Genomic DNA, 144179 nt, shown 5'->3' on the forward strand with positions numbered 1-144179 from the left:
CTTATGGAGAAGAATAGCCTGCACTCCACGATGTTATTCAAAGTCTTCGATGAGGAATGCCACCGCCTGGACTGCTGTCCTGAAGGGGATCGCCAGGACAGCGCAAGGGCAGGCACCGGGCCCACCCATGGTCCTGCCGACTCCTCCAGCAGCAGTGATGGTGCCTGGGAGTCCAGCGACTCTCCCGAGCCTGACGAGACTCCGAAGATGAGCGACGACATCTACGTGCTCCCGAGCTCATGCCATGCCCGGAGCGCAGCAGTGGCGTCCGCTCATGGCCCATTGTTGATAACGGCGCAGAAGGTGATACTTGTAGATAGGACTCCTAGAAACTTCCTTCTTCTGTTCCCTGCGAGGAATCGAGATGAACCCCATGGGGGTGTGTAAGGATTCTATAACGCTTTCGCATCAATATCATTTTCATTGCGGAGTTCGTGACTGCACATCTTGCTCTGACATTGTCCCATTTTCGTCCTCGCGGTAGCTTAGTGCGCTATGCCGATGGGTCCAAGTCCCCAGTCAGGCTTCAGCCGTCGCTGGTATGCCTGGTCGCGATGCCGTGGTCAAGGCCAGTAGGTGAGCGGCCCGAGGTCCGGTAAGAGCTCCTGAGGCGCGATGCTCAAGAGGTCCCCCTTAGCGTGCAAGCAGCTCCCTATAGGTAGAAAAGGAAGGCGACATTGCCGGAGCAAGGCTACTAGAGCCGAAAATCCTAAGTCGCGAGCTGGGCTGCCTTGGGTACGTGACTTATCTTAGCGATCATGGATCGTTTCCTTGCGTGGCGCCCGGTTCAAGGGCCGCTGATGGCAATGCTTCCAGGATGTGTCCATGCTAGCTCCCACCCTTCATACTCCCTTGAGTGCTCTGTGTCCTTGGGTCCCTGCCCTCGAGCGAGCTCAGCCACCGCTGGTATGCCAGGTCGCGATGCTGTGGTCAAGGCCAGGGGGTGAGGGCTGGAGAGCCAACAAGAGCTCAGGAGGCGCGATGCTCAAGAGCCCTCCCTTTAAAGCCCAAGCGAAAAGCATGAAAGGGAGCAGCTGGTGGGACCTCCTATAGCTAGGCTCCAAAGGTTCCTGCGGGTTAGTGTGAGAGAGAGTAGACCATCGCTGCGCTTGCTAGCCTGCCATTGCTCTTTCCGCGAGAAGATGAAGGCACTGAGAATCTGTTGAGGTGGCATACACAGAGCAGGCCGCGAGCCAGAGCTCGATCACACAGGTTTATCAGTGTTGCAGGGACGGACCCGAGCACAAGCACCATGCCAACATGTGAGTCTCCCATTGCGGGATAAGCAAGTGACCGATTAGCAGCGCGGGAGGCCGTGATGAGCAAAGCACCGGGTGAGTAGTGATTATAGAGAAATTCATGCGAGGAGGAAAATTAGTTCAGATAGATGCTAGAATGATACATGCCACTGGGATGGACCCGAGCGGCCTGGGGATGATGCAGCCCGTGAGGCGCTCCCAACAGAGTAAGCTAAAGATGCAAAAGGACACATGCTGCAGGGACAGGCCCATGCGACTTGGGGATAATGCTGCCCGAAGGGCGCCCCTAGCTGAATAAACTGGAAAGAGTCACCTGATACCGTAGCTGGAGTGGTGTCGGGGTAGCTGAAGATGCGCGCCGGAGAAGTTGCTCCCCATGAGCCGCCAGGATCCTGAGCCTCAAGAGGCTCCGCATGCCCAGGTGGCTCTTGAGGAACTATCGTGATCTCCGCCGGAACAACATGATGCCTGGCCTGATGAGCCGCCAGGATGCTCCGCAGGAGGCCCTGGAAGGCGACAGCCGCGTTCGCCAGGTCGAGAGGCATGCGAATGTAGCTGTGAGGATGACCCTAGCACCGCCCAACGCGTGAAGGCCAGAAACATCCTTGAGATACGGCCCTGTTGAGCCCTGGAATGTCGACATAGACGCGCAGCCCGCTGCCCTCGCCAGGGTGCGGAGCTGCGCTGGGTGGTGAGCGACGGTCGCCGCGTATGGTCCTCGCCTCTTGAAACTCCTAGATCGCCTTGGTGATGAACTCCTGAGCACAAGGTGTTCCATGCCTTGTGCCCTCTTGAGGGAAACGTGCGGTGAAGCATGCCTCCACATGGTGTCCGGGCGCCTCCCTCGTGACGATGGCTAGGTCTGAGGCCCTCCAGAAGAGAGCCCCTGAGCCCAGCCCGAGGAGGGCGCCGAGCGCGCCTTCCTATGTGAGGGAAGGAGGCGCCCCATCAGCGGGCGCAGGTCCTGAGGTGGTGCCGCTAGAGACGCCGCCCTCCTGAGGCCCTTGACGGAGGAGCTGCTTCTTATTCTTGGGGTTGGCCTCAGGAGGGTTCAGGATGCCTTCGTTGTCGGGGTCTTTGGCCGCTGCAGCTTGGTAAGCACGCTCGAGGGAGCACACCGCATCTCTTTCCTCGCAGGCGGCCGAGATGACGCCGCCACTCCCTACCATCTTGAGGACGTTGTAGCCATGGTGAGTGACTGCCATAAACTTGGCCAAGGCTGGTACCCAAGGATGGCATTGTACGGCAGGCGGATGTGGGCGACGTCAAAGTCGATGAGCTCGGTGCGGTAGTTGTCACGCTGGAAGAAGGTGACAGGGAGGCGGACCTTCCCTATCGGGGTGGTGGAGCCGTCGGTCACTCCTGAGAATGGCTTGGTAGGCTGTAGCTGATCGTATGGCACCTGAAGGCTGTCGAATGTCTCGACGCACAGGACATTGAGCCCTGTGCCGCCATTGATGAGGATCTTGGTGACTTGAACGTTGCTGATGACAGGTGAGCAAAGCATCAAGAGGGCGCCGACAGTCGCCGCGCACTTGAGCTGGTCCGTCTGTTGGGGATCGTCATAGAAATTAAAAAATTTCTACGCATCACCAAGATCAATCTATGGAGCTTACTAGCAATGAGAGGGGAGTGCATCTTCATACGTTTGAAGATCGCGATGCGGAAGTGTTGCAAGAACGCGGTCGGTGGAGTCGTACATGAAGCGATTCAAATCGCGGCCGAATCCGATCTAAGCACCGAACAACGGTGCCTCCGCGTTCAACACACGTGCATACCGGTGACGTCTCCCGCACCTTGATCCAGCAAGGAGAGAGGGAGAGGTTGGGGAAGACTCCGTCCAGCAGCATGGTGGTGGAGGAGCGTGGCACTCCAGCAGGGCTTCGCCAAGCACTGCGAGAGACGAGGAGGGAGAGGGGTAGGGCTGCGCCAAGAGAGAGGAAGACTCGTGTCTCCGGTAGCCACAAAACCCCCATTATATATAGGGGAAGGGGACGGGGCGTCGGCCCCCTAGATCCATCTAGAGGGGGGGGCGGCGGCCCCTCGGGGGGCAGCGACCCTCTTAGGGTTTCCAACTAGGGGTCGCCCCCCGCCCCCCTAGGGTTTCCAACCCTAGGTGAATTGGGCCCTTGGGGGCGCACCAGCCCACTAAGGGGCTGGTTCCCACCCAACTACAGCCCATTAGGTCCTTCGGGGCAGGTGGACCCTCCCGGTGGACCCCCGGAACCCCTTCGGTGGTTCCGGTACAATACCGATAAACCCCGAAACCTTTCCGGTGACTGAAACTGGACTTCCCATATAAAAATCCCTACCTCCGGACCATTCCGGAACTCCTCGTGACATCCAGGATCTCATCCAGGACTCCGAACAACATTCGATTACCACATACATCTATTCCCTATAACCCTTGCATCATCGAACCTTAAGTGTGTAGACCCCTACGGGTTCGGGAACTATGCAGACATGACCGAGACATCTCTCCGGCCAATAACCAACAGCGGGATCTGGATACCCATGTTGGCTCCCACATGTTCCATGATGATCTCATCGGATGAACCATGATGTCAAGGATTCAATCAATCCCGTATACGATTCCCTTTGTCTACTGATAGCACTTGCGCCCGAGATTCGATCATCGGTATACCGATACCTTGTTCAATCTCGTTACGACAAGTCTCTTTCCTCGTTCCGTAACACATCATCCCGTGACCAACCCCTTAGTCAAATTGAGCTCATTACTGATGATGTCTTACTGAGTGGGCCCAGCAGATACCTCTCTGTCATATCAGAGTGACAAATCCGAGTCTCGATTCGTGCCAACCCAAAAAATACTTTCGGAGATACCCGTAGTGCACCTTTATAGCCACCCAGTTACGTTGTGACGTTTTGCACACCCAAAGCATTCCTACGGTATCCGGGAGTTGCACAATCTCATGGTCTAAGGAAAAGATACTTGACATTAGAAAAGCTCTGGCATACGAACTACACGATCTTGTGCTAGGCTTAGGATTGGGTCTTTCCATCACATCATTCTCCTAATGATGTGATCCCGTTATCAACGACATCCAATGTCCATGGTCCAGAAACTGTAACCATCTATTGATCAACGAGATAGTCAACTAGAGGCTCACTAGGGACATGTTGTGGTCTATGTATTCACACATGTATCATGATTTCCGGATAACACAGTTATAGCATGAACAATAGATAATTATCATGAACAAGGAAATATAATAATAACCATTTTATTATTGCCTCTAGGGCATATTTCCAACATCCCACTTGCACTAGAGTCAATATTCTAGTTACATTGTGATGAATCGAACACCCATAGAGTTCTGGTGTTGATCATGTTTTGCTCGTGGAAGTGGTTTAGTCAACGGATCTGCGACATTCAGGTCCATATGCACTTTACAAATTTCTATGTCTCCATCTTGAACATTTTCACGAATGGAGTTGAAGCGACGCTTGATATGCCTGGTCTTCTTGTGAAACCTGGGCTCCTTGGCAAGGGCAATATCTCCAGTGTTGTCACAGAAGAGAGTCATCGGGCCTGACGCATCAGGAATAACTCCTAGGTCGGTAATGAACTCCTTCATCCAGATTGCTTCATGTGCTGCCTCCGAGGCTACGATGTACCCCGGCTCACATGTAGATCCCACAACGATGCTTTGTTTGCAACTGCACCAGCTGACTGCCCCAACATTCAAAAATATACACGTATCCGGTTTGTGACTTGGAGTCATCCAGATCTGTGTCGAAACTAGCATCGACGTAACCCTTTACGAAGAGCTCTTCATCACCTCCATAAACGAGAAACATATCCTTAGTCCTTTTCAGGTACTTCAGGATATTATTGACCGCTGTCCAGTGTTCCATGCCGGGATTACTTTGATACCTTCCTACCAAACTTACGGCAAGGTTTACATCAGGTCTGGTACACAACATGGCATACATAATAGACCCTATGGCCGAGGCATAGGGGATGACACTCATCTTTTCTCTATCTTCTGCCGTTGTCGGGCATTGAGCCGTGCTCAATCTCACACCTTGCAATACAGGCAAGAACCCCTTCTTGGACTGATCCATATTGAATTTCTTCAATATCTTGTCAAGGTACGTGCTTTGTGAAAGACCAATGAGGTGTCTTTATCTATCTCTATAGATCTTGATGCCTAATATGTAAGCAGCTTCTCCAAGGTCCTTCATTGAAAAACACTTATTCAAGTAGGCCTTTATGCTTTCCAAGAGTTTTATATCATTTCCCATCAATCGTATGTCATCCACATATAATATGAGAAATGCTACAAAGCTCCCACTCACTTTCTTGTAAACACAGGCTTCTCCATAAATCTGCGTAAACCCAAACGCTTTGATCATCTCATCAAAATGAATGTTCCAACTCCAAGACGCTTGCACCAGCCCATAGATCGAGCATTGGAGCTTGCATACCTTGTCAGCGTTCTTAGGATCGACAAAACCTTCCGGCTGCATCATATACAATTCTTCCTTAAGGAAACCATTAAGGAATGCCGTTTTGATGTCCATTTGCCATATCTCATAGTCATAGAATGCGGCAATTGCTAACATGATTCGGACAGACTTCAACTTCGCTACGGGTGAGAAGGTCTCATCGTAGTCAACCCCTTGAACTTGTCGATAACCCTTAGCGACAAGCCGAGCCTTATAGATGGTTACATTACCATCCGCGTCTGTCTTCTTCTTAATGATCCATTTATTTTCTATGGCTCGCCAATCATCGGGCAAGTCAATCAAAGTCCATACTTCGTTTTCAAAGATGGATCCTATCTCGGATTCGGCTTCAATCCATTTGTCGGAATCCAGGCCCACCATCGCTTCTTCATAGTTCGAAGGTTCACCATTGTCTAATAACATGATTTCCAGGACAAGGTTGCCGTACCACTCTGGTGTGGAACGTGTCCTTGTGGACCTACAAAGTTCAGTAGCAACTTGATCTGAAGTTTCATGATCATCATCATTAACTTCCTCTCTAGTCGGTCCAGGCACCACGGGAACATTTTCTTGAGCTGCGCTACTCTCCAGTTCAAGAGGCAATACTTCATCAAGTTCTACTTTCCTCCCACTTACTTCTTTCGAGAGAAACTATTTCTCTAGAAAGGATCCACTCTTGGCAACAAAGATCTTGCCTTCGGATCTGAGGTAGAAGGTATGCCCAATAGTTTCCTTAGGGTATCCTATGAAGACGCATTTTTTTATTGGGTTCGAGCTTTTCAGGTTGAAGTTTCTTGACATAAGCATCGCATCCCCAAACTTTCAGAAACGACAGCTTAGGTTTCTTCGCAAACCACAATTCATACGGAGTCGTCTCAACGGATTTTGACGAAGCCCTATTTAAAGTGAATGCGGCAGTCTCTATAGCATAACCCCAAAATGATAGCGGTAGATCCGTAAGAGACATCATAGATTGCACCATATCCAATAGAGTGCGATTACGACGTTCGGACACACCATTACGCTGAGGTGTTCCAGGCGGCGTGAGTTGTGAAACAATTCCACATTTCCTTAATTGCGTGCCAAATTCATGACTCAAATATTCCCCTCCATGATCTGATCGTAAGAACTTTATTTTCCTGTCACGTTGATTCTCAACCTCACTCTGAAATTCCTTGAACTTTTCAAAGGTCTCAAACTTGTGTTTCATCAAGTAGACATACCCATATCTACTTAAGTCATCAGTGAGGGTGAGGACATAACGATAACCACCACGAGCCTCAACACTCATTGGACCACACACATCAGTATGTATAATTTCCAATAAGTTGGTTGCTCGCTCCATTGTTCCAGAGAACGGACTCTTGGTAATTTTGCCCATGAGGCATGGTTCGCATGTGTCAAATGATTCATAATCAAGAGACTCCAAAAGTCCATCTGCATGGAGTTTTTTCATGCGTTTGACACCAATGTGACCAAGCTGGCAGTGCCACAAGTATGTTGGACTATCATTATCAACCTTACATCTTTTGGCATTCACACTCTGAATATGTGTAAAATCACGTTCGAGATTAAATAAGAATAAACCATTGACCAGTGGGGCATGACCATAAAACATGTCTCTCATATAAATAGAACAACCATTATTCTCAGATTTAAATGAATAACCATCTCGCATTAAACGAGATCCGGATACAATGTTCATGCTCAAAGCTGGTACTAAATAACAATTATTGAGGTTTAAAACTAATCCCGTAGGTAAATGTAGAGGTAGCGTGCCGACGGCGATCACATCGACCTTGGAACCATTCCCGATGCGCATCGTCACCTCGTCCTTCGCCAGTCTCAGCTTATTCCGCAGCTCCTGTTTTGATTTATAAATATGAGCAACTGCACCGGTATCAAATACCCAGGAGCTACTACGAGCGTTGGTTAGGTACACATCAATAACATGTATATCACATATACCTTTGGTATTGCCGGCCTTCTTATCCGCTAAGTACTTGGGGGAGTTCCGCTTCCAGTGACCATTTCCCTTGCAATAAAAGCACTCAGTCTCAGGCTTGGGTCCATGCTTTGGCTTCTTCCCGGCAACTGGCTTACCGGGCGCGGCAACTGCCTTGCCGGCCTTCTTGAAGTTCTTCTTACCCTTGCCTTTCTTGAACTTAGTGGTTTTATTCACCATCAACACTTGATGTTCCTTTTTGATCTCCACCTCCGCTGATTTCAGCATTGAATATACCTCAGGAATGGTCTTTTCCATCCCCTTCATATTGAAGTTCATCACAAAGCTCTTGTAGCTAGGTGGGAGCAACTGAAGTATTCTGTCAATGACCGCATCATCCGGGAGATTAACTCCCAGCTAAGATAACCGGTTGTGCAACCTAGACATTTTGACTATGTGCTCGCTGATGGAACTATTCTGCTCCATCTTACAACTGTAGAACTTGTCGGAGACTTCATATCTCTCGACCCGGACATGAGCTTGGAAAACCATTTTCAGCTCTTGGAACATCTCATATCCTCCGTGCTGCTCAAAACGCTTTTGGAGCCCCGGTTCTAAGATGTAAAGCATGCCGCACTGAACCAGGGAGTAATCATCACTACGCGACTACCAGGCGTTCATAACGTCTTGAGTTGCGGGGAAAACAGGTGCATCACCTAGCGGTGCTTCAAGGACATATGCTTTCTTGGCAGCTATGAGGATAATCCTCAGTTTACGGACCCAGTCCGTGTAGTTGCTACCGTTGTCTTTCAGCTTGGTTTTCTCTAGGAACGCGTTGTAGTTGAGGGCAACATTAGCGTGGGCCATTTGATCTACAAGACATATTGCATAGTTTTTAGACTATTTTCATGATAATTAAGTTCATCTAATCAAATTATTTAATGAACTCCCACTCAGATAGACATCCCTCTAGTCATCTAAGTGATACATGATCCGAGTCAACTAGGCCGTGTCCGATCATCACGTGAGATGGACTAGTCATCATCGGTGAACATCTTCAAGTTGATCGTATCTTCTATACGACTCATGTTCGACCTTTCGGTCTTCCGTGTTTCGAGGCCATGTCTGTACATGCTAGGCTCGTCAAGTCAACCTAAGTGTATTGCGTGTGTAAATCTGGCTTACACCCGTTGTATTCGAACGTTAGAATCTATCACGCCCGATCATCACGTGGTGCTTCGAAACAACAAACCTTCGCAATGGTGCACAGTTAGGGGGAACACTTTCTTGAAATTATTGCGAGGGATCATCTTATTTAAGCTACCGTCGTTCTAAGCAAATAAGATGTAAAACATGATAAACATCACATGCAATCAAATAGTGACATGATATGGCCAATGTCATTTTGCTCCTTTTGATCTCCAGCTTCGGGGCGCCATGATCATCATCGTCACCGGCATGACACCATGATCTCCATCATCATGTCTTCATGAAGTTGTCTCGCCAACTATTACTTCTACTACTATGGCTAACGGTTAGCAATAAAGTGAAGTAATTACATGGCGTTTTCATTGACACGCAGGTCATACAATAAATTAAGACAACTCCTATGGCTCCTGCCGGTTATCATGCTCATCGACATGAAAGTCATGATTCCTATTACAAGAACATGATCAATCTCATACATCACATATATCATTCATCACATCCTTTTGGCCATATCAGATCACACAGCATATGCTGCAAGAACAAGTTAGACGTGCTCTAATTGTTGTTGCAAATTTTTATGTGGCTGCTATAGGTTTCTAGCAAGAACGTTTCTTACCTACACCAAAACCACAACGTGATATGCCAATTTCTATTTACCCTTCAAAAGGACCCTTTTCATCGAATCCGATCCGACTAAAGTGGGAGAGACAGAAACCCGCTAGCCACCTTATGCAACTAGTGCATGTCAGTCGGTGGAACCTGTCTCACATAAGCGTACGTGTAAGGTCGGTCCGGGCCGCTTCATCCCACAATGCCGCCAAATCAAGATAAGACTAGTAACAGCAAGTAAATTGGAAAAATCGACGCCCGCAACAATTTGTGTTCTACTCGTGCATAGAAACTACAAATAGACCTAGCTCATGATGCCACTGTTGGGGATCGTTGCAGAAATTAAATTTTTTTCTATGCATCACCAAGATCAATCTATGGAGCTTACTAGCAACGAGAGGGGAGTGCATCTTCATACCTTTGAAGATCGCGTTGCGGAAGCGTTGCAAGAACGCGGTCCGTGGAGTTGTACACGAAGCGATTCAGATCACGGCCGAATCCGATACAAGCACCGAACAACGGTGCCTCCTCGTTCAACACACGTGCAGCCCGGTGACGTCTCCCGCGCCTTGATCCAGCAAGGAGAGAGGGAGAGGTTGGGGAAGACTCCGTCCAGCAGCAGCACGACAGCGTGGAGGTGGTGGAGGAGCGTGGCACTCCAGCAGGGCTTCGCCAAGCACTGCGAGAGACGAGGAGGGAGAGGGGTAGGGCTGCGCCAAGAGAGAGGAAGACTCGTGTCTCTGGCAGCCCCAAAACCCCCACTATATATAGGGGAATGGGAGGGGTTGCCGGCCTCCTAGATCCATCTAGGGGGGGGGCGGGGGGGGGGGGCAGCGCCCCCCTTAGGGTTTCCAACTAGGGGCGCCCGCCCCGGGGAGGGCAGCGGCCACCTAGGGTTTCCAACCCTAGGCGCCTTGGGCCCTTTGGGGGCACACCAGCCCACTATGGGGCTGGTTCCCACCCAACTACAGCCCATTAGGTCCTTCGGGGCAGGTGGACCCTCCAGGTGGACCCCCGGAACCCCTTCGGTGGTTCCGGTACAATACCGATAAACCCCGAAACCTTTCCGGTGACTGAAACTGGACTTCCCATATATAAATCCCTACCTCCGGACCATTCCGGAACTCCTCGTGACATCCAGGATCTCATCCAGGACTCCGAACAACATTCGATTACCACATACATCTATTCCCTATAACCCTTGCATCATCGAACCTTAAGTGTGTAGACCCTACGGGTTCGGGAACTATGCAGACATGACCGAGACATCTCTCCGGCCAATAACCAACAGCGGGATCTGGATACCCATGTTGGCTCCCACATGTTCCATGACGATCTCATCGGATGAACCACGATGTCAAGGATTCAATCAATCCCGTATACAATTCCCTTTGTCTACTGGTATAGCACTTGCGCCCGAGATTCGTTCGTCGGTATACCGATACCTTGTTCAATCTCGTTACGGCAAGTCTCTTTACTCGTTCCGTAACACATCATCCCATGACCAACCCCTCAGTCACATTGAGCTCATTACGATGATGTCTTACCGAGTGGGCCCAAAGATACCTCTCCGTCATACGGAGTGACAAATCCCAGTGTCGATTCGTGCCAACCCAACATATACTTTCGGAGATACCCCTAGTGCACCTTTATAGCCACCCAGTTACGTTGTGATGTTTGGCACACCCAAAGCATTCCTACGGTATCTAGGAGTTGCACAATCTCATGGTCTAAGGAAAAGATACTTGACATTAGAAAAGCTTTAGCATACGAACTACACAATCTTGTGCTAGGCTTAGCATTGGGTGTTGTCCATCACATCACATCATTCTCCTAATGAACGACATCCAATGTCCATGGTCGGGAAACCGTAACCATCTATTGATCAACGAGCTAGTCAACTAGAGGCTCACTAGGGACATGTTGTGGTCTATATATACACATGTATTGCGATTTCCGGAAAACAGAATTATAGCATGAACAATAGACAATTATCATGAACAAGGAAATATAATAATAACCATTTTATTATTGCCTCTAGGGCATATTTCCAACACCGTCGAGCTGAAGGTGAAAGCGCACTCGGACCATCTGAGCGGGCGCGTGGCCTCGAGCCTGGGAAGGGCCATGTTCATCTCGTGAGCAAACTGCTTGAAGACAGGCTGAGAGGTTGGGGCTTGAGCACCACCCAAGATGCAGGCGATGGTGCGTGGCTCCTGGAAGCCCCCTGCCCCCTCGTCCTGATGGTGGTCGTCGTTTCTCCTTGGTGGTGGCGATAGCGGAGGGAGGCCAGCGTTGTCCTGAGGGCAGTCCTCACAAGACTGGTCCCTCTAGGGGCCCTTGTAGGGCTGGTCCTGCTAGTGGTCCTCGCGAGGCTGGTCATGCCACTCTTGGCGGGGGCCGCGGTCGTCCCAGCGTCCTCTGCTTCGTCCTCCTCCTCGATCGTAGCCTCGGTCATTGCGCTCGGGGCGTCGACTGGAGCGCACATCTTGGATGGCCCTGAGCTCCTGGCAGTTGCTGGTGTTGTGGCTGTGAACATTGTGGAAGGCGCAGAACGTGCGATTAGCCCTGGATGATTCGGGGTGGTCGTGACTGCGTTTCATCTCTTGCTTCGCCGTGAGCATGGCATCCCCCTTGCGCTTCACGTCCTTGATCTTTGCCTTCTTGTCCTCGTGGTCAGCAGCTGGGAGCTCGAGGAGGAAAAGGCTCCCTTCCTCAGCCCTTCCGCACTTGGTTACCATGTTGAACTTCTCCAGGGCCGAGCATAGATCCTCGTGGATGGCGAGCTCCTTCTTCATCTTGACATCGCGGACGCCATCGGAGAACGCAGAGATCATGTCCTCGTCTGTCACCTTGGGGATCTTGTGGCGAACGCTGTTGAAGCGCTGGATGTACTTCTGCAGGGTTTCCTCTAGTTGATGCTTGATGCGCTGTAGGTCGCCTGCGGCCGGCGGGTGGTCATGAATGCCTTGGAAGTTGGCGACGAAACGCTCGCGCATCTCGCCCCAGGAGGAGATCGATCCTGCGGGCAAGTTCAGGAGCCACGAGCGCGCGCCATCCTTGAGGGCCATGGGAAACCAGTTCGCCATGACCTTCTTGTCTCCGTTGGCTGCCTCGATGCTCAGCTTGTAGAGCTGCAAGAACTCCATGGGGTCGGGGGTGCCGTCGTAGAACGGAGGCAGGTGATACATCTCCGTCGTATCTACTTTTCCAAACACTTTTGCCCTTGTTTTGGACTCTAACTTGCATGATTTGATTGGAACTAACCCGGACTGACGCTGTTTTCAGCAGAATTACCATGGTGTTATTTATGTGCAGAAACAAATGTTCTCGGAATGACCTGAAACTTCACGGAGCAACTTTTTGGAAAATATAAAAAATACCTGCAAAAGATGAAGGCCAGGGGGCCCACCACCTGTCCACGAGGGAGGGGGTCGCGCCTGCCCCCCTAGGGCGCTCCCCCTACCTCGTGGGCCCCCTGGTGCCTCTCCGACTCCAACTCCAATTCTATATATTGTGTTTCAGGGAGAAAATTCAGAGAGAAGAATTCATCGCGTTTTACGATACGGAGCCACCGCCAAGCCCTAAAACCTCTAGGGAGGGCTGATTTGGAGTCCGTTCGGGGTTCCGGAGAGGGGAATCCGTTGCCATCGTCATCATCAACCATCCTCCATCACCAATTTCATGATGCTCACCGCCGTGCGTGAGTAATTCCATCGAAGGCTTGCTGGACGGTGATGGGTTGGATGGGATCTATCATGTAATCGAGTTAGTTTTGTTAGGGTTTGCTCCCTAGTATCCACTATGTTCTAAGATTGATGTTGCTATGACTTTTCTATGCTTAATGCTTGTCACTAGAGCTCGAGTGCCATGATTTCAGATATGAACCTATTATGTTTTCATCAATATATGAGTGTTCTTGATCCTATCTTGCAAGTCTATAGTCACCTATTATGTGTTATGATCTGTTAACCCCGAAGTGACAATAATCGGGGTACTTACCGGTGATGACCGTAGTTTGAGGAGTTCATGTATTCACTATGTGTTAATGCTTTGTTTCGGTACTCCATTAAAAGGAGGCCTTAATATCCCTTAGTTTCCGTAAGGACCCCGCTGCCACTGGAGGGTAGGACAAAAGATGTCATGCAAGTTCTTTTCCATAAGCACGTATGACTATGTTCGGAATACATGCCTACATTATATCCATGAACTGGAGCAAATTCTGTGTCACCCTAGGTTATGACTGTTACATGATGAACCGCATGCGGCATAATTCGCCATCACTGATCCATTGCCTACGAGCTTTCCATACATTGTTCTTTGCTTATTTACTTTCCCGTTGCTATTGCTATCATCACCACAAAATACCAAAAACATTACTTTTACTATCGTTACCTTTTGCTACCATTACCACTACTATCATATTACTTTGCTACTAAATACTTGGCTGCAGATATTAGGTTTGCAGGTGTGGTTGAATCGACAACTCAGCGTCTAATACTTGAGAGTATTCTTTGGCTCCCCTTGTGTCGAATTAATAAATTTGGGTTGAATACTTTACCCTCGAAAACTATTGCGATCCCCTATACTTGTAGGTTATCAAGACTATTTTCTGGCACAGTTGCCGGGGAGCATAGCTCTATTCTTTGAGCCACTTGGGATTTATATCTACATATCATTATGAAGAACTTGAGAGATCCAAAAACCAAGATTTATCCCTCAACTACGAGGGGAGGTAAGGAACTGTCATCTAGCTCTGCACTTGATTCACCTTCTGTTCTGAGTAAGCTTGCGACACCAAAAACTGCTTCTGCTATTTGTTCTGATATGTTGCATGTTAGTGATGATGCTACTTCTGCTATACATGATACTTATGATGAAACTACTTCTATGCTTGATACTACTGTGCCACTTGGTGAATTCCTTGATGAACAACTTGCTAGGGCTAGAGAGATAGAAAATATTGAATCTGATAATACTGATGAAAGTGATGATGAAGAAGCCTCTTTCACTATTTTAGCTTGCAAAGATAGATACAAACTTAAGAGGTTATTAGCTAAACGGAACAAGCAATATCTAAATGCTAGAATGAAACTTGACCCTGCTTTTGCTACTTCACCTATCTGTGTTACTGATAAGGATTATGAATTCTCCGTTGATCGTGATATAATTACTTTGGTTGAATCTGATCCTTTTCATGGCTATGAATCTGAAACTGTTGTGGCACATCTTACTAAATTAAATGATATAGCCACCTTGTTCACTACTGATGAGAGAACTCGTTACTTTTATATCCTTAAAATATTTCCCTTCTCATTAAAGGGTGATGCTAAGATATGGTTTAATTCTCTTGATCCTGGTTGTGTGCGTAGTCCCCAGGATATGATTTATTATTTCTCTGCTAAATATTTTCTTGCTCATAAGAAACAAGCTACTTTAAGGGATATATATAATTTTGTGCAAATTAAAGAAGAGAGTCTCCCACAAGCTTGGGGGAGGCTTCTCCAATTACTTAATGCTTTGCCTGCTCATCCTCTTAAGAAAAATGAAATACTTGATATCTTTTATAATGTACTAACCGTTGCTTCAAGAGATTACCTGGATAGTTGTGCTAGTTCTATTTTCAGGGATAGAACACCGGATGAAGCTGAAATTCTATTGAATAATATGTTGACGAATGAAAATAATTGGACACCTCCGGAGCCAATTCCTGAGCCTATTCCCAAACAAACTCCGAAGAATAGGGGTATTCTATTTCTCAGTCCTGAACATATGCAAGAGGCAAAGAAATCTATGAAAGAAAAGGTATTAAAGCTGAAGATGTTAAGAATTTACCTCCTATTGAAGAAATACATGGTCTTAATTTACCGCCTGTTGAAGAAACATATGATCTTAATCCTTTACCTATTGAAGAAACTCATGGTCTTGATAACCTGACACAGGTAGTAAAGGTAAATTCTCTCTATAGATATGATAAAGCTGAAATCCCATTTACTAAGTTTGCTAGCCCATGCTTAGATGAGTTTGATAAATTTATGGCTAAGCAAAAGATTTTAATGCTTATTTTGGTAGACAATTGAATGTATGCTTGAACACTTGGGTGATTATACGGCTAATGTCAAAGGTGAACTTAAACTTATTAGTAAACATGCTTCTATGGTTACCCCTCAAGTAGAACAAGTACTCAAAGCTCAAAATGATTTACAGAATGAATTGAATAGTAAGGATAATGATAGTGCTGTTAGAGTTATGACTAGAGATGGTAAAATGACTCAGGAACCTTTGTATCCTGAAGGCCATCCTAAGAGAATTGAGCAAGATTCTCAGAGAAATAATATAGATGCACCTAGTCCTTCTAAAAGGAAGAAAAAGAAAAATGATATGTCTTTGCATGCTTCTAGTGAAACTATTACTAAAACACCTGAGAATCCAAATGATATTTCTATTTCTGATGCTGAAACTCAATCTGGTAATGAACCTGAAACTAGTAATAATGTTAATGATAATGTTCATGATGATGCTGAACCTAGCGATGATAATGATGTAGAAATTGAACCTGCTGTTGATCTTGATAACCCACAATCAAAGAATCAACATTATGATAAGAAAGACTTTGTTGCTAGGAAACATGGTAAAGAAAGAGAACCATGGGTTCAGAAACCCATGCCTTTTCCTCCCAAACCATCCAAGAAAAAGGATGATGAGGATATTGAGCACTTTGCTGAAATGATTAGACCTATCTTTTTGCGTATGCGATTAACTGATATGCTCAAAATGAATCCTTATGCTAAGTATATGAAAGATATTGTTACAAATAAGAGAAAGATACCAGAAGCTGAAATTTCCACCATGCTTGCTAATTATACTTTTAAGGGTGGAATACCAAAGAAACTTGGAGATCCTGGTGTACCCACTATACCATGCTCCATTAAAAGAAACTATGTTAAAACTGCTTTATGTGATCTTGGAGCCAGTGTTAGTGTTATGCCTCTTTCTTTATATTGTAGACTTGATTTGAATAAGTTGACACCTATTGAAATATCTTTGCAAATTGCTGATAAATCAACTGCTATACCTGTCGGTATTTGTGAGGATGTGCCCGTTGTAGTTGCAAATGTTACTATTTTAACGGATTTTTTTATTCTTGATATTCCTGAGGACGATAGTATGTCTATTATTCTTGGAAGACCCTTTTTGAATACTGCATGGGCTGTTATTGATTGCACTAAAGGCAATGTCACTTTTCATGTTAATGATAATGAGCATACTTTACACTTTCCGAGGAAACAACCTCAAGTACACAGTATCAACTCTATTGGAAAAATTCCATCGATTATATTTGGAGGTTTTAAATTTCCTCTTCCTACTGTCAAGAAGAAATATGATATTCTTATTATTGGGGATGTGCATATCCCCGTTGAGGTAACATAGTGTTATTCGAAATTTCTCCGGCTCCATGTTATTCAGAATGAGTTCTTTAACAAGACTTGATCAACCTTGTTAGTGATTTTCTTTTGATAAGCATTAGATGGATGAAACTAGAAAGAACAACCTTCTGTACCCCACTTTTACTTTCTGTTATTTATATTAAATAAAATAAAAATAAATATTTCTCTGTCTGTTCTCTGATTATCCATGCAATATAAAAATACCCCGAAAATAAAAGTTCTCCAAATGCCTTGAAATTTAAATATGATTTTTTCTAGAATATTTGAGAATATTTGGCACTGAGAACAGAGCAGGGGGGTCAACCACCTGCCCACAAGGGTGGAGGGTGCGCCCTACCCCCTAGGCGCGCCCCATCCCTCGTGGGCCCATGGTGGCCCGCCTCCACTTATTCCTGCACCCACACACTTCTTCTTCCTCCCACAAACACGAATATCCAGCTCAATCCCGAGTCCAAGCTCATTTTGCTGCCATTTTCGACCTCCTTGCTCAAAGCAACTCTCACAAAACTGCTTGCGGAGATTGTTCCTTGGTATGTGACTCCTCCATTGGTCCAATTAGTTTTTGTTCTAGTGCTTTATTCATTGCATATTTTTGCTGCTTAGGTGACCCTGTTCTTGAGCTTGCATGTCAAATTTATATGGTCAAAAGTAGTTTTGATGCATGATATAGGCCCTAGGCACTTGTAGGAGTAGTTGCTATCAATATTATTGAGTTTGGTTTACACTTATTTTGAAGTTACTAAAAATTTCAGAATTTTTCAGAGGAAGAAAAATGCTTAGGAAAATGCTCCAAGGTGGTTCCTCAAGGAAGCAGGGACCCAGGCTTGCAATGAGTGACACTGATGAAGAGCCACCAAGAGACGCTCCAGTGCGTCCTTGTGAGTGGCCTTCTGGAAATTTTATGGATCGAGCAGGAATTAAGGAAGAATTCAACACATATTTGCATAACGCCGATCTTGTGAGCTTCGAGGAAGGGAAGTGCAGCCAGTATCACAATCTCACTAGTACCTTTGTGAGGAGGTTTGAATTTTCATCTTTACGTAATTCTCCAACTATCCTGTTTGATCTCTATGAAAATTCTTATACTATGGACTTAGAAGATTTACCACTGCTTGCAAACTTCCACAATGGGGTAGTATAAGGGATCCTCGCAAATCTGAATTTAGAGATTTTCTTGCTAGCATAACTGTGGGAGAATCTAGAGATATAACACAAGCCACCATAGGGAGCATTCACTTTCCTGCTATACATTATTTTGCTCTCTTCATAGGTAGATGCATTAATGGTAAAGATGAGGCATGTCACATGTGTGTCCCTGACCTCAGTATTCTTAGGAGTGCTGTGTTAGGAGATAAATCTTATAATTTGGGAGCCATTGTTGCACGTAGGTTGCATCTTAATAGATTTAATGGAGATTTCTTTGGCAGAATTTATGCAACCCGCATAGCTAATTTTCTTGGTATAGCCATACGCGAAGATGATATTGAATTACCCCTGCTTACCTAGACTTTAATGCTATGGTTAACCACCAGTTTGTCGAGAGGAATGAATCACCTCCCCAGTACCGACTAATCTTTGACAGACGCCGTTCTGTCCATATTACTCTCCCTGCTCCTGCCTTGTTTGATCATCAGGCAAAAGGAAGATATACTATTACCAGAGAGGAGGCAGATGAGTACGAGAGGAGAGCGGAGGCCGCTCGTTGCCACGCTGCAGCTCAGCAAGCGATAGCCGCTGCATCGCAGTATGACCCCAGCTACTATTATGGATATCCTCCAGGCCAGCCATGGCCATAGACCAACTTAGGCCAAAAGCCTAAGCTTGGGGGAGTACGTATTTCCCACCGACATTACATTTATGTTCACACACTCACTGTTAGATGTCGGTGCTCATACTTTTTCATTGTATCATCCATGCTACTTTATTTTCCTTTTTATGCTATCTTCTTGTGTGTTTAATAAACCTTAAGAAAAACCAAAAAAAATTAGTTGTAGCTTTTAGCTAGTTTTAATTTCCATGATTGTAGTAGTAATTAAAAAGAAAAACCAAAAATATTTCATGTTCTTCTTTTTGCTTGTTGGGAGCTTTCCCGTGTAAATAGTTTTATTTCTTTTCTTTGGGGGTCGATAGGAGAAGACCATAATTAAATTGTTGAAGTGGCTCTTATATACATTATTGTTGATCTGACAAAAGAGCCCATATTGCCTTGTCTTCTCCTGTTTATTGAATGTTTGCAGATTCCATCTTAGTCCAATGCACCTGCACTATTATTATTATTCACACTATTCGGTCGTGCAAGTGAAAGGCAATTATGACGATATATGATGGACTGACTAAGATAAAAAAGCTGGTATGAACTCGACCTCTCTTGTTTTTGTAAATATGATTAGTTCATCGTTCCTGATTCAGCCTATTATGAATAAACATGTTTCACTACAAAAAAATACACTTCCGTGATGATACATGTTTGTCACAGTAGGTCACGTTTTTTTATCATGCATGTACATCCATGACAAATTTATGACAGAATCAAGATAGTCATACCTGTGCTGTCGTAGAAGTGTCCATGACATTACCAAAATTATCATCACGGAAGTGTCCACTTCCATGACGATAAATCGCGCATCACAGAAGTGCTTCCGTCAAGGGTGACCGACACGTGGCATCCACTATAACGGAATGCCGTTAAGCTATCAGGTCGGGTTTTGGATCTGATAACCCATTAACAGCCCCGACCAATGGGAAATTTCCACGTGTAAAATTCTTATTGGCCGGACGAAACACATGTCAGCTCGTCAGTGGGTCAGATAGGCACCTATGATACGTCGACACGTGGCACGGCCCAACAGAGGCCCATTCCTATGAAAAGTCCGGCCCGTCTGACTTGGTCAAAAGGTGGCGGGCCGGCCCATGGAAAGCCTGTTAACGGCCTGTTCACATATAGCCCATTTACAGCCCGCTAACCCAAGGCCCGTTATGCCCTATCTGAATTAGGCCCAGTAGCATCATCTTGGCCATCCAATATGTTCCAGCCCGTTTTCACTTCTGGCCCATGTATGGCCCATGACGTCTTTTGGCCCATATGAGGCCCTACGTAACTCTTGGCCTATTAATGGCCCGTGGTGAAACTGGCCCATAATGAACAATGTATCACTTTACACCCATTAACGGCCCTTGGTGAAACTGGCCCGTAATGAACAATGTATCACTTTATACCCATTAACGGCTCGTTATTTCGTTGGGCCGTTTCCAGCCCATGTTATCTTTCGGCCTTCTCAGAGCCCATTTATTCTTGGGCTCATTTCCAGCATTCGTTTACTTATGGCCCGTTACTGTCATTTTCTGCTTGTGGGCCAAATTCAGCCTGTGGTTACAGTCGGCCCGTTTGTGGTCCGTTAATACGTTGGGCCGTTTTTATAGCGTCATCAAATACGACCTATTAACGATGGCCCGTTACGGTCGGCCCATGAACGGATGATTCCAACTCTAGCCCGTTTACGGCCATAATGCGGCCTGTTATTGGCCCATGTTTGGCCAATCGATCATACGGCCCGTATAAGGCCCGTATACGGCCGCGTTTATTTGCACTGGTGGCCAATTTTGACGGCCAGTGTATGTAATATGCTGCTTTGTTCCCTATATTTGCACTGGTGGCGAACTTTGATGCCCAGTGGATGTAATATGTGTAATTGCGGTAATAGTCTAGCGTTAATTGCTTGCTTATTTATTTCCTTGTTGTCTTGTTTAGTTGTTTGCTTGTAGTCACTGCAGTTCTTTTTCTGTGTTTTTCTAGTGGCCCCAATAACCTATTTTTGGAAACTAGGCCAAAATAATCATGGCAACACACAGACTGTTGTAACCATGGGCCTCCTGCAGGCCGTATGATCCATGGGCCTTCTACGGGCCGTAGGATCCATTGGCCTTCTATACGGGTCATAGGATCCGTTGGCCTTCTCACTACAACAGGACCCCTCATATAGCAACGCATTTTTTCGTATCTAAATGTCCATATATGCGTTGCTAGAGTCTTTACCAATGGTTTTGGATGCGTAGCCTTATCCAGTGTTGCTAGCGCATAATGCAACGGTTATACTTCCGTTGGTAAAAGGAACCATTGCAAGAGTACAACACATAAAACTGACTTTTACAACACTCATATACGTTGGTGGTTAATGTCCAGGAATTCAAATCTCATCTACAGGATTTCAAATCCTATTACTTGGCCACAAAGAATTTTCAATGCTGCAGGTGCTTTACATATAAAATGTGAATAATATTTTATATATTGCCGGTAATTAAATTAATGCTCCACATAATGGTGATAAGTATGTATATCAAGTCGGAATAAAAAATATACGCATGACAGGAAGAAATCATATATTGAAAAAAACTGTAGGATTACAATAGTTGATATTACAGGAGGAATAACATCCAGATGTGATGCATAACCTGAATATTCTCTTGGCAGCAAAACTTAAACTAAAATCGTCCATCAACATCCCTACAACTTAAACTAAAACTTAACCGAGGAACATCATCCAACAGGAAAAGCATCCCTACAACTAAACTAAAACTGAGAACATCCATCATCGTCTTCATCGTGAACCAGGAACATCATCATCATCATTGCAGTATAATTGCCACGCACCCATGTAATCATCCGTATATCTTTTGAATCTACAAATAAAATAACAAAATGAACTGTTAATACACAATGCAAATAGGAAACATTACTTCTTACAGTGGGTCATTACTTTCGAAACATTGGTTGCCCGCCTAGATTACAACGATTACAAAGAAAAGTTGCGACCTGAAAGTATTCCCTTACAACTCAATATACTACTTCAGGTCACAAAACAAACATAAACGGACTCGGAGAAAAATAAACAGATTTGGTTGTGGCCAAAAAGCAAGCCACTAATAACATAGTAACTACTTAGTTGACGGATTAAAAGCATAATAGACACTGCTTGTATGGAACAGTGCAAGCGACATAATGGGAAATTCAGCAATTTACAAACCATGACAGTAAGAGTTCATGAGGGTAATTCAGCAATTTATGAATCAAAGTGGTATGAGCTCAGTGGTCACTTTAGCAATGTACAAATCAAAAAGGCAAGAGTATCTAAGAAGAAGATTACTTGCATTTCCGTCTTCGCAAACAGTTATCATCTGGAGATCGCGGACAGTTACCAGAACTATTACTATGGACACTGCTGTATCTTGGACAAATCTACTCGCAGCTCCAGCCGTCCATGATGTCGCCTCCATCTCGGCAGTGCCGGAACGGATGAGTGCGGTGCCTCACATTAAATTACACACAACAATAGGTACACAATTTGCGAGATAGGAGTACATAAATAGTTGAATAAGAGCAGAAAAGAAGGCTGAAAAATGGTTAGAGCTAATCTAAGCAATAAAGGAATAAATAAATAATCACCTCAACGGAAATAGTCTTATTTGAAGGTAAAACTCAATGATGTACTATGAATGTAGAGCCTGGCACATTGAAAACCACCGAATGGCATTGAGTATTTCTTTCTTCGGAAACCTGCGCACAAACAAACAGTGAGCCTCTATTTAACGAATGACTAATATGATGATTAACAGTGAGCTGCTGCCGGTGTATATGTGCGTGTGCTTGTTGCAAGCTTTAGTATATGAATGTTTGCACATGAACATGCATAAAGCTCAGGTGTAGGTTGCATCTAAGTGGGGTATTAGGATTCAGTTTTTTTTGCACTATGATGTACATCGGTAGTAGATAAGTATCTTTTTTAGATTAGTAGATAAGTAGTTGGTATAGATGAATCCTTTGCATTGACTTGAACCAAGTGCATATATAATAACTGCATGCTATGAGAGCAGCGGCGGAGCGTGACCAAAACACAACAGGGGGCCAAATCCATCTAAAACACACAATATGCATGAAAAAGCTACGCATCATAGAACATGTGTAAGCGATAATTTGTAGGGATCCCATAATTATATGACTAAATAATATGTCATTTCCATTGTTGCTATATATCTAAATCAGGAACTTATAATGCATTAAATTTTCCAGCATTTAACCGATGCAGTGGACATCTATATGAATAAATTATCATCACACCTCACTTCTCAGTTACTCTCTCCATTCCAATCAAAAAATAGGACATACACTTTCTGTAGTAAACTAACCAAGCAATTAGCTAGGCAAGCACGAAGCACCAACCAGCAGTGTCCAAGGCGTTTGGTTTCAATCAACAAGGCACCATAACCCAGCAAGAGGATTAAGGTCTAGTGCGCACAAGTGCTGGTGCGTCCATCGTCCAACGTGGTGGCTTGCCGGCGTCAGTGGCATGCAGCTCCAAGCCTCCGACCGATAAGAAGGCGATAGACAAGTTGATAAAGAGGAGGAGCCAAGGAGGTCATCAGACGAACGGACGAGTTCACAATGGTCGGTCGCTCAAATCATGTTAGCGGATGATGGTTCACAATAGCTGTGGCCTGGTAGTGATCTAGCCCTGCAGTAACAGTCTATCGGAGCCATGGAGAATCGGGGATGGACGCTGTTCCTAGACTGCTCCTGGGCATTATCTCCTGGGCTGTGCTAAAGTAGTGAATAAACTTGGTATAAAATTCTTTTTGTAATTTTGGAAGGGGGTCATGGCCCAGTTTTGCCTCCACTACCCTCCTCTAGTGTATGAGAGGACAATCACATAACCAAATGACAAAGAAAATGTGTACTATCTTATTTATCAGTGTTCTGAATCATATCAACAGCATCAAAGCAAAATGACAGAAGAAACAATGTGGATTATTAATTCACCTGCTCACTAAACACAAAGATGTACGTGCTTTCCCCAACAGGTCCACGTCCACTAGTATTTGCGCTGGTCGTGAAAGCCACCATTAGCAAGCTACTACCTCCACCTAAATAACCTGACCATCAGACTGCCAAAAAGTGTGAAATTGCAACAAAAACTTTGATTAGTAACTCATCACAGCTGCAATACAAATATCTATTAAGACTGGATCCCTCCTTAAATATTGTAACTCTTGTAATAGACTATTTAACATGGGGTCCGCACATATGAAGTAGCGCTTCTCTACATATTAAAAATAGAAAGGATTAACGACTCATCTATCAAGGATGGATGAGTTAGCACTTAGCAGCGCATAAGAATTTTTAAAAATTTGATGCTCCATTGATATCTAATAATTTATAATTTAATAGAGTAGCAATCAGTGCATAAATGTAAATCAACAGAGATCAGAAGTCAGTCTACAGGCCAATCAGTGTTCGTCAGTGAATTGCAGAAGGGCCAAACTTTTTTGACAGGGATTAGCAGCAATAGAATCAGGGGTGTATACCTAGAAATCTATAGGAGAAGAGAAGAACAGAGGTTAGAGAAAGGGGAAGAGAGAGAGGCCAAAGCCAGGGGAGGGGATTCACTCACCGGAAGAGAGGACGACATGGCCACCGGCGCCTGAGCCGACGCCCGAAGCCCTAGCCATCGGGGAAAGGTCGCGGGTGGGCATTGGTGGCCGCTACCGCCGGATCTAGCCGCATGGAAGGGTGCCACGGTGTGATTGGACGTCAGGCTATGCTTCGCGATGGCGGGATTCCCCGGCCGGACGTCGCCTGAATCAGCCGCCGCAGGTGGCGCAACGAAGAGTCGCATCAAGAGAGAGAGAGAGAGATGAGATGTGAGAGGGATAAGTGGGTGGGTGGGTGGGTGATGCGGCGGATCCGGTAGCCTCCGGAGCTGCGAGGTGGGAGGAGGGCAGGGGAGGGCCAGCAGCGAGGGGGAGAGGACGTTGATGAGGCGGTTGGTGGCGGCGACTTGGGAGAGAGGAGGGGCATCGGGGGATCTGTTTCTGGCGCATCTCTCTCTCCTTCCCTGTTTTTTGGGTATATGTCCCACGATAGGGTCAAGAGATGTAAATCTGCAACGCATATCTGCAACCTTTAATATGCGTATCTATTATGAATTTTACAACGTATAGCTAAAATGTTGTAGAATGTGCATTGCTTTATAAGGGGTATTCTTGTAGTGTCTATGGGCCGTAGGATCCATGGGCCTTCTACGGGGCGTATCATCATTTCGCCAATCATGGGCCATACTATTCATGGACAATAACGGGCCGTTAATAGACCGTATTTGATAACTCTATGAAAACAGCCCAACGGGGTTTTTTTGACATGAAAACTGCCCAACGTATTAACGGGCCAAAAACAGGCCGACTGTAACCACGGGCTGAATTTGGCCGACAAGAAGAAAATGACAGTAACGGGCCGTAAGTAACCAAATGCTAGAAATGAGCCCAAGAATAAATGGGCCCTAAGAAGGCCGAAAGATAACATGGGCTGGAAACGGCCCAACGGAATAATGGGTTGTTAATGGATATAAAGTGATACACTGTTCATTACAGGCCAGTTTTACCACGGGCCGTTTAGGGGCCAAGGGTTACAAAGGGCCTCATATGGGCCAAAAGGCATCATGGGCCATACATGGGCCGGAAGTTAAAACGGGATGGAATTATATTGGACGGCCCAGATGACGCTACTGGGCCTAATTCGGATAGGCCGTGAACGGGACCTGGGATAGCGAGCTGTAAATGGGCCATAAGTGAATAGGCCGTTAACAGGCTTGTCGTGGGCCGGCCCGCCACCTTTTGACCAAGTCAAAAAGGCCGGCCTTTTCATAGGAATGGGCCTCTGTTGGGCCGTGCCACGTGTTGACGTATCATAGGCGCTTTGGGTCCAATGAGTGGATGATATCTGTCCCAACGGTGAGCCAACACGTGTTTCCTCTAGCCAATGATGATTTTACACATGGAAAAGCCCCATTAGTCGGGGCTGTTAACGGGTTATCTGATCCAAAACTGGACCTGATAGCTTAACGGTGTTCCGTTATGGTGGATGCCATGTGTCGGTCACCCTTGACGAAAGCACTTCTGTGACACGCGATTTATCATCATGGAAGTGGACACTTCCGTGATGATAATTTTGGTAATGTCATGGAACACTTCTACGACAGCACAGGTATGACTATCTTGATTCTGTCATAAATTTGTGATGGATGTACATGCATGACAGAAAACGTGACCTACGGTGACAAACACGTATCATCACGGAAGTGTATTTTTTTGTAGTGTCTTCGCCTGCCAAAGGCTCTGGTGGGGACGCCTCCGTGGGCTCCGCGGTGACCTCCGTCCTGCCGTCCTGCTGGTCTTGGTCTTATTGCATCGATATGGAAACCTTTGCCTGATGCCTCGGGACTCCTCACCCACGCCTGCCTCCTTAGCACCAAATAGGAAACTGGCACTCCTGCGCCTGCTGACGCCCACTTGGCCTTGGTCGTCATGGCTCACGTCACGCGGACCTCGCGAGGTGCCCCTTGCATAGATATCTCTGGTCCTCGGGAGCCCGCCTAGCGAGGCCGCCCTAGAGGAGGTCTTGATGTTGTCCGCCTTGCGAGGAATGGCCCCTCGCGAGGGTCTTGAGTGGTTGCTGATGAAGATGGGCCGTACCAGGACGCTGGTGGAGCGACGCCCTAGGCCGCAGGAAGGTAAGTCTAGGTACCCCCATTCCCAGGACACCGACAGTAGCCCACGCGCCCATGGCGCGCTCGGACATGGCTTCGAGGCGAAGCCAAAGGGCAAGTGCGGAGCACTGCAGTCCCCAACTGTCTGCGGCCTCGATTGGCACATGGCGATAGACAGGTCGTGGGCATGTCCACTTCCCCATGCTGCCTCGGCAACCACCTGACTTGACGAGACCCTGCTGCATGCAGAAGAAAATCATCATTACCTTAGATCATGGAGGCTGGCGGTTGGCCTCCCTCTGGCTATAAATGAGGAGAGGGGCGGGGCCCCCGTTGCTCATCTTGTCCTCTGTCCCACTTGCTTCCTCTTCTTCCTCTTTGCTTTACCGTGGCACCCATGGCGCCGATACGAAGGTTCTCTGCCACTGAGAAAGGGAAAATCCCCCACGAAGAGCTTGGGAAACTCCCCTCGAAGAAGAGGCTGGTCCGCTCCCGCGGCATCGTCGTGAGGCCAGAGGTGACGAGGCCTTGGTACAAGCGGCCTCCCCCGGCTACCCGTTACCCTTGTATGCCCGGGCAGAAGGATCTGGATGAGGAGGCAGCAACGGGCGCCGCCCGCGCCAAGGTCGCGGTAGTAGTGCCATGGTGGCCCGCCCCGCCGCCCCACGAACCCACACCGTGGGCTCCTCGTGTGAACTCGTGGTGTGGGCGGCGATGCCACCGCGCACGTGGATCCGATTCCTGCCATTCTTCGCCGAAGAGATGCCGCCAAGGGGGCCACTCGACCTGTGGCTGCAGCACACTGAGTGTGGCACCCCGGCGACGGGACTAGTGGTTGAGGCCGTCTCCCAGGGCAAGATCTTCATGACTCACAGATGGGGCGAGGTTTCTCGCGTCTGCCGTGCGGAGGGGCCCTGACCATCCATTTTGAGTATGACGTCGCTGTTGGTGTCGAAACCGGCGGATCTCGGGTAGGGGGTCCCGAACCGTGCGTCTGAGGTTGATGGTAACAAGAGACAGGGGACACAATGTTTACCCAGGTTCGGCCCTCTCTATGGAGGTAATACCCTACTTCCTGCTTGATTGATCTTGATGAATATGAGTATTACAAGAGTTGATCTACCTCGAGATCGTAATGGCTAAAACCCTAGAAGTCCAGCCTATATGATTATCATTGTCCCTACGGACTAACCCCTCCGGTTTATATAGAAACCGGAGGTGACTAGGGTTATACAAAGTTGGTTACAGAGAAAGGAATCTTCATATCCAAACGCTAAGCTTGCCATCCACGCCAAGGAGAGCCCCATCCGGACACGGGTGAGAGTCTTCGGTCTTGTTTCTTGATAGCCCATCAGTCCGGCCCATGCCCAATAGGTCGGACGCCCGAGGACCCCTTAGTCCAGGACTCCCTCAGTAGCCGCCGAACCAGGCTTCAATGATGAGGTATCCGATGTATAGACTGTCTTCGGCATTGCAAGGTGGGTTCCCCTTCCGATTACTTTAAAGTCCCTGACTTAAAGAGCAGTATTCGGCTTTCCATTTAATGTTGCACCCATCGGCTTCCACGCCTTCTTGACTTCAGCTTCCATGTGTCGAGCAAATATGAGAGGTCGGGGTATTTTTGCACATATCTCCCCGACCATACAAGAAAGGCACCTATATAAAGAGATTAGATCTCAGATCCATTCCACGCCCTGCGAAAAAATCCTCAGAGCTCGCTAGGAGGAACCACTCTAACATGGCTAGCGCTCCCAGCTCTTCCTCTCGTCCCCACGGCTCTGGAAAGGTGATTGGGAGAGATGTTCTGTATCTCACGGTCAGCTGACGAAGTTGCAAAAATAGGGCTTTCTTCCCCCACGGATCTAGTCCCTGTCCGAGCAGGATTGACGTCCTTCAACGGTGGGGTTCATGCGGAGAATTTTGCCAATCCATCCAGGGGGAACGAGTGTGATTCGTTCCCTACTTACTAAGAGGTGTCTGATTTCCAATCCACCCATTCCTCCGTGGACTTCTGGAGTATTATGGCGTCCAACTGCACAAATTTACTCCTGCCTCCATCCTGCACGTTGTGGGGTTACGTTGCTGTTTGTGAGCTATTCCTGGGCTTTGAGGCCCATTTTGAATTATGGAGGAAACTGTTCGGCCTCGTCCCATGTAACCAAGGGGGATCAATATTCGAAGTGGGAGGAGCCGAGGTATGGCGCATCGCCGGGACCGGATACCTGTCCGGCACGCCGAAGAAGGCATCCGAAGAGTGGCCTTCCGAATGGTTCTATATTGATGAAGTCGCTCTTGCTGACCCAGTCCGAATGGGTCTCCCCAAATTTTCAAGCGCTCTGTTCAATAAACGTCACAGTTGGCGCCCTCGGAGCCTCGAGGAGGAGGATAGCACGGAAGTCAGTCAGTTGATGGGCAAGATTAAGATGCTTGCCCAGTCCGGATTATCAATAATTGAGGTAATGGCGATTTCTATAGTGCGGGGGGTCCAACCACTCCAATACAGAGGGCTTCCCCTGTGGCACTCTAATGGGGAAGATGACGCCTCACGCCGCGATCGGAAGGGTCCGAAAACCCCCGCCGCTTTGGCCAAAATATTGGCCGAACTGTACAAAGGGGAGAAGGAGGAATTCACTCATCTCCAATGTTCAGATGGACTTTCCATGTATAATCCTCCTAGCTGGGTAAGTTCCAATCCCACCATTTTACTCAATCCTCTCCCTGAATAATTTCTAATGGATATTAACCTATCCACTCGCAACAGGAATGGTGGAAGGCTACTGAGGGGATCTATAGCGCTGCCCCCAACTGGAGGGTCACAACCAGGACCTTGACCCCGGATTGGAAGAAGATCCGGACATATTTGTGGAGCTTGATAATGGAGTATTCTACCAGAGGAGCTATGATGGTTCGGTAGTGCCCATGATTGCCGATTATCCCGACCTCCTTCCTGCTTCGCATGTAAGTAATTTTAAGAGACACCTTCTTTGAAAGAGCTTCCTTATTATGCCTCACCCATCGCACTATTTCATGCTCCAAAGGGGAGGCGCTCGACGCTGCAACGCGCACCAGAAGCATCTCCGAGGAGTGCGGTGCCCGCGCCGAGCAGATCTTTGAAGAGAAAGGCAAACGATAATACGGCAGAACCTTCATCAAAGAGGTAAGGCTTTCTTTTAAAAATATGCCTCCTGGTTGCCACATCAAATCGTGATGTCATCCACCGCATTCTATCAAGAAATGTGTCCGCCGGACTATGTCCGGGGATCCTTCCGGTCGTGCCTCCACTAGTCAGGTTCCAGACCCTTCCCTAAGGACGAGGGCTGACACAGGAGTGGCACCGGACTGTCCTTTGGCAGAGGATTCAGACGATATGTCCTTCACGAACTCTGAAGTGGAGAGCGCCATGAATCATCATCGTCGGAGGGCCTCTCTCCGTGACCCCGGCTTTTCAAAGGAGGCATTCGATGCCTTCAGCTCGGCCGATGCGTACATCCGAGCTGCTCAGGATGGACTTGCCAGAGCGACGGACTAGCATCTAAAAGATATGCACGTAAGTGTAGATTTAATAATCATATACCAGTAGCCCCTGAGACTTAAAGCAGTTGATACAACTGATTTAAGGATCATTGTATAATCAGGCACTTATGGAGAAGAATAGCCTGCACTCCATGATGTTATTCAAAGTCTTCGATGAGGAATGCCGTCGCCTGGAGTGCTGTCCTGAAGGGGATCGCCAGGACAGCGCAAGGGCAGGCGCCGGGCCCACCCATGGTCCTGCCGACTCCTCCAGCAGCAGTGATGGTGCCTGGGAGTCCAGCGACTCTCTCGAGCCTGACGAGACTCCGAAGATGAGTGATGACATCTACGTGCTCCCGAGCTCATGCCATGCCCGGAGCGCAGCAGCGGCTTCCGCTCGTCGTCGCCACTGATCTGGATGGGGTTGGCACCGGCCCCTCGTGTCCCATTGTTGATGACGGCGCCGAAGGCGATACTTGTAGATAGGGCTCCTAGAAACTTCCTTCTTCTGTTCCCTGCGAGGAATCGAGATGAACCCCATGGGGGTGTGTAAGGATTCTATAACGCTTTCGCATCGATATCATTTTCATTGCGGAGTTCGTGACTACATGTCTTGCTCTGACATTGTCCCATTTTCGTCCTCGCGGTAGCTTAGTGCACTATGCCAATGGGTCCAAGTCCCTAGTCAGGCTTCAGCCGTCGCTGGTATGCCAGGTCGCGATGCCGTGGTCAAGGCCAATAGGTGAGCGGCCCGAGGTCCGGTAAGAGCTCCTGAGGCGCGATGCTCAAGAGGTCCCCCTTAGCGTGCAAGCAGCTCCCTAAAGGTAGAAAAGGAAGGCGAAATTGCCAGAGCAAGGCTACTGGAGCCGAAAATCCTAAGTCGCGAGCTGGGCTGCCTTGGGTACGTGACTTATCTTAGCGATCATGGATCATTTCCTTGCGTGGCGCCCGGTTCATGGGCCGCTGATGGCAATGCTTCCAGGATGTGTCCATGCTAGCTCCCACCCTTCATACTCCCTTGAGTGCTCTGTGTCCTTGGGTCCCTGCCCTCGAGCGAGCTCAGCCACCGCTGGTATGCCAGGTCGCGATGCTATGGTCAAGGCCAGGGGGTGAGGGCTGGAGAGCCAGCAAGAGCTCAGGAGGTGCGATGCTCAAGAGCCCTCCCTTTAATGCCCAAGCGAAAAGCATGAAAGGGAGCAGCTGGTGGGACCTCCTATAGCTAGGCTCCAAAGGTTCCTGCGGGTTAGTGTGAGAGATAGTAGACCATCGCTGCGCTTGCCAGCCTGCCATTGCTCCTTCCGCGAGAAGATGAAGGCACCGAGGATCTGTTGAGGTGGCGTACACGGAGCAGGCCGCGAGCCAGAGCTCGATCACACAGGTTTATCAGTGTTGTAGGGACGGACCCGAGCACAAGCACCATGCCAACATGTGAGTCTCCCATTGCGGGATAAGCAAGTGACCGATCAGCAGTGCGGGAGGCCATGATGAGCAAAGCACCGGGTGAGTAGTGATTATAGAGAAATTCATGCGAGGAGGAAAATTAGTTCAAATAGATGCTAGAACGATACATGCCACTGGGATGGACCCGAGCGGCCTGGGGATGATGCAGCCCGTGAGGCGCTCCCAACAGAGTAAGCTAAAGATGCAAAAGGATACACGCTGCAGGGACAGGCCCATGCGACTTGGGGATAATGCTGCCCGAAGGGCGCCCCTAGCTGAATAAACTGGAAAGAGTCCCCTGATACCGTAGCTGGAGTGGTGTCGGGGTAGCTTAAGATGCGCGCCAGAGAAGTTGCTCCCCATGAGCCGCCAGGATCCTGAGCCTCAAGAGGCTCCGCATGCCCAGGTGGCTCCGGAGGAACTATCGTGATCTCCGCCAGGACAACGTGATGCCTAGCCTGATGAGCCGCTAGGATGCTCCGCAGGAGGCGCTGGAAGGTGACAGCCGCGTTCGCCAGGTCGAGAGGCATGCGAATGTAGCTGTGAGGATGACCCTAGCACCGCCCAACGTGTGAAGGCCAGAAACATCCTTGAGATGCGGCCCTGTTGAGCCCTGGAATGTAGACGCAGACGCGCAGCCCGCTGCCCTCACCAGGGTGGGGAGCTGCGCTGGGTTGTGAGCGACGGTCGCCGCGTATGGTCCTCACCTCTTGAAACTCCTAGATCGCCTTGGTGATGAACTACTGAGCACAAGGTGTTCCATGCCTTGTGCCCTCTTGAGGGAAACGTGCGGTGAAGCATGCCTCCACATGGTGTCCGAGCGCCTCCCTCGTGACGATGGCTTGGTCTGAGGCCCTCCAGAAGAGAGCCCCCGAGCCCAGCCCGAGGAGGGCGCCGAGCGCGCCTTCCTATGTGAGGGAAGGAGGCGCCCCATCAGCAGGCGCAGGTCCTGAGGTGGTGCCGCTAGAGACGCCGCCCTCCTGAGGCCCTTGACGGAGGAGCTGCTTCTTATTCTTGGGGTTGGCCTTAGGAGGGTTCAGGATGCCTTCGTTGTCGGGGTCGTTGGCCGCTGCAGCTTGGTAAGCGCGCTCGAGGGAGCACACCGCATCTCTTTCCTCGCAGGTAGCCGAGATGACGCCGCCACTCCCTATCATCTTGAGGACGTTGTAGCCATGGTGAGTGACTGCCATAAACTTGGCCAAGGCTGGTAGCCAAGGATGGCATTGTACGGCAGGCGGATGTGGGCGACGTCGAAGTCGATGAGCTCGGTGTGGTAGTTGTGACGCTGGAAGAAGGTGACAGGGAGGCGGACCTTCCCTATCGGGGTGGTGGAGCCGTCGGTCACTCCTGAGAATGGCTTGGTAGGCTGTAGCTGATCGTATGGCACCTGAAGGCTGTCGAATGTCCCGACGGACAGGACATTGAGCCCTGCGCCGCCATCGATGTCACGCTCTCGATGCGGCTATAGCTCCCACGTGTCGAGGCACGACTTAGAGGCATAACCGCATTGAAAGCAATGTCGCAAGTCAGGCAATCATTACAACATCCCATGTAATACATAATAAAAGGGGAAGATAACATAGTTGGCTTACACTCGCCACGTCACATCAGAGTACATAAATAACATTCATCATACAAATCACTCATGGCCCGACTACGGCGCCAAAATAGAAAAGATCCCCAACATGCGACAAGGCCCTGAATCGATAACCCCAACTAGGCACCACTACTGATCGTCGGGAAAGGAAACATAATAACGCTGAGAGTCCTCGTCGAACTCCCACTTGAGCTCGTACTCGTCACCTGGAGCGGAATCACCTGGACCTGCATCTGGAGTTGTAGTATCTGTGAGCCACGGGGACTCAGCAATCTCACACCCACGCGATCAAGACTATTTAAGCTTTAGGAAGGTTAAGGCAAGTGTAGGTGGAGCTGCAGCAAGCGACTAGCATATATGGTGGCTAACTTATACGCAAATGAGGGCGAGAAGAGAAGGCGAAGCACGAGCGAGGAGCTAAAGGAACAACCTGCGCAAGCATTACTCCAACACCGTGTCCACTTCCCGGACTCCGCCGAGAAGAGGCCATCACGGCAACACACTCAGTTGATTCATTTTAATTAATTAAGGTTCAAGTTATCTACAACCGGACATTAACAAATTCCCATCTGCCCATAACCGCGGGCACGACTTTCGAAAGTTCAATCCCTGCAGGGGAGTCCCAACATAGCCCATGACAAGCTCTCACGGTCAACGAAGGAATAGACCTCCACCCGAGACACACCGATCAGACTCGGTAACCCGGTACAACAAGACAATTCGACAGGCTAAAACAAGTCCAGCAACACCGCCCGAATGTGCCGACAAATCCCGATACGAGCTGCACATATCTCTTTCTTAGGGCACACTCAGATAGGTCAAGCTACGAGTAAAACCAACCCTCAAGTTTTCCCGAGGTGGCCCCGCAGGCTGCCCAGTTCGGACCAACACTCAGAGGAGCACTGGCTCGGGGGGGGGGGGTTAAAATAAGATGACCCTTGAGTCTGCAGAACCCAAGGGAAAGAAAAGGCTAGGTGGCAAATGGTAAAACCAAGGTTGGGCATTGCTGGAAAAGCTTTAATCAAGGCGAAATATCAAGGGGTTCCCATTATAACCCAACCGCGTAAGGAACGCAAAATCCGGGAACATAACACCGATATGACGGAAACTAGAGCGGCAAGAGTGGAACAAAACACTAGGCGAGAGGCCGAGCCTTCCACCCTTTACCAAGTATATAGGTGCATTAAGATAAAATAGCAATATAATGATATCCCAACAAGCAAATAAAAGATGTTCCAATAGGAACGGCTCCAATCTTCACCTGCAACCAGCAACACTATAAGAGGGGCTGAGCAAAGCGGTAACATAGCCAATCAACGGTTTGCTAGGACAATGGTAGGTTAGAGGTTCAATTATGCAATTGGGAGGCTGACAAGCAAGTGGTAGGCATCGTAGCAGTGGCAAAGCAAAAGAGCGAGCAAACTAGCATAGCAAAAATAGTAGTGATTTCGAGGGTATGATCATCTTGCCTGCACAGTTGTCAAAGTTGACTGGATCCTCACAAGCAAACTCAACGGGCTCCTCAGTAGCGAACTTGTCTCCCGGCTCTACCCAACAAGACAAACAAGCAACAAGGATACAATCAACCACGTGCAAGACCAAGCAATGAGATGAAATGATGACATGCTATGCGGGATGCGATGCGGGATGCAAAATGCAAGATATGACAGGAAAATGCATGAACCTGGCCTCAACTTGGAATTCCAAGGGTGCCACTGGATGGAGGGGATGAAATCGCTTGAAACCGATATAAAGATCATTGGAATCGGAGTTACGGTTTGGAAATGGCAAGCGTTTTAAAATATGACACCGGTCTGCGATTTACTGCAAGTAGGCATCTAAATGCAACGAAATGAACATGCTACAGCCACCAAACATGAAAACAAAATACATGGCAGTGAAGTACACAAGATGCTTAGCAAAACACTAGCACTGAGCCATAGGCAAATTCATCCACTAAGAGGTTCAAACGAGCATGGAAAAAACGCAAATGCAAAACAGATTCCAGACTTAGTGAAATTAACACTAGCCTGAAATTTCAGATCACGATGCTCTTTTGGAGCAGCAAAACAACATGATAAATGACTTGAACATGACAAGTAAGAATATGGCCTGGAGCTACTCAACAATCTTAACAAAACACCCAAAGTGACCTGGGGCCAAAAGGGTTCACAAAATACTCTACCGAGCTCACGAACATCGCTCGAACACAATCAGTTTTCAGACTTAGTGAAAACTGAGACATGCAGAAATTTAACTCACGAAGGCATGTAAACGAGCTCGATGCACTCACCATGGTGCAAGTCATAGCAAGGCAAGCATATAACCAGAAAGAAGGCACAATATGCTAGCTACACATGGCAAGAACAAAGGCATAGCATGCACGGAACACTAACGGTAGCATCGGCAAAATCGCCAACAAGTTGACGATCTGCCCAGATTAACAACGAAGCAAAAGTAGAGCTCGATTGAGTCAACCTAGAGCACTCCACATACGCAATCAAAGACATGCATGGATAGAGCATAACATAAGTATCAGAACTCCCTTACTGATCATCCTCAAAAGAGGCACGGATCACTAGGAAACAAGCTGGACATATAGCATCATGAACTAAAATATCCCAGACTTAGTGAAAATCACTAAGTCCCTGAAATCAGCAATCTCAGGTACCTCTCTTCGCAAGCTTGCACAAGACAACACACACATCCTAAAAATGCATGGGTGGCACCTCTGGAAAGAAAACAAAATGCTTAACAATTCATCTCAAAGGGGCACAGGCATATCATGCACGGATTAAACATGGCAAAAATGACAAAAGTGCATGATGAACTAACGTATCTGCAATTTAACTCACGAAGCCTCCTTCTAACAGCATTTTGGGCAACAAGATGACCTCAAATCCAAATGATGCAATGGAATGAAATGACGTACATGTCGAGGCGAAGATTTTGATATATCATACGCCCAAAACAGAGCTACGGTTGCGGAGATACGAGCAGTCAAAGTAGGCACAAAAATCAGGGGGGAGAAGGAGAAAGTCAACCGTCAGATCCAGATCCAGATCTAGGGTTTCGGCGGCACGGATCCCGAGGCTCGCTGGAAACATTGTAGCAGCCGGAGTCGGAGCTCGCCGGAGACGCGGCCGCCGGTCGGGGAGGAGGTTGCCGGGGCGGCGCCGGCGTGGAGGCGGGCGGCGCGGCGCTGGTGCTCCCGGGCGGCGAGGGGAGCCGCGGGCGGCGGCGCGGAGGCGGCGGTGGTCCGCCGCGGCGGCGGAGGCGGGGCGCAGCGGCGCCGACGGCCGGCCGCGGGGAAGAGGCGGCGAGGCGACGCGAGGGCGGCGGCGGGGTGACGCGGGCCTCGGGGGCCGGCTGCGGGCCTCCCGGGCCTGGCGGCGGCGAAGTGGGCGCGCGCCCACGTGGCGGCACGGGATTCGCTGCGGCGGCGGGGCGGACAGCGTCCGGCGCGGGCGGACACGTCCGGCCCGGCGCGGGGGAAGATGGATCTCTTTTTCTTTGAGGAGGACGGGGAGGAAGACGAGATCCGAAATGGGGGGTGTTTAAATAGGCATAAGTGGAGCTAGGAGAGTCCAAATGAGGTGCGGTTTTCGCCCACGCGATCGTGATTGAACGATCTAGGACATGGAGCAGAGTTTGGTGGGTTTTGGGCCAAATTTGGGGGGTGTTGGGCTGCAACACACACGAGGCCTTTTCGGTCCCTCGGTTAACCGTTGGAGTTTCAAACGAAGTCCAAATGATACGAAACTTGACAGGCGGTCTACCGGTAGTAAAACAAGGCCGCATGACAAGTCTCGGTCCAGTCCGGAAATGTTTGAACCCCACACACAAAAGAAAGCTAGAAATGGCCACTGGAGGAGAACGAAGTGCCGGAATGCAAAACGGACAATGGGGAAAATGCTCGAATACATGAGAAGAATATGTATGCGAATGCAATGCACGAGATGACATGATAAGAGATGCACGAAAAAGAAAACAACACACGGAGACAAAGACCCGAACCCGAGAAATAAATATAACTTAACACCGGAAACGGCAAGAGTTGGATACAAATATGGAAAGTTACATCCGGGGTGTTACAACACTCCACCACTACGAAAAGATCTCGTCCCGAGATCTAGGACTGAAAGAACTCCGGGTACTCAGAACGGAGGTGATCCTCGCGTTCCCAGGTAGCTTCACGGTCGGAATGGTGAGACCACTTGACTTTGAGAAATTTGATTGACTTGTTGCGAGTCTTGCGTTCAGTCTCTTCAAGAATAGCAACTGGGTGCTCACGATAGGAGAGATCTTCTTGGAGCTCAATGTCCTCGAAGTTGATGGTGCGGTCAGGAGTCTTGAAGCACTTTCGAAGCTGAGAGACATGGAACACATCATGAACATTTGCAAAGTTTGAAGGAAGCTCAAGTTGATAGGCGAGGTCGCCTCTCTTGCTGACAATCTTGAAAGGTCCCACGTATCTAGGGGCAAGCTTCCCTTTGATACCGAAGCGACGAGTACCTTTCATAGGAGAGACGCGGAGGTAAACATGATCTCCGATCTCGAAAGCCAAATCACGGTGCTTACTATCATAGTAGCTCTTCTGGCGGGATTGGGCTGCTTTGAGGTTATCACGAATGACTTTGCACATTTCTTATGCTTCTGTGATTAAGTCATTACCCAGCAGCTGGCGTTCACCGGTTTCAGGCCAGTTGAGAGGGGTACGGCACTTCCTGCCATACAGAATTTCAAAAGGGGCCTTGCCCGAACTTGCTTGAAAACTGTTGTTATAGGAGAATTCAGCATAAGGAAGACAATCCTCCCACTTCATGCCGAAGGAGATCACACAAGCCCTGAGCATATCTTCAAGAATCTGGTTGACACGCTCGACTTGACCGCTTGTTTGAGGATGGAAAGCTGTGCTGAAGCGAATGTTGGTGCCCATGGCCTTCTGAAAAGAATCCCAAAACTTCGAGGTAAAGATACTGCCACGGTCTGAAGAGATCACTTGAGGAATACCGTGCAGAGAGACAATGCGAGAGGTATAGAGTTCCGCCAATTGAGCTGCGGTGATCGACTCTTTGATAGGCAGAAAGTGAGCCACTTTGGTGAGCTTGTCGATGACAACGAATATAGCATCATTGCCACGCTTGGACTTTGGAAACCCAGTCACGAAGTCCATTTCAATGTGGTCAAACTTCCATTCTGGAATGGCAAGAGGTTGGAGGAGACCAGATGGCCTTTGGTGTTCTGCCTTCACTCTTCTGCAGACATCACATTCACTCACGAATTGAGCGATCTCGTGCTTCATTCGAGTCCACCAATAAGCTTGCTTGAGATCCTGATACATCTTCGTACTACCAGGGTGGATGGAGAGGAGAGAGTTGTGAGCCTCGTTCATGATCACTTTACGAAGTTCACCTTTGGGCACAACAATTCGATCCTCGAAGAAGAGAGTGTCCTTGTCATCAAGTCGGTAACACTTGTACTTGGACTGACTCTTGGCAATCCCAATCTTCACCTTTTTCGCCATAGCATCAAGAAGCTGGGCTTGGCGAATCTGGTCTTCTAAGGTAGGAGAAACTTGAAGGTTGGCAAGGAAACCTTGAGGAACAACTTGAAGATTCAGCTTGCAGAAAGCTTCACAAAGCTCGAGTTGATAAGGCTTGAGAATCAGACTGTTGCAATATGCTTTTCTGCTCAAAGCGTCAGCAATCACATTGGCCTTGCCTGGAATATACTCAATACTCGGATTGTACTCTTGAATCATTTCGACCCATCGAGTCTGCCTTAGGTTGAGATTAGGCTGGGTGAAGATGTACTTGAGACTCTTGTGATCGGTGAAAATGTCCACTTTCCTACCCAATAGAAGATGTCTCCAAGTCAAAAGAGCATGCACAACTGCCACCAACTCGAGATCATGAGTGGGGTAGTTCTTCTCATTAGGCTTCAACTGGCGAGATGTATAAGCAACAACTTTCTTCTCTTGCATCAGTACAGCACCGAGACCTTGGAGAGAGGCATCACAAAAGACCTCGTATGGCTTGGATTCATCAGGTGGAGTCAGAACTGGAGCATTGATCAACTTCTCTTTCAAAGTGTTGAAAGCAATATCACACTCCGGAGACCAAACGTACTTGACGTGCTTCTAAAGAAGATTTGAGAGAGGCTTCGCGATCTTGGAAAAGTTTTCAACGAGTCTTCGGCAATAGCTTGCGAGTCCGAGAAAACTGCGGAGTTGCTTCACGTTCTGAGGAGGTTCCCAATTCACAATTGCAGACACCTTCTCAGGATTGACGGAAATGCCCTTGGCAGAGATGATATGGCCAAGATAAAGGACCTCATCGAGCCAAAATTCACACTTGGAGAACTTGGCGTAGAACTGATGTTCCCTGAGCTTGTCAAGAACCAAACGCAAGTGCTTGGCATGATCTTCCTTGTTCTTCGAGAAAACCAGAATGTCATCGAGATAGACCAAAACGAAGTCATTGGTGTAGGCGTTGAAGATGAAGTTCATCATGCGAGAGAACGTCGGAGGAGCGTTGGCGAGGCCAAAAGACATGACAGTGTATTCATATGAACCAAAGCTTGTTCTGAATGCTGTCTTGGGAATATCTTCTTCACGAATGCGAATCTGGTGATAACCCATACGGAGATCAAGCTTGGAGAATACTTGAGCACCCTTGAGTTGTTCGAACAGTTCATTGATGTTGGGAAGTGGGTATTTGTTCTTGATGGTCTTCTTGTTCACTGGACGGTAATCAACACAAAGTCGACTCGATCCATCCTTCTTCTTCACAAAAAGAACACCACAACCCCACAGAGAAGTACTAGGCCGGATGAGACCCAATCTTTCTTGCTCATCGAGTTGCTTCTTCAGCTCCTTCAACTCTTCGGGGCCGAGCTTGTAGGGACGTTTGCACACAGGTTCCGTACCGGGCTCAAGTTCAATAACAAATTCAACCGGCCGGTTTGGAGGCATTCCTGGGAGCTCTTCTGGAAAGACGTCTTGATACTCACAAACAACCGGAATCTGCGAAATAGCATCCAATTCACCCTTCTGATTGAGAGAAAACAACCGGATGGTATTATCCCGAGCGGCAAAGACAATGACATCCTCAGACGTATGAGTCAGTTGAATCTGCCTGGCTGCACAATCAAGCTGAGCTTTATGCTTAGAGAGCCAGTCCATCCCGAGAATAAGATCGATATCCGAGTTACCAAGAACCATAGGAGAAGCAAGAAACTTGAAATCGCCCATCGTGATAGAGACATCTGGCACCTCCAGACTTGCACTCAAACGTTTGCCAGGAGAAACGATATCCATTTGTTTACCCAAATGAGAAGAAACGAACTCATGCTTGGTAAAAAATGGCTTTGAACTGAAACAATGCGATGCACCCGTGTCAAAAAGAACTTTTGCAGGAATATCATTAACAGGAAGGTTACCCATGATGACATCTGAAGAATCCTCTGCCTGAGCTGCATTCATCAAATTGACCTTGGCGTGCTTGGGATTATGCTTGCCCACAGCTGTACTTGCCGATCTGACAGGAGGGGGAGGAGGAAGACGCCTCTGGTTGAAACACTTGTTGGCATAGTGACCCTTCTGTTGGCACTTGTTGCACGTGACCTCTGAAAGCGGACGGTGATACGGAGCACTCGATCTTGGAGCTTGAGACGAAGTCTTGTTCTGAAAGCCTGGGTTGGGTGGGTGGGAAGAACCACTGCCACCTTTGCTCTTCTGCTGAAACGGCTGACGGAACGGAGGAGGAGGAAGCCAATACTTCTGCTGCTTGGCTACTTGAGTAGAGGAAGACGGAGTAACATCTCTGATGCGCTTCCTGGAAGCATCACACCTCAACTGAGCAGCCTCTTGCTTCAGTGCCATGTTGTAGAACTCATCGTATCTCAACGGCTCGAAGAGGACAAGAGCGAGCTGAATTTCTTCACGAAGACCACCCCTGAACTGATATATCATGCTCTTCTCATCAGGAACATCCTGCTTGGCAAAACGGGCGAGCTTCTGGAACAATTTGTTGTAGTCATAGACAGACAAAGAGCCTTGCTTCAGATTGCGGAATTCCTCACGCTTGCTTTCAACCACGCTCTGCGGAATGTGATGAGCTCGGAAATATGGACGGAAATCATCCCAAGTGATAACACGTCCACCTCTGGAATCCTTGTACTGCTGGAACCATTCTGCAGCTTGATCTTTGAGTTGGAAGGAAGCGAACTTGACAAAGTCCTCAGGCCTGACGTTGCTGCACTCGAAATGCTTACACAGATCCACAAGCCAATCGTCAGCATCGGTTGCCTCAACACAATTGCTGAAAGTCTTTGGCCCATTAGCAAGGAACTGGTTGAGTGTAGCAAAGTGTCTCTGATTGCTGCCTTGATTCCCTTGACTGCCTTGATTGCGCTCTTGGAGAATTTGCATGATCAGCTGAGTGTTTGCATTGGTTGCGGCCATTACAGCTTGCCATGCCTCTTGAGGAGGTGGAGGCGGTGGCGGATCAGGATTCGGAGTCGTGCGCGTTGGAGGAGCCATCCTGAAGAGGTTGACCACCATTAGCACATGACAGATAAATATTGAAGCTGAATCCAACGGAATGAAAATTGCAACATATAGTCTTCACATCCGAACAAAATGAACGAATGCATTTCTCTTGAAGTGGTCACATATTCCTAAATTGCGAAGCCACGAAGAATCAGGTAGAAGGGGTACAACAACGAGGGATGGAATCAACATATGACGTCGAAGCAAAACGAATGCCACAACTCGAAATAAAACCAAGGGTTGGCTTGCGGAATAAGCCGGAACAAATACATGATAGAAATTTCGTCCGAAGTTCTCGTGGTGGGACCTACACGGGCTCGATCGTACAGCACCATCATGTACAAGGCAGTGCACATGACATACGAAGCGTCCCCGAGTCAGCATAGCCAAGGACTCTTTAAGACACAACGAGACCACTGTAAAATCGACCGTGAATAGGCGAACCACTAGACGTCGAACCCCAATTTCATATCATACATCTGTCGGAAAGATATCCTAAGGCTACTTGAATTCCCACCTATGAAATTCCGAAATTGTCCCGGTTATGCAATCAGGTGTTGGGGATACAGGGGAGCATAATATCTCACTCAAGCTAGCAAATCCTACATCCAGCTGTATCCATCCTTCAACACATAACCAAGAAACCTTCGGAAACCATCTATCTCAACCTTCGAAAAGCATCCGTTATACAAGTTATGGCGATACTCCCGAACTCCCGTCCCAGTACTGGGTGGCGTCGAGGTTATCTCACCAACGAACTGCATAAAAGAGATTTTCGATGTCGCGCACAAATCTCAAGTATACCAGAATTGCAACGATAAAATTGTGACGACAACACCTCGGAGCTCAACTCCCCGGGACACTGCCACAACCCCTAAAGACAGGAGGCACCAAGAACAATGTTCTCGTCACAAAACCATCGGAACAAAACCAAGATACTCGCGTGATCCTAAAAAATTTTTTTAGTGAAATTTGAGAAGAGAAGAGTCAAAACTCTACGTCAGGATGCCTTACCAGAGTGATGAGGAGACTGGGATGTAAAAAGAATTCCTAAGCTCTCCGATATATAAATCCTAAGGACTCAAAACATTTTTCTAGACACAACTCGGCTTCTAAAAACGATCAAGCAATAGGGGCTCCTAAGGTCGGGGAAGGCTCTGATACCAACTTGTCACGCCCTCGATGCGGCTGTAGCTCCCACGTGTCGAGGCACGACTTAGAGGCATAACCGCATTGAAAGAAATGTCGCAAGTCAGGCAATCATTACAACATCCCATGTAATACATAATAAAAGGGGAAGATAACATAGTTGTCTTACACTCGCCACGTCACATCAGAGTACATAAATAACATTCATCATACAAATCACTCATGGCCCGATTACGGCGCCAAAATAGAAAAGACCCCCAACATGCGACAAGGCCCTGAATCGATAACCCCAACTAGGCACCACTACTGATCGTCGGGAAAGGAAACATAATAACGCTGAGAGTCCTCGTCGAACTCCCACTTGAGCTCGTACTCGTCACCTGGAGCGGAATCACCTGGACCTGCATCTGGAGTTGTAGTATCTGTGAGCCACGGGGACTCAGCAATCTCACACCCACGCGATCAAGACTATTTAAGCTTTAGGAAGGTTAAGGCAAGTGTAGGTGGAGCTGCAGCAAGCGACTAGCATATATGGTGGCTAACTTATACGCAAATGAGGGCGAGAAGAGAAGGCGAAGCACGAGCGAGGAGCTAAAGGAACAACCTGCGCAAGCATTACTCCAACACCGTGTCCACTTCCCGGACTCCGCCGAGAAGAGGCCATCACGGCAACACACTAAGTTGATTCATTTTAATTAATTAAGGTTCAAGTTATCTACAACTGGACATTAACAAATTCCCATCTGCCCATAACCGCGGGCACGGCTTTCGAAAGTTCAATCCCTGCAGGGGAGTCCCAACTTAGCCCATGACAAGCTCTCACGGTCAATGAAGGAATAAACCTCCACCCGAGACACACCGATCAGACTCGGTAACCCGGTACAACAAGACAATTCGACAGGCTAAAACAAGTCCAGCAACACCGCCCGAATGTGCCGATAAATCCCGATAGGAGCTGCACATATCTCTTTCTCAGGGCACACTCAGATAGGTCAAGCTACAAGTAAAACCAACCCTCAAGTTTCCCCGAGGTGGCCCCGCAGGCTGCCCAGTTCGGACCAACACTCAGAGGAGCACTGGCCCGGGGAGGGGTTAAAATAAGATGACCCTTGAGTCTGCAGAACCCAAGGGAAAGAAAAGGCTAGCTGGCAAATGGTAAAACCAAGGTTGGGCATTGCTGGAAAAGCTTTAATGAAGGCGAAATATCAAGGGGTTCCCATTATAACCCAACCGCGTAAGGAACGCAAAATCCGGGAACATAACACCGATATGACGGAAACTAGGGCGGCAAGAGTGGAACAAAACACTAGGCGAGAGGCCGAGCCTTCCACCCTTTACCAAGTATATAGGTGCATTAAGATAACATAGCAATATAATGATATCCCAACAAGCAAATAAAAGATGTTCCAATAGGAACGGCTCCAATCTTCACCTGCAACGAGCAAAGCGGTAACATAGCCAATCAACGGTTTGCTAGGACAATGGTAGGTTAGAGGTTCAATTATGCAATTGGGAGTCTGACAAGCAAGTGGTAGGCATCATAGCAGTGGCAAAGCAAAAAAGCGAGCAAACTAGCATAGCAAAGATAGTAGTGATTTCGAGGGTATGATCATCTTGCCTGCACAGTTGTCAAAGTTGACTGGATCCTCACAAGCAAACTCAACGGGCTCCTCAGTAGCGAACTCGTCTCCCGGCTCTACCCAACAAGACAAACAAGCAACAAGGATACAATCAACCACGTGCAAGACCAAGCAATGAGATGAAATAATGACATGCTATGCGGGATGCGATGCGGGATGCAAAATGCAAGATATGACAGGAAAATGCATGAACCTGGCCTCAACTTGGAATTCCAAGGGTGCCACTGGATGGAGGGGATGAAATCTCTTGAAACCAATATAAAGATCATTGGAATCGGAGTTACGGTTTGGAAATGGCAAGCGTTTTAAGATATGACACCGGTCTGCGATTTACTGCAAGTAGGCATCTAAATGCAACGAAATGAACATGCTACAGCCACCAAACATGAAAACAAAATACATGGAAGTGAAGTACACAAGATGCTTAGCAAAACACTAGCACTGAGCCATAGGCTAATTCATCCACTAAGAGGTTCAAACGAGCATGGCAAAAACGCAAATGCAAAACAGATTCCAGACTTAGTGAAATTAACACTAGCCTGAAATTTCAGATCACGATGCTCTCTTTGGAGCACCAAAACAACATGATAAATGACCTGAACATGACAAGTAAGAATATGTCCTCGAGCTACTCAACAATCTTAACAAAACACCCAAAGTGACCTGGGGCCAAAAGGGTTCACAAAATACTCTACCGAGCTCACGAACATCGCTCAAACACAATCAGTTTTCAGACTTAGTGAAAACTGAGACATGCAGAAATTTAACTCACGAAGGCATGTAAACGAGCTCGATGCACTCACCATGGTGCAAGTCATAGCAAGGAAAGCATATAACCAGCAAGAAGGCACAATATTCTAGCTACACATGGCAAGAACAAAGGCATAGCATGCACGGAAGACTAACGGTAGCATCGGCAAAATCGCAAACAAGTTGACGATCTGCCCAGATTAACAACGAAGCAAAAGTAGAGCTTGATTGAGTCAACCTAGAGCACTCCACATACGCAATCAAAGACATGGATGGATAGAGCATAACATAAATATCAAAACTCCCTTACTAATCATCCTCAAAAGAGGCACGGATCACTAGGAAACAAGCTGGACATATAGCATCATGAACTAAAATATCCCAGACTTAGTGAAAATCACTAAGTCCCTGAAATCAGCAATCTCAGGTACCTCTCTTTGCAAGCTTGCACAAGACAACACACACATCCTAAAAATGCATGGGTGGCACCTCTGGAAAGAAGACAAAATGCTTAACAATTCCTCTCAAAGGGGCATAGGCATATCATGCACGGATTAAACATGGCAAAAATGACAAAAGTGCATGATGAACTAACGTATCTGCAATTGAGTCACGAAGCCTCCTTCTAACAGCATTTTGGGCAACAAGATGACCTCAAATGCAAATGATGCAATGGAATTAAATGATGTACATGTTGAGGCGAAGATTTTGATATATCATACGCCCAAAACGGAGCTACGGTTGTGGATATACGAGCAGTCAAAGTAGGCACAAAAATCAGGGGGGAGAAGGAGAAAGTCAACCGTCAGATCCAGATCCAGATCTAGGGTTTCGGCGGCACGGATCCCGAGTCTAGTCGGAAACACTGTAGCAGCCGGAGTCGGAGCTCGCCGGAGACGCGGCCGCCGGTCGGGGAGGAGGTTGCCGGGGCGGCGCCGGCGTGGAGGCGGGCGGCGCGGCGCCGGTGCTCCCGGGCGGCGAGGGAAGCCGCGGGCGGCGGCGCGGATGCGGCGGTGGTCCGCCGCGGCGGCGGAGGCGGGGCGCAGCGGCGGGAAGAGGCGGCGAGGCGACGCGAGGGCGGCGGCGGGGTGACGCGGGCCTCGGGGGCCGGCTGCGGGCCTCCCGGGCCTGGCGGCGGCGAAGTGGGCGCGCGCCCACGTTGGCGGCGCGGGATTCGCTGCGGCGGCGGGGCGGACAACGTCCGGCGCGGGCGGACACGTCCGGCCCGGCGCGGGGAGATGGATCTCTTTTTTTTTTAGGAGGAGGACGGGGAGGAAGACGAGATCCGAAATGGGGGGTGTTAATAGGCATAAGTGGAGCTAGGAGAGTCCAAATGAGGTGCGGTTTTCGCCCACGCGATCGTGATCGAACGTCTAGGACATGGAGCAGAGTTTGGTGGGTTTTGGGCCAAATTTGGGGGGTGTTGGGCTGCAACACACACGAGGCCTTTTCGGTCCCTCGGTTAACCGTTGGAGTATCAAACGAAGTCCAATGATACGAAACTTGACAGGCGGTCTACCGGTAGTAAACCAAGGCCGCATGACAAGTCTCGGTCCAATCCGGAAATGTTTAATCCCCACACACGAAAGAAAGCTAGAAATGACCACCGGAGGAGAACGAAGCGCCGGAATGCAAAACGGACAACGGGGAAAATGCTCGAATGCATGAGAGAATATGTATGCAAATGCAATGCACGAGATGACATGATAAGAGATGCACGAAAAAGAAAACAACACACGGAGACAAAGACCCGAACCCGAGAAATAAATATAACTTAACACCGGAAACGGCAAGAGTTGGATACAAATAGGGAAAGTTACATCCGGGGTGTTACACTTCATGGGATCTTGGTGACTTGAACGTTGCTGATGACAGGTGAGCAAAGCATCAAGAGGGCGCCGACAGTCGCCGCGCACTTGAGCTGGTCCGTCTGTTGGGGATCGTCATAGAAATTAAAAAATTTCTACGCATCACCAAGATCAATCTATGGAGCTTACTAGCAATGAGAGGGGAGTGCATCTTCATACGTTTGAAGATCGCGATGCGGAAGTGTTGCAAGAACGCGGTCGGTGGAGTCGTACATGAAGCGATTCAAATCGCGGCCGAATCCGATCTAAGCACCGAACAACGGTGCCTCCGCGTTCAACACACGTGCATACCGGTGACGTCTCCCGCACCTTGATCCAGCAAGGAGAGAGGGAGAGGTTGGGGAAGACTCCGTCCAGCAGCAGCACGACGGCGTGGTGGTGGTGGAGGAGCGTGGCACTCCAGCAGGGCTTCGCCAAGCACTGCGAGAGACGAGGAGGGAGAGGGGTAGGGCTGCGCCAAGAGAGAGGAAGACTCGTGTCTCCGGTAGCCACAAAACCCCCATTATATATAGGGGAAGGGGACGGGGCGTCGGCCCCCTAGATCCATCTAGAGGGGGGGGCGGCGGCCCCTCGGGGGGCAGCGACCCTCTTAGGGTTTCCAACTAGGGGTCGCCCCCCGCCCCCCTAGGGTTTCCAACCCTAGGTGAATTGGGCCCTTGGGGGCGCACCAGCCCACTAAGGGGCTGGTTCCCACCCAACTACAGCCCATTAGGTCCTTCGGGGCAGGTGGACCCTCCCGGTGGACCGCCAGAACCCCTTCGGTGGTTCCGGTACAATACCGATAAACCCTGAAACCTTTCCGGTGACTGAAACTGGACTTCCCATATATAAATCTTTACCTCTAGACCGTTCCGGAACTCCTCGTGACGTCCAGGATCTCATCCGGGACTCCGAACAACATTCGGTAACCACGTACATCTATTCCCTATAACCCTAGCGTCATCGAACCTTAAGTGTGTAGACCCTACGGGTTCGGGAACTATGCAGACATGACCGAGACATCTCTCCGGCCAATAACCAACAGCGGGATCTGGATACCCATGTTGGCTCCCACATGTTCCATGACGATCTCATCGGATGAACCATGATGTCAAGGATTCAATCAATCCCGTATACGATTCCCTTTGTCTACCGGTATAGCACTTGCGCCCGAGATTTGATCATCAGTATACCGATACCTTGTTCAATATCGTTATGGCAAGTCTCTTTACTCGTTCCGTAACACATCATCCCGTGACCAACCCCTTAGTCAAATTGAGCTCATTATGATGATGTCTTACCGAGTGGGCCCACAGATACCTCTCTGTCATACAGAGTGACAAATCCGAGTCTCGATTCGTGCCAACCCAACAGATACTTTCGGAGATACCCGTAGTGCACCTTTATAGCCACCCAGTTACGTTGTGACATTTGGCACACCCCAAGCATTCCTACGGTATCTGGGAGTTGCACAATCTCATGGTCTAAGGAAAAGATACTTGACATTAGAAAAGCTCTGGCATACGAACTACACGATCTTGTGCTAGGCTTAGGATTGGGTCTTGTCCATCACATCATTCTCCTAATGATGTGATCCCGTTATCAACGACATCCAATGTCCATGGTCCAGAAACTGTAACCATCTATTGATCAACGAGATAGTCAACTAGAGGCTCACTAGGGACATGTTGTGGTCTATGTATTCACACATGTATTATGATTTCCAGATAACACAGTTATAGCGTGAACAATAGATAATTATCATGAACAAGGAAATATAATAATAACCATTTTATTATTGCCTCTAGGGCATATTTCCAATAGTCTCCCACTTGCACTAGAGTCAATATTCTAGTTACATTGTGATGAATCGAACACCCATAGAGTTCTGGTGTTGATCATGTTTTGCTTGTGGAACTGGTTTAGTCAACGGATCTGCGACATTCAGGTCCGTATGCACTTTACAAATTTCTATGTCTCCATCTTGAACATTTTCACGAATGGAGTTGAAGCGACGCTTGATATGCCTGGTCTTCTTGTGAAACCTGGTCTCCTTGGCAAGGGCAATATCTCCAGTGTTGTCACAGAAGAGAGTCATCGGGCCCGACGCATCAGGAATAACTCCTAGGTCGGTAATGAACTCCTTCATCCAGATTGCTTCATGTGCTGCCTCCGAGGCTGCCATGTACTCCGGCTCACAAGTAGATCCCGCCACGATGCTTTGTTTGCAACTGCACCAGCTGACTGCCCCAACATTCAAAATATACACGTATCCGGTTTGTGACTTGGAGTCATCCAGATCTGTGTCGAAACTAGCATCGACATAACCCTTTACGACGAGCTCTTCATCACCTCCATAAACGAGAAACATATCCTTAGTCCTTTTTAGGTACTTTAGGATATTATTGACCGCTATCCAGTGTTCCATGCCGGGATTACTTTGGTACCTTCCTACCAAAATTACGGCAAGGTTTACATCAGGTCTGGTACACATCATGGCATACATAATAGACCGTATGGCCGAGGCATAGGGGATGACAGTCATCTTTTCTCTATCTTCTGCCATTGTCGAGCATTGAGCCGTGCTCAATCTCACACCTTGCAATATAGGCAAGAACCCCTTCTTGGACTGATCCATATTGAATTTCTTCAATATCTTGTCAAGGTACATGCTTTGTGAAAGACCAATGAGGTGTCTTTATCTATCTCTATAGATCTTGATGCCTAATATGTAAGCAGCTTCTCCAAGGTCCTTCATTGAAAAACACTTATTCAAGTAGGCCTTTATGCTTTCCAAGAGTTCTATATCATTTCCCATCAATAGTATGTCATCCACATATAATATGAGAAATGCTACAGAGCTCCCACTCACTTTCTTGTAAACACAGGCTTCTCCATAAATCTGCGTAAACCCAAACGCTTTGATCATCTCATCAAAACGAATGTTCCAACTCCGAGATGCTTGCACCAGCCCATAGATCGAGCATTGGAGCTTGCATACCTTGTCAGCGTTCTTAGGATCGACAAAACCTTCCGGCTGCATCATATACAATTCTTCCTTAAGGAAACCATTAAGGAATGCCGTTTTGACGTCCATTTGCCACATCTCATAATCATAGAATGCGGCAATTGCTAACATGATTCGAACAGACTTCAACTTCACAACGGATCTTGTGCTAGGCTTAGGATTGGGTGTTGTCCATCACATCATTCTCCTAATGATGTGATCCCGTTATCAACGACATCCAATGTCCATGGTTGGGAAACCGTAACCATCTATTGATCAACGAGCTAGTCAACTAGAGGCTCACTAGGGACATGTTGTGGTCTATATATTCACACATGTATTGCGATTTCCGGATAACACAATTATAGCATGAACAATAGACAATTATCATGAACTAGGAAATATAATAATAACCATTTTATTATTGCCTCTAGGGCATATTTCCAACACCGTCGAGCTGAAGGTGAAAGCGTACTTGGACCATCTGAGCGGGCGCGTGGCCTCGAGCCTGGGAAGGGCCACGTTCACCTCGCGAGCAAACTGCTTGAAGACACACTGAGAGGTTGGGGCTTGAGCACCACCCAAGATGCAGGCGATGGTGCATGGCTCCTGGAAGCCCCCCTGCCCCCTCGTCCTGATGGTGGTCGTCATTTCTCCTTGGTGGTAGCGGTAGTGGAGGGAGGCCAGCGTTGCCCTGAGGGCAGTCCTCACGAGACTGGTCCCTCTAGGGGCCCTTGTAGGGCTGGTCCTGCTAGTGGTCCTCGTGAGGCTGGTCATGCCACTCTTGGCGGGGGCCGCGGTCGTCCCAGCGTCCTCTGCTTCGTCCTCCTCCTTGGTCGTAGCCTCGGTCGTTGCGCTCGAGGCGTCGACTGAAGCGCGCATCTCGGATGGCCCTGAGCTCCTGACAATCGCTGGTGTTGTGGCTGTGAACATTGTGGAAGGCGCAGAACGTGCGATTGGCCCTGGATGATTCGGGGTGGTCGTGACTGCGTTTCATCTATGGCTCCGCCGTGAGCACGGCATCCCCCTTGCGCTTCACGTCCTTGATCTTTGCCTTCTTTTCCTCGTGGTCAGCATCTGGGAGCTCGAGGAGGGAAAGGCTCCCTTCCTCAGCCCTTGCGCACTTGGTTACAATGTTGAACAACTCCAAGGCCGAGCATAGATCCTCGTGGATGGCGAGCTCCTCCTTCATCTTGACATCGCGGATGCCATCGGAGAATGCAGAGATGATGTCCTCGTCTGTCACCTTGGGGATCTTGTGGCGAACGCTGTTGAAGCGCTGGATGTACTTCTGCAGGGTTTCCTCTAGTTGATGCTTGATGCGCTGCAGGTCGCCTGCGGCCGGCGGGTGGTCACGAGTGCCTTGGGAGTTGGCGACGAAACGCTCGCGCATCTCGCCCTAGGAGGAGATCGATCCTACGGGCAAGTTCAGGAGCCACGAGCGCGCTCCATCCTTGAGGGCCATGGGAAACCAGTTCGCCATGACCTTCTTGTCTCCGTTGGCTGCCTCAATGCTCAGCTCGTAGAGCTGCAAGAACTCCATGGGGTCGGGGGTGCCGTCGTAGAACGGAGGCAGGTGATACGTCTCCATCGTATCTACTTTTCCAAAGACTTTTGCCCTTGTTTTGGACACTAACTTGCATGATTTGATTGGAACTAACCCGGACTGACGCTGTTTTCAGCAGAATTACCATGGTGTTATTTATGTGCAGAAACAAACGTTCTTGGAATGACCTGAAACTTCACGGAGCAACTTTTTGGAAAATATAAAAAATACCTGCAAAAGATGAAGGCCAGGGGGCCCACCACCTGTCCATGAGGGAGGGGGTCGCGCCTGCCCCCCTAGGGCATGCCCCCTACCTCGTGGGCCCCCTGGTGCCTCTCCGACTCCAACTCCAACTCTATATATTGTGTTTCGGGGAGAAAATTCAGAGAGAGCGTTTTACGATACGGAGCCACCGCCAAGCCCTAAAACCTCTTGGGAGGTCTGATTTGGAGTCCGTTCGGGGCTCCGGACAGGGGAATCCGTCGCCATCGTCATCATCAACCATCCTCCATCACCAATTTCATGATGCTCACCGCCGTGCGTGAGTAATTCCATCATAGGCTTGCTGGACGGTGATGGGTTGGATGGGATCTATCATGTAATCGAGTTAGTTTTGTTAGGGTTTGATCCCTAGTATCCACTATGTTCTAAGATTGATGTTGCTATGATTTTGCTATGCTTAATGCTTGTCACTAGAGCTCGAGTGCCATGATTTCAGATATGAACCTATTATGTTTTCACCAATATATGAGTGTTCTTGATCCTATCTTGCAAGTCTATAGTCACCTATTATGTGTTATGATCTGTTAACCCCGAAGTGACAATAATCGGGATACTTACTGGTGATGACCGTAGTTTGAGGAGTTCATGTATTCACTATGTGTTAATGCTTTGTTCCGGTACTCCATTAAAAGGAGGCCTTAATATCACTTAGTTTCCGTAAGGACCCCACTGCCACTTAAGGGTAGGACAAAAGATGTCATGCAAGTTCTTTTCCATAAGCATGTATGACTATGTTCGGAATACATGCCTACATTATATCAATGAACTGGAGCAAGTTCTGTGTCACCCTAGGTTATGACTGTTACATGATGAACCGCATGCGGCATAATTCTCCATCACTGATCCATTGCCTATGAGCTTTCCATACATGGTTCTTTGCTTATTTACTTTCCCGTTGCTATTGCTATCATCACCACAAAATACCAAAAACATTACTTTTACTACCGTTACCTTTTGCTACCGTTACCACTACTATCATATTACTTTGCTACAAAATACTTTGCTGCAGATATTAGGTTTGCAGGTGTGGTTGAATTGACAACTCAGCTTCTAATACTTGAGAGTATTCTTTGGCTCCCCTTGTGTCGAATTAATAAATTTGGGTTGAATACTTTACCCTCGAAAACTATTGCGATCCCCTATACTTGTGGGTTATCAAGACTATTTTCTGGCACAGTTGCCGGGGAGCATAGCTCTATTCTTTGAGCCACTTGGGATTTATATCTACATATCATTATGAAGAACTTGAGAGATCCAAAAACCAAGATTTATCCCTCAACTATGAGGGGAGGTAAGGAACTGTCATCTAGCTCTGCACTTGATTCACCTTCTATTCTGAGTAAGCTCGCGACACCTAAAACTGCTTCTGCTATTCGTTCTGATATGTCGCATGTTATTGATGATGCTACTTCTGCTACACATGATACTTATGATGAAACTACTTCTATGCTTGATACTACTGTGCCACTTGGTGAATTCCTTGATGAACAACTTGCTAGGGCTAGAGAGATTGAAAATATTGAATCTGATAATACTGATGAAAGTGATGATGAAGAAGCCTCTTTCACTATTTAGCTTGCAAAGATAGATACGAACTTAAGAGGTTATTAGCTAAAGGGAACAAGCAATATCTAAATGCTAGAATGAAACTTGACCCTGCTTTTGCTACTTCACCTATCTGTGTTACTGATAAGGATTAGGAATTCTCCGTTGATCCTGATATAATTACTTTGGTTGAATCTGATCCTTTTCATGGCTATGAATCTGAAACTGTTGTGGCACATCTTACTAAATTAAATGATATAGCCACCTTGTTCACCACTGATGAGAGAACTCGTTACTTTTATATCCTTAAAATATTTCCGTTCTCATTAAAGGGTGACGCTAAGATATGGTTTAATTCTCTTGATCCTGGTTGTGTGCGTAGTCCCCAGGATATGATTTATTATTTCTCTCCTAAATATTTTCTTGCTCATAAGAAACAAGCTGCTTTAAGGGATATATATAATTTTGTGCAAATTAAAGAAGAGAGTCTCCCACAAGCTTGGGGGAGGCTTCTCCAATTACTTAATGCTTTGCCTGATCATCCTCTTAAGAAAAATAAAATACTTGATATCTTTTATAATGGACTAACCGTTGCTTCCAGAGATTACCTCGATAGTTGTGCTGGTTCTATTTTCAGGGATAGAACACCGGATGAAGCTGAAATTCTATTGAATAATATGTTGACGAATGAAAATAATTGGACACCCCCGGAGCCAATTGCTGAGCCTATTCCCAAACAACCTCCGAAGAATAGGGGTATTCTATTTCTTAGTCCTGAACATATGCAAGAGGCAAAGAAATCTATGAAAGAAAAGGTATTAAAGCTGGAGATGTTAAGAATTTACCTCCTATTGAAGAAATACATGGTCTTAATTTACCGCCTATTGAAGAAACATATGATCTTAATCCTTTACCTATTGAAGAAACTCATGGTCTTGATAACCTGACACGGGTAGTAAAGGTAAATTCCCTCTATAGATATGATAAAGCTGAAATCCCATTTACTAAGTTTGCTAGCCCATGCTTAGATGAGTTTGATAAATTTATGGCTAAGCAAGAAGATTTTAATGCTTATTTTGGTATACAATTGAAATACAATTCAAATATGCTTGAACACTTGGGTCATTATACGGCTAATGTCAAAGGTGAACTTAAACTTATTAGTAAACATGCTTCTATGGTTACCACTCAAGTAGAACAAGTACTCAAAGCTCAAAATGATTTGCTGAATGAATTGAATAGTAAGTATAATGATAATGCTGTTAGAGTTATGACTAGAGGTGGTAAAATTACTCAGGAACCTTTGTATCCTGAAGGCCATCCTAAGAGAATTGAGCAAGATTCTCAGAGAAATAATATAGATGCACCTAGTCCTTCTAAAAGGAAGAAAAAGAAAAATGATATGACTTTGCATGCTTCTAGTGAAACTGTTACTAAAACACCTGAGAATCCAAATGATATTTCTATTTCTGATGTTGAAAATCAATTTGGTAATGAACCTGAAACTAGTAATAATGTTAATGATAATGTTCATGATGATGCTGAACCTAGCAATGATAATGATGTAGAAAATGAACCTGCTGTTGATCTTGATAACCCACAATCAAAAAATCAACATTATGATAAGAAAGACTTTGTTGCTAGGAAACATGGTAAAGAAAGAGAACCATGGGTTTAGAAACCCATGCCTTTTCCTCCCAAACCATCCAAGAAAAAGGATGATGAGGATATTGAGCACTTTGCTGAAATGATTAGACCTATCTTTTTGCGTATGCGATTAACTGATATGCTCAAAATGAATCCTTATGCTAAGTATATGAAAGATATTGTTACAAATAAGAGAAAGATACTGGAAGCTGAAATTTCCACCATGCTTGCTAATTATACTTTTAAGGGTGGAATACCAAAGAAACTTGGAGATCGGTGTACCCACTATACCATGCTCCATTAAAAGAAACTATGTTAAAACTGCTTTATGTGATCTTGGAGCCTGTGTTAGTGTTATGCCTCTTTCTTTATATTGTAGACTTGATTTGAATAAGTTGAAACCTATTGAAATATCTTTGCAAATTGCTGATAAATCAACTGCTATACCTGTCGGTATTTGTGAGGATGTGCCCGTTGTAGTTGCAAACGTTACTATTTTAACGGATTTTTTTATTCTTGATATTCCCGAGGATGATAGTATGTCTATTATTCTTGGAGGACCCTTTTTGAATACTGCATGGGCTGTTATTGATTGCACTAAAGGCAATGTCACTTTTCATGTTAATAATAATGAGCATACTGTACACTTTCCGAGGAAACAACCTCAAGTACACAGTATCAACTCTATTGGAAAAATTCCATCGATTATATTTGGAGGTTTTGAATTTCCTCTTCCTACTGTCAAGAAGAAATATGATATTCTTATTATTGGGGATGTGCATATCCCCGTTGAGGTAACATAGTGTTATTCGAAATTTCTCCGGTTCCATGTTATTTAGAATGAGTTCTTTAACAAGACTTGATCAACCATGTTAGTGATTTCCTTTTGATAAGCATGAGATGGATGAAACTAGAAAGCACAACCTTCTGTACCCCACTTTTACTTTCTGTTATTTATATTAAATAAAATAAAAATAAATATTTGTATGTCTGTTATCTGATTATCCGTGCAATATAAAAATACCCCGAAAACAAAAGTTCTCCAAATGCCTTGAAATTTAAATATGATTTTTCTAGAATATTTGAGAATATTTGGCACTGAGAACAGAGCAGGGGGGTCAACCACCTACCCACAAGGGTGGAGGGCGCGCCCTACCCCCTAGGCGCGCCCCCTCCCTCGTGGGCCCATGGTGGCCCGCCTCCACTTATTCCTGCACCCACACACTTCTTCTTCTTCCCACAAACACAAATATCCAGCTCAAACCCGAGTCCAAGCTCATTTTGCTGCCATTTTCGATCTCCTTGCTCAAAGCACCTCTCACAAAACTGCTTGCGGAGATTGTTCCTTGGTATGTGACTCATCCATTGGTCCAATTAGTTTTTGTTCTAGTGCTTTATTCATTGCATATTTTTGCTGCTTAGGTGACCCTGTTCTTGAGCTTGCATGTCAAATTTATATGGTCAAAAGTAGTTTTGATGCATGATATAGGCCCTAGGCACTTGTAGGAGTAGTTGCTATCAATATTATTGAGTTTGGTTTACTTTTATTTTGAAGTTACTAAAAATTTCAGAATTTTCAGAGGAAGAAAAATGCTTAGGAAAATGCTCCAAGGTGGTTCCTCAAGGAAGCAAGGACCCAGGCTTGCAATGAGTGACACTGATGAAGAGCCACCAAGAGACGCTCCAGTGCGTCCTTGTGAGTGGCCTTCTGAAAATTTTATGGATCGAGCAGGAATTAAGGAAGAATTCAACACATATTTGCGTAACGCCGATCTTGTGAGCTTCGAGGAAGGGAAGTGCAGCCAATATCACAATCTCACTAGTACCTTTGTGAGGAGGTTTGAATTTTCATCTTTACGTAATTCTCCAACTGTCCTGTTTGATCTCTATGAAAATTCTTATACTATGGACTTAGAAGATTTACCACTACTTGCAAACTTCCACAATGGGGTAGTATAAGGGATCCTCGCAAATCTGAATTTAGAGATTTTCTTGCTAGCATAACTGCGGGAGAATCTAGAGATATAACACAAGCCACCATAGGGAGCATTCACTTTCCTGCTATACATTATTTTGCTCTCTTTATAGGTAGATTCATTAATGGTAAAGATTAGGCATGTCACATGTGTGTCCCTGACCTCAGTATTCTTAGGAGTGTTGTGTTAGGAGATAAATCTTATAATTTGGGAGCCATTGTTCCACGTAGGTTGCATCTTAATAGATTTAATGGAGATTTCTTTGGAGAAATTTATGCAACCCGCATAGCTAATTTTCTTGGTATAGCCATACGCGAAGATGATATTGAATTACCCCTGCTTACCTAGACTTTAATGCTATGGTTAACCAACAGTTTGTTGAGAGGAATGAATCACCTCCCCAGTACCGACTAATCTTTGACAGACGCCGTTCTATCCATATTACTCTCCCTGCTCCTGCCTTCTTTGAACATCAGGCAAAAGGAAGATATACTATTACTAGAGAGGAGGCAGATGAGTACGAGAGGAGAGCGGAGGCCACTCGTTGCCACGCTGCAGCTCAGCAGGCGATAGCCGCTGCATCGCAGTACGACCCTAGCTACTATTATGGATATCCGCCAGGCCAGCCATGGCCATAGACCAACTTAGGCCAAAAGCCTAAGCTTGGGGGAGTACATATTTCCCACCGACATTACATTTATGTTCACACACTCATTGTTAGATGTCGGTGCTCATACTTTTTCATTGTATCATCCATGCTACTTTATTTTCCTTTTTATGCTATCTTCTTGTGTTTTTAATAAACCTTAAGAAAAACCAAAAAAATTAGTTGTAGCTTTTAGCTAGTTTTAATTTCCATGCTTGTAGTAGTAATTAAAAAGAAAAACCAAAAATATTTCATGTTCTTCTTTTTGCTTGTTGGGAGCTTTCCCATGTAAATAGTTTTATTTCTTTTCTTTTCTTTGGGGGTCGATAGGAGAAGACCATAATTAAATTGTTGAAGTGGCTCTTATATACATTATTGTTGATCTGACAAAAGAGCCCATATTGCCTTGTCTTCTCCTGTTTATTGAATGTTTGCAGATTCCATCTTAGTGCAATGCACCTGCACTATTATTATTATTCACACTATTCGGTCGTGCAAGTGAAAGGCAATTATGACGATATATGATGGACTGACTAAGATAAAAAAGTTGGTATGAACTCGACCTCTCTTGTTTTTGTAAATATGATTAGTTCATCGTTCCTGATTCAGCCTATTATGAATAAACATGTTTCACTACAAAAAAATACACTTCCGTGATGATACGTGTTTGTCACAGTAGGTCATGTTTTTTTTATCATGCATGTACATCCATGACAAATTTATGACAGAATCAAGATAGTCATACCTGTGCTGTCGTAGAAGTGTCCATGACATTACCAAAATTATCATCACGGAAGTGTCCACTTCCATGACGATAAATCGCGCGTCACAGAAGTGCTTCCGTCAAGGGTGACCAACACGTGGCATCCACTGTAATGGAACGCCGTTAAGCTATCGGGTCATGTTTTGGATCTGATAACCCGTTAACAGCCCCGACCAATGGGAAATTTCCACGTGTAAAATTCTTATTGGCCGGACGAAACACGTGTTAGCTCGTCAGTGGGTCAGATAGGCGCCTATGATACGTCGACACGTGGCACGGCCCAACAGAGGCCCATTCCTATGAAAAGTCTGACCCGTTTGACTTGGTCAAAAGGTGGCGGGCCAGCCCATGGAAAGCCTGTTAACGGCCTGTTCGCATATAGCCCATTTACAACCTGCTAACCCAAGGCCCGTTATGCCCTATCTGAATTAGGCCCAGTAGCGTCATCTTGGCCATCCAATATGATTCCAGCCCGTTTTCACTTCTGGCCCATGTATGGCCCATGACGTCTTTCGGCCCATATGAGGCCCTATGTAACTCTTGGCCTATTAACGACCCGTGGTGAAACTGGCCCGTAATGAACAGTGTATCACTTTACACCCATTAACGGCCCTTGGTCAAACTGGCCCGTAATGAACAGTGTATCACTTTATACCCATTAACGGCTCATTATTCCGTTGGGCCGTTTCCAGCCCATGTTATCTTTCGACCTTCTGAGAGCCCATTTATTCTTGGGCTCATTTCCAGCATTCCTTTACTTACGGCCCGTTACTGTCATTTTCTGCTTGTGGGCCAAATTCAGCCTGTGGTTACAGTTGGCCAGTTTGTGGTCCGTTAATACATTGGGCCGTTTTCATAGCGTCATCAAATACGGCCTATTAACGATGGCCCGTTACGGTCGGCCCATGAACAGACGATTCCAACTCTAGCCCATTTGTGGCCATAATGCGGCCTGTTATTGGCCCATGTTTGGCCAATCGATCATACGGCCCGTATAAGGCCCATTGATGATACGGCCCATAGAAGGCCCATTGTTTCTACGGCCCGTAGAAGGCCTACTGTTTCTACGGCCCATAGAAGGCCCACTATTTCTACGGCCCGTAGGAGGCCCACTGTCACTACAGTAAATATTAGCCCATGGTTATTGTGGCATAGTTTTAAAAAATAGGTTATTGCAACCACTAGTTAACCACGGAAAAAGAACTACAATGACTACAAGAAAACAAATAAACAAGACAACAAGGAAATAAATAAGCAAGCAACTAACTCTAGGCTATCACGGCTATTACACATATTACATCCACTGGGCATCAAAGTTCGCCACCAGTGCAAATATAGGGAACAAAGCAGCATATCATATACACTGGCCGTCAAAATTTGCCACCAGTGCAAATAAACGCGACAACAAAACAAGAGCATAACTGAAACAACTTCAGAAGAGCTCAAGAAACATTATCCTAGGTATCCACCATGCTGGCAATAAGCTTAGCAAGCTGATTAGCTTTGTCCTGTTTGGTGCTAAAATCCTCAAACGCTTGCTGTTGCACCAGAAAGTATGCATCTGAATGCTCCAGAGACTTCCGCAGTCTTTCCACTTCTTGTGGCAGCACAGCTGATCGATGTCTTTCAGCTTGTAGTTGAGACTCAAGAAATCGAACTGATTCAGATAGTGAGTTTGAATAGCTTGTGCAAGCGGTAGTGGCCAGTAACTCCAACACTAAACCAAGACAGGATGTGTCACTATCCTGAACCTTATCTGCATTACTTCCTTTACCGTTGCTTAATAAGGCACTCTTCCCCAATATTCTGTCAGCATTCTAAAAGAAGAAACAAGCAGACACATAACAAGTTTAGCATGTACTAGGTGAACCAGTTCATTAGTAAGGTGGACAGGATTAAACTACCAAGTCTTCTATTGCCAAGTACTAGTACATAATAAAAGCATCAAACAAACATATATCTATGTCCTATGGTAGCAATGGAATCTTAAATTAGGACAGTTGTTCTTCAGGTTTAGGCACTTGTTCTACATGAACAGAGTACAGTAAGACGCAATAATATAATACTTAAAAATACAAAATGAGCTCATAGACCTTACCACATTCTTGGTTCGGGACCAGTACAGAACAAGGTGTTCCCAGTCATCGTCCAGTAAATGTGTCTTAGGAGAACGTAAGGGAACTTGATGAGTTTCTTTGCCGGTGAAGTACGTTTTCTTCAGGTAATTCCGATACTGCCACCAAGCATTCTTGAAGATAGCAGAGGTATTAGCACAGGTTACCTCATCCTGAGATTCCAAATCGGTCCTTCTCTATAGAGAAAAATGGGAACATTTGCTGTATTATAACCATCATGGAGGTAGGATGTATGGGACGAAGCAAAGTAATTGCCATGAATAACAGTACTTACACATTACTCCTGGACAAACACCTGCAACTGGCATTTTACTTCATCTTCAGTATAATATTTCCAAGATGGGAATATACGCACATACGATTTAACAACATCAAATGCGATAGATGCTAAACTACGACTAGATGGTTGTGCTTCCTCCACAGGAATAGGCGTACTAACTGGTGGAGTTGGGGTTCGCCGTGATAGTACTGGCCCTTTGGGCACTGGAGCTGCCTTACTAACTCCTCTTGTTTGGGAGCTCTGTGGTGGAGATGGTCCTGTGTCAACAGGAACTGGGTTACTATCTGCTGGGGTTGGGGTTAGATTGGGTGAAGCTGGTTCTCTGTCCATCGTAGTAGGGGTACAATCTTAAAGAGTTTGGGTTACGTGTGGTAGGGCTGGTTGTTGTGCATGTACATCTGGGGTGCTATCTCCACCAAGAGGTAGCACTGTTTTATGTAAACACCATGTTTTTAGTCCGCTAGATACTGGCATCACCCGCTCCAATTCAAATGGCTGATAAACAGGAAACATAGTTGAATGTATAGACATTGTATGAGAGAGAGAGATGAAATATATAGTGTGGAAAAAAGAGGGCATGAAATAGTTGACATGTATGTTGTTTAATTAAAACGGATAGCATGACATAATTTCACATATATGATGTCTATCTAAACTGGATAGAATAGCATAACATAATTCAAAGATATGATGAACAACTAAACATGATTGCATGACATAATTCACCTACATGTTATCTAAGTAATCAGGATCGCATCATTTAATTCACATATGTGATTTATATGCTAAATAGAGGGCATTTGATATGATGTCTGAACTAAGAACATGGTGTTGAATATTGTGTATATGATGTCTAAACTATGCAATGCAAGACACCGTATGCATGATATGAGTAGTATAACCGTGCCAAGTTAGAGCATACACCCCAGTGGGGGAATAGGACTGGTCATCTGGCTATCGGGACCAAACAAGAGATTTGCTTCGACTGGTAGCACTGTCTGCTCTGAAGGCCTTGTTTTCACTCCAGATTTTTCCATCTCCCACCCAAATGGCTGATTCACAGGAAGAGTAGTTTAATGTACAAACATTGTCGACAAATGGAAATGTAATGAAGAAAAGGATGGGCAAGATATCATTCAAATATATGATGTGTGGTTAAACAGGATGGCATTACACATTTCACATATATTATGGCTGGCTAAAAGACATGAGACTGCATAATTCCCATATATGATATAGAAACTAAATAGGTGGCATTACAGAACATGTCTAAACTAAGTAGATGACATATATGATGTCAAAAGTAGGCACTGCAAGGCAACATATGCATGATATGACTAACATCATCATGCCAAGGTAGAGCAAACACCTTCAGGGGTAAATAGGAGTGGTCAGCATCGTCCAAATCCGCCTCAGAACAGATATCTTCCTCTGGATTACAATCTGGAGAGGGGTGGGGAGGGTTTGCCATTGAACCCACCATGGAGCGATGTCTACATGACATTGTATTGCCGCGCAAAACTCTTCTCTTTTTCTCTACATGTTCAGCATGACTGTGTACAATATCTGACATGCATACAAAAAAAATATGGTGCGATTATGTAAGGAGAGCATGCAGAAATTTAGAGTGATGGTAACAACCAGTGGATCGATGTTTTTCCGTTGAACCAAAATATCCCTAATGGATCGACGTGAATGTATAGTAATAAGTGATGCAACAAGTGTACAACCTCTTTGTCGTAGCCGTGTCGACCTCAGCATCATTGGGTTGGTCGCTGAAGCAGTTGAGGCAGAGGTAGCTGTCGAAGGTGTGGAGGAAGATCTGAGGAATCTGTAGACGGTGTCCTGGGCACTGCTCTGTTGTGATGGATTGTTCTGTCGTTGGAGCAGCTCCGGTGAGCCGTAAGACGTCAAGGCTGAAGCAGCACAAGAGAGACATCGTCAATCTCAAGTGGGATTCTAATAGATCATGTAAAATGGATGTAAAATTAACATCACCAAAAACCACCTGACTACAACAGATGAGGTAAAAACTATTGACTCTGAATTTAACTGTCGAAACTGAAATTTACTGTGGAATCTGAATGCTACTGTTGAAACTGAACGCAATGGTAGAAGAGAGGCACTTCACATGTAGTTTAGGGAGGGCCTGCAGTTCATCTTCAACCTGCACCCCCCTGAGCCGCCAGCAACCACCGGCCGAACCACCGGCCCCAGCGCCGCCTCGAAACAACTCGCCACCGCCGCCCCGGCCAGCCCTCTAGGCCCCCCGCCCCCACCCTGAACCCTAAGATAGATATTGGGGTACCTCTCCGGCGAGCCCCCGTCCCCGCTGCGGGTGGTTCTTTCTTAACTCTGGCGAGCCCCCCAACCCCTGAAAATCGACTGACCCAAAAGTCGATTCAGTCGACTGAAGTGTGGCTTAATCGGAGCAGAGAAGCAGCACGAGCGAGGGGGAGAGTAGCAGCAGCAGCTGGGCGAGCGATCGATCGAGCGAGAGCCGGAGCAGTTGATCCGGCTGGTATGGACGCCGCCGCCGAAGGGGCCTCGCACTGGGGGAGAGCCGCCGTGGAGATGTCACCCACGGCGCCGGCTTCAAGGTAGCTGCTCCATGGGAATGCGGGATGTTGCACCGTCGGCGCCAGGAGGTCGAGTTAAGGAGAAGGTGTGATGCGATGAGTGTACAACCTCTTTGATGGCGCCGAGTAGGCCTCGGCTTCGTCCGAGGAGTCGGTGAGGATGCTGCGGTTCCGGTGAAGCAGGTTAAGGCGGTGAAGTGGGGATGGAGCAGCCGCGATAGACGAGGTGATCGTCAGAGCAGCTCCTTGGAGGTGGAGGATGGGGCGGCTGAACTGGCGGGACGACGAGATGGACGACGAATCCTCATCCGGGGAGGTGGACGAGGGACGTCGAGCTGTAGTGGTAGACGACGTCATCGGGGAAGAGGCTCCGGCTAGGCAGTGGTGACGTGGCGGACGGAGGAGGGTGGGGTTTCGCGGCTGGAACGGAGAGGTTATGGTGGCCTGGGATTTCGAATGGCGAAAAGGGGGCTATGGGAGGGGGTGAAGCATGACTTAGGAATGCACTTGTCCAAAATGTAGGGTGTGTTACAAAAGTACCCCCCACCGATTTGAACTAGTGGCCCTTTCGGCTCAGGGTTAGAAGGGGGATTTCGCATGTCGGGATTTGGCAGTTGGAGGGAGTTTTCGCACGCGTTGTAATTTCGGGATAGCAAGGCGCGATTGTGAAGGCGCCAGTTTTGGGAGCACGATATCTGAATTTTCAGGATATAACAAGACGCGGGTTGAATTTTAGGGACAAGCCTAGCATGTAGTAATATTGTACTTGTACGTACCAAATCAATTCGCACTTCCCTCAACCAAAAAGAAAACGAAAAAACTAAAACTATTCACACCATACAAAGAGTGAGTCTTGCCCCGTTTTACTATACAAATGCTATTGAAAGCTACTCCCTCCTTCCATCTATATAGGGCCTAATGCGTTTTTCGATGCTAACTTTGACCAAATATTAGAGCAATGATATATGACATGCAACTTACACAAAGCACACTGTTAAATTTGTCTGTGAAAGGTTCTTTCAATGATATAATTTTCACGTTGTGCATGTCATGTACTGTTAAGCTTGTCAATAGCCAAAGGCGGTCTCAAAAATCTCATTACGCCCTATATAGATGGAAGGAGGGAGTATGAATCCATGTTATGTCCGACTAAATTTTTTCGCTTGTTGTATAATGCATGTAACCTACTCATACCAACATTTTAGTGCATTCCAAATGTCTATACTACCGCTGCAATTCGAACTAAATTGAATTCGTTTCTCTATTTCAATAAGAATCTACAATCATGATTGTTGCCAACTTCAACCATCATAGTTTCCTTGCTATCCGCCAGATATAAATCAGATGGCCTATAATGCAGGATGGCAGGCACACCATCATCAACAACTCCGTTTTTTATAAGAGTAGAGATGAAATATATTAAATGTAGCATACCATGTTCATAACCACACCATGTGTATCACTGTTATATATATTCACACATCCGTCGGTTTGAAACACTACGATAAATTCTTCACATATCTGAATTCGCTTTTTATAATGAAGTATATATGATCTCTATTTGTCTTTTACACCCACAATACCCTCTTATCTTTGCAGCTAGCGCTAACTTTCTCTTGGGCATGCACAAGCCCGCATCCCTCTCACCCTCCCTCAGCATTCTCTAGCTCCATCGCGCAAATTCGTCTTTTCACTTTAGGTCGTTCACCCACGGTGTGTGTAGGCCCCCCATCTCCTTCTTTACGACACACATTGATCGATATGCCTCTCTAGCCAGGTGCGCCTAGCACAAACGCAAGCTTCCCCTCTTCTCTTGTCACCATCCATGCCTCACTCCCACCACTCTTTTCATCGTTCTCATACTCGCACACTCCTCCCCCTCGATATAGTATGCCTCTCGTACCACCTCCTACATGCATCGCTCTCTCTCTCTCTATCCTTCTCCTCATCCCTCATTTGCTTCTAACAAACACATGCATGTATACCGATCGATCTCCCAACATATACCTAGATCGACTTTAACTACCCCCCATCGATCGACGTACTTCACAAGTTATGTCTCTCCTTTCTCTTACAAAGAGCGATTGATCTTCCTATGTAGTTACGTCTGCTTACCACAGCCAGATCGTCCCCCTCATCATTCGTGCATGCCTCCTGACCCGTCTCTCACACGCACGTGCACAGACAACAAGCAGCCATCTCCTCTCTTATTGATATTGCGGGCATTGTCGTGGTTCTAAGCCTGACAATAGAATGGGGGGTAGGAATGTAGAGGCAAGATCCTAGCTGTGGAGGAGTTGTACACGCGAGTTTTACGAGTTCAGGCCCTTCTCGGAGGAAGTAACAACCCTACGTCTCGGAGCCCGGAGGCGGTCGACTGGATATATGGGTGTGAGTTACAGGGGGTGCGAACCCTTGTCCCGGAGGAGGGGGGTGGCTTATATAGAGTGCGCCAGGACCCCAGCCAGCCCACGTTACAAAGGGTTCAATGTACATTAAGGCAGGGCGTTACTGGTAACGCTAGTAATAAAGAGATATAAATGATCTTTAAGGCAGGGCGTTATAGAGTGAATGACCGACCGTTGTCATCCTGAGTGACGTTAGGCCTTCTACACTCCGAGTGGTTTCTTGTATCGTCAAGTGGTTGTTTGCATAGTCGAGTGTCTTCTATACTGTCGAGTGGAACATAGCTTCACGGTCGAGTGGATGATGATTTTGCTTCAACCGCTTCTGGTTCCTTTAGAGATATCTTTGGGGAGGGTATCTTGGGCAGATCCATGACCCTACCCTAGGTACATAGCTTCATCATTAGCCCCCCGAATGGATCAGGGTTTGAGTGAGGAAGGAGTTGGGAACACTTCCAACTCATTGTTTGTGCTATGAGTATAACTTGTTCTGCAACAATGAACCGAGGAGACAACATCAACTTCTTTTTCAATCGCCATGGTCCATTCTTAGTTTTTGTCGAGTGAACTTTCACGGTAGAATTCCGAATGATAATGTGGAGGATGTTTTTAGTCTGACCAGTTGCTCTGCTCTCTGCGGATTTTGTGGAATTCGAATTTCGGGAAGCACGCCAGACGGGCGAGGCCGTGGTAATCGAGACGGATTAGGCAGGTCTCCTCGATCTCCGCGCCACCTTTTTCGCCACGTACTGCGCGCGCGACTGTTGCAGGATTTGTTTAGATCGTCTGGGCCTACCAGTTAGTCACTCAGGGAATGACCTTATAAAAGGCACCGGACAGGGTCTCTGCACCGTGCGCTCCCATTCTCCTTTCTTCTTCCTCCAACCTCTCCACCACGCTCGCTTCTGCTCTCATCGCCGAACCCGTGCTCGAACACGATCCGCCGCCATGGGAAAGAGAAGACGGTGGCGCTGGAGCGTGCGAAGAAGGCGACTGCGAAGGCGAAGGGCAAGTGGACCAGCCGGGGCGGATCCTCGTCGAGATCCGGCCTGCCGCCGGGCTGGATCCAGGGCGATTGGATCCGCTCGACGATCAGCCAGGACTACCTCGACGACCTGGTGGAGGGGGGACTGATCCCCCGCAAATTGGCGCGGCTCCCGGGGAACAAGACCGAGCCGCAGCCAAGGGAGGGTGAGTGCATTCTCCTCGCCACCCATGTCGATCGTGGATTTTCTCTGCCTCCCCATCCTTTCTTTCAGGGATTTTTGAACTTCTTTGGGGCTCAGCTCCACCACTTCACTCCAAACACCATAGTCTATCTGGCTGCTTTTGTGTCAATGTGTGAAAATTTCTTGGGCTGTCGACCGCACTAGGGCCTCTTCAAACATATCTTCACCTGCCGCTCCCAGTCGGTCAAAAAGGCCAATCCGAGTGATGAGAGGACGCACGTGATCCAGATGTGCGGGGGCCTGGGGATCTAGATGAGGAACAAGAGCACCTTCCCGGCGATGATCCTTCCCGACTCAGTCCGCGGCTAGCAGTCGACTTGGCTTTACTACATGGACCAGCCGACCCCGGGTCAGTCGATTGGACTTCCTTCCTTTTCCCTGGCTCGAGTGGAGAATCCTTCCTCCTCGAAGGTGGTTCCCAAAGAGAAGGCGCAGGTCAAGGTGCTGGTCGAGCGGGTCGTCCAACTCATCCGCGACGAGGTGACTGGGATGGACTTGCTGGAGGTCTTTCTCGGTCGACGCATCCAACCGCTCCAGGCCCGTGATCATCTGATGTGGACGTACTCTGGACTCGAGGACTCCACTCGGATCCACCCGAAGGACGTCAGCGAGGACATCTTGGAGAAGTGGCTGATGGGAATCACCAGCAACAAAGACAACCCCGGGGGTCTAGGAGGGTGATTCCATTCGACCACTCACGCAAGCCGGAGCAGGTATGATTCTGTTTTACCAAATATCTTTCCAATTCACTTTGTGACACCTTGTTGATGGTCGACTATACTCCTTTTGCTCGTTGTTCATTCAGGCTCTCATTGACATGTACTCGATGCCCGACGGAGTGCAGGAGCAAGACGTCGAGGAGGGAGCGAGCGGGGGCGAGGGCGGCGAGTGGCACTCGGATGCAGAGGAGGACGAGGAGAGCGATGACTCGAGCGATGATGAAGAAGTCGACTCGCCTCCTCGTAGAGAGAGGAGATCCAAGCACACACACCACCCAGCGAGCACCCCGGACCTGGCGACCGCGCCGACTGGGAAGTCTTCAAAGCGCCCCCGGACGTCTTCTCCAGCGCCGATTGAGAAAGCCCCAAAGCATCCCAAGGTTGTGCCGCCTCCAGCTCCAAAAGCACCGAAGGCCACCTCCTCCAAACTGCCCAAGGCTTTGCCAAGGATCAAAGGGACCGTCCCTACCATCTCCGGGTAATCATCTGACTTGTTCTTTTCGTCGACTCGAGCAACAGAACATAACCGACTGAGTACAGACACTTGCAGTGCTGCTACATCGGGAACCTCTTCCCTCCAGTATCAACACGAGGAGATGGAAGACGCGGTTACCTCCAACCCAGGTAGAAACTCTTATGATCTTGTTCTTAATTACTTGGTCGATTGCATTCTAGTGGTTCACTTGGGGTCGACTGATCTGTCTTGCAGCTCCACCCAACGTCATCGAACTTCCAGATGACGATGAAGATGTGGCTCTTAAGCCCAGGAAGAGCACAAAGGTAGCAGGTGGAAAGATGTCTCAGGAAGGGCCAACAACAACACCACCCGTCCATCAATCTGAAGACGCGGGCAGGGCCTGTGTAACCTTCACTGCACCCTTGTCGAGTGAGCACCCCGCACCGTCGACTGCACCGGTGATTCCTTCAGTCGTCCAACTCCACACCACGGAGCTCCAAACTGCCACACATGGGTCGTCTGCTCTCTTTTTCACCAGCTACCCCGTTCCGGACAACCAGTCGGAAGCGGCTGCAAAAGCCATCCATCAGGCTAACGTGATGATGGAGCGGATGAAGATGGTGCATGAGAATAGCCAGTCTGCTTATGACGCCAGCGCTGCTCTCTTGGCCAATGTCCAGGTAAGTAGACTTTCAACTGACCTTGCTCTATCAGGATATGCTACCCAAAAAATTTTCTTCTATACAATCTCCTGTTGTTTGCGTCGAATCAGTGCACCCATTGGGTGTTTTGTTGTCTTTGGTTGTTGCATACTTCCACTCGGTCTGGGCGAGTAGGATCGGAACCGGTGGGGGCACGCTAAGTGCACCCACTGGGCATAGTCCCCGAGACTGCAGTTGACTGCTGGCAGTCGACTGGGGTCTGATTTCTTTTTCTTTTCTATTCTTCCACTCGACCCGGGTGGACCGGTCGAATGGGATCTGAACCAGTGGGGGCACGTCAAGTGCACCCACTGGGTGTAGTCCCCGAGACCACAGTCGACTGCTGGCAGTCGGCCAGGGTCTGAATAGTTTTTTTGACTTGACCCGGGTGGACCGGTCGAGTTTCGTCTTAATCAGCGGGGGCACACCAAGTGCACCCGCTGGGTGTAGCCCCCAAGACCATAGTCAACTGTGTGTAGTCGGCTGGGGTCTAAGCGAACTTCTTTAAGTTTTATCCACTCGGAAGTGAACAACCTTTGATCTTGTCGATTGACACGTCTTTTGCCTTCTGCAGAAGTCTTGTACTCTCATTTCCAAGTTTACTGAACTTGAGGAGAAGCAGAGGCAACTCAACCTTGACTTGGAGTTGGCCCAGCAGAATCTGAAGAAAGCTCAAGACGAAGCTGCTGGTATGGAAGGTAACTGCCTGTCGACTGTCTTTTTAAAACATTTCTTCGAGCTCTTGTCTGATTCGATTGCTTCTTTTGCAGAGAAAATGAAGTTGGCTCTGGAGAAGAAGGACTCGGACCTTGCCGCTGCACAGAAGGAATCCAAAGATACAATTGCCCTCGCAGACCAGAAGCTGGCTTCAGTCGAAGCATTGGAAGGGGAGGTGACCAAGCTGAAGTCCTGTCTCAACGAGTCTAACCGAGAGGTGAGTCATCTGAAGAAGGACAAAATTACCCTGAACGAAAAGGTGGAGTCTGCGGTCCACAAGAGGAATGACACGGAGGCTTATCTGAGAACTATCGCCAATAAGCTTTATCTTATGCTGGAAAGTATTTATTTTAAACCGACAGTGTTGATGCTTGAGAACGGATCATGTCCGTTCGACTCACTAATTTTTGGCTGTAGAATTCTGTCAAGACTTTGACGAGGAAACTGGAAAGGTCGAGACGGGTCTGGACCCTATCGCTTCCCCAGTTTGCGATGAAACTACAATGAACGTGCTCCGACTGGAGTCTCCTATCGCCAGCGTCACAAGCTACCTCGTGCGCCTGAAGGTGGCAGTCTCACGAGTCGACACATTGCTCTAGCCAAGGGTGATGCTTCAAAATGACCTGGAATCCCTGATGGCTCGACTCAATGAGATCCCTGACCGAGTGCAGGAATGGAAGAAGTCCTCCGCCCGGTGTGGTGCTGACGTGGCGCTGTCCTTGGTGCGATTCCACTGCAAGGAAGCTCGTGAAGAAAAGCTAGCGGCAATCAAGGTCGCTAACACTAAAATGCATGACTTCCGGTCCTTCATGGAGACTTTCATCGCTGCTGCCACTCGGATCGCGGATGGGATCGACCTGGACGAATTCGTCGAGCCTGCCAGCCCCCCACCTGCCGAGTGAACAAACTTATGAGACTTGAATCTGCTTTAAATTTGCTTTGGAATGCCGAGTGGTTCCTGTAACCGTTAAACTCCTTTGGGCTTGATGCTCGAATATTTTTGATTCGCTGCATGGAACTTTTGGATTTATCTGAATTTGGTTCATTTCTGAATATGCTTGTGTTTTTCCTTCAAGTGGACTTTGTTCTTCACTCGGAATAATCTTTGCGCTGGAGATGCAGCTCTGAGGTGGCGACTCCAGTCGACCTGCGCTTCATCGTCCTCGCGGATAGGGATGGAGCGCACATTGTATTTGTGGTGTAGTCCCGAAGGAGAAGGTTGCAGTCGACTTGCACCTCGTCGTCTTTGTGGATAGGGATGGAGCGCACGTTGTGCTTGTGGCGTAGCTCCGAAGGGGAAGGTTGCAGTCGACCTGCACCTCGTCGTGCTTGCGGATAGGGATGGAGCGCATGTTGTACTTGTGGCGTAGCTCCGAACCTCCGAGTGGGAGGGTTGCTGTCCACTAGGTAGGATTTTACAAACTTAGCGAGTACTGGACTGCAACTAAGCCTCCAAGTGGGAGAGCTTAGGCGAGTACTAGACTGCAGCTAAGCCCCCGAGTGGGAGGGTTGCTCTCCACTCGGTAGGATTTTTTAAACTTAGGCGAGTGCTGGACTGCAGCTAAGCCCCCGAGTGGGAGGGTTGCTCTCCACTCGGTAGGATTTTTTAAACTTAGGAGAGTACTGGACTGCAGCTAAGCCCCCGAGTGGAAGGGTTGCTCTCCACTCGGTAGGATTTTTTAAACTTAGGCGAGTACTGGACTGCAGCTACGCCCCCGAGTGGGAGGGTTGCTCTCCACTCGGTAGGATTTTTTAAACTTAGGCGAGTACTGGACTGCAGCTAAGCCCCCGAGTGGGAGGGTTGCTCTCCACTCGGTAGGATTTTTTCAAACTTAGGCGAGTACTGGACTGCAGCTAAGCCTCTGAGTGAGAGAACTTAGGCGAGTACTGAACTGCAGCTAAGCCCCCGACTGGGAGGGTTGTTCTCCACTCGGTAGGATTTTTCAAACTTAGGCGAGTACCGGACTGCAGCTAAGCCTCCAAGTGAGAGAACTTAGGCGAGTACTGGACTGCAGCTAAGCCCCCGACTGGGAGGGTTGCTCTCCACTCGGTAGGATTTTTTAAACTTAGGTGAGTACTGGACTGCAGCTAAGCCCCCGAGTAGGAGGGTTGCTCTCCACTCGGTAGGATTTTTTAAACTTAGGCGAGTACTGGACTGCAGCTAAGCCCCCGAGTGGGAGGGTTGCTCTCCACTCGGTAGGATTATTTAAACTTAGGCGAGTACTAGACTATAGCTGAGCCCCCGAGTGGGAGGGTTGCTCTCCACCCGGTAGGATTTTTTCAAACTTAGGCGAGTACCGGACTTCAGCTAAGCCTCCGAGTGAGAGAACTTAGGCGAGTACTGAACTGCAGCTAAGCCCCCGAGTGGGAGGGTTGCTCTCCACTCGGTAGGACTTTTTCAAACTTAGGCGAGTACTGGACTGCAGCTAAGCCTCCGAGTGAGAGACCTTAGGCGAGTACTGGACTGCAGCTAAGCCCCCGAGTGGGAGGGTTGCTCTCCGCTCGGTAGGATTTTTTCAAACTTAGGCGAGTACCGGACTACAGCTAAGTTTCCGAGTGAGAGAACTTAGGCGAGTACTGGACTGCAGCTAAGCCCCCGAGTGGGAGGATTGCTCACCACTCGGTAGGATTTTACAAACTTAGGCGAAACGGATTCGTGGCTAAGCCTCCCGAGTGAGAGGCTTACCCATCACTCGGTAGGATTTTCTTTCGAACTTAGGCGAAACGGATTCGCGGCTAAGACCACCCACTGGGGGATTTTAGAGGTAAATGAAAGCAACAACAATCATGCGAGAAGACTGAAAAGCTCTTGTCTTTGACGAACAAATTACAAAGGTACTTCTTATTACATTTTATTCGAATGCGTGCTTAAGTATAAAAGGGGGGAGCAGCTCCGCGTTCCAAGCCCGTGGCTCATCTTTCTGATGCTCAATACTATAATGATGGTATGCTCCATTGTGGAGAACTTTGGTGATGATGAAGGGGCCTTCCCAAGCCGGGGTGAGCTTGTGCGGTTTCTGTTGATCCACTCGAAGAACCAGGTCTCCCTCTTGAAAGGCTCAACCCCTCACATTTCTGGCGTGGAATCGATGCAAGTCTTGCTGATAAATGGTCGACCGGATCAAGGCCATCTCTCTTTCCTCCTCTAAGAGATCGACTGAATCTTGCCGGGCCTGCTCTGCTTCCTTTTCAGAGAAGAGCTCGACTCGGGGTGCGTTGTGGAGCAGGTCACTTGGCAGAACAACTTCGACTCCATAGACCAAGAAGAAAGGAGTTCGTCCAGTCGACCGATTGGGAGTTGTCCTTAAACCCCACAGAACTGACGGAAGTTCATCGACCCAAGCACCTGCTGCGTGTTTGAGATCATGCATCAGTCGGGGTTTCAGTCCTTTGAGAATTAGGCCATTGGGTCTTTCTGCTTGTCCATTTGACTGTGGGTGAGCGACTGAAGCATAGTCGACTCATGTGCCTTGAGAAGCGCAGAAAGCTCTAAACTCGTCAGAATCGAAGTTTGACCCGTTGTCCGCAATGATGCTGTGTGGAACTCCATATCTGAATGTCAATTCTCTGATAAAAATGACAATGGTGCTAGCTTTGAGACTCTTGATAGGTTTAGCTTCGATCCATTTGGGAAACTTGTCGACTGCCACGAGCACATGAGTGAAGCCGCTCCTACCAGTTCTCAGTGGTCCAACCATATCCAAACCCCAAACAGCAAAGGGCCAGACGAGAGGAATGGTCTTCAGGGCTGACGCTAGCTTGTGAGACATGTCCGAGTAAAACTGGCAGCCTTCACATATGTTGACTATATCTTTCGCCATTTCATTTGCTCGCGGCTAATAGAATCCGGCTCAGTATGCTTTAGCCACAATGGCCCGAGAGGACGCATGGTGGCCACAGGTCCCTGAGTGGATGTCATTGAGGATCATTCGACCTTCTTATGGCGTTATGCATCTCTGACCGATTCCAGTCACGCTTTCCCTGAACAATTGTCCTCTTATCACAGTAAAGGCCTTGGATCGACGGACGATCTGCCGAGCCTCTTCTTCGTCTTCTAGGAGTTCTTTTCTGAGGATGTACGCAATGTATGACACTGTCCAGTCGGGTGTGATGACCAGAACCTCCATGATTAGGTCGACCACTGCTGGGACCTCGACTTCAGTCGGATCTGTGGTGCTCTTAGGCTGCGGGGGCTCTTCAGTAAAAGGATCTTCTTGAACGGTCGGTGTCGGTGTCAAAACCGGCGGATCTCGGGTAGGGGGTCCCGAACTGTGCATCAAGGCCGGATGGTAACAGGAGACAAGGGACACGATGTTTTTACCCAGGTTGGGGCCCTCTTGATGGAGGTAATAGCCTACTCCTTCTTGATTAATATTAATGATATGGGTAGTACAAGAGTAGATCTACCACGAGATCAAGGAGGCTAAACCCTAAAGCTAGCCTATGGTATGATTGTTTTATATGGAGTTGATGTCCTACGGACTACAACCCTCCATTTTATATAGACACCGGATAGGGTTAGGGTTACACAGAGTCGGTTACAATGGTAGGAGATCTTGAATATCCGCATCGCCAAGCTTGCCTTCCACGCCAAGGAAAGTCCCATCCGGACACGGGACGAAGTCTTCAATCTTGTATCTTCATAGTCCAGGAATCCGGCTGAAGGTATAGTCCGGCCATCCGGACACCCCCTAATCCAGGACTCCCTCAGTAGCCCCTGAACCAGGCTTCAATGACGACGAGTCCGGCGTGCAGAATGTCTTCGGCATTGCAAGGCGGGTTCCTCCTCCAAGTCCTTCATAGAAGATTGTAAACACCAAGAGTAGTGTCCGGCTCTGCAAAATAAGTTTCCACATATTGCCATAGAGGGAATAATATAAACACAAATCAAATCTGCTGACGTATTTTGCAGTGCGTCATCACACTACGGCCAAGTCCTTTACTCGAATCGTTTTTGCTTTTCCACCTCAGCACGTTTTGCGAGGCGGTTTCCTTGGCACGCCTTGTCAAAGCAGAGATCGTGTACCCCTTTTACGGGATTCTCATCAATACGGACGTGGGTAACCCAACCGCGCCATCTATCACGGCGCTGGGGAGGCAAGCGAGTTTTACTAGGCTGGTGGGGACGCACAACCGCATCCGCCCATATAAGGGGATAAGGATCCACCTTTTTACCTACGCCTTCTTCCGCCTTTGCCTATCCATCTCCTGCACGCTCGAGCTCCAGCGCCCAAGCCCGCACTTCCCGCCTCAACCTTCTCCAGCAATGTCCGGAGCGGGAGGCAAGTGGATGGTCTCCTCCACTACGGAGGGCCAAGTCAAGAAGCTAAGGAAGGCCGGATACCTGTCTAAGGACATCGCGCACCGGCTTCCCGAAAAGGGGCAGCTTCTCCCCACCCCAAGGCCCCATGAGAGGGTAGTATTTCTTCCACACTTCCTCCGCGGACTGGGTTTTCCACTCCACCCATTTGTCTGGGGGCTCATGTTCTACTACGGCCTGGATTTCCACGATCTGGCCCCGAACTTCATCCTCAACATCTCGGTGTTTATCGTCGTGTGCGAGGCTTTCCTCCGCGTCTGCCCTCATTTCGGCCTCTGGCTCAAGACCTTCAACGTCAAGCCCAAGGTGGTGCGCGGTAGCCAGGCGGAGTGCGGAGGCGCCATGGCGGGCAAGATGGCCAACGTCCTATGGTTCGAGGGCTCTTTTGTGGAGACCCTAAAGGGGTGGCAATCCGGGTGGTTTTACATCACCGAGACACGCGATCCAAACTGGATCGCAGCCCCCGAGTTCCGATCCGGACCCCCACGCGGCTTATGTCCTGGAAAGAGACGGGGCTGTTGTGGGGCGACGAAAAAGAGGTGACCGGATTGCAAACATGCATCCAGTCCCTGGTGAACAAGCCAATCCGGCTTGTTAATCTAATCTAGGTTATGCTCGTTCGCCGGATCCTCCCGTGCCAGCAACGGGATTTTCATCTGTGGGAGTTCGACCCAGCGCAGCACCAAACAATTAGCAGGCTCTTCGACACGACGTACGAAGATGCCTGGAAGGTGCTATTCAAGGGCGCCGAGGCTCCCACATCCGCTTCCGAGGACCGCAGATACAGCTCGCGGCGTCACGCTAGCGAGGTAAACTATCTTCACCTTTTACAGGATGTTAAGCTTTTTTCATAGTTTGACTCTATGCGGGATCTAAACTCCCTTACCTTTGACAGGCTTGCCGAGCGATATCCGGACCGATTAACTGTCCGGCTTCCCTGCCCGAAGACCCAGCCCCAGCTCTACTAGTGAAGCTGCTAGTTCCGGCGCCTTATGTGGTGCCGGAGAAGAAGGCCAAGAAGAAGAAGACCACGGGGACTCGAAAGAGTGCCCGTAACGTGGTGGTGTCGGACTCGTCATCCGACGAGTCCGAGACGCCCTCTTCCCGTGAAAACGAGGAGGAGGAAGAAGAAAACTCTCCCCCCCAGCGGAGGGAGGAGATAAGAGGAAGGCCGCCCCAACGGGAGAGGCCAAGGGGTCCAGGAAAAGGAAGACCCCTCTGCCGGACTACTTCCTAGACGCCGAAGAGGGCGAAGAGGAGTGACCAGACAGGGCCAAGCGTCCGGCGAAATCGTAAGTTCGAATATCAGAGTAACTCATGATGTTCCTTTGTTGCACAACTTTCCCTAATGTCGAACGTAATTATGCAGCCCGCCCTGGGCCGAATTCAACGAATCGTCGGGCGGCTCCCTGGACTCATCGGACGTGAACTCAGTTCCGCCCGCTGTCTCCCCCCGCACTGTAGATGACGCCGAAGTGGCGTCGCGACAAGCTCCGGGGCAGGAGGAGGTGGTCCCGGATGAGCCGCAAGGCAACCTCCCGGACTCCAGGAGTGAAGGGGATAAGGCCCCCCAGGGCTCCAAGTCCGGCTTTGTGCCGGACACCGCGCCGGAATCTTCCACAGTTCCGTCCCGCGGTGGGCGAACTCCTTCCAAGAGGAGCAAGCCTTCTGAGCCGGTGGCCTCCGTCCAACTGGAGGTGCCAGACAATCTGATAGCGGTGCTTGACGGCACCTCCGTCGACGAGGGGCACCGTACTATTATGAGTACGGTGATCCAGAAGGTTCAGTCCGCCAAGAGTGGACTGACTGAAGCTTGCGCTAGCCTTCTAACAGGCTTCGAGGTAAGTAAAAATATGTAAAAATATTACCGCATAGACAGTAGCCGCCGATGCTCTATTTGGCGTTCGGAAAGAAAAGCCAAATAGAGGATCTATTAAATATCGCAGGAGTCTAACAAAAAAGAGTCAATATGCGTATGCAGGCTTCGCTGCTATCCACCGCCGCACTGACTGTGGAGGTGGGTGTCCTGAAGCAGGACCTCGAGCGGACTGAGCAAGAGCTCGGCCTTGCCAAGCGGTGGCTCGAGGAGAAAGAACGTAAGAAATACCTTACAGAAAAAGTGCCTATAAAAAGGCGTGATTGCAAAAAGATAACAAGATTGTACTCCTTATTATAGGGGCCACGACTGAGGTGGCGACCCTTAAGCAGGCGCTGTCTGAGGCCGAAAAGAAAACGGCCGTAGAGCGCACCGAGCGAGACAGCCTTGGGGCTCAGGTCGGCGAGGTGCAGCAAGAGCTTCAGGCTCTCATGAAAAAACATGAGAATTTGGAGCTTGAGTCAAAGACGCAAGCATCCGAGCTCGCGACGGCCCTTGAGACTGCCAAGTCTACCGAGGCCAAAGCCCAAAAGGCCCTCCAAGAGTTGGAGGAGATGAGGAAGATAGCAGCGGGTAAGGAATTCTTTATGCAAAGAAGAAATATAAAAGTAAACTACTTGTTACTTACCCGAATCTGGAGCTCTCCAGGGGCATTCGCAGATCTTCCCCGCAGCGTATCCGGCGCCGCCGCATTCTACTGAGCTAAAGAGGGCAGCTCGACGGAGAAGGTGTTCTGGTCTCAGTATTCTGAGGCCGGACACTCTGTGCCCTTGAGCGACCAGCTGAAACAGCTAGTGGAGCTCCACAAGGCGGCCGTACAGGCCATGAAGGGCTTCATAGTTCGGCTGTGGCCCGGAGAGGCCCTGCCTGGGAGCTATTTCGGGCTGGTGCGGCGGCTGGTGGAGGCCTGTCCGAGGCTCGAGGTTATCAAGCGCTCCGTCTGCATCGAAGGGGCCCGTCGGGCCCTTGCCTGTGCAAAGGTGCACTGGGGTAAGCTGGACGGTGAGAAGCTTGTGAAGGATGGGCCGCCGCCGGGGAAGGAGCATCGCAAGCCCGAGAACTACTACAAGGATGTTCTTGCAGGTGCCCGCCTTGTGGCGGATGAATGTTCCAAGGATGTGATTTTTGAATGAACTCGCTCGTTTTTATCCTGTGCGCTAAAAACTTGTTCATATGCACTAAGCAATGCTTATTGAATTTAAAATATTACTTTCTGTGTGGCCGTTTATCAAAAAAATGAGAGATGGCCAGTCGTCGGCTTCTGCCCCCATGCCACTAGTGCTGGGGTGTTCGCCATAAACCTGAGGGCTCTTTTTCCCATAGTTGGGTCCTTTGAGGGAGGCTCAGCACAACGAACCAGGCAATCGGACTATAATTCTTGAACACTCTCACTTAGCCATAGAACTCTATAATTTTAAATTTTGGCGAAGCCCCTAGTTCGGAAGACCGAGTTCGGGGCGCTATCCACTCCTTGGCCGGACAAAGCCGGCTCCTCGCTCGAAGCGGCATACGTCTTTAGGGACTCGAAAAACCTCTCGAATAGCGACCGGTCTCTCGCCTCATCATGATAGTCAGTTTTGGCTTTCTCCACTGAGGTGCTTAACCCATCTGAACCGGGGCACAATCGCAGTGGTTCTCCTAGTGCTACATTAGCCGATATAGCAGAACGTAAGGCACCAAAACATAGGAGCCGGGCAAACCCAACTATTGACCCAAATCATGATTCGGAGCATAAGTTCGGGGAGCCGCACTTGTGAAAGTGTACGGACTTCTCACACCATAATGAGGGGTACTGAAGCCCCTGGCGTGTTTGCCATACCATGGTGTACGGGTGCAATCATGTCATTTAATAAACATATATGTGAAAAGAGGATAATGCAAAAAATAGACAAAAAGCTATGCATTGTTTATAGAGAGGCTATTTATCAAAGCCGAACGATACAAATAGTGCGATAAGCAAAAAGATATTGGAGTATTTAACATGTCCTGACCAGGGGCAGGCCGCGGAATTGTATTCAAAACAGGTATACCGCTCGTAACAAAGACCACCTGGGAGTTCCATAATGCGGCATGGCTTGTCTGCCTCCCTGGATCTTGCATCGTTTGTGCGGCAGTCGAATTGCCGAACAGGTCATCCGAAGTATGGAGTCCTGAAAGTAAGAAAAAATTAAAAAAAACTCTGACAACCCCTAGTACATTTTAAGCCGTATTTTGGGCGTGCCGTTATTGTGCCCCTTCCCCTGTGCCCATGGTATTTCAAGGGCGTAGTTATGTATGCGAGGCACTGGTTTCGCTATGTCGCGAGAGCTGGGGTTGGGGCCGCATTGCTATGCTTGCTCAGAGCGTGCCAGGCGGTCCTGCTGTGGGTTACTCCGGGCGCGCTTGGCAGTGTCTGGCTTTTTAACGACCGGACTGGAGAATTGCCTAAGAAGGCTACTTGGTACTTCCGCTGTGAGAGCCTTCGTGTGTCCTTCCGTACGGAGGGAGATTTCGGTGTTTCCATTGACCGTGATTACTCCTCGAGGGCCTGGCATCTTGAGCTTGAGATATGCGTAGTGCGGCACCGCATTGAACTTTGCGAATGCGGTTCGTCCGAGCAGGGCGTGATAGCCACTGTGAAACGGGACTGTATCGAAGATTAACTCTTCGCTTTGGAAATTGTCCGGGGATCCGAACACCACGTCAAGTGTTACTGAGCCTGTACAGTTGGCTTCTACACCTGGTATAACACCTTTAAAGGTCGTTTTTGTGGGCTTAATCCTTGAGGGATCTATGCCCATTTTCCGCATTGTATCCTGGTAAAGCAGGTTCAGGCTACTGCCGCCGTCCATGAGGACTCTTGTCAGATGAAATCCGTCGATGATTGGGTCGAGAACTAATGCGGCGAAGCTGCCATGAAGGATGCTAGTGGGATGGTCCCTTCGATCAAAAGTGATCGGGCAGGAGGACCATGGGTTGAACTTTGGGGCGACTGGCTCCAACGCGTATACGTCCCGTAGCACACGCTTCCGCTCCCTCTTGGGAATGTGGGTTGCGTATATCATGTTCACCATTCGCACTTGTGGGGAAAAGCCCTTCTGTCCATTGTTGTTCGGCAGCCTGGGCTCCTCCTCGTCGTCGCTGTGCAGCCCCTTGTCTTTGTTTTCGGCTCTTAACTTGCCTGCCTGCTTGAACACCCAACAATCCCTGTTAGTGTGATTGGCTGGCCTTTTGGGGGTGCCATGTATCTGGCACAAGCGGTCAAGTATTCGGTCCAAACTGGACGGGCCCTGAGTATTCTTTTTGGATGGCTTTTTCCGCTGACCGGATTTATAGCCTCTGAATCTGGCGTTGACTGCCGTGTCTTCATTGCTGTCGCTGCTAACGTGGCATTTTTGCTTATTCCGACGTGTCCTGCCACTTTTGTCCTTGGTATCCGAATTACCAGGGTTCTTTGATAAGTTTTTACTGCGAGCTAGCCAGCAGTCTTCTCCCGCGCAAAAGCGGGTCATGAGTGTCGTGAGGGCTGCCATAGATTTCGGCTTTTCCTGTCCCAGGTGCCAGGAAAGCCACTCGTCGCGGATGTTACGCTTGAAGGCTGCTAGGGCCTCTGCGTCCGGACAGTCGACTATCTGGTTTTTCTTTGTTAGGAACCGTGTCCAGAATTGCCTGGCAGATTCCTCTGGCTGCTGAATTATGTGGCTTAAGTCGTCGGCATCCGGTGGTCGCACGTAAGTGCCCTGGAAGTTGTCGAGGAATGCGGCTTCCAGGTCCTCCCAAGAACCGATTGAGTTTGCTGGCAAGATGTTAAGCCAATGCCGGGCCGGTTCTTTAAGTTTGAGCGGGAGGTATTTGATGGCGTGTAGATCATCGCCGCGTGCCATGTGGATGTGAAGGAGATAATCCTCGATCCATACCACCGGATCTGTTGTGCCATCATATGATTCGATGTTTACAGGTTTGAAACCCTCTGGGATTTTATGATCCATTACTTCATCCGTGAAGCACAGTGGGTGTGCGGCGCCTCTGTACTGGGCTATATCACGACGCAGCTCGGAAGAGCTATGTCTGTTGTGTTCGGCCCGGCCGGATTTGTTGTATCCGGAGTGAAGATCCTCGTCACGTGCCGTAGATGGCCCTTGCCCGTGTTAAAGCATACTGGGCGGAGATGGATGCTACCACCATTGCGGCGCAGGGTTCGGCCATAGGCCGAGTGGCTGCCGAGCACTATTTCGAGGAGGTTATCGAGGGTGCTCGTTTGATAGAGGCCCAGTGGTCGAAGAATATTATGTTTGAGTGACATGTATTCCCATTGTAAACACAATGTTTTTATGAAATTTTATAAGGTTGTGTTTATACTTTTTCCCGAAAGTAATATGACGGCTCATGTGCGGCCGTTTATGTATACATGTGTATAACCTGAAAGATTGCAGTCGTCGGCTTCAGCCCCCACACATATAATGCGGAGGTGTTTGCAAAAAACGCATGTTCACACTTAACCCAACGTCTTGGTCCTATTAAGGAGGTGATAGCACAGCGAATGAGGCAACCGGACTATAATGCTTTAACACTTTCACTTAGCCATAGGAGTTTGACAGTGGGGCTACTAGATAGCCCCTGATGGCTCCGCACTCTCCCGATCTCGGGGTGCGTACATGCCTAGCCGAAAAACGGCTCTTCGTTAAGGTGGAGGAATTCTAACATTCTGATTGGTCATTGAGTGGTTGACCAGTCTCACGCTATATCATGACAGTCAGTTTTCGGCTTTCTCTACTGAGGTGCTCATCCGGATGAACCATGGCACAATCGCAGCAGTTCTCCTAGTGCTGCCTTAGCCGATAAAGAGGAACGTAAGGCGCCAAAACACAGGAGCCGGGCAAACCCAACATTTGACCAAAGACAATGATTCGGAGCTGATACATATAAGGCCAAACTCGGGACGCCGAACACTCCCTAAGGTGTTCGGTCTTTATGGTATAAACCGGGCCTAAATGGTGCCCTTTGTAAGAATCCCCTTGTGTCCAGGTACGTGCATTATTCTGACCTGGCCACATGCCAAGACGTCAGCATCCTTCTCAATGGTGCTGAGAATTCGGTGGATGTGTATCAACAAGAGATGGTAAAAAAGGTTTACGCAGGGTCTTAATCTAAAAAGAATCCTTGGAACGGGTCCCTACTGCACGTCTTCGCCTGTGTCTCCGTTGTGCCATATCCTGGACGGATGTAGCACGATGATCATCTGAAAAAGAGAGGAACTTAGGTGAAAAAGTTGTCGTGCAAAAAGATAGTTTTTAAAGAAACCATGTATAATTCAAGATGAGTAAAAATTGCCACTTGTTTGCGTGTGTTGAGCCCCTTGTAATTGTAATAGGGGTGTGACCGGTATGAATTACTTATAGCTACGCCAGAATCATCTAACCGTGTCCGTGGTCTTGACGACCTGTTAAATGCTTTAGTTGGTGAGGCCGTTTTTTAGTGTGCGGCTGCCAAGGCAGCCGCACTCTCTTCGGCACGCAAAGATCGCTCAATACTTCCATTCACTGTAATGATGCCACGTGGACCGGGCATCTTGAGCGTGAGGGAAGCGTAATGCGGTATTGCATTAAAGCGAGTGAAAGCTTCACGTCCAAGTAGTGCTTGATAGCCACTTTGGAACGGAGCGATGTGGAAGGTTAAATGTTCACCATAGAAGTTATCGGGGAAGCCGAATATAACCTTTAGTAGCAGGGAGCCCGTGCAATGAGCCCCTGGACCTGGTGTTACTCCTTTAAAGGTAGTATTGCTATGACAAATTTTCGTTGGGTCTATCCCCATTTCGCAGATTGTATCCTGGTATATCAGGTTTAGACTGCTGCCACCATCCATCAGGAATCGTGTGAAGTGGTATCCATCAATTATTGGGTCTAATACTAGGGCAGCCCATCCTGCACGCTAGATACTTGCTGAGTAATCACGATGGTCGAAAGTGATCTGTTGAGACGACCAGTGGCAGGACTCCGCGGTGATAGGCCCTTGGGCATATTTTTCAGGGAGTGCCGTTTTGTTTCTCCCCTTGATCATGTTAACACGTTTACTGTTTTGACTTCTGGTGGAAATTTCTTTTGTTTCCCAGTGTCTTGCTTGAGAGGCTCATCCTCGTCTTCGCTTGGTGTATCCTCCCCCTTGTGTACGGCGTTGAGTTTGCCGAACTGCTTGAAGACCCAACATTCTCTGTGGGTATGATTAGCGGGTTTACCAGGGGTGCTATGGATCTGACATTTTTGGTCCAGAATTTTGTTTAGGCTGGACAGTTCATTTCTGGCGCCTTTAGAGGGCGGCTTTTGCTGACCTGGCCGAGAGCTTTTGAATCCGGCGTTTACTGCCGTGTTCTTCATGCTGTCTTCTTTATTCCGGCGTTTGCTATTGCTGTTGCGCTGTGATTTCCCGTTTCCATCTCTAACTTCGGATGTACTAGGGTCGCTGGTGCTGCATCTGGCTAGCCAGCTATCCTCACCCGCGCAAAAGCGGGTCATGAGGCTTGTTAATGCTGCCATTGTTCTCGGCTTTTCTTGGCCGAGGTGTCTGGCAAGCCATTCGTCACGGACGCTATGCTTAAAAGCTGCCAAGGCTTCGGCGTCCGGACAGTCGACAATTTGGTTCTTTTTAGTAAGAAACCTGTTCTAATGCTTTCGGGCTGACTCTCCGGGCTGTTGAGTTATATGACTCAAATCATCCACGTCCGGAGGTCGGACATAAGTCCCTTGAAAATTTGCCCGAAAGGCATTTTCTAGCTCTTCCTAGCTTTCAATGGAGTTTTCGGGGAGGCTTTTAAGCCAGTTCTGAGCTGGCCCTTTGAGCTTGAGGGGTAAGTACTTGATGGCATGGAGATCGTCTCCTCGAGCCATATGGATATGAAGGATATAGTCCTCAATCCAGACCCCAGGGTCTGTTGTTCCGTAGTATGACTATGTTTACGGGTTTGAATCCCTCTGGGAATTCATGGTCTAACACCTCATCGGTGAAACATAGGGGGTGTGCGGCACCCCTGTAGCTGGGTGTACCGCGTTGTTCTGATGCTTGTTGTGTTGCATCATATGCTGGGGCGCACTTGCGTGGTCCATAGATGGATCTGGTTACGCCGTCCTTTTGGTGCGAGCCCTCGTGTGGATCGCTTATTGGCTTGTGAGTGGAGTTGTTTGCCGGTCCATGTTGGCCGTGAGGTCGTCTATCCGGCCAGGTGGCCGTTTTGATTTTTGGTTGTGGGGGATCTAGGGCCTCCTCATCGAATTCGGGTAGCAACTTCCACTTCGGGTAGCTCTTGGTGGGGCGATTGCCACCATACTTCGCTACTGTGTTGAGTACTTTACTCCATCTGATTTGGAGTGTGTCCTGCGCAGCCTTTAGCCTTTGCTTCTGCTTTTTCAGACTCCTCGCGGTGGCAACAAGCCATCGACGGGCATTCTGCTGCTCCAGGTGCCTGTCCGGCGTTAGGTCATCCGGACTTTTATCTTTGACAGAATTGGTTTGTTCGGGTTTGATTTTCCGTATTGCCGTGGTCTGGCAGTAGTTCGTCCTGCTCGAACGCTGGGTCTGTATGATCGTTATTTCTGCCGAGGCGGGATTTGGGGCGGCGCTTACACCGCCGCTTCGACTGCTTCTCGAGGGGACAAGCCTTCGTTGCGTCCTTCCCTTCCTTGTCGTCGTCTTCTTTTGGTGTGTCCACCATGTATACGTCATATGATGAGGTGGACGTCAAGCGCCCTGTGGGCGGTGGTTCCTCTTTGCCTCCCGCATCGTCGTCCATACCATCGATGTCTTCGGAGTCGAAGTCGAGCATGTCGGTTAAATCATCAACAGTGGCTATGAAGTGGGTGGTGGGTGGGCGTCGAATTCCTCCGTCGTCCGCATCCCAATCCTGTTGGCCATAGTCCGGCCAGGGCTCTCCTGACAAAGAGAGAGACCTTAGTGAATTCAGAATGTCGCTGAAGGGCGAGTGCTGAAAGATATCCGCGGCGGTGAATTCCATGGTCGGCGCCCAATCGGATTCCATTGGCAGGGGTGCGGACGGTTCGGAGTCTAGAAAAGAGTCTGGCACCTTGGAGTCACGGGCTTCACAGAGGATTAGGCTGGTGTTCGGCTCGATCGCCATTGAGACTGCAGCCCCTGAGGCGGTGTCTAGCCACCCGTCCTCGATTGGCGTAGTTGGCTCCGAGCTAAGGGCCGGAGCTGATGCGGGCGCGACCTCTGGGGTACTGTTCGGCGGCAGAGCTAGGTCATACCCGTCGTGACAGTGCGGCACGCCCGACTGTGGCTCGAATCCGTCAAAGATCAAGTCTCCGCGGATGTCGGCCGTGTAGTTCAAACTTCCGAATCTAACCTGATGGCCAGGGGGTAGCTTTCAATCTGCTCCAGATGGCCAAGCGAATTAGCCCGCAGTGCAAAGCCGCCGAATACGAAGATCTGTCCGAAGAGAAGTGTCGCCCTGGACCGCATCGCTATCGATGATAGTAGGAGCCATCAAGCCTAACGGCGACGACATAGAGGAACTCTCAATGAAAGCACCAATGTCTGTGTCAAAACCGTCGGATCTCGGGTAGGGGGTCCCGAACTGTGCGTCTAGGTCGGATGGTAACAGGAGGCAGGGGACACAATGTTTTACCCAGGTTCGGGCCCTCTTGATGGAGGTAAAACCCTAGGTCCTGCTTGATTGATATTGATGATATGGGTAGTACGAGAGTAGATCTACCACGAGATCAGAGAGGCTAAACCCTAGAAGCTAGCCTATGGTATGATTGTATGTTGTGGTTGTTGTCCTACGGACTAAAACCCTTCGGTTTATATAGACACCGGAGAGGGTTAGGGTTACACAAGGTCGGTTACAAAGGAGGAGATATCCATATCCATATTGCCTAGCTTGCCTTCCACGCTAAGTAGAGTCCCATCCGGACACGAGACGAAGTCTTCAATCTTGTATCTTCGTAGTCTAACAGTCCGACCAATGGAGATAGTCCGGCTGTCCGGAGACCCCCTAATCCAGGACTCCCTCAATCACATTTTAAAATTATAATAAGAGTGCAGACGCTCCTCCATACGGTTCCTAGTACTAGTATAGTACGTACCTTTATGGACTATAGTAGTAGTACTAGTAAACTTTGCGCTTGGCTATTCGGGAAGTCGAACAGTAATAGCACTAGTAGTATAGTGTATGCTTCTGGCAATCTGACACTGAATTAACTGTTGCACGTCCACCGCCTGAGCGAGGGAGAGCTTGCATTAGTCAAAAGTTTCTCCTTGTCCTGCAAGCCACCGCGCGGAAGCTTCTCCCATCCTGCAACCTTCTCCTCGTTCGGCAAGTTGATGGGACACAACAAAGTAATGCTAGTCCATGCTGACTCCTCTCCTGTTAATATGGCTTAATTTCAAACGAGATAAATACACTGTCTGTCACTGTATATTTGTAAAAATACGGTCAGTGGACTTCATAATACGCTCATTGTGCTCAATATATATATTTTCCGGTGTTCATACGGTCACTAGCTCACCCTGACTGAGTATGTGTGTGCATGCACGTGTAGGTTGAGCACTTGAGCGTGATCGTGTGTGTTCCGTCGTGTGCTCGAACATGCATGCATTAGGGCGTCGCGCGCGTTTTTGCGTCCATGTGTACGTGTGACTGTTGCATACACGTAGGGGGAGTACGTGTAGGGGCCACTAAGGAGCAGTCAAATCACATAGTAAGTTAGTCGGAAGAAGCAACCATCATTTCACTCTTGAATGACACGTACGCTATATAAAATGGTTGATATGGAGAGAAAAAGAAAACCACTATATATACACTAGAAGGAGCCTAAGCTACAAGCCTGCTTGCTTAGGTTGCTCTCTTCACAAGCATAGAACGACGGGCCTGATCCCGCAGCTGGGGGAAGGGAACAATGTTCTGCGTAGACGCGGACGACATCGGCGAGGGAGAAAACCCACAGTCGGTGCGTCCCAATCGGGGGTCACCGCGGTATGGGCCGATGCCGCGTCCCAACTGCCCTTCTAGCTACAGCCCGACGTCCCAGGTAGTCCATCTTCCTTTTGGAGCCGGCTTGCTCCACTGCCGTAGCTCCATCTCCATGTCGATCTTTCTCTACTTCTACCGGCTGCTATTTGTGATGAATTTATGTCTCATGAACTAGTGCCAGTACTATTATTCTAATCACACTTCTTCAATATCTTTGACATCAGGGATGCTTAGGTCGATTTTAGTGGAACTGCACAAAAGCATCGTATGATCCGAGGGTGCCAGTCGTCTTTCCTTCCCGACATGGAAAGAGCTATGGAACAAGAGGTACCAGAAGGTGGAGAACCAAAGAGTCCTGCTTCTATTATTGCTGACATTCTCACTAAAGAATCTCCCTCTAGCACATTCCTTCGACAGGTTCTACCTGGCCAAGAAATTAAATCATGTTTAGGGTTTAGGGTTTAAGTCGTAGTGACCCCATTAGTAGTTTTTCTATCGTACATGCTCTCACAACTTTTTTCTTTAGTTGTGAAGTAAATATTGGCTATGATCTGTGAATCATTGAGATGCATTAGCATGCGTGTTAGTTTTCCTTTGTATTTGACGGAATGTTGTAACGGGGCAACCTTGGAATAGGAATGAAAATGGAGTGGAAAGTTTCCGTTTTTCCGGAGAAAAAATGGAAATGGAGAGAAACCAACGTTTCGTTTCATTGGATCGCGCCATCGATCAAAACTAATGTTTAAATCACGTGTGTCGTGTTCGTGTCTCACCCTCCTCCACGGCTCGACCCCACACGATCGCTCGGCATGCCACTCACCGCAAACCGAGTAGTATACCATAACTTTCCCGCCTGCTTGTCGATGGATCGCGCCATGGAGTAATAGCACTACTGGAAGAGATTGACGAGTTGGAGGAGGATAGCTAGCTGTAGCACGGACTCCCAAGAACTTACTACTGGAAGAGATCGCGCATGTTGTAGCCGGCTATTGCGACCTTTGAACATGGAGCAGCTGCGTGCACCCGGAAGCGGCGCAGGCGACGCTCTCTCGGCCGGTGCACCGCAATCAATGCCGGCGCCAGTGAGAGGTCGCGTCCGCTCTGGCTGGGCATGAATGCGACACTGACCGTTTCGGGCGGGAAGCACGCGCGGGTGATGAAGAGGGTTCGGGTTGGTCAGGACCGGCCGTGGCAGCGGTCCGGACATGCGCAAACAAGAGATCCTCTATGTTAATATTGCTGCGTATATAATTAACAACGTAAATAATGTTCCAATTGGACAAATATGATTGGGGATGGAGATGGAAATGGAATTTTACGTAAACACGGATATGCATGTCTATGTCTACGTGTGTGTGCGCGACGACTCTCGCGACCAGGAAGCGGGGGCGTATTTTTGATCGAGTTTTCTTTCTTGGTACGTTAGAAATCAGTTTGTCTAATTCACATCTAGATGTTATTTAAGGATATCACATCTAAGCTCCCACGAGTATATAATGTAGCAACAAGAAACAAAAAAAAACTAGGAAAAGACCACAAACAGAGTGGACATCAACTTATATGTGACATAACTATGTCACATCTAGATGTGTCCTAGACAAACCCTTAAAAAATTGTCCGCCAGTTTTCGTTTCTTTTTTCCGGGAGCACGCGTATTCCATTTAAAACCACTGCTATGGAGAGATTTTTTTACTCCATTATAGCCTCTTGTTTTATAGAGTTTCTCGCGTCTCGCTCTCTCACCCTCTCCATATCAAAACAAGATGACAGTGAACACTCTATCTCTCTCCTCACCAATGGTCACAGATCCGGCCGAATCCCGTCCACTGCGGGAGGTGAGGAGGTGCAGCGTTGACATTGTCGTCGTCGACGACGGAAGAAGCCGATGCACACCGTCCTCTCGGAGCCGGCGCTGGCGCGGACGAAGATCCTCCGCGCCCTTGTTCGCTGCCGTCGTGTGGGCAGATCCCGCCCGCCTGCCTAAACGGCATCTCGCCCACCTGAGGTATAACTTCTTGTACTGGTCCAGCTCCCCAGGTCGCTGCGTGCGGGTTTCTTCTATGCGACTACTCCCCAGCTCCCCATGCATAGTAGCTAGGGTTCGTTGACTGGTCCAACATCACCTACTAGTACTATTATAGAGGAAATGCCACTCAAAAAGTTGTCCTGATTTATGCCTCGGTGGAGGTATACATGTTGTTTCGACAAAAAGTACATGGTGGTTGTGCGGTCATTGTCCATCTGGTGGTAGTACTATCACTGGTTAAATGAAGACATGCTTTTTTTCTCGGGTATCCTAGTTTAGTTCCCATCAAGATAATTATGATGCTTATGTTTGTTGGTGTACTTTTCATTAATTCTTATTGACAATTGAGATGTCGTTGCTAACCCTTTTTTATATTTTTGGAAATAGCGATGCGTGTCTCCATACCCGGGAATGTCTTCCTCGATTTTAGTGGAACTGCACAAAATTGGATGGCCATTGTTGTTCCGCCTCACTGTCCTCTGCCACATGGTTCTTCCTTCCTCGAGCTTGATTACTGAGAAGAAACAGACCACAGTGAGGATTTGTCGAACTTCTTAGGTGCCTCACCCAAACTTGATGCCAAATGGATGATGCATCACCATGATGACCTATCGATGCTCATGGTTGCGCCTCATGGTTGCGTCGGCTGGTGAAGCTGATCGATTTTCGACGAAAAACAAGTTGTCTTCCATCAGTGCTCTTTGCTTGTTACACAAAAGATGATATCCTTCGTCAGTTCACCTTGGTTGCGTTGGAGACGCAGTCGTCTTTCACGTTGGTGCAATTTTCGCTAGGGTTTTACGACAGGTGGGCCCAAAATGTGGCTGGCTCACCTGTCATACAGCCAAAAGTAGGTGTAGTGAAGGCACCGGAGCTCAGTCCGTACTACAGTAGTATATATATAAGCGGGAGCCTCAGCGCTTGTTCGCTAGGGTTTGCACTCTCCACACGCTCGCTGCACTACATATATGTTACACGCTGGAGGCTCAGCGTTCACTTGCTAGGGTTTGCTATATTCACAGTCTCTCACCCTCTCTTGACCAGATCTAAACAAGACTGCATTGGCCTCTTGTCTCTCTCTCCCCCCTCACAGCTAGTGAAGGAGGCATATGTATCCCATCGCACCGGGAAGGGGAGGAGGTGCAGCGTTCACTCTATCGCCTTCGGCGAGGGACGCAATCCACTGCCGGCTGCGCTGTTCTCTTTCACCCAGCACCTGTGCGGGAGGGCCACCGACCCCTTCTTCCTCGCTGCCGTGTGTAGTGTGGGCAGATTCGGCCTCCCGCCGCACGCCTTGCCACATCCCGACGACCCTAAGGTACAAGTTTCTTTGAAACCGTCGTTGCTCTAGCTACATGTGGATCTTTTTCGATCTCTAGTCGAATCTAGGTCTTGGTTCAAAGAGGAAAGAAGGGTGCGGTGGGCTGGAGCAAGAATCTAGGACGTGGTTCAATGAGGAAAGGAGGGGCGGAAAGTAGTATAGACTGGCTATCCAGCCGCTTTGTAGGTCGAAAAGGGAAAAGGGGGTAACCCAGTACACACATCTGTAAGGAACCGATCTCTTTGTTGAAAAGGGAAAGAAACTGGGGGGTCGTGTATTTTGTGCAGGACTAGATTTGCTGCCCTCACATAGGAAGAAGGTTCAAAGAGAACAAATATGGGACCAGCACATATATGCTGCTTGGCTACATACTCTGCATCACCCATTTATACGTGTGGACGCACATGGTGCTGGCATGTCCCACGTAGCAATTTTGCTGTTGTTAATATCTGAATTAACTACTGATCTGTTTTAAAAGAATTTCTCTGTTAATATGAATCAATGCAACCGTTTTAGAAATGCTACTGTCCTATACTTTGTTTTCCATCAAGATAAGGCAGATGCTTCTTTTTGTGGCCGCATGTTTCATCCTCCTTTATTGTCCAGTCATTGTTTTCTTTTTTGTCTCTTAAAACAGGGATATCTATTCAACTTGTTGCTATAGAAAACTTAAATGTCACACCGGCAACTTTGCTTGATTTCAGTGCAACTGCATGAAACTTGATTGGATTTCCTATTCGTGTTGGTAGATTCGTATTTTATGTTGGTTGTCTCATGAAAGGTCAGTACAGGCCTTCATCCACATGATTGTGTATTGTGCTTTGAGATGTTGTGCTACTTGTATTGGTACTGTTTTAAATAAATGATGAATTGAAGCTATTGTATTGCTGTCTTTTCCCATTAAGTAGTGAACAAAAATGGGACCAACCCAAACATGATGCTTGTTGCTTTGTTACAACAAATTCAGCATCACCCCCTTTATAAGCCAGTAATTGATGCCACTCTCAGAATTAACTACTGAATCTTATTTCAAAACTGCAACACTTGTTAGGGATTGGGGGGATTACCATTTTTGTGGCCGCATCTTTCATCCTCCTTTATTAGCCAGTAATTGATTTCTTTTTTGCCTCTATTTATACAGGGATATCTATTCAACTTGTTGCTATTGTGACATTTTGCTTCGCTACGTGAAACACTTTGCTTGATTTCAGTGCAACTGCACAAAACGAGATTGGATTTCCTATTCGTGTTGGCAGATTCGTACGTGATCTTGTGTGCGTCATGACAGGTTGGTACTTGCCTTCATCCACATGATCGTGCAGTGTGTTTTGAGATACTGTGCTACTTGTATTGGTACTGTTTTAAATAAATGATGAATTGAAGCTATTGTATTGCTGTCTTTTCCCATTAAGTAGTGAACAAAAATGGGACCAACCCAGACATGATGCTTGTTGCTTTGTTACAACAAATTCAGCATCACCCCCTTTATAAGCTTTGTCATTCTGAAACAAGGCATTGTTAAGATAATGTCTCAGTCAATATGAATGAATCACACTAATAAAGTGGATCAGTAGATGCTTTTCTTCTGGGAGTACAAGTCATCAACCGTTATTTCTTAGTAATTGTTTCCCTTATACCTATTGTTGCTTACAGGGATATCAAAATTAAAGCTCGGTTTTATTCCGACTTCAATTTTAGTTGAACTACACAAAAGGAGCCAATGTGTAAGGCAAACTACTGCATTACTGGGTCTAGTTCGTCGTTCCACTTTACTGAAAGAAGCAGTCACTGTTTGCGCTACATTACAGAAGGAATGACCGAGAAGCTTTATAGAGTATTATTAGACACCGGTGACATAACTAGTCTGTAGAGACCATTGGCAATTTAACAAAATGTGGAGTGCCCTGGGCAAAAAGTGCCCAAACAAGTAAAAAAGCTACGACGGGACTCCATGATCATAGGAATTACATATTTTGAATGGGAAAAGCTTCTCGAAGTTTAATCATTGATGTTAGCAAGAAGACGTTAGTTTAATATATTGGAATTGGAAAACCTTGTCAAAATTTGGTCATTGATGTTAGCCAAAAGACATGCATTTGATATTTTTTGAGTGGGACGCCCTTGTTGTGAGCAGCGTCAAGTGTTTTTTCCTATTCCTGTGTTCAGTTTAGAAGTAAATAGTTACTCTGCTGAGATATTCCTGTGTTAAGAGTTTGTTCTGAATATTGTCTATGTAATGCCAGGCCTTTTGTTTGATTGCAAAGTTGCGCTTGGAATGTTGTGGCATGCGGCATCACGAGCTGTTCACCGTGCTTCTTGAGAATAATGCTTCGTATTGTTTTGCATGTCGATCTAATGCCAGTGATTTGCTTGTTAAGAAGATCATCCTCTTCTGTTGTTTCCGTGCTTAAGAAGTTCATCGTCTGATGTTTCATTCATAGCCTATACAACAAGTCGGGAAGGTTAGTCGTGAAACCATATGATCTTTCGACCAACTCATGATATTAGGCCGTGATTGGATCATCGTTTTCCAACCAAAACCGCTTGTAAAACTGATGCTTGTAAATTATAGCAGATGGTCTCGGGCAAAGGCGCTTGGTTGGTCGATTTCGACTAGTAAAATATCGGAAGTACTTGACACACGATAAAAATGCTGAACGACACTTGGACGATTGCTAATCCAGCCATTAGCTGCTGTTTCAGCCTTGCCCATGGATGGCATGATACACACGTCGTGCATGTATCGTCTGGTAATGTCATCCATATAGCAGTGCTCGTAAAATATACACTGGTCTCTCAAATTACACGTGTAACCCGCCGGTTTTACATACAGACCTCGGGCCCTCGGTTTCATTACACCTGTATTTTACGCGTTGCTTTCGATGACGAGTAAATTACACTTGTATGTTAATACAGGTTTGAAATAAACCAGAGCTCCCAAGCGCGGCCTTACCATTTCATGCCGTCTCAGTTTCTCGAAGGTGCTCATAGGTGTCCGATGATCCTGGCTTCCTGAATGAGTTGCGGGTGCTGTATCAGACCATCCGTAGGGCCCGCGAGGCCCTCTCCGTTGTCCTTCGAGTTGTTGCGCTCGCCGTGCCTTCGAGCATTGTTAACATCGTCAACGAACATGAGGATTTAGGAGATGACTTTATTTTGACTGGATGACACTAGGGACCCACTAGGGCCATAGCCGTACGTACGCAATTGCCTCCTTATGATGTACAACTATATTTTTTTTGCTTTCTCCTGGTTTCCTGACATCACGGTCCCACACCATTGTCAACCTATGTAGTCAATATAAATGAGAGAATTGCACAAGGTGCGGCCGACAGCTGGGACCAAGCAGCTCGAGCAGTATTTGTGTTTTTGAGGCATGAGCACTGCAAAGTTTTTCTTGGCGATGATTTCGTTGTTGTTCAGAGGAGAGCAGGGTATTAACTGGGCGGGCTGTGGCCCGTCTAGCCCAGGCCAAATATCCAGCCCAGATACTAAGTTTTTCAAGATGAAAATGGCTAGCCCAGCTATACATCTTTTTGAGGAATACCCAAGCAAGGTCAACTTGTTAGTCTCTGCCCCGCTGGGTTGCAAATCTTTCCAAGGAGGGATGCATTAGGCTTAACAGGAAAATGGGCTTTAAAAAATAATAAATGGGATGTAATTACAAAAACTGGGCAGTAACTATAAAAAATGCACCAAACACGAAATTAGTTTATAAAATATTATTTATGGATTTCGAAAATCTTAAATTTTCATTGTTGTGCGCGCAATGTTTCGTTGGATTTTTACGTAATACAAATTTATATTTAATCTGACTAGAAATTTCGGGATAAAAATATTTCGGAGCCCATCAAAATGTGGGAAATTTTATTGAATTCTGTCTTCAACGGTTGGTTGAAATTATTAATCATTGTCCTAGCTAGAAAATGGGTTGTAGTTTTAACAAACTGTAAATGGGCTGTTGTAAATTCCATTAGAATTCCAAAATGGGTTGTACATTCTTACAAAACGCAAATGGCCTATAAGTTCTCTGCCACACACTTGTCGGCCTACTAAGTGACGCGTCCCCTAAAAAAATAAGTTGACGCGTATGCAAGGCTTTGCCAACTTATTATAGTCAACACACGGTTCTAGCAGCAGCGGCCGTTGGATGTCTATCCAACAAATGTCGTGCTTCTTCTTCAATCTCGGATATTCTTAGCTTCGGCCGCCCAAAAAATGATTCCTCCCCCTGACATCTGGGGCACACCGTTTCGGAGGCTGACCTGTGGGCCTACTAAGTTGGAGCGTACCAAGGGCTTTGTCAACTTAGTCAATAATAACCGTTTCTAGCTTCAGTGACCGTACGATGTCCATCTAATGGCCGTAGTGCTTCTTCAACCTCTGGTCTTCTTGGTCCAGCCGCCCAAAGCAGCGCCGGTTGTGCCGCCTGCTCCTGCCTCCCATGGCCGGCTGTGCTGCCGTGGAGGCCTCACCGCCCCCATACTACTCCCACCGCTGGCTAGGCCATCCCTCCACTCACCCACACCCCCTGTTATTCTGCAATGACGGCAGCCTCACACCGCAGCCAAACCAGTGAACCCTCATACTCCTCTCCGCGCAGGCTTCCACTGCTGCGTCTTCCCCGGCTCCGCATCGTCCCCTTCCTAGGCCTCGCCGTCGTCCGGACCACCGCCCTGGTGCACTCGGCGCGGCGTGGTCAATGTGGTCAACGATCGACTTCCATCGGAAGAGTACTGTACGTGGAGAGGCTGGTAGCTGGGTCCAGGCAGCCGCAAGGAAGTGCCTCCTTATTACGCGCAAAATAATTATTCCTCCACCTTACAGCAGGGACCCACCGGACGGGCCACCTTATTTCACGAAAAAAACGTTTCCCCCCTGACTGCTCAGACCCACCGGATGGGCCAGCGTATTTCGCGAATAAAACGTTCCCCCCGCTATCAGCTCGGACCCACCGAAAGTGCCTCCTTATTATGCACAAAAAATGAATACTCCCCTTGCTAGCTGGGACCCACCATGGTGGGAGGCTGACTTGTGGGCCTACTAAGTTGACTGGGACGGGGGCCTTTGTCAACTTTAGTAAATATGAACGATTCTAGCTCCAGTGATCGTACGATGTCCATCCAACGGCCGTAGTGCCTCTTCAACCTCTGGTCTTCTTGCTCCAGCCGCCCAAAGCAGTGCCGGTCGTGCCGCATGCTCCTGCCTCCCGTGGCCGGCTGTGCTGCCGCAGAGGCCTCACCGCCCCCTACTATTCCGACCGCTGGCCAGGCCCTGCGGCAACGGCAGCCTCACACCGCAGCCGAACCAGTGAACCCTCGTACTCCTCTCCGCGCGGGCTTCCACTGCCGCGTCTTCCCCGGCTCCCCGTCGTCCCCTTCCTAGGCCTCGCCGTCGTCACCGCCCTGGTGCTCTCAGCGTAGCGTGGTCAACGTGGTCAAGGAACGACTTCCATCGGACGTGGACTGTACGTGGAGAGGCTGACAGCTGGGTCCACGGCCGCAGCAAGGAAGTGCCTCCTTATTACGTGCAAAATAATTATTCCTCCACCTAACAGTGGGGACCCACCGAATAGGCCACCGTATTTTGTGAAAAAACGTTTCCCCCTGACTGCTGGGACCCACCAGCTACACCTTCGCATGCAAGGAAGTGCGTCTGGGCAAAAAAACAAAACGATTCGCCCCCCTGACTGTTGGGACCCACCAGCTACATCTTTGCACGCAAGGAAGTGCCTGACAGTCGATACCCACCTGGTCGAAGCGTGCGTTTCCATTGTCATTCTGGTCGCAAACATGTACATACATATATACTGGTCGATGTAGATGCGCGCACGTGTCGTAGTAGAGGCACGCACGTAGCATGTACACGTACGTACAGCGGTCAGGGTGCAAGAAAGAAAATACGGCCACGTATGTGTACATACGGGCGGGGTCTCGAACGCCTACTCGCGCATACGTACGGCGAGGGCTCGTGTACATGGCTGGGTCGGTACGGAGAAACAGCGTCGTCGTCATGTTCATGGGGAGGCAACGGAATGCGTCATGTTCATGAGGAGGCAATAGAATGCGTCGTGTTCATCGGGAGGGCTTGGACGGAACATGCGATGGAAACGATACCTGTCGTACCGCAGAACGGAGGAAACGGCCTTGTGTTCAACCGGCCACGTTCGAAACGGGATCCTGTTCATCGGGAGGGGTGTGGCGTATCGCAAAACGGAGGAAACGGACCTCCAACAGTCGAAATGGGGGTCCTGTTGATCAGGAGGGGTGTGGCGTACCGCAAAACAGAGGAAACGGACCATCTACGGTCGAAACGGGTGTCCTGTTGATCGGGAGGGGTGTGGCATACCGCAAAACGGAGGAAACGGACTTGTGTTGGAGCGCTATGGTCTAAACGGGGGTCCTGTTCATCGGGAGGGGTGTGGAGTACCGCAAAACGGGACTCCACGAGATACTGTTCATCTCCACCGTCGACCTCCTCCAGCCTCCACGGGCTCCTGTTCATCCAGCCTCCACCGCGCGCTACTCCATCAGCTACTATTCAACCACCCCTCCACCGTCTACTGTTCATCCAGCCCTCCACACCACGGGGTCCTGTTCAACCACCCCTCCGCGGGCACCCCTCCACCGTCTACTGTTCATGCAGCCCTCCACACCACGGGGTCCTGTTCAACCACCGCTCCACCGTCTACTGTTCATCCAGCCCTCCACACCACGGGGTCCTGTTCACCCACCCCACCACGGGAACCCCTCCACCGTCTACTGTTCATCCAGCCCTCCACCACACCACGGGGTCCTGTTCATTCAGAGGCAATGCCACCACTCACTATTCATCCACCCCCCCGCAATGCTCACTGTTCATCCCATCGATCGGCTTCAGTTAGCAGCAGTAGCGAAGGAATCGCTCGATCGGGTTCAGTTAACAGCCATCGATCGATCGCTCGGGTTCAGTAACGCATAGCCTGCAGTGCAATCGCTCGGGTTCAGTTAGAGCCCAACGCCTCGCTCGGGTTCAGTTAGAGCCAACGACTCGCACGCACGCGCGTACGTGTACGAGAGAAGCGCGCATCGCTCGGCCCCCGACCTCCCACCGTAACCGAGAACTCCCCGAAATTTTCCTCCCCCTCGCTTCTACCATGGTTTTTTCCGTCATGGACGGCCCAAAGAATGTCATGTAGCTGCGTCTCCGGCCCGCCCAGGACGAAAAGCCCATTTTCTGTCATGATTTTTTGTCATAGAAGTAGGAGCCCGGCACATCTATGATGATACTAGGTTTTGTCACAATTATCGTTATAGAAGTGTCATATGTATGACAGAAAAAAAATCGTTCGGCCCAAAATGTCATGGATGTGTCTTTTTTTGTAGTGTTTGCAATGACAACTAGAGATCATAGTTTCTTGTGCCATGCTTTATTATCTATGAGTTATAATGGTTTACCTTGCGTGCCAACATGCTATTGAGATGGTTATGATGTGGTATGATAGGGTGGTATCCTCCTCTGAATGATTTAAGTGACTTGACTTGGCGCATGTTCACGCATGTAGTTGAAACAAAATCAACATAGCCTTCATGATATTTATGTTCATGGTGGATTATATCCTACTCATGCTTGCATTCGGTGTTGATTAATTATAATGCATGTTCATGACTGTTGTCGCTCTCTTGCTGGTCGCTTCCGAGTCTTTTGGTAGCCTTCACCTGTACTAAGCGGGAATACTGCTTGTGCATCCAATCCCTTAAACCCCAAAGTTATTCCACATGAGTCCACTATACCTACCTATATACGGTATCTACCTGCCGTTCCAAGTAAATTTGTATGTGCCAAACTCTAAACCTTCAAATAAATATCTTGTTTTGTATGCTCGAATAGCTCATGTATCAACTAGGGCTGTCTGTATCTTCCATGTTAGGCGGGTTATTCTCAAGAGGAGTGGACTCCGCTCCTCACTCACGAGATAAATGGCTGGTCACCGGGATGCCCAGTCCCATGCTTTACACAAACTAAATAAAAATAATTTCAAACAAAACTCCCCCTGGGTCTCTTGTTAGTTGGAGACACTCGTTGTTTCGAGCAAGCCATGGATTGATGCTTGTTGGTGGAAGGGGGAGTATAAACTTTACCATTCTGTTTGGGAACCGCCTATAATGTGTGTAACATGGAAGATATCGCCATCTCTTGGTTGTTATGTTGACAATGAAAGTATACCGCTCAAAATATTATTCGCCTCTGTTTCAAAACCGAGCTCTGGCACCTCTACAAATCGCTGCTTCCCTCTGCAAAGGGCTTATCTATTTACTTTTATGCTGAGTCATCATCCTCTTATTAAAAAGCACCAGTTGGAGACCACCGCTGTCATTTGCATTCATTACTGTTAATTTACATTGAATATGACTTGACTTGATCTCTTTTACCATGAATTACAATGTCTAGTCAGTCCTTGGTCTTTAAAGGTGCTCTGCATTTATGTTTTGCGGTCTCAGAAAGGGCTAGCGAGATACCACCTTGTTATATCATATTATGATTGTTTTGAGAAAGTTTTGTCATCCAAGATCTATTATTATTGCTCGCTAGTTGATTATGCTATTAATCTCAGTAGACTTGAGACCTAAGCATTATTGTGGATGTGCTTAGTTATAATCTTTGCTGAAAACTTGAATGTTGGCTATACATGTTTACAACAACAAGAGCAAACAAAGTTTGTAAAAGTTTTTCTTTATCACTTTTAGTTTGTCAACTGAATTGCTTGAGGACAAGCAAAGGTTTAAGCTTGGGGGAATTGATATGTCTCCGTCGTATCTACTTTTCCAAACACTTTTGCCCTTGTTTTGGACTCTAACTTGCATGATTTGAATGGAACTAACCCGGACTGACGCTGTTTTCAGCAGAATTACCATGGTGTTATTTATGTGCAGAAACAAACGTTCTCGGAATGACCTGAAACTTCAGGGAGCAACTTTTTGGAAAATATAAAAATACCTGCAAAAGATGATGGCTAGGGGGCCCACCACCTGTCCACGAGGGTGGAGGGCATGCCTGCCCCCCTAGGGCGCGCCCCCTACCTCGTGGGCCCCCTGGTGCCTCTCCGACTCCAACTCCAACTCTATATATTGTGTTTCGGGGAGAAAAAAATCAGAGAGAATAATTCATCGTGTTTTACGATACGGAGCCGCCGCCAAGACCTAAAACCTCTTGGGAGGGCTGATCTGGAGTCTGTTCGGGGCTCCGGAGAGGGGAATCCATCACCATCGTCATCATCAACCATCCTCCATCACCAATTTCATGATGCTCACCGCCGTGCATGAGTAATTCCATCGTAGGCTTGCTGGACGGTGACGGGTTGGATAGGATCTATCATGTAATCGAGTTAATTTTGTTAGGGTTTGATCCCTAGTATCCACTATGTTCTGAGATTGATGTTGCTATGACTTTGCTATGCTTAATGCTTGTCACTAGGGCCCGAGTGCCATGATTTCAGATCTGAACCTATTATGTTTTCATCAGTATATGAGTTTTCTTGATCCTATCTTGCAATTCTATAGTCACCTATTATGTGTTATGATCCGTTGACCCCGAAGTGACAATAATCGGGATACTTACCGGTGATGACCGTAGTTTGAGGAGTTCATGTATTCACTATGTGTTAATGCTTTGTTCTGGTACTCTATTAAAAGGAGGCCTTAATATCCCTTAGTTTCCGTAAGGACCCCGCTGCCACGGGCGGGTAGGACAATAGATGCCATGCATGTTCTTTTCAATAAGCATGTATGACTATGTTCGGAATACATGCCTACATTATATCAATGAACTGGAGCGAGTTCTGTGTCACCCTAGGTTATGACTGTTACATGATGAACCCCATCCGGCATAATTCTCCATTACTGATCCATTGCCTACGAGCTTTCCATACATTGTTCTTCGCTTATTTACTTTCCCGTTGCTATTGCTATCATCACTAAAAAATACCAAAAACATTACTTTTACTATTGTTACCTTTTGCTACCATTACCACTACTATCATATTACTTTGCTACTAAATACTTTGCTACAGATATTAAGTTTCCAGGTGTGGTTTAATTGACAACTCAACTACTAACACTTGAGAGTATTCTTTGGCTCCCCACATGTCGATTCAATAAATTTGGGTTGAATACTTTACCCTTGAAAACTGTTGCGATCCCCTATACTTGTGGGTTATCAGCAGGTCTGGCTTGAACTTGCCTGGCCAGAGGACGGTGCGCAGCTCAGGAGTAAAGGCACGGTAGTCTACTGTGGTCACCGGAGCCCGTCGTGGTGGCGGAGCCTGATCCTGATATCCGGGCACCGCCGCCGCAGGCAGCGCGCAGTCTTGGCGCAATGATGCTAGGAGCACAGGAGCATTTTCTTGCGTCCTTGGGACTTCTTGGCAGCTTCATTCTTCATGCACGGGCACCCGGCGTGGCGGTTCACATTGCGGGAACGCCCGTCTTGGTGCTAGGGCGCCGTCTTGATGCGGAGGCGGTGGAGGCGCTCCGTGAGCCACATGTCTTGGTGCGAGGGTGCCGTCTTGGTGTGGAGGCGGCGGAGGTGCTCTATGAGCCACGTCGCCCGCAGCTGGAGGTGGATGAGGCAGCGAGAGGGATGGTGCTGACGGGCTCGGTGATGCTGACGGGCTCGGTGATGCGTTCCATCCAGTCATCGTAGAGGTTGTCGACCGGGCGGTAACGCATGATCTCGCGTGCCATGAACAGAGCGGCCTACGCGTCCGTGGGCGCGCGAAGAGCGTGGGACGACGAGCCGGCCGGAGTCAGCAACGGGAGGGGGGGTACATCCGTCCCGCTGCATGTAGGGGTGCAACGATGAAGCTTGCTGCTTGTTTGTAGCCGGGCCGGTGGCGGCGTTGGCAGCGGGTGATGGAGAACGGTGGGGAGATCCGCCAACGGGCGCCGTCTGAGCGACGCAGACGATGAGGGTGGCCCGACGCTCAGCACGGGCTCGGCGAGCGTCTGACATGTACGTGGTGGAGCAGTGGAGCGCGGATCGATGGAAGAAGACTTCAGCGCACTCCTACCTGTCGTGCTAAATGTCAGATTCTAGGTCCCGACAAACCCTTGAGGTTCAAACACTGGGGTGGGAACAAAGATCTCTCCCTAGCTTACTCTCACAACAATCTCAAAGCTTGGCTCACCGAACCCAAGGAACAAGTGACACGAGAGTTTATACTGGTTCGGGCCACCATTGTGGTGTAATACCCTACTCCTGTGTGGTGTGGTGGATTGCCTCGTGGGCTGAGGATGAACTAGTACAATGGATGAACAACCTCCTAAGGAGAGGTGTTCTTGAGCTTGATGAGGTGGTGTGTCTGAGGATGGTCTGAATGATCCGTCCACAGATGAGCCGATCCCCCACTACGGTGGTGGCTAGTCCTATTTATAGAGGACCCGGTCCTCTTCCAAAATGTTTAGGTGGGAAGGGATCCCACAACAGCCAATTTCGAAGGGAGACAACTAGTACAACTTATCCTGACTAAAGGTGGCCTTCGCCAGCCAAAGGCTCTGGTGGTGACGCCGTCGTGGGCTCCGTGGTGACCTCCGTCATGCCGTCCTGCTAGTCTTGGTCTTATTGCACCGACATGGAAACCTTTGCGTGATGCCTCGGGACTCCTCTCCTGTGCCTGCCTCCTTTGCACCAAAGAGGAAACTAGCACTCTACGCCCGCAGACGCCCACCTGGCCTTGGTCGTCATGGCTCACGTCATGCGGACCTCGCGAGGTGCCCCTTGCATAGATATCTCCGCTCCTTGGGAGCCCGCCTAGCGAGGCCACCCCAGAGGAGGGCTTGATGTCGTCCGCCTCGCGAGGCTTGGCCCCTCGCGAGGGTCTTGAGTGGTTGCTGATGAAGATGGGCCGTACTAGGCCATTGGTGCTGCCATGCCTTAGGCCGCAGGCAGGCAAGTCTGGGTACCCCCATTCCCAGGACGCCGACACACTAAAACGTTCATTTGAGTAGCAGGCTGCATGCATTATACACGTAGCGCAATATTTTAGTTGAACAAAACATGAATTCAAAGTTTTGAATGGCATTTGTAGCGCGAATTGATTTGGTACAGTCCACGAGACTAGACTCTCTTGTGTGGTGTGAATTGATTTCTTTTTGTTTTTTGGTCGACGGAAGTGTGAATTGATTTGGTACAGTACACGTTAGTCTTGTCCAGAAATTTCAACCCGCGCCTTGTTACCCCGAAATATTTAAGATATATCTTTGTCTTGTTGTGCTCCGGAAACTCCCTCCATCTCACCTCGTGCGAAATCCTCACCTCGTGCGAAATCCCGACACGCGAGAAAATTCTCACCTCGTGCGAAATCCCGACATGCGAAATTCCCGTGATACCCCTGAACCGAAACAACCTCCTAGCTCTAATTGGTGGTGGTACTTTCATAACTTACCCCACATTTTGGACAAGTGCGTCCCTAGGCCATGGTTCCCCCTCCCATCCTATCCGCCCACCCATTCATACACCGAGGCCGCAAAAACCCACGAAGCCCCACACCCTCTTCTGTCCGCCACCCAGCCGGAGCCTCTTCCCTGACGACGTCATCCACAACAACACCTCGACGTCCCCACCCACCGTACCAGATGAGGATCCGTCATCGATCTCGTCGTCCCGTCGGTTCAGCCACCCTGTCCACACCTCCAAGGAGCTACCTGCTACCTCTTGAGCATGCGTTGGTTTTCCCTTGAAGAGGAAAGGATGATGCAGCAAAGCAGCGTAAGTATTTCCCTCAGTTTTTGAGAACCAAGGTATCAATCCAGTAGGAGACCATGTGCGAGTCACCTCGTACCTACACAAACAAATAAGAACCTCGCAACCAACGTGATAAAGGGGTTGTCAATCCCTTCATGGCCACTTGCAAGAGTGAGATCTAATAGAGATAATAATAATAAGATAAATATTTTTGGTATTTTTATGATATAATCTGAAAGTAAAGATTGCAAAATAAAATAGATTGGAATCTTGTATGATGGAAAATAGACCCGGGGGCCATAGGTTTCACTAGTGGCTTCTCTCAAGATAGCATAAGTATTACAGTGGGTGAACAAATTACTGTCGAACAATTGATAGAATTGAGCATAGTTATGAGAATATCTAGGTATGATCATGTATATAGGCATCATGTCCATGACAAGTAGACCGACTCTTGCCTGCATCTACTACTATTACTCCACACATCGACCGCTATCCAGCATGTATCTAGAGTATTAATTTCATAAGAACGGAGTAATGCTTTAAGAAAGATGACATGATGTAGAGGGATAAACTCATGAAATATGATATAAACCCCATCTTTTTATCCTCGATGGCAACAATACAATATGTGTAGTTTCCCCTACTGTCACTGGGATCGAGCACCGCAAGATTGAACCCAAAGCTAAGAACTTCTCCCATTGCAAGAAAGATCAATCTAGTAGGCCAAAACAAACTGATAATTCGAAGAGACTTGCAAAGATAACCAATCATACATAAAATAATTCAGAGAAGATTCAAATATTGTTCATAGATGATCTTCACCATAAACCCACAATTCATCGTATCTCGACAAACACACCGCAGAAGAAGAATACATCGAATAGATCTCCAAGAGAATCGAGGAGAACTTTCTATTGAGATCCAAAGAGAGAGAAGAAGCCATCTAGCTAATAACTATGGACCCCAAGGTCTGAGTTAAACAACTCACACATCATCGGAGAGGCTATGGTGTTCATGTAGAAGTCCTCCGTGATCAATGCCCCCTCTGACGGAGCGCCGGAAAAGGCCCCAAGATGGGATCTCACGGGTACAGAAGGTTGCGGCAGTGGAATTAGGTTTTCGTGGTGCTCTATGATGTTTTCAGGGTACGTAGGTATATATAGGAGGAAGACGTAGGTCGGTGGAGCCATGAGGGGCCCACGAGGGTGGAGGGCGCGCCGAGGGGTGTAGGCGCGCCCCCTGCCTCGTGGCCTCCTCGTTGGTTTCTTGACGTCCACTCCAAGTCCTCTGGATCACGTTTGTTCCAAAAATCACGCTCCCGAAGGTTTCATTCCGTTTGGACTCCGTTTAATATTCTTTTTCTGCGAAACACTGAAATATGCAAAAAACAGTAATTTGGGTTGGGCCTCCGGTTAATAGGTTAGTCTCAAAAATAATATAAAAGTGTATAAATAAGCCCATTAGACATCCAAAACATAATTTATAATAGCATGGAACAATAAAAAATTATAGATATGTTGGAGACGTATCAAGCATCCCCAAGTCTAATTCCTGCTCGTCCTCGAGTAGGTAAATGATAAAAACAGAATTTTTGATGTGGAATGCTTCCTAACATATTTTTCAATGTAATTTCCTTTATTGTGGCATGAATGTTCAGATCTGAAAGATTCAAGATAAAATTTTAATATTAACATAAAAATAATAATGGTTCAAGCATACTAACTAAGCAATCATGTCTTCTCAAAATAACATGGCCAAAGAAAGGTATCCCTACAAAATCATCTAGTCTGGCTATGCTCTATCTTCATCACACAAAATATTAAATCATGCACAACCTCAACGACAAGCCAAGCAATTGTTTCATACTTTTGATGTTTTCAAACTTTTTCAACTTTCACGCAATACATGATCGTGAGCCATGGACATAGCACTATAGGTGGAATAGAAAGGTGGTTGTGGAGAAGACAAAAAGGAGAAGATAGTCTCACATCAACTAAGCGTATCAACGGGCTATGGAGATGCCCATCAATAGATATCAATGTGAGTGAGTAGGGATTGCCATGCAACAGATGCACTAGAGCTATAAGTGTTTGAAAGCTCAACAGAAGAAACTAAGTGGGTGTGCATCCAACTTGCTTCCTCACGAAGACCTAGGGCAATTTGAGGAAGCCCATCATTGGAATATACAAGCCAAGTTCTATAATGTAAAATTCCCACTAGTTTATGAAAGTGACAACATAGGAGACTCTTTATCATGAATATCATGGTGCTACTTTGAAGCACAAGTGTGGAAAAAGGATAGTAACATTGTCCCTTCTCTCTTTTTCTCTCATTTTTTTATTTGGGCCTTTTTTTTCTTTTGGCCACTTTTCTCTTTTTTTTCGTCCGGAGTCTCATCCCGACTTGTGGGGGAATCATAGTCTCCATCATCCTTTCCTCACTGGGACAATGCTCTAATAATGATGATCATCACACTTCTTTTTACTTACAACTCAAGAATTACAACTCAATACTTAGAAAAAATATGACTCTATGTGAATGCCTCCGGCGGTGTACCGGGATATGCGATGAATCAAGAGTGACATGTATGAAAAAATTATGAACGGTGGCTTTGCCACAAATACGATATCAACTACATGATCATGCTTGGCAATATGACAATGATGAAGCGTGTCATAACAAACGGAATGGTGGAAAGTTGCATGGCAATATATCTCGGAATGGCTATGGAAATGCCATAATAGGTAGGTATGGTGGCTGTTTTGAGGAAGGTATATGGTGGGTGTATGATACCGGTGAAAAGTGCGCGGTAATAGTGAGGCTAGCAAATGTGGAATTGTGAGGGTGCGTATAATCCATGGACCCAACATTTGTCATAAAGAACTCACATACTTATTGCAAAAATCTATTAGTTATCGAAACAAAGTACTACGTGCATGCTCCTAGGGGGATAGATTGGTAGGAAAAGACCATCTCTCGTCCCCGACCGCCACTCATAAGGAGGACAATCAATAAATAAATCATGCTCCAACTTCATAACATAACGGGTCACCATACGTGCATGCTACGGGAATCACAAACTTCAACACAAGTATTTCTCAAATTCACAACTACTCAACTAGCATGAATCTACTATCACCATCTCCATATGTCAAAACAATTATCAAGTATTAAACTTCTCATAGTATTCAATGCACTTATATGAAAGATTTTATTATGCCTAAAAGCAAATTACCATGCTGTTCTAAAGGACTCTCAAAATAATATAAGTGAAGCATGAGAGATCGATCATTTCTATAACATAAAACCACCACCATGCTCTAAAAGATATAAGTGTAGCACTAGAGCAAAAATTATATAGCTCAAAAGATATAAGTCAAGCACATAGAGTATTCTAATAAATTCCGATTCATGTGTGTCTCTCTCAAAAGGTGTGTACAGGAAGGATGATTTTGGTAAACTAAAAAGCAAAGACTCAAATCATACAAGATGCTCCAAGCAAAACACATATCATGTGGTGAATAAAAATTTAGCTCCAACTAAAGTTACCGATGAATGAAGACAAAAGAGGGGATGCCTTCCGGGGCATCCCCAAGCTTAGGCTTTTTGGTGTCCTTGAATTTTACCTTGAGGTGCCTTGGGAATCCCCAAGCTTAGGCTCTTGCCACTCCTTGTTCCATAATCCATCAAATCTTTACCCAAAACTTGAAAACTTCACAACACAAAACTTAACAGAAAATCTTGTGAGCTCTGTTAGTGAAAGAAAACAAAACACCACTTCAAGGTACTGTAATGAACTCATTATTTATTTATGTTTGTGTTAAACCTACTGTATTCCAACTTATCTATGGTTTATAAACTCCATTACTAGCCATAGATTCATCAAAATAAGCAAACAACACACGAAAAACAGAATCTGTCAAAAACAGAACAATCTGTAGTAATTTGTATCAAACGCATACTTCTGGAACGCCAAAAATTCTAAAATAAATTGCTGGACGTGTTCAATTTATGTATTAATAATTTGAAAAAATAATTAACTAAATATCACTCTCCAATAAAAAGGTAAGCAATTCTCGCGAGCGCTAAAGTTTCTCTTTTTTACAGCAAGATCAAAAAGACTTTCCCCAAGTCTTCCCAACGGTTCTACTTGGCAGAAACACTAATTAAACACAAAAAACACAACCAAAACAGAGGCTAGATAAATTATTTATTGAATAACAGCAAGGAAAAATATTGGGTTGTCTCCCAACAAGCGCTTTTCTTTAAAGCCTTATAGATAGGCATAAGATTTCAACGATGCTCACATGACAGACAAGAATTGAAGCACAAAGAGAGCATCATAAAACACGTGACAAAAACATCCAAGTCTAACATACTTCCTATGCATAGGCATCTTATAGGCAAACAAATTATCAAGGCAAGCAAAAACTAGCATGTGCAAGGAAGCGGAAAGAAACAATAGCAATCTCAACATAACGAGAGGTAATTTAGTAACATACAAATTTCTACAACCATATTTTCCTCTCTCATAATAATTACATGTAGGACCATAAGAAAATTCAACTTTAAATATTATTGCAAACATTATTATCAATCTCATGTTCATCATGGGGCTTAAATATTTTTCAAGATCATAAGAAGAATCACTCCAATCATGATCATTGCAACAAATAGTAGTGATAGCAAGACTAGCATCCCCAAGCTTAGGGTTTTGCATATTATAAGCACAATTGACATTAATAGAATTTATACTATCATCATTGCAATCATGCTTTCTATTCAAAGATCCATCATGAATCACTCCATAAAGTACTCCATCACAATTTTCAGATTCACGAATTTCAAGCAAAACTTCATAAAGATAATCTATTACACAAAACTCACTAGCAATTGGTTCATCATAATTGGATCTCTTAAAAGATTAGCAAGCGGACGATGATCCATAGATCTTAGATTCTCCGTTTAGCAATAAATAAACAAATATTCCAAAAAAACGAGCAAACGATCCAAGTAAGACATCAAAGCAAATGGAAAGACAAAACAGAAGAAGGGCGAATAAAATGACAAGGGTGAAGTGGGGGAGAGGAAAATGAGAGTCAAATGGCAAATAATGTAATGCGAGGGATAAGAGTTGTGATGGGTACTTGGTATGTCTTGACTTGTGCGTAGACTCCCCGGCAACGGCGCCAGAAATCCTTCTTGCTACCTCTTGAGCATGCGTTGGTTTTCCCTTGAAGAGGAAAGGGTGATGCAGCAAAGCAGCGTAAGGATTTCCCTTAGTTTTTGAGAAACAAGGTATCAATCCAGTAGGAGACCACGTGTGAGTCACCTCATACCTACACAAACAAATAAGAACCTCGCAACCAACGCGATAAAGGGGTTGTCAATCCCTTCACGACCACTTGCAAGAGTGAGAGCTGATACAAATAGTAATAATAAGATAAATATTTTTGGTATTTTTATGATATAAACTGAAAGTAAAGATTGCAAAAGAAAATAGATTGGAAAATAGACCTGGGGGCCATAGGTTTCACTAGTGGCTTCTCTCAAGATAGCATAAGTATTACAGTGGGTGAAAAAATTACTGTCGAGCAATTGATAGAACTGAGTATAGTTATGAGAATATCTAGGTATGATCATGTATATAGGCATCACGTCCGTGACAAGTAGACGAATTCCTGCCTACATCTACTACTATTACTCCACACATCGATCGCTATCCAGCATGCATCTAGAGTATTAAGTTCACAAGAACGGAGTAACGCTTTAAGCAAGATGACATGATGTAGAGGGATAAACTCATGCAATATGATATAAACCCCATCTTTTTATCCTCTATGGCAACAATACAATACGTGTAGTTTCCCCTACTGTCACTGGGATCAAGCACCACAAGATTGAACCCAAAGCTAAGCACTTCTCCCATTGCAAGAAAGATCAATCTAGCAGGCCAAGCCAAACTGATAATTCGAAGAGACTTGCAAAGACAACCAATCATACATAAAAGAATTCAGAGAAGATTCAAATATTGTTCATAGATAATCTTGATCATAAACCCACAAGTCATCGGGTCTCGACAAACACACCATAAAGAAGATTACATCGAATAGATCTCCAAGAGAACCGAGGAGAACTTTGTATTGAGATCCAAAGAGAGAGAGAAGAAGCCATTGTAACACCCCGGATGTAACTTTTCCAATTTGTACTCCAACTCTTGTCATTTCCGGCGTTAAGTTATTTTGTTTTCTCGGGTTCGGGTCTTTGTCCCCGTGTGTTGTGGTTGTTGTCATGCATCTCATATCATGTCATCATGTGCATTGCATTTGCATACGTGTTCATCTCATGCATTCGAGCATTTTCCCCGTTGTCCATTTTGCATTCCGGCGCTTCGTTCTCCTCCGGTGGTCATTTCTAGCTTTCTCTTGTGTGTGGGGATTAAACATTTCCGGATTGGACCGAGACTTGCCAAGCGGCTTGGTTTACTACCAGTAGACCGCCTGTCAAGTTTCGTGCCATTTGGACTTCGTTTGATACTCCAATGGTTAACCGAGGGACTGAAAAGGCCTGCAGCCCAATGCCCTTCCAATTTGGCCCAAAACCCACCTAAGCCTTCTCCATCATCTAGATCGTTCGATCACGATCGCCTGGCCGCAAACCGCACCTCATTTGGACTCTCCTAGCTCCCTCTATGCCTATATAAAGGCCTCTCCCCGAAAATCCCGGATCCCCTCCTCTTCTAACCCTAAAAAAAAACCCACCGCGCCGCGCCGGACACGTCCGTGCCGGCCGGACACCATCCGCCGCCCGCCCGCGCCTATCGCGCGCCGCCACGTGGCCGGGCGTGCGCCCACTTCGCCGCCACCACTCGGGGCCCGCCGGAGCCCGCGAGGGGCCCTCCGCGGCCCACATCGCCCGCCTCCTCTCACCCGAGGGCGCCGCCACCCTCCTCGCGGCCGGCCACCCGAGGCCACCGGCGCCACCGCCCGCCGCCGCCGCCGTCCACCGCCTCGCGCCGCGCCCCCGCGGATCTCCGCCGCCGCCGCCGCACAAGCCGCCATCTCCGCCGACGCCGCCCTCCGCCGCCGCCTCGCCGTCCTCCCCCTCCTACGGCGACCTCCTCCGACGCCGTCCCGGCCGTCAGTGAACAGTGCGCCGCCGCCTCGGTTCGTGTGCCACCGAAACCCTAGATCTGAGAGAGGTTGTTTTTTTCACAAAGTCCCCGGATTTTCTAGTCCATATGCTCCTATTCATAGCCTTGTATCTCCGCATCCGTAACTCCATTTTTGGCATATAGCATATCGAAATGTTCGTCTGAGAGAGTACATCATTTCATTCCATTGCATCATTTTCATTTGAGTTCATCTTGATGCCCTAAATGCTGTTAGAAGATGGCTACTTGAGATAATTGTCAGACCTGCTACTCCATTTAGCCTTTTTGTCATTTTTGCCATGATTAATGTGTGCATGATATGCCCCTGAGTTCTACATATGTTTTTTAAGGGTTTTGCCATCTTTCCAGAGGTGCAACCCATGTATTTTTGTGATGTGCGTGGTGACTAGCACGAGCTTGCAAAGTGGTGCACTCGGTAATTCTGTTTTCAGGGACTTAGCATTTCCACTAAGTCCTTGATCTGTTTATTTCTTATGGCCATATGTTCATGTTGTTTCCTAGTGATCCATGCCTCTTTTGAGGATGATTAGTAAGGATGTATTGTTAATCTTGTAGTGCTCTATCCATCCATGTTCTTTTTTGCAATTATGGAGCACCCTAGCTTGGGTCAATCGAGCTCTACTTTTGCTACTTTGTGAATCTGGGCAGATTGTCAACTTGTTTGCAATTTTGCCGATGATGTTGTAGTTGATGCGTGCATGCTATGCTATTGTTCTTGCCATGTATAGCTTGAATTTTGTGTGTTCTTAATGAATGTATGCTTGTCTTGCCATGACTTGCACCGTAGTGAGTGCATCGAGCCCGTAAACATGCCTACTTGAGTTATGTTTCAGCATGTGCCAGTTTTCACTAAGTCTGTGATCTGGTTATGTTTCTCCTATGTTCGCATGCTTGCAATTGTATTTTCTGATCCCTTTTGGCTCAAGGTCACTAAGGGACTTTTGGTAAGCTCATTGAGTATATCCATTCCATGCTTTATTTCGCCATGTTCAGGTCCTGTAGCATGTAGTTTTGTTGCTCCGAAGAGTGCTACCTGATCTGAAATTCCAGACAAGTGTTAATTTCACTAAGTCTGAGATCTGTTTGCCATATGCATTTTTGCCATGCTTGTTTGAACCTGCTAATTGATGAATTGGCCGTAGCTCAGTGCTGGACTTTTGTTAAGCATCTTGAATGCATCCCTGCCATATATTTTGTTGCCATGTTTGGGTGCTGTAGCATGTTCATCTCATTGCATTTAGATGGCTACTTGCTGTAAATCGCAGAATGTGGCCATATTTGAATCGCTTGCCATTTCCAAACCGTAACTCCGATCGCGACATTCTTTATATCGTTTTCAAGCGATTTCATCTCATATTTACAGTGGCACACTTGGATCTCCAAGTTGAGGCCAGGTTCTTGCATTTCCTGTCATATCTTGCATATGCATCCAGCATCGCATCCCGCATAGCATATCATCATTGCTTCGTATTGTTTGTTCCTTGCACGTGGTTGATTGTGTCCTTGTTTCTTGTTTATCTTGTTTGGGTAGAGCCAGGAGACGAGTTCGCTAACGAGGAGCCCGTTGAGTTTGCTTTCGAGGATCCAGTCAACTCTGACAACTGTGCAGGCAAGATGATCATACCCTCGAAATCACTACTATCTTTGCTATGCTAGTTTGCTCGCTCTTTTGCCATGCCAATGCTACGATGCCTACCACTTGCTTTCAAGCCTCCCAAATTGCCATGTCAAACCTCTAACCCACCATGTCCTAGCAAACCGTTGATTGGCTATGTTACCGCTTTGTTCAGCCCCTCTTATAGCGTTGCTAGTTGTAGGTGAAGATTGAAGGCCGTTCCTTGTTGGAACATTTATTTACTTGTTGGGATATCATTATATTGCTATGTTATCTTAATGCATCTATATTCTTGGTAAAGGGTGGAAGGCTTGGCCTCTCGCCTAGTGTTTTGTTCCACTCTTGCCGCCCTAGTTTCCGTCATATCGGTGTTATGTTCCCGGATTTTGTGTTCCTTACGCGGTTGGGTTATAATGGGAACCCCTTGATAGTTCGCCCTGATTAAAGCTTTTCCAGCAATGCCCAACCTTGGTTTTACCATTTGCCACCTAGCCTCTTTTTCCCTTGGGTTTCCGGAGCCCGAGGGTCATCTTATTTAACCCCCCCGGGCAGTGCTCCTCTGAGTGTTGGTCCGAACTGAGCTGCCTGCGGGGCCACCTCGGGGAAACTTGAGGGTTGGTTTTAATCGTAGCTACTCTCATCTGAGTGTGCCCTGAGAATGAGATATGTGCAGCTCCTATCGGGATTTTTCGGCACATTCGGGCGGTGTTGCTGGTCTTGTTTTAACCTGTCGAAGTGTCTTGAATAACCGAGATACCGAGTCTGATCGGAACGTCTTGGGAGGAGGTCTATTCCTTTGTTGACCGTGAGAGCTTGTCATGGGCTATGTTGGGACTCCCCTGCAGGGATTTGAACTTTCGAAAGCCGTGCTCGCGGTTATGGGCAGATGGGAATTTGTTAATGTCCGGTTGTAGATAACTTGAACCTTAACTTAATTAAAATGAATCAACTGAGTGTGTTACCGTGGTGGCCTCTTCTCGGCGGAGTCCGGGAAGTGGACACGGTGTTGGAGAAATGTTTGCGCAGGTTGCTCTCTAGTTTCTCGCTCGTGCTTTGCCTCCTCTTCTCGCTCTCTTTTGCGAATAAGTTAGCCACCATACTTGCTAGTCGCTTGCTGTAGCTCCACATTTTTTACCTTACCATACCTATAAGCTTAAATAGTCTTGATCGGGAGGGTGCGAGATTGCTGAGTCCCTGTGGCTCACAGATTACTATTACACCAGATGCAGGGCCTGATGATTCCGCTCCAGGTGACACGTTTGAGCTCAAGTGGGAGTTCGACGAGGACTCTCAACGATACTATGTTTCCTTTCCCGATGATCAGTAGTGGTGCCCAGTTGGGGGTGATCGGGACCGTGTCGCATGTTGGGTTATCTTTTATTTTGGCGCCGTAGTCGGGCCATGAGTGTTTGGATGATGTAATGTTATTTATGTACTTGATTTACGTGGCGAGAGTAAGCCAACTATGTTATCTCCCCTTTATTATTCATATTACATGGGATGTTGTGAAGATTGCCTAACTTGCAACATATGCCTTTAATGCGATTATGTCTCTAAGTCGTGCCTCGACACGTGGGAGCTATAGTCGCATCGAGGGTGTTACAAGTTGGTAATCAGAGCCTTCCCAGTCTCCTCATCGCTCTGGTAAGCCATCCTGACGTAGAGTTTTGACTCTTCTCTTCTCAAATTTCTCAAAAAAAAAATTAGGAACACGCGGGTATCTTGGAATCGTTCCGATGGTTGTATGATGAGAACATTGCCTTGGTGCCTCCTGTCAGGGGTTTAGTGGAAGTATCCCGGGGAGTTGAGCTCTGAGGTGTTGTCATCATAATTTTATAGTTGCAGTTCTGGAATACCTGAGTTTAGTACGTCGACATCGAAAATCTCTTTTATGCAGTTCGTTGGTGACATAACCTCGACGCCACCCAGTACTGGGGCGGGAGTTCAGGAGTATCGCCATAACTTGTATAATGGATGCTTTTCGAAGGTTGAGGTAGATGGTTTCCGATGGTTTCTTGGTTATGTGTTGAAGGATGGATACAGCTGGATGTAGGATTTGCTAGTTTGGGTGAGATATTATGCTTCCCCTGTATCCCCAACACCTGATTGCATAACCGCAAAGGTTCGGGAGTTTCATAGGTGGGAATTCTTGTAGCTCTAGTTCTTCTTCCACGGATATTGGTTTGAGATTGGGATTTCTTACCGATTATTCGTTCTTGATCCGTACCTTGTTGATTTATTTCTCTACCTTAAATTCTATGTGGCTTCTCAATTTATGGATATGTGACCATTTCAAGAGGAATGCATTCGTTCATTTTGTTCGGATGTGAAGACTATATGTTGCAATTTTCATTCCGTTGGATTCAGCTTCAATATTTGTCTATCAATGTGCTAATGGTGGTCAACCTCTTTAGGATGGCTCCTCCAACGCGCACGACTCCAAACCCTGATCCGCCACCACCTCCACCTCCTCCGGAGGCATGTCAAGCTGTGATGGCCGCAACCAATGCAAACACATAGTTGATCATGCAAATTCTCCAAGAGCGCAATCAAGGCAACCAAGGGAACCAAGGCAACAATCAGAATCATTTTGCTTCACTCAACCAGTTCCTTGCTAACGGTCCAAAGACTTTCAACAATTGTGTTGAGGCAACCGATGCTGACGATTGGCTTGTGGATCTGTGCAAGCATTTCGAGTGCAGTAACGTCAGGCCTGAGGACTTTGTTAAGTTCGCTTCCTTCCAACTCAAAGATCAAGCTGCAGAATGGTTCCAGCAGTACAAGGATTCCCGAGGTGGACGTGTTATCACTTGGGATGATTTCCGTCGAGATTTCCGAGCTCATCATATTCCCCAGAGCGTGGTTGAAAGCAAGTGTGAGGAATTCCGCAACCTGAAGCAAGGCTCTTTGTCTGTCTATGACTACAACAAGTTGTTCCAGAAGCTTGCCCGCCTTGCCAAGCAGGACGTCCCTGATGAGAAGAGCATGATATACCAGTTCAGGGGTGGTCTCAGAGAAGAAATTCAGCTAGCTCTTGTTCTCTTCGAGCCCTTGAGATACGATGAGTTCTACAACATGGCACTGAAGCAAGAGGCTGGTCAGTTGAGGTGTGATGCTTCCAAGAAGCGAGTGAGAGATGCTACTCCTTCTTCCTCTACTCAAGTGGCCAAGCAGCAGAAGTATTGGCTTCCTCCTCCGTTTCGTCAGCCGTATCAGCAGAAGAGCAAAGGTGGCAGTGGTTCTTCCCACCCACCCAACCCTGGCTTTCAGAACAAGACTTCGTCTCAAGCTCCAAGATCAAGTGCTCCGTATCATCGTCTGCTTTCAGAGGTCACGTGCAACAAGTGCCAACAGAAGGGTCACTATGCCAACAAGTGTTTCAACCAGAGGCGTCTTCCTCCTCCTCCTTCTGTGAGATCGGCAAGTACAGCTATGGTCAAGCATAACCCCAAGCATGCCAAGGTCAACTTGATGAATGCAGCTCAGGCAGAGGACTCGTCAGATGTGATCATGGGTAATCTTCCTGTTAACGATGTTCCTGCAAAAGTACTTTTTGACTCTGGTGCATCACACTCCTTCATGTCATTCCCATTTGCATCGGAGAACAATTTTAGTACTAAGGCTTTACCTAGAGCTATGCAAGTCGTCTCTCCGGCTAAGCGTCTGAGTTCTAGTATGATGGTTCCGGATATTTCTATCATGATGGGTGATTTCAAGTTTCTGGCTTCTCCAATGGTTCTTGGTAACTCGGATATTGATCTTATTCTCGGGATGGATTGGCTTTCTAAGCACAAGGCTCAGCTTGATTGTGCAGCAAGGTAGATTAAATTGACTCATTCGTCTGAGGATGTAATTGTCTTTGCCGCTCCGGATAATACCATCCGTCTATTTTCTCTCAATGAGAAGGGTGAACTGGATGCCATCTCTCAAATTCCAGTCGTTTGCGAATATCAAGACGTCTTTCCAGAAGAGCTTCCAGGAATGCCTCCGCACCGGCCAGTTGAATTCGTTATTGATCTTGAGCCTGGCACGAAACCTGTGTGCAAACGTCCTTACAAGCTCGGACCTGAAGAGTTGAAGGAGCTAAAGAAGCAACTCGATATTCAAGAAAGAATGGGTCTCATCCGGCCTAGTTCTTCTCCGTGGGGTTGTGGTGTTCTTTTTGTGAAGAAGAAGGATGGAACGGACCGACTTTGTGTTGATTACCGTCCAGTGAACAAGAAGACCATCAAGAACAAATACCCACTTCCCAACATCAATGAGCTGTTCGAACAACTCAAAAGTGCCCAAGTATTCTCCAAGCCTAATCTCCATATGGGTTATCATCAGATTCGAATCTGTGAGCAAGATATTCCCAAGACGGCCTTCAGGACAAGCTTTGGTTCATATGAATACACTGTCATGTCTTTTGGTCTCGTCAACGCTCCTCCGACATTCTCTCGCATGATGAACTTCATCTTCAACGCCTACACCAATGACTTCATTTTGGTCTATCTCGACGACATTCTGGTTTTTTCAAAGAACAAGGAAGATCATGCCAAGCACTTGCGTTTGGTACTCGATAAGATCAGAGAACATCAGTTCTACGCCAAGTTCTCCAAGTGTGAATTTTGGCTCGATGAGGTTCTTTATCTTGGTCATATTATCTCTGCCAAGGGCATTGCCGTGAATCCGGGGAAGGTGTCTGCAATTGTGAATTGGGAACCTCCTTAGAACGTGAAGCAACTCCGCAGCTTCCTCGGTCTAGCAAGCTATTGCCGAAGATTCGTTGAAAACTTTTCTAAGATCGCGAAGCCTCTCTCAAATCTTCTTCAGAAACACGTCAAGTACGTTTGGTCTCCGGAGTGTGATATTGCTTTCAACACTTTGAAAGAGAAATTCATCACTGCTCCAGTTCTGACTCCGCCTGATGAATCCAAGTCGTACGAGGTCTTTTGTGATGCCTCTCTCCAAGGTCTTGGCGCAGTATTGATGCAAGAGAAGAAAGTTGTTGCTTATACCTCTCGCCAGTTGAAGCCTAATGAGGAGAACTACCCCACTCATGATCTCGAGTTGGCGGCAGTTGTGCATGCTCTTTTGACTTGGAGACATCTTCTATTGGGAAGAAAAGTGGACATTTTCACTGATCACAAGAGTCTCAAGTACATATTCACTCAGCCTAATCTCAACCTCAGGCAAACTCGATCGGTCGAAATGATTCAAGAGTATAATCCGAGTATCGAGTATACTCCAGGCAAGGCCAATGTGATTGCTGACGCTTTGAGCAGGAAAGCTTACTGCAACAGTCTGATCCTCAAACCTTATCAACCCGAGCTTTGTGAAGCTTTCCGCAAACTTAATCTACAAATTGTTCCTCAAGGTTTCCTCGCCAACCTTCAAGTCTCTCCTACCTTAGAAGACCAGATTCGCCAAGCCCAGCTTCTTGATGCTATGGTGAAAAAGGTGAAGATTGGGATTGCCAAGAGCCAACCCAAGTACAAGTGCTACCGCCTTGATGACATGGATACTCTATTCTTCAAGGATCGTATTGTTGTACCCAAAGGTGACCTCCGTAAAGTGATCATGAACGAGGCTCACAATTCTCTCCTCTACATCCACCCTGGGAGCACGAAGATGTATCAGGACCTTAAGCAAGCTTATTGGTGGACTCGAATGAAGCGCGAGATTACTCAATTCGTGAATGAATGTGATGTCTGCAGAAGAGTGAAGGCAGAACACCAAAGGCCAGCAGGTCTCCTCCAACCTCTTGCCATTCCAGAATGGAAGTTTGACCACATTGAGATGGACTTCGTGACTGGGTTTCCAAAGTCCAAACGTGGCAATGATGCTATATTCGTTGTCATCGACAAACTCACCAAAGTGGCTCACTTTCTGCCTATCAAAGAGTCAATCACTGCAGCTCAATTGGCGGAACTCTATACCTCTCGAATTGTCTCTCTATATGGTATTACACAAGTGATCTCTTCAGACCGTGGCAGCATCTTTACATCCAAGTTTTGGGATTCTTTTCAGAAGGCCATGGGCACGAACATCCGCTTCAGCACAGCTTTCCATCCTCAAACTAGCGGTCAAGTCGAGCGTGTCAACCAAATTCTTGAAGATATGCTCAGGGCTTGTGTAATCTCCTTCAGCATGAAATGGGAGGATTGTCTTCCTTATGCTGAATTCGCCTACAACAACAGTTTTCAAGCAAGTTCGGGCAAGGCCCCATTTGAAATTCTGTATGGTAGGAAGTGCCGTACCCCTCTTAACTGGTCTGAAACTGGTGACCGTCAGCTTTTGGATAATGACTTAATCACGGAGGCAGAAGAAATGTGCAAAGTCATTCGTGATAACCTCAAAGCAGCCCAATCCCGTCAGAGGAGCTACTATGATAGTAAGCACCGTGATTTGGCTTTCGAGATCGGAGATCATGTTTACCTCCGCGTCTCTCCTATGAAAGGTACTCGTCGCTTCGGTATCAAAGGGAAGCTTGCCCCTAGATACGTGGGACCTTTCAAGATTGTCAGCAAGAGAGGCGACCTCGCCTATCAACTCGAGCTTCCTTCAAACTTTGCAAATGTTCATGACGTGTTCCATGTCTCTCAGCTCCGAAAGTGCTTCAAGACTCCTGACCGCACCGTCAACTTTGAGGACATTGAGCTCCAAGAAGATCTCTCTTATCGTGAGCACCCAGTTGCTATTCTTGAAGAGACTGAACGCAAGACTCGCAACAAGTCAATCAAATTTCTCAAAGTCAAGTGGTCACACCATTCCGACCGTGAAGCTACATGGGAACGCGAGAATCACCTCCGTTCTGAGTACCCGGCGTTCTTTCAGTCCTAGATCTCGGGACGAGATCCTTTCGTAGTGGTGGAGTGTTGTAACACCCCGGATGTAACTTTCCCAATTTGTACTCCATCTCTTGCCGTTTCCGGCGTTAAGTTATTTTGTCTTCTCGGGTTCGGGTCTTTGTCTCCGTGTGTTGTGGTTGTTGTCATGCATCTCATATCATGTCATCATGTGCATTGCATTTGCATACGTGTTCATCTCATGCATTCGAGCATTTTCCCCGTTGTCCGTTTTGCATTCCGGCGCTTCGTTCTCCTCCGGTGGTCATTTCTAGCTTTCTCTCGTGTGTGGGGATTAAACATTTCCGTATTGGACCGAGACTTCCCAAGCGGCCTTTGTTTACTACCGGTAGACCGCCTGTCAAGTTTCGTGCCATTTGGACTTCGTTTGATACTCCAACGGTTAACCGAGGGACTGAAAAGGCCTCGTGTGTGTTGCAGTCCAACGCCCCTCCAATTTGGCCCAAAACCCACCTAAGCCTTCTCCATCATCTAGATCGTTCGATCACGATCGCGTGGCCGCAAACCGCACCTCATTTGGACTCTCCTAGCTCCCTCTATGCCTATATAAAGGCCTCTCCCCGAAAATCCGGGATGCCCTCCTCTTCTAACCCTAAAAAAAACGCACCGCGCCGCGCCGAACACGTCCGTGCCGGCCGGACACTATCCGCCGCCCGCCCGCGCCTATCGCGCGCCGCCACGTGGCCGGGCGTGTGCCCACTTCGCCGCCACCGCTCGGGGCCCGCCGGAGCCCGTGAGGGGCCCTCCGCGGCCCACATCGCCCGCCTCCTCTCACCCGAGGGCGCCGCCACCCTCCTTGCGGCCAGCCACACGAGGCCATCGGCGCCGCCGCCCGCCGCCGCTGCCGTCCGCCTCCTCACGCCGTGCCACCGCGGATCTCCGCCACCGCCGCGCAAGCCGCCATCTCCGCCGCCGCCGCCGACGCCGCCCTCCACCGCCGCCTCGCCATCCTCCCCCTCCTCCGGCGACCTCCTCCGACGCCGTCCCGGCCGCCGGTGAACAGTGCGCCGCCGCCTCGGTTCGCGTGCGACCGAAACCCTAGATCTGAGAGAGGTTGTTTTTTCACAAAGTCCCCGGATTTTCTAGTCCATATGCTCCTGTTCATAGCCTTGTATCTCCGCATCCGTAACTCCGTTTTTGGCATATAGCATATCAAAATGTTCGTCTGAGAGAGTACATCATTTCATTCCATTGCATCATTTTCATTTGAGTTCATCTTGATGCCCGAAATACTGTTAGAAGAGTCTACTTGAGATAATTGTCAGACCTGCTACTCCATTTAGCCTTTTTTTCATTTTTGCCATGATTAATGTGTGCATGATATGCCCCTGAGTTCTACATATGTTTTGTTAAGGGTTTTGTCATCTTTCCATAGGTGCAACCCATGTATTTTTGTGATGTGTGTGGTGACTAGCACGAGCTTGCAAAGTGGTGCACTCGGTAATTCTGTTTTCAGGGACTTAGCATTTCCACTAAGTCCTTGATCTGTTTATTTCTTATGGCCATATGTTCATGTTGTTTCCTAGTGATCCGTGCCTCTTTTGAGGATGATCAGTAAGGATGTATTGTTAATCTTGTAGTGCTCTATCCATCCATGTTTTTTTTTTGCAATTATGGAGCACCCTAGATTGAGTCAATCGAGCTCTACTTTTGCTACTTTGTGAATCTGGGCAGATTGTCAACTTGTTTGCAATTTTGCCGATGATATTGTAGTTGATGCGTGCATGATATGCTATTGTTCTTGCCATGTATAGTTTGAATTTTGTGTGTTGTTAATGAATGTATGCTTTTCTTGCCATGACTTGCACCGTAGTGAGTGCATTGAGCTCGTAAATATGCCTACTTGAGTTATGTTTCAGCATGTGCCAGTTTTCACTAAGTCTGTGATCTGGTTATGTTTTTGCTACGTTCGCATGCTTACAATTGTATTTTCCGATCCCTTTTGGCTCAAGGTCACTAAGGGACTTTTGTTAAGATCTTTGAGTATATCCATGCCATGCTTTACTTCGCCATGTTCAGGTCCTGTAGCATGTAGTTTTGTTGCTCCGAAGAGTGCTACCTGATCTGAAATTCCAGACAAGTGTTTATTTCACTAAGTCTAAGATCTGTTTGCCATATGCATTTTTGCCATGCTTCTTTCAACCTGCTAATGGATGAATTGGCCGTAGCTCAGTGCTAGACTTTTGTTAAGCATCTTGAATGCATCCCTGCCATGTATTTTGTTTCCATGTTTGGGTGTTGTAGCATGTTCATCTCATTGCATTGAGATGGCTACTTGCTGTAAATCGCAGAACGTGGCCATATTTGAATCGCTTGCCATTGCCAAACCGTAACTCCGATCCCGACGTTCTTTATATCGTTTTCAAGCGATTTCATCTCATCTTTCCAGTGGCACACTTGGATCTCCAAGTTGATGCCAGGTTCTTGCATTTCCTGTCATATCTTCCATATGCATCCAGCATCGCATCCCGCATAGCATATCATCATTGCTTCGTATTGTTTGTTCCTTGCACGTGGTTGATTGTGTCCTTGTTGCTTGTTTGTCTTGTTTGGATAGAGCCGGGAGACGAGTTCGCTAACGAGGAGCCCGTTGAGTTTGCTTTCGAGGATCCAGTCAACTCTGACAACTGTGCAGGCAAGATGATCATACCCTCGAAATCACTACTATCTTTGCTATGCTAGTTTTCTCGCTCTTTTGCTATGCCAATGCTATGATGCCTACCACTTGCTTTCAAGCCTCTCAAATTGCCATGTCAAACCTCTAACCCACCATGTCCTAGCAAACCGTTGATTGGCTATGTTACCGCTTTGCTCAGCCCCTCTTATAGCGTTGCTAGTTGCAGGTGAAGATTGAAGGCCGTTCCTTGTTGGAACATTTATTTACTTGTTGGGATATCATTATATTGCTATGTTATCTTAATGCATCTATATACTTGGTAAAGGGTGGAAGGCTCGGCCTCTCGCCTAGTGTTTTGTTCCACTCTTGCCGCCACAGTTTCCGTCATATCGGTGTTATGTTCCCGGATTTTGCGTTCCTTACGCGGTTGGGTTATAATGGGAACCCCTTGATAGTTCGCCTTGATTAAAGCTTTTCCAGCAATTCCCAACCTTGGTTTTACCATTTTCCAAATAGCCTCTTTTTCCCTTGGGTTTCCGGAGCCCGAGGGTCATCTTATTTAACCCCCCCGGGCCAGTGCTCCTCTGAGTGTTGGTCCGAACTGAGCTGCCTGCGGGGCCACCTCGGGGAAACTTGAGGGTTGGTTTTACTTGTAGCTAGTCTCATCTGAGTGTGCCCTGAGAACGAGATATGTGCAGCTCCTATCGGGATTTGTCGGCACATTCGGGTGGTGTTGCTGGTCTTGTTTTAACCTGTCGAAGTGTCTTGAATAACCGAGATACCGAGTCTGATCGAAACGTCTTGGGAGGAGGTCTATTCCTTCGTTGACCGTGAGAGCTTGTCATGGGCTAAGTTGGGACTCCCCTGCAGGGATTTGAACTTTCGAAAGCCGTGCCCGCGGTTATGGGCAGATGGGAATTTGTTAATGTCCGGTTGTAGATAACTTGAACCTTAACTTAATTAAAATGAATCAACTGAGTGTGTTACCGTGGTGGCCTCTTCTTGGCGGAGTCCGGGAAGTGGACACGGTGTTGGAGTAATGTTTGCGCAGGTAGCTCTCTAGTTTCTCGCTCGTGCTTTGCCTCCTCTTCTCGCTCTCTTTTGCGAATAAGTTAGCCACCATACTAGTCGCTTGCTGCAGCTCCACATATTTTACCTTACCATACCTATAAGCTTAAATAGTCTTGATCGCGAGGGTGCGAGATTGCTGAGTCCCTGTGGCTCATAGATTACTATTACACCAGATGCAGGGCCTGATGATTCCGCTCCAGGAGCCACGTTTGAGCTCAAGTGGGAGTTCGACGAGGACTCTCAACGATACTATGTTTCCTTTCCCGATGATCGGTAGTGGTGCCCAGTTGGGGGTGATCGGGACCGTGTCGCATGTTGGGTTATCTTTTATTTTGGCGTTGTAGTCGGGCCATGAGTGTTTGGATGATGTAATGTTATTTATGTACTTGATTGACGTGGTGAGTGTAAGCCAACTATGTTATCTCCCCTTTATTATTCATAGTACATGGGATGTTGTGAAGATTGCCTAACTTGCGACATATGCCTTCAATGCGATTATGTCTCTAAGTCGTGCCTCGACACGTGGGAGCTATAGTCGCATCGAGGGTGTTACAGCCATCTAGCTAATAACTATGGACCCGAAGCCCTAAGGTAAACTACTCACACATCATCAGAGAGGCTATGGTGTTGATGTAGAAGCCCTCCGTGATCAATGCCCCCCTCTGGTGGAGTGCCAGAAAAGGCCCCAAGATGGGATCTCACGGGTATAGAAGGTTGCGGCGGTGGAATTAGGTTTTTGTGGTGCTCTATGATGCTTTCAGGGTACGTAGGTATATTTAGGAGGAAGAAGTAGGTCGGTAGAGCCACAAGGTACCCACGAGGGTGGAGGGCACGCCCAGGGGGGTAGGCGCGCCCCTTGCCTCGTGGCCTCCTCGTTGGTTGCTTGACGTCCACTCCAAGTCCTCTGGATCACGTTTGTTCCAAAAATCACGCTCCCAAAGGTTTCATTCCGTTTGGACTCCGTTTGATATTCTTTTTCTGCGAAACACTGAAATAGGGAAAAACAGCAATTTGGGCTGGGCCTCTGGTTAATAGGTTAGACCCAAAACTAATATAAAAGTGTATAAATAAGCCCATTAGACATCCAAAACAGAATATATAATAGCATGCAACAATAAAAAATTATAGATACGTTGGAGACGTATCACTACCCCGACGTTCCCCTCATCTTTCGCGCCACCTCCATTCCCACACCGCCGTCTTCACCTGCACCACCAGAAGAGCATCATCATCATCGTTTCCTCGGATGAAGCCGAGGCCTAATCGGCGCCACCAAAGAGGTTGTCCACTAATCGCCGCTGTCGGTGTCAAAACCGGTGGATCTCGGGTAGGGGGTCCCAAACTGTGCGTCTAAGGTGGAGGTAACAGGAGGCAGGGAACACCATGTTTTACCCAGGTTCGGGCCCTCTTGATGGAGATAAAACCCTACTTCCTGCTTGATTTATTCTTGATGATATGAGTATTACACGAGTTGATCTACCACGAGATCGGAGAGGCTAAACCATAGAAGCTAGCCTATGGAATGATTGTATGTTGTCCTACGGACTAAAACCCTCCGGTTTATATAGACACCGGAGGGGGCAAGGGTTACATAAGGTCGGTTACAAAGGAGGAGATATACAAATCCGTATTGCCTAGCTTGCCTTCCACGCCATGTAGAGTCCCATCCGGACACGAGACGAAGTCATCAATCTTGTATCTTCATAGTCTAACAGTCCGGCTGTCCGGAGACCCCCTAATCCAGGAGTCCCTCACTAGCCCCTAAACCAGGCTTCAATGATGATGAGTCCGGCACGCAATATTGTCTTCGGCATTGCAAGGCGGGTTCCTCCTCTGAATACACCACGGAAGAATTTGAATACAAGGATAGTGTCCGACCCTACAAAATAAATTCCACATACCACCATAGAGAGAATAATATTTCCACAAATCTAGTCTGCTGACTTGTTTTGGCAACATGACATTATGCCATGGCCCGGTGATTATTCGAACCGTTTCCTTTAACTAGCCCCGCACATAACGCGAGGCAGTTTTTTGACACGTCTTGTCAAAGTAGAGATCATGTCCCCCTTATGACGGGATTCTCATCAATACGGGCGTGGGTAACCCAACCGCGCCTAGGACTCCTAGATTTTAGACAAGTCCCAAACGGCCACGAGGAGGACGCTTGATATTCACCCTCTTTATAAAGGGTCAAGGCTTTTACTTTTTTCCTCCCGTGCTCAATCGAATCCTTCCCCTGCCTCGAGTTCTAACACCCAAAGCCCAGGTCAGGTGGTTCGGACCTTCAATCATGTCCGAATCCAGCCTCCAGGGCCGGTGGATGCCCTCCTCCGTCATGGAAGAGGATATCAAGAAGTTGAGGGAGGCAAGATACTTGACTACCGAAGTCTCTCGTCGGCTGCCCGCCCGAGGGCAGGTCGTCCCTACTCCCGAACCCAACGAAGACGTCGTGTTCATCTCCCACTTCCTTCGAGGACTAGGCCTCACTCTGGATCCCTTCGGAAGGGGTTTGATGTTCTATTACGGGCTTGATTTCCACGATCTAGCCCCGGATTCCTTTCTCCACATCTCGGCATTTTATTGTCGTATGTGCGGCCTTCCTCCGCATTACCCCTCACTTCGGCCTGTGGGTCAAGACCTTTGATGTGAAGCCGAAGAAGGTCGAGGGGCACTATGCAGCGTGCGGAGGTGCATTAATAAGCAAGATTGCTGGAGCTCCGTGGCCAAAAGGTTCCTTTTCAGAGGTGTCCGGATTATGGCAAAGGGAGTGGTTCTACATCACCGCTCCCAGAAGTGCCAAGTGGGTACCTCCCCCCGCCTTTCGCTCGGGCCATCCACCACAACTGATGTCATGGATCAGCAAGGGGCTGAGCTGGGGTCCAGCCAAGGATGTGCCCATACTAAAGAGCCGCATCTGGGATCTCTTCGAGGGATATTTTAGTTTGGTTATGGTAGTGCAAGTCATGCTGGTTCGTCAGGTCCAGCCTTGCAAACGCTGGCCCCTCCGTGTATGGGAATTCAACCCAGAAGGACCATGCGCTATTTAGAATTTCCTCGGCCTGACGCACGAGAGATGTACAAGTCGTTCTTCAGACCCCAGATAGAGTGTCCAGACACCTCCGAGGACGTGGGCCTGAGCAGCAACCGCACCGCGGCCCAAGTAAGTAACCCTCCAGCCGAACACACTGTCTTTATTTTATCATGACATCATTCTGAAGGATCGCTCTTTGACCAGGACTGGATAGCAAAGGCGAAGATGATCCGGTGTTCGGCTCCCCTTCCCGAAGGCTTGGACAATCCAGTGCTAGAAAAGATGCTCGAGCCAGCACCTTGCCTGGTGCCCGCAAAGGAAGATGAAGGGGGAATAAAGAGGGCCAAAGCGGGCCTCCATCGCTATCTGTTCCAACCGAGGGGACGATCGCCTCCATGAGGGAGGATAGCCAAGTGAAGGAGTCTGACATTCCTTCGGCCCAGGGGAGGAAGAGGACTACCTCTGATGATCCAGAAACCAAGGTTTCCAAACGGGAGAAGAAAACTCCACCAGAGGATCCCGTCTCGGAGGGTGCTTTTGCCGCACAAAGTTCGTGCGGGGATCAGCCCTCGAACGAGTCGTAAGTGATCAAAATTTACTTAATCGTAGAGATATTCTACCATACTTTCGAGGAAAATAACCAAAGTGTTTATCTTGTAGTTCGGATCTTAGCCCTTCTCAACAGAGCTTGTCTTCAGGGGACCTTCTTCCGGAGATGATGGAGAGCGAAATGCCTCCCCCGGACTCCCCCGCTCAAGAAGCGGGCGACCTTGAAGTGTCATCATGGAGGGCCTCTCCGGATCCGGTGAGACAAGAAGATAATCCCATACTCACCCGAAGTCCCCAGCATCCGACTCTTGAAGAGGGTAAACAAAAGTGTCCGGCGCCGTCTGGTATGCGGTCAGACGTACTGAGGGATCTGCTAAAGCGAGCGACCATCTCGGAAGAACACCGTGCATTGATGGGTACGGTGATGGAAAGGATTTCGTCCGCCGAAAGCAGGATGCATGACGCCTTTATGAGTCTACTAACGGGCTTTGAGGTACGTAAAATGATATACCTTTGTGATAGTACCGCACATTTTTAGGTGTGCCCTGTGTAGATAGTAGCCCCTAAGACTCTGGTTGTCACTGAGAATGGTGGCAAACAGAGGATCGTAGTCCTAGGTAACCATACCGCCTTTATGTGCAGGTAGTGGAAGCTCCGGTGGCTAGCCGGACTCATGAGTTTGCTGAACTAAAGCGGCAAGTGGATGCGGCGGATGCCGATATCGAGCTTGTTAACAAGCGGCTTGATGAGGCACAGGGTAAGTGATATTTTCTGGTGAATGTCACGTAGTAAGAGCAGCATGATGCCAGTATCTTTAATATTTTGTGACTGCAGATGGAGCTGCCACCGTGGAGACCCTTCGGGCGGAACTTGCCCAAGCCAAAGAACAAGCAAGGAGTAGTAATGCGGCTGCTTTGAAGGTAGCCAAAGAGTTAAGAGCCGAGAAGGCCGCGCATTGCGAGAGCAAAGAGAAAATGGCCAAGATGGCTGTAAAGCTAAAAGACATTGCCGACCGTTGCCAGTTCCTTGAGGAAGAAAACCGAGCGAAGGCGACAGACCATGAAAAGGCCGCAATGGCGACCAAAGACACCCGTTCTGCCATGAGAGCGAAGGAGGAGCTGCGTGAAGCCTGTGACATTGTGGCTGGGAAGCCCTTTTTGCTGCGGAGGAGGTTCGGAGATCCGCGGTATGCCCCTCTGGATCGACTGTGGAGTTCGGCAGACGCATATCTGGACTTGGCGGCGAGCGATGTCGATGCGGCCGAATACTTCCGAGATCAAACAGATCGGGAAGTGGACAAGCTGTTCTGGTCGCAGTTTAACGTTCCAGAGCGTCTGCTTCCATTGACCGATCAGCTAGCCGAATGGGCCAAACTCAATAGGTTGTCCGGACTCGCCATGAGGTCTGTCGTGGATCAGCTGTGGCCGGAAAGGCGAAAGCCGAACAATTATTTTAGCCTGATGCAGCAGTTCCTTGGTGCGGTGCTGTGCATCAATGCGATGAAGAGGTCAGCGTGCATAGAAGGCTCGTGGATGGCCCTTGCCCATGTCAAAGCATACTAGGCGGAGATGGATGCTACCACTGTCGCGGCGCAGGGTTCGTCCATAGGCCGAGTGGCTGCTGAGCACTATTTTGAAGAAGTTCTTGAGGGTGCTCATTTGATAGAGGCCCAATGCTCGAAGAATATTATGTTTGAGTGACATGTATTCCCATTGTAAAAACAATGTTTTATTAATGTTATCAAGGCTGTATTTATACTTTTGCCCGAAAGTATTGTGATGCCTCCTTTGCGGTCGTTTTATGTATACACGTATATAACCTGAAAGATTGCAGTCGTCGGCTTCAGCCCCCACGCATATAATGTGGGGGTGTTCGCAGAAGGCGCGTATTCATACTTAATCCAACGTCTTGGTCCTAATAAGGAGGTGATAGCGCAGCGAACTAGGCAACCAGACTATAATGCTTTAACACTTTTACTTAGCCATAGGAGTTTGACAGTGGGGCTACTATATAGCCCCTGGTGGCTCCGCACTCACCCAAGTTCGGGGTGCGTACATGCCCGACCGGGAAACGACCCTTTATTAAGGCAGAGGAATTCTAGGATTCCGATAGGTCATCGAGTGGTTGACCAGTCTCGCGCTATATCATGACAGTCAGTTTTCGGCTTTCTCTACTGAGGTGCTTGTCCGGATGAGCCAGGGCACAATCGCAGTAGTTCTCCTAGTGTCGCCTTAGCCGATAGAGCGGAACGTAAGGCAGCAAAACACAGGAGCCGGGCAAACCCAACATTTGACCCAAGACATGATTCGGAGCTGATGCATATAAGGCCAAACTCGCGACACTGAACACTCCCTAAGGTATTCGGTCTTTATGGTGTAAAACGGGCCTAAACAGTGCCCTTTGTAAGAAGCCCCTAGTGTCCAGGTACATGCATTGTTCTGACGTGGCCACATGCCAAGACGTTAGCATCCTTCTCAATTGTACTGAGAATCCGAGGGATGTGTATCAACAAGAGACAGTAAAAAAGGTTGACGCAGGGTCTTCATCTAAAAAGAATCCTTGGAACGGGTCCCTGCTGCACGTCTGCGCCTATGTCTCCGTTGTGCCGTATCCTGGATGGGTGTAGCACGTTTGTCATCTTTAAAAGAGAGGAACTTAGGTGAAAAGTTGTCGTGCAAAAAGGTGGGTTTAAAGAAACCATTTACAGTTCAAGATGAGTAAAAATTGGCACTTGTCTGCGCGTTGAGCCCCTTGTATTTGTAATAGGGGTGTGGCCATCAAACCTGTATGAATTTCATATAGCTGCGCTGGACTCGTCTAACCGTGTCCGTGGTCATGACAACCTATCGAATGCTTTAGTTGGTGAGGCAGTTTTAGTGTGCGGCTACCAAGGCAGCCACACTCTCTTCGGCGCGCATGGATCGCTCAATATTTCCATTTACTGTAATGATGCCACGTGGACCGGGCATCTTAAGTGTGAGGGAAGCGTAATGCGGTATTGCATTAAAGCAAGCGAAAGCTTCGCGTGCAAGTAGTTCTTGATAGCCACTTTGGAACGGAGCAATGTGGAAGGTTAAATTTTCGCTATGGAATTTATCGGGGAAGCCGAATACAACCTCTAGTAGTAGGGAGCCCGTGCAATGAGCCCTTGGGCCTGGCATTACTCCTCTAAAGGTAGTATTGTTGTGGAAAATTTTCGTTGGGTCTATCCCCATTTTGCGGATTGTGTCCTGATATATCAGGTTTAAGCTGGTGCCGCCGTCCATCAGGACTCGTGTGAAGTGGTATCCGTCAATTATTGGATCTAATACCAAGGCAGCCCACCTTGCATTCCGGATACTTGCTGAGTAATCCTAATGGTTGAAGGTGATCGGTTGAGACGGCCAGTGGCAGAACTCCGCGGTGATAGGCCCTTGGGCATGTTTGTCTGCGAGTACCGCTTTGCTTCTCCCCTTTATCACGTGTAACACGTTTACTGTTTTGACTTCTGGTGGAAATTTCTTCTGTTCCCCAGTGTTTTGCTTGCGAGGCTCATCCTTGTCTTCGCTTGGTGTATCCTGCCCCTTATGTTCGGCATTGAGCTTGCCGGACTGCTTGAAGACGCAAAATTCTATGTGGGTATGATTTGCAGGCTTATCGGGGGTGCTATGGATCTGACATATTTGGTCCAGAATTTTGTTTAAGCTGGACGGTTCATCTTTGGCGCCTTCAGAGGGCGGCTTTTGCTGACCTGGCCAAGAGCTTTTGAACCCGGCGTTTACCTCCGTGTTCTTCGGGCTGTCTTCTTTATTCCGGCACTTATTATTTTTGCTGCGTCGTGATTTCCCGTTTCCATCTCTAACTTCAGATGTAGTTGGGTCGCTGGTGCTGCATCGGGCTAGCCAGCTGTCCTCGCCCGCGCAAAAGCGGGTCATGAGGCTTGTTAATGCTGCCATTGTTCTCGGCTTTTCTTAGCCGAGGTGCCTGGCAAGCCATTCATCTCGGACGTTGTGCTTAAAGGCTGCCAAGGCTTCGGCGTCCGGACAATCGACTATTTGGTTCTTTTTAGTAAGAAACCTATTCCAAAGCTTTTGTGCTGACTCTCCGGGCTGTTGAGTTATATGACTTAAATCATCTGCATCTGGTGGTCGGACATATGTCCCTTGAAAATTTGCCCGAAAGGCGTCTTCGAGCTCTTCCCAGCTTCCAATGGAGCTTTCGAGGAGGCTTTTAAGCCAGTGCCAAGCTGGCCCTTTGAGCTTGAGGGGTAAATACTTGATGGCGTGGAGATCATCTCCTCGAGCCATATGGATATGGAGGATATAGTCCTCAATCCAGACCCCAGGGTCTGGTGTTCCGTCGTATGCCTCTATGTTTACGGGTTTAAATCCCTCTGGAAATTCATGGTCCAGCACCTCATCGGTGAAACATAGGGGGTGTGCGGCACCCCTGTATCTGGGTGTACCGTGGTGTTCGGATGTTTGTTGTGTTGCATCGTATGCTGGAGCGCGCTTGTGTGGTCCATAAATGGATCTGGTTGTGCCGTCCTTTTGATGCAAGCCCTCGCGTGGGTCGCGTATTGGCTTATGTGCGGCGTTATTCGCCGCTTTATGTTGGCCGTGAGGTCGTCTATCCGGCCGGATGGTCATTTTAATTTTTGGTTGCGGGGGATCTAAGGCGTCCTCATCGAATTCAGGTAGCAACTTCCGCTTCCGGTAGCTCTTGGTGTGGCGATTACTGCCATATTTCACTGCTGTGTCGAGTACTTCACTCCATTTGATTTTGAGTGTGTCTTGTGCAGCCTTGAGCCTTTGCTTCTGTTTTTCCAGACTCCTCGCCGTGGCAACAAGCTTTTTGTGGGCATTATGTTGCTCCTGGCGCCTGTCCGGTGTGATGTCGTCCGGACTGTTATCTTCAACGGGGTTGGGTTGTTCGGCTTGATTTTCCGTGTTACCGTGGTCGGGCAATGGTTCACCCTGCTCTAACGCTGGGTCTATGTTATCGTTATTTCTGTCGGGGCGGGATTTGGGGTGGCGTTTACGCCGCTGCTTTGACTGCTGCTCGAGGGAACCACCCGTCGCTGCGTCCTTCCGTTCCTCGTCGTTATTTTCTTTGGGTGTGTCCACAATGCATACGTCATGTGATGAAGTGGGCATCCAATGCCCTGTGGGCAGTGGTTCCTCTTCGACTCCTGCATTGTCGTCCATACCGTCGATGTAATCGGAGTCAAAGTCGAGCATGTCGGTTAAGTCATCGATAGTGGCTACTAAGTGGGTGGTGGGTGGGTGGAGAATTTCTTCGTCATCTGCATCCCAATCCTGCCGGACGTAGTTCGGCCAGGATCCTCCTGACAAGGAGAGAGACCTTAATGAGTTTAGTATGTCGCCAAAGGGCGAGTGCTGGAAAATATCCGCGGAGGTAAACTCCATGATCGGCGCCCAATCGGATTCGATAGGAACGGGCGCAGGCGGTTCGGAGTCCGTGGACGGAGAAGGATCCGGCAGTTTGGCAACACGACTCTTGTGAAGGGTAAGGTCGATATTCGGCTCGATCACCGCTGAGGGTACGGCCTCCGTGACGGGGTCCATCCACCCGTCCATGGATGGCGCAACTGGCTCCGAATCGAGGCTCGGAGCGGTTGCCGGTGCGATCTCCTGAATACGGTCCGATGGTAGAGCTAAATCATGCTCATCGTGACCGCGAGGTAAAAGGTAGGGGCTCGAATCCATCGAAGATCAAGTCTCCGCGGATATCGTCCGTGTAGTTTAAGCTTCCAAACCTGACCTGGTGGCTAGGGGTGTAACTTTTGATCTGCTCTAGATGGCCAAGCAAGTTGGCCCGCAGTGCGAAGCCGCCGAACACAAAGATCTATCCGGGGAGAAAAGTCTCACCTTGGACTGCATCGCTATCGATGATCGTAGGAACCATCAAGCCTAACGGTGACAACACAGAGGAACTCTCAATGAAAGCACCAATGTCGGTGTCAAAACCGGCGGATCTCGGGTAGGGGGTCCCAAACTGTGCGTCTAAGGCGGATGGTAACAGGAGACAGGGAACACGATGTTTTACCCAGGTTCGGGCCCTCTTGATGGAGGTAAAACGCTACGTCCTGCTTGATTTATTCTTGATGATATGAGTATTACAAGAGTTGATCTACCACAAGATCGGAGAGGCTAAACCCTAGAAGCTAGCCTATGGAATGATTGTATGTTGTCCTACGGACTAAAACCTTCCGGTTTATATAGACACCGGAGGGGGCTAGGGTTACACAAGGTCGGTTACAAAGGAGGAGATATACATATCCGTATTACCTAGCTTGCCTTCCACGCCAAGTAGAGTCCCATCCGGACACGACACGAAGTCTTCAATCTTGTATCTTCATAGTCTAACAGTCCGGCCAAAGGATATAGTCCGGCTGTCCGGAGACCCCCTAATCCAGGACTCCCTCAGCCGCATTTTCTTCTTGGTTTGAGCTCACGATGCTGTCGGCGCTCAGTCCCGAGCCAACATGGCGTTCCATCCATGGCAGCGTCGCCGGCCACTTCCTCCACGGCGTCGCTACCTCGGTGGGACGTCCACATTAGTAGGAACTGCTGCTGCTTTAGCTCTCGCTCGCACTGCTGCTCCGGTCTTGCTCTTGGTCCCTTGCCTGGTCTTCTCTTTCGCTTGCTCACGCTACTGCTCTCGCTCTTGCTCTTGATTGCGCTGCTGCTCTACTCTTGCGCGCTGCTGCTGCACGAGCAGTAGATCCTGCTCTCCCTCGAGCCCCTGTAGCTGCTACCCGAGATGCTATGACACGACCAGCTGACCCGGCTCTCGCACACACTACTGCTCCGGGCACTGCTGCTGCTACTGCTTTTCTGCTACTAGTGCGTTCAGTTTCAATAACAAAATTCAGTTTTGACAGTTAAATTCAGTTTCGACAGTTAAATTCAGTTTCGACAGTTAAGCTCAGAGATGAGCGGCTGATGTATTTTACATTTAGCACTTTGTGGTTATGTATTTTATGTCATCTATTGGAGATGCTATTAGAATTCCACTCAAGTTAACGTTGTCTCTCTTGTCCTATCTCAACCTCGCCGTCGTACAACTCACTGGAGCTGCTCCAACGACGAAATGCTCCATCACAACGGAGCAGTACCCCAGGCTCCATCTCCAGACGCCTAAGATCTTCTTCCCCTCCTCCGACAGCCAAATCAGGCAGAGCATCCTCACCGACCAACCCAATCACGCTGAGATTGACATGGCTTCGCCCCAGAGGTTGTACACTTGTTGCATCTCTTTTTTACTCTTCATGTTATATATATTGTCCACTAAGCACACATAGTAACATGAAATACAATTAGTTTCTCCTACTATGTGACATGAGGTACCGGGAAACTTAGCTATCCATGATGGACTCTCTTGAAAGCCATCATTATTTCTCTCTGCGCGTTTGAGCCGTGCATTTGTAGATGGGCCTGGGAGTTTAGCTAGTACGGCAATGGCCTAGGTCCAAAGTAGTAGAAGTAGCACAAAAACATTGTTTGAGTGTAGGATTTTCCCTGCTTAAGCCTGCCTACTAGAATCGCTAGTGCTTGAAAGGAAAAGTTAAGGAAAAACATAGGAATTGGAAAGTTTCCTATGGTACTACTATTCATGCATTTGGTTCAAAGGAATGGAGCAAAGGAAAACTGCAGGATTTGTTCCTTTAGTGTCTCCTTGAAAGAGAAACCTTTGGAATTTTAATATCCACTTGTCCTCCTTTTAAAATTCCTATTCCTGAAGCACAAGACTAAGAGATAGTAGCATAATAGCATTATAACCATACATTTTCTTGTGGTTTGACTTAATATCACCATGCTTATTTGCATCCTGTGATCTTCCAATTCTTGTGAACCAAACACCCAGATTGGCAGAAATCCTGTGTTTTTAAATTCTCTATTTTGCACGTGCATTCCTATCCTATTTCTGTGCATTTCCTATCCCTGCATTGTTATAATCCTCAAATTCAAACAAGCCCTTACACAATTACTTCTGTTACAGATATGTGTCAAAGAAAACCTTGTGCGGTTTGTGCCGCTCCTGTTGCGCTGTGTTCCACCCCAGCTCAGCTGCTCCAACGGCGGAAGGGTTCACGACAGCAGGGATCCGCTCTCCAAACTGTCTTTCACCGCCTCAGATCTTCTTCCCCGCCGTCGGCAGCCACGACAACCGCATTACCGTCATCAATAGAGCAAATGACCTTGAGGACTACACGGGTCCGCAAGAGAGGTCGCACTCTTCCGTGTCTGCTTACGTTATGCATCACTTAATATGATGACATGCTACTTTATCATCATGTTCACCTATTAGACTCCGAGTCAGGTTCAAACTAATGTTGAAACTTGAGTTTTGAATGGTTGTGGGGTACATATTGGGGCAGCAATCAGTACTATCTGTCTACTATCTGGTTAATCTCGGGTATCTACTATGAGTTTCATATTGGGTGCAAACAAAAATCAAACGAGCCATTATCTGTATTTTTTAACTAAAGCTATTATCTGCCTGCTATCATTGGTTTTGGGTCTATCCACAATTTGCTACCATCACTCTGGATTTGTGCATGCACTCCTTACATAATCTCACTATGTTTTATTCCTATGCATGTCAGTTATAGTACACAATGGAATTGCACATGCAGAGCAAAAGAGACGAGCCTTGCGTGGCAATAAAATTTCATGCAGACATCGCTCCATGGTGGGCGCAAAGGCAGCCCCCTTCCACCCATTTCAGATTGTAATCAAGAGGAAGATAACTGTTCTGAGGGGGATTCGGAAGGAGAAGACCACTCCTATTTACCCCCCGAGGTCTTCGCTCTAACTTGGCATGCTGATGTTGGTTATATCATGCGTATAGTGCCTTGCATTGCTTACTTTATACATCAAATATGTCATCTGCTTAGTTTACACATGCTTTGTGTGAATGCCATCTGTTTAGTTTCTTCATCGTATATGTGAATTATGCAACACCATCTTGTTTAGCCAGACATCATATATGTGAATTTTGCAATGCCATCCTGCTTAGCCAGTCATCTTATATGTGAATTATATCAGGCCATCCTTTTTTCATTACGTATTACAGTTTTCAACAATGGTAGTACACTCAACTACTCTTCGTGTGCATCAACCATTTGACACGGTGATGGAAAATTATGGAGTGAAAACAAGGTCTTCAGAGCAGACTATGCTATCTCACAAAGCGCATATCTCGCTGGTTACGGATAGCTCCTCAGAGGAGGATTCATAGAGAAATGACCAGTCCTATTTCTCCCCCCGAGCTGTATGCGCTAACTTGGCAGGGTTATGTTGCTCATATTGTGCTTATGGTGTCTTGCATTCCTATGTCATTTGATTAGTTTACACATGCTTTATGTGAATGCCACCTGTTTAGTGTATAATTACCATATATGTGAATTATGCAATGCCATCTTGTTGCAAGACATTATATATGTGAATTATGCAATGCTATATTGTTGCAAGGCATTATATATGTCAATTATGCAATGACATGTTGTATAGACAATCATCATGTATGTGAATTATGTCATGCTATCCTTTTTTGTATTACGTGTTCCATTTGTATATTCAACTACTCTTCCTGTGCATCAACCATTTGAAGCGGTGATGGAAGTATCTAGAGTGAAAACAAGGTATTCAGAGCCGACAATGCTACCTGTTGAAGCAGACATCTTGCTGGTTACAAAGAGCTCCTCAGAGGAGGATTTAGAGACTGATGACCAGTCCTATTTCCCCCGTGAGGTCTATGCTCAAACTTGGCAGGGTTATATTACTCATGTCATGCATGTTGTATTGCATTGATTTAGTTTTTACATCATATATGCGATTGCCATCTGCTTACTTGCTTAATATATAAATCATATATTTGAATTATATCATGCCATCATGTTTACATACACAACATCTATTTGAATTATGGCATGCCAGACCATTTAATAAAGACATCATATAGTTATATCATCTCATCCTATTTAGTGTTTACAGTCATCATATTTTGAATTATGTCATTCTATCCTTGAATTATATCATGCTATCATGTTTCCATAGGCAGCATGTATGTGAATTATGGCAGGCGAACCTATTTAATTAACACATTATATAGTTATATCATGTCATCATGTTTACATAGTCATCATATTTTGAACTATGTCTATCCATCTTTTGTAGTTAGCCATCATATATGTGAAATTGTGTCATGCTATCCTGTTTAGTTAGCCATCTTATATATGAAATTGTGTCATGCTATCATGTTTGGTTAGACAACATAAATATGAATTATTTCATTCCCTCTTTTATTCCCCACTATCCATTGCACCTGTCTATCATACACTATATGTACATTCAAATAATTTTCTTGTTTATCAGCCATTTGAACTGGAGAGGGTGATGGCAGTATCTAAGGGAGTAACAACACAGTCTTCAGAAAAGATAGTGCTACTAGTTGATGCAGATAGAACCACGGTTGTACTTGCCCAAGAACCAGCCCCACCACACAAAACCCAGACTTTCGCATATTGTACCCCTACCCAGTTGGACAGAGCACCAGCTACACCCCTTCTAACCCCAAACCCAGCAGATAGTAACCTAGTTCCAATTGACACATCACTGTCTCCACCATAGAGCACCCACTCTGAATCCCAACTCAACGCTTAAAGCAGCAGAAGAATTGTTCTCACGTCAGGTTCTATAGCTATGGTTTGTACTCCTTTGCTCTTGCATCACCGTATTTACTCATACCAACTATTTTCAAACTTGAAGGATGGAATTGAAACTCCATTGGCGCAACAGGTATATTTTAAACCTGTTTCTTTAACTGGTTTGCTATTGTAACTTGCTCTATGTTGATTTCAGTTTCAATTGAATAAACAGTTATGTTCTCATGTCATGCACATTACAAGTGTTATTATTGCTCTGTAATTTCCCACACTTATATTCTGTCTGTTCTGCTTTGTCTTGAACAAATATTATTTGAACTGTGTCTCTATCGTGATTTGGCAACAAAAACTAGAATGATATAGACCATAAAGTGACCATGGTACATAGATATATGTTTGTTTCATGCTGTTGTCCTGTCCACTTTACTACTGAACTGATTTACCAAAATGAGTTTCATATACAACATGGTAAACATGTGATGTGTCTGCTTGTTTCTCTTTGAGAATGTAGACAAAATATAGGAGAAAAGTACCCTGTTATGCAATGGTAAAGGAAGTAATGCAGATAAGGTTCGAGATAGTGAGACATCCCTGTTGGTCTCCAAGAAAGGTGATAAAAACTATGTTGACGATAGTGAGAGAACCCAAAAGTCATGTCTTGATGTAGTGTTCGAGCTACTGGCCACTACTGCTGGCACAAGCTCTTCAAACTCGATTCCTGAATCAGTTCGTCTTCTTGAGTCTCAACTTCAAGTTGAAATACATGGATCAGATGTGCTGCGATAGTGTAACATCCCAATTTTCAATTTGGATGTTAATCATTAGGTCATCATATGCATCCATAATTTTTTGCATTTTGAATTTGGTTTATTTGGACATTTTGACCCTAGTGACCTTAACCAACTCAAGGCCCATTTGAGAGAGTTGGAGGTTTTCATAAAATTCCATTTTTGAATTTTCAAAATTGGAAATTTGGATCAAAGTGAATTTTATTTGCAATGATTTTCCAATTATTTCAAAATAAATAAAATAATGAGAGAAGATAATATGACTTCTTCAAAACAACGAGGAAATAATGGAAATTTAATTTTGAATAAAAAATTATTTTATTTGAATTTTATTTCAGATTTTATTCGATTAAATTAGGGGAAAATATGCTTTTTTTAAAAATTGCATTTAGTCCAGAAAAATGTTCACATTGTCCTAAATATTAGGGGAGGACGGTGAAAATTATTTCTGGAATTTTAGGAATTTTTTTGAATTTTATTCTTCGCGGCGCATTTTATTTAAAAAAAGGTCCGCACCGAACTGGGTCAAAGGCCCAGCCGCCCCGTCAGCGCCGCCGCCTCCCAGCGTGTGGCCGAGCCAGACTCCGCTGGAGTCCGAGCCATCGCCGCCTCGCCGCCCAGCCCCTCCTCCAAGTCGTACCGCCACGGCCACCCCAACCACTCCACCCAGCCCCGCCGCAGCCCGCCGCCGAAAGCTGAGCCGCGCCGCCGCCGCCGCTCGTTGCCATGTTGTGCCGCTCGCCGCCGCCGCTGCAGCGCCGCTTGCCGCTCGCAGCCGCCTGTGCCGCGCCACTCCGTCGCCCGAGCCGCACCACCCCGCCCCGCAGCCGCCGGAGCCGCGCCGCCCTCGCCGGAGTTCGTCGTCGCCACCGCCGGTTTATTTCACGAACCGGTAGAAATCGCTAAAACCCGCCTCGGTTTATTTTTTTCAAGTTTCGTTTTTTTCGTTTTAGACCGGTCTATTTATTAGGTTAAGTTATTTAATGAACATTCACCCGATTGGTTTTGTTACTAAATGAATTCTTCGTTAGTTTCTGTTAGCGAACGTTCGTTCGTTAGCATATTCCTTTTAGTTTTATTTTTCGGCCAGGGACCTATCTACGATTAGTTTTCTTATTGATTAGTCCCCGATCTTTAAACCCTCACTACATTTTGCTCATTTATCCAAATCCAATGAAACCAACGCCAAACTCTTTGTCTTGTTCCCCTCTGTCCAGATAAACAACTTGAACTTCTTTTGATCGTAGTTTGTGTTTCGTAACTCCGATTCGATTGATTACTTTTGCAAATCGAAGCTCTTCACTTGAACTTTCTGTTTAGATCTTTTCTTTTGGTTTTAACTTTGCATCTTATGCTTGAGTGCTTATTTACGCTATTGTTTGTTCAAGATAAGAGTTTCCGGAGTGCGAGGCTTGCTACTACGAATCTCTAGGGTTTTTCTGATCATCAGCAAGGAAAGTAACACTTTGATCATATCCCTTTATTACCCCATTTTTATGCATTAGTTTCAACCCTCAAACATTACATGAGTAGGATTTTCTAACATGTGGGTGTGGGAAGTAGTTGTTGTGGTAGGAACCTATTGTCTTTTATCAACCCCGGCTATTATACGTTATGCTCATACTGTTTTGCTATGCTCGTAGACGTGGATTGGTATGTGAGATTCATGAAAGATGCGAGAGTTATATTTTAACTAAGGGAAACCTAAGGTGGCTACTTTAATACACATCTGGGTGGATTGGTTGTGGGCACTTAGGGAATCCAGTGTTGTCCTAGGAGATCCTGGGGTACCCGTGTGATCATCGTATGGCATGCCACCCAGGATCAAAGGGATCATAAGATTATTCATGCTACAAACTTCCGTGTGCACCCACAAGCCATTATGGGCTCTGGCATAGTTAAGTAAGTTGTGGGAAACCTTTCAATGATAGGCTAGTAGATGTAGGGGATTGTAGGTGTACCGGCCTATCTATTGGTTAAGGCGACCTCTTCGGAAAGACTGTGTCTCAGTCATCCGTTTCTCAAACAACATGCAGTGCGAGAAATTCAATGGAGGAGATCGAGTCTTGTGGGGAAAAGTGTGCAAACCTCTGCAGAGTGTATAAACTAATCATGGTTAGCCGTGTCCCTGGTTATGGACATCTTGAGTATATGGTACTTGAATTATTGTTTGATCTGATCACTTTGCTTAATGAATTTGTTGGGTTATTAATATTATTTTGGGATTGAGATGGGGGTACCTTCTCAATAATGACATAAACTTTGTAGTTAACTAAAATCTATTCCTTTGTTGTATGGAAAAATTAGCTTTATGCAAATGATAACCATAGAGCCTCCACCAGCCAAATATGCATGTAGTGATAGCTGTTATTTTGTTCAATGCTCTATAGTGTTATTTTGCCAGCATATTCCATGTGCTGACCTACGCGGCTGCAACATGGCATGTTGCGGAATTTTCAAACGAAGAGTAAGGTGCGGTAGGTTGTTGTCATGCACTCGGTTTTGCCGTGGAGTTGGATGGACTCATTTATATTCGAAGCTTCCGCATTTATCTTATTTAGATGGCCTTCAGCTATATTATTGTAATAAGTACTCTTTTTGAGACACTCGATGTAATAAGTGTGTGATTGAACTCTGTAATAAATCCTTGAGTACTGTGTGTGTCAACAATACCGATCCAGGGATGACACTTAAGCACAGAGACTATGGTCCATTGGGATCGGGTCACTACAAGATGGTATCGAAGCACACGCTGACTGTAGGACGCGACCGCTAGGAAAAGCTATAGGGTACTCTTCTCTACTCATTTCTAACTCTTCTCCATTTCTACTCTATAGATGGCGGACCCATGGAACAAGTTCACTCAACCAGATGATGACACACCTTTCGGACGACGGTAGAAGGAAGTCATGAGATACCTGAACATCGGCATACCAAGCTTCACTAGAACCTACACCACCACTTTACCAGAAGAGGAGCGCTGGACGATTCAAGTTCACGTTCCATGAAGGACTTTTACACCAGTTACCGAGCCCATTGAGTTTTCCTTTGATGCACCAACCTAGAGTTTAGGAAAGAGCATGGCCGCCCACACCGCCATTGGACGCATAGGCGAAGTGTACAACAAGGATCTTAAGGATACCACCTACCAGATATGTGGACGCCGAGATGATCAATGGGAGATGATTCACACCAGGAAGGATAAATCCATCGTAGCCTACATACAGGAGTTGAACCAGCACATTCTGCGTTATGAGAACCAGATGTGCGCCAACATGATAGACATGAAGAAGGTGATGACCCGGAACATGGAGCTAGAAGAGGAACTCAAGTCTACACGCGATGGATATGAAGAAGAAATTGCTATACTATTGGAGAAGAATGAAGACCTAAAGAAGAAGAAGCTAGGAACATTCATGGGGGATCCCGAACCTGGAGTGGACATTCGTTCAGAAGATTACATCACACTAGACGACACAGACTCTGACCCCGACAGTGATGATGATTATGAAGACGAAGCTAGAGCAGATATTATGGAGTCTTCCATCGATCAAAATTTCTAGTCGACCACCATATCACCATTAGAAGTTCTTCCATGTATATAGTAATAGTCCTAGAGATTTTGTAACGGTAGCTTAGATCGATGTATGAATCTTGTTTGATATTGAGTGGTGTGGAATGAATATGTTTGTCTCATGTGCATATGGGTAGTGAAATATCTCTTTAAACCTCACTCTATTCTGTTCTCACCCCTCTAAAACCTATCAGATGTCTCCGAGACGTGACCACGCATTTGCCTTTCCACAGGAGCTCACTCAGTTGATCCAACAACAGAATGCCTTGATGCAGTTGCTAGTCCAGAACCAAGGCAACAACAATAACCCACCGCCACCACCCCTAGTAGACAACTTAGCCCACTTTATAAGGTTGAATCTACCGGTGTTCTTTAGCAGCATCAAGCCGATCGTTGCTGATGACTGACTCCGCAAGATGTAAGTGCATCTAGTGCCCCTTAGTGATTTTGGTGTATTGAAGACTTATAGGTTAAGGGACTGATGCGTTTGTAAGTGTACACAAGTCTATAAGTCTATGAGGAGTTTGATATTTAAAGAGAAAGTCGACCCCTAAAAATGAAGTTCTTCAACTGAAGACTTTCTGAAGACTTTGAAAGTGAAGAAATTGGTGTGATCCTGAAGACTTGGTATTCATTCGAGGAACATGAAGCATGAAGACTTTTGTTTTCGCAGTTTCATTTTCTCTTTCTTGAGTCATAGGAAACACCATACTGTTAAAGGGGGCCGAGGAAATACTAAGGAAAAAATTCCAAGTGATGCTCAACTCAAATCCTACCAGTCCCTTAGAGTGAAGCCATTGGAAATATCATACAGCTCAGTCAATTTCTTCAGTGACAGAGATGAAGTTCGTCTGGTCCCTGAGGAATTTGTTCTGACTGAGGAGTTAGGAATTCGCCAGTGCGGATTGCCTACATAGTGAGGAACATGATAGCTCTGAGGAATTTGTTAGTCAAATTTCCGACCATTGCTATGCTATGAACCAGCTGTCCCAAAATATCCTTCCACCTAACGGTCATATCATTGAAGGGCATTTATGTTTTATCACGTCGGGCTACTCCCTAGGCTATAAATAGTCGCCCCTACAACCACTAGCTGGTTGGCTACTCCGAGAGAAACTGACACTTGTCATTTGAGAGCATCCCATCCTCCGAGGACTTTGAGTGAAAATCATAAAGTGAAGAAAACCCAAACCCAAACCTAAACACCTACAAACCCCAAGTGATCGAGCATCACTGAAGAGATTGATCCTGTGTGGATCCGATGCTTGTTACCTTTGAAGACTATCCATCTTCCAGACGGGTAGGCGTTGATAACCCACAAGTATAGGGGATCGCAAAAGTTTTTGATAAGTAAGTGTGTCAAACCCAACGAGGAGCTAAAGGAAGAACAAATATTCCCTCAAGTTCCATCGACCACCGATAAAACTCTACGCACGCTTGACGTTCGCTTTACCTAGAACAAGTATGAAACTAGAAGTACTTTGTAGGTGTTGTTGGATAGGTTTGCAAGATAATAAATAGCAAGTAAATAAAAAGTAGGGGCTGTTTAGATAAAGACACAACTAAGTTAGTTTTAGTAAAGAGCTTTTTGTTACAAGCAAGTTATTTGTCCCTCGGCAATCGATAAGTAGACCGGTAATCATTATTGCAATTTTATATGAGGGAGAGGCATAAGCTAACAAACTTTCTCTACTTGGATCATATGCACTTATGATTGGAACTCTAGGAAGCATCCGCAACTACTAAAGATCATTAAGGTAAAACCCAACCATAGCATTAAAGCATCAAGTCCTCTTTATCCCATATGCAACAACCCCCTTACTCGGGTTTGTGTTTCAGTCACTCACGCAACCCACTATAAGCGAATCATGAACATATTGCAACACCCTACAGCGGGGATCCCTCATGCTTGCGCAACACGGGGAGCACCATAGAACAGCACCAATAATAAAACATGCAACTCAAACCAATCTTGATCATCAAATAGCCCATAGGACAAAACGGATGTACTCAAACATCATAGGATAGCCATACATCATTGGGAAATAATATATAGTGTTGAGCACCATGTTTAAGTAGAAATTACAGCGGGTAAGAGAGAGATTACACCACTGCATAGAGGGGGGAAGGGTTGGTGATGATGGCGGTGAAGTTGTTGGTGAAGATTGCGGTGATGATGATGGCCCCCGATGGCACTCCGGTGCCACCGGAAGCGAGGGGGAGAGAGCCCCCCTCCTTCTTCTTCTTCCTTGACCTCCTCCCTAGATGGGAGAAGGGTTTCCCCTCTTGTCCATGGCCTCCATGGAACGGGAGGGGCGAGAGCTCCTCCGAGATTGGATCTGTCTCTCTGTCTCTCTCTGTTTCCGCGTTCTACCCTTTCACCGTTTCTTATATTCCCGGAGATCCGTAACTCCGATTGGGCTGAAATTTTAACACGATGTCTATCCGGATATTAGCTTTCTTGCGGCGAAACAAGGGCATCAACCGCCTTACTAGGTGGCCACGAGGGTCAGGGGCGCGCCTACCCCCTGGGGCACGCCCCCTGCCTCGTGGGCCCCTCGAGCATCATCTCGCGTGGATTTTTCTTCCCAAAAATCATATATATTCCAAAAAAATCTACGTCAGTTTTTATCCCGTTTGGACTCCGTTTGATATGGATATTCTGCGAAACAAAAAACATGCAACAAACAGGAACTGGCACTGGGCACTGGATCAATATGTTAGTCCCAAAAATAGTATAAAAAGTTGCCAAAAGTATATGAAAATTGTAGAATATTGGCATGGAACAATCAAAAATTATAGATACGACGAAGACCTATCAGCATCCCCAAGCTTAATTCCTGCTCGTCCTCGAGTAGGTAAATGATAAAAAAGATAATTTTTGATGTGGAATGCTACATAGCATAATCTTGATCATATATCTAATCATGGCATGAATATTAAGACACGAGTGATTCAAAGCAATAGTCTATCATTTGACATAAAAACAATAATACTTCAAGCCTACTAATAAAGCAATCATGTCTTTTCAAAATATCATGGCCAAAGAAAGCTATCCCTACAAAATCATATAGTCTGGCTATGCTCCATCTTCACCACACAAAATATTCACATCATGCACAACCCCGATGACAAGCCAAGCAATTGTTTCATACTTTTGACGTTCTCAAACCTTTTCAACTTTCACGCAATACATGAGCGTGAGCCATGGACATAGCACTATAGGTGGAATAGAATGGTGGTTGTGGAGAAGACAAAAAGGAGAAGATAGTCTCACATCAACTAGGCGTATCAATGGGCTATGGAGATGCCCATCAATAGATATCAATGTGAGTGAGTAGGGATTGCCATGTGAGGGAGTCCTGGATTAGGGGGTGTCCGGATGGCCAGACTATAACTTCAGC

The 144179-nt window shown here is 47.3% G+C and overlaps 1 long non-coding RNA gene across 1 annotated transcript; it reads right to left on the reverse strand.

Annotated features, from left to right (window-relative positions):
• Positions 1-21309: 21309 nt before the first annotated feature.
• On the reverse strand, positions 21310-24793 carry LOC125541266. The gene is made up of 4 exons (XR_007297478.1): positions 24386-24793; positions 23755-23879; positions 22085-22494; positions 21310-21620 (listed from the first exon to the last, which is right to left on the reverse strand). It is a non-coding gene; the product is annotated as an uncharacterized LOC125541266 (long non-coding RNA).
• Positions 24794-144179: the final 119386 nt, after the last annotated feature.

The sequence above is a fragment of the Triticum urartu genome, chromosome 2 (assembly GCF_003073215.2).
Source record: "Triticum urartu cultivar G1812 chromosome 2, Tu2.1, whole genome shotgun sequence".
In the NCBI taxonomy this organism is placed as follows: domain Eukaryota; kingdom Viridiplantae; phylum Streptophyta; class Magnoliopsida; order Poales; family Poaceae; genus Triticum; species Triticum urartu.